This window comes from Ammospiza nelsoni, chromosome 13 (genome assembly GCF_027579445.1).
Source record: "Ammospiza nelsoni isolate bAmmNel1 chromosome 13, bAmmNel1.pri, whole genome shotgun sequence".
NCBI classification, from domain to species: Eukaryota; Metazoa; Chordata; class Aves; order Passeriformes; family Passerellidae; genus Ammospiza; species Ammospiza nelsoni.
In genome coordinates this window covers 308,917-449,583 of record NC_080645.1, presented here as the reverse complement: position 1 = coordinate 449,583, position 140,667 = coordinate 308,917, and positions in this window count along the sequence as shown.

The window sequence follows — 140,667 nt, the reverse complement described above, 5'->3', positions numbered from 1 at the left end:
AAAGCCCTGAGTTCCAAGAACACAGCAGCTGCGAAGGACTAGGCAAGAAGAGCGCAAAAGTACCACAACATGCCTGCCTCCACAGCTTTTTCCTTGGGGACATCCCTAATTCCTGGCTGATTTGGCTTTCTCGTCTTAGGGTTGGCGTTAGGCCTAGGGCTAGGATTTTTAAAATCAGGAAGCCCAGACCTCTAGGCACACTGGAGCTGTGAAAGGCATCCAAAAGGGAGTGCAAAAGTGCCACAACATGGCTGCTTTCATGGCTTTCTCCTTGGCAAGAAGCCTAACACCAGGCTGATTAACCGTCCCAGGGTTAGTGCGAGGCTTAGGCCTAGGGCTAGGATTTTTAAAACTAGGAAGCCCTGTGCTCCAGGCACACTGCAGCTGTTAAAGGCATCCCAAGAGGGCCGCAAAAGTGACACAACTTGGCTGCCTCTGCTGCTATTCTCATGAGTCCATCCCGAACCATAGGCTGATTTTCCTTCCTAGGGTTAGGGTTGGAGATACGCCTAGGGTTAGGGGTTTTTTTAACCAGAAAGCCCTGAGTTCCAAGAACACAGCAGCTGCGAAGGACTACCCAAGAGGAGCGCAAAAGTGCCACAACATGGCTGCCTCCAGCGCTTTTTCCTTGGGACCATCATGCACCCTAGGCTGATTTACTTGCCTCCAGTTGCAGCTATGGGCACGCCAAGGGATAGGGTTTTTAAATCAGTAAACCCTGAGCTCCAGACCCAGTGCAGCTGCCAAAGGCTTCCCAAGGGCAGCCAAAAATTGCCTCAACATGCTCCCTCCAGCGCTTTTTTCCTTGCGAACATCCCTATACCTAGGCTGATTTATCTGCCTAGGGTTAGGGTTAGGGTTCAGCCTAGGGAGAGGATTTTTTAAAACAGGAAGCCCTGAGTTCCAGGGGCACTGCAGCTGCCAAAGGCATCCCAAAGGGAGCGCAGAAGTGCCACAACTTGGCTGTGTCCAGAGCTTTTTCCTTGGGACCATCCCGAAACGAAGGCTGATTTAGAAGCCTCCAGTTAGGGCTAAAGTTGTGGTTTTTTAAACCAGGAAGCCCTGTGCTCCAAGCACACTGCAGCTGTGAAAGGCATGCCAAGGGGAGCGCAAAAGTGCCACAACTTGGCTGCCTCCGCTGCTATTTCCATGAGACCATCCCGAAGCATAGGCTGACTTTCCTTCCTAGGGTTGAGGTTTGAGTTACGCCTAGGATTAGTGTCCTTTTAACCAGAAAGCCCTGAGTTCCAAGAACACAGCAGCTGCGAAGGACTAGGCAAGAAGAGCGCAAAAGTACCACAACATGCCTGCCTCCACAGCTTTTTCCTTGGGGACATCCCTAATTCCTGGCTGATTTGCCTTTCTCGTCTTAGGGTTGGCGTTAGGCCTAGGGCTAGGTCTTTTAAAATCAGGAAGCCCAGACCTCTAGGCACACTGGAGCTGTGAAAGGCATCCAAAAGGGAGTGCAAAAGTGCCACAACATGGCTGCTTTCACAGCTTTTTCCTAAGGAAGTACCCTTATACCCGGCTGATTTACCTTCCTAGGGTTACTGTTAGGCTTAGGCCTAGGACTTTTAAAACCAGGAAGGCCTGTGCTCCAAGCACACTGCAGCTGTGGAAGGCATCCAAAGGGGAGTGCAAAAGTGCCACAACATGGCTGTCTCCACAGCTTTTTCCTTGGGATAATTCCTAAACCCAGGCTGATTTAAATGGCCAGGGTTAGGGTTAGGGCTACGCCTAGGTGTAGAGCTTTTTTAACCAGCAAGCTCTGAGCTCCAGGCACACAGCAGCTGCAAAAGGCATCCAGAGGGGAGCACAAAAGTGCCAGAAAATGGCTGCCTCCACACGTTTTCATTGGCACCATTGCTAAGCCTAGGCTGAATTACCTGCCTCCAGTCCCAGCTAGGGACATGGTTTTTTAAACCAGGAAGCCCTGAGCTCCAGGCACATGGCAGCTGTGAAAGGCATCCCAAGGGGGGTACAAAAGTGCAACAACATGGCAGCTTTCACAGCTTTTTCCTTGGCACCATCCCTATACCTAGTCGGATTTATCTGGCTAGGGTTAGGGTCAGGGTTCAGCCTAGGGCTAGGGTATTTTTAACCAGGAAGCCCTGAGTTCCAGGCTTACTGCAGCTGCCAAAGGCATCCCAAAGGGAGCGCAGAAGTGCCACAACATGGCTGCTTTCATGGCTTTTTCCTTCGGAATAACCCCAATACCCGGCTGATTTACCTTCCTAGGGTTACTGTTAGGCTTAGGCCTAGGACTTTTAAAACCAGGAAGCCCTGTGCTCCAGGCACACTGCAGCTGTTCAAGGCATGCCAAGGGGAGCGCAAAAGTGCCACAACTTGGCTGCCTCCGCTGCTATTTCCATGAGACCATCCCGAAGCATAGGCTGACTTTCCTTCCTAGGGTTGAGGTTTGAGTTACGCCTAGGGTTAGTGTCCTTTTAACCAGAACGCCCTGAGTTCCTAGAACACAGCAGCTGCGAAGGACTAGGCAAGAAGAGCGCAAAAGTACCACAACATGCCTGCCTCCACAGCTTTTTCCTTGGGGACATCCCTAATTCCTGGCTGATTTGCCTTTCTCGTCTTAGGGTTGGCGTTAGGCCTAGGGCTAGGATTTTTAAAATCAGGAAGCCCAGACCTCTAGGCACACTGGAGCTGTGAAAGGCATCCAAAAGGGAGTGCAAAAGTGCCACAACATGGCTGCTTTCATGGCTTTCTCCTTGGCAAGAAGCCGAACACCAGGCTGATTAACCTTCCCAGGGTTAGTGCGAGGCTTAGGCCTAGGGCTAGGATTTTTAAAACTAGGAAGCCCTGTGCTCCAGGCACACTGCAGCTGTTAAAGGCATCCCAAGAGGGCCGCAAAAGTGACACAACTTGGCTGCCTCTGCTGCTATTCTCATGAGTCCATCCCGAACCATAGGCTGATTTTCCTTCCTAGGGTTAGGGTTGGAGATACGCCTAGGGTTAGGGGTTTTTTTAACCAGAAAGCCCTGAGTTCCAAGAACACAGCAGCTGCGAAGGACTACCCAAGAGGAGCGCAAAAGTGCCACAACATGGCTGCCTCCAGCGCTTTTTCCTTGGGACCATCATGCACCCTAGGCTGATTTACTTGCCTCCAGTTGCAGCTATGGGCACGCCAAGGGATAGGGTTTTTAAATCAGTAAACCCTTAGCTCCAGACCCAGTGCAGCTGCCAAAGGCTTCCCAAGGGCAGCCAAAAACTGCCTCAACATGCTCCCTCCAGCGCTTTTTTCCTTGCGAACATCCCTATACCTAGGCTGATTTATCTGCCTAGGGTTAGGGTTAGGGTTCAGCCTAGGGAGAGGATTTTTTAAAACAGGAAGCCCTGAGTTCCAGGGGCACTGCAGCTGCCAAAGGCATCCCAAAGGGAGCGCAGAAGTGCCACAACTTGGCTGTGTCCAGAGCTTTTTCCTTGGGACCATCCCGAAACGAAGGCTGATTTAGAAGCCTCCAGTTAGGGCTAAAGTTGTGGTTTTTTAAACCAGGAAGCCCTGTGCTCCAAGCACACTGCAGCTGTGAAAGGCATGCCAAGGGGAGCGCAAAAGTGCCACAACTTGGCTGCCTCCGCTGCTATTTCCATGAGACCATCCCGAAGCATAGGCTGACTTTCCTTCCTAGGGTTGAGGTTTGAGTTACGCCTAGGGTTAGTGTCCTTTTAACCAGAAAGCCCTGAGTTCCAAGAACACAGCAGCTGCGAAGGACTAGGCAAGAAGAGCGCAAAAGTACCACAACATGCCTGCCTCCACAGCTTTTTCCTTGGGGACATCCCTAATTCCTGGCTGATTTGCCTTTCTCGTCTTAGGGTTGGCGTTAGGCCTAGGGCTAGGTCTTTTAAAATCAGGAAGCCCAGACCTCTAGGCACACTGGAGCTGTGAAAGGCATCCAAAAGGGAGTGCAAAAGTGCCACAACATGGCTGCTTTCACAGCTTTTTCCTAAGGAAGTACCCTTATACCCGGCTGATTTACCTTCCTAGGGTTACTGTTAGGCTTAGGCCTAGGACTTTTAAAACCAGGAAGGCCTGTGCTCCAAGCACACTGCAGCTGTGGAAGGCATCCAAAGGGGAGCGCAAAAGTGCCACAACATGGCTGTCTCCACAGCTTTTTCCTTGGGATAATTCCTAAACCCAGGCTGATTTAAATGGCCAGGGTTAGGGTTAGGGCTACGCCTAGGTGTAGAGCTTTTTTAACCAGCAAGCTCTGAGCTCCAGGCACACAGCAGCTGCAAAAGGCATCCAGAGGGGAGCACAAAAGTGCCAGAAAATGGCTGCCTCCACACGTTTTCATTGGCACCATTGCTAAGCCTAGGCTGAATTACCTGCCTCCAGTCCCAGCTAGGGACATGGTTTTTTAAACCAGGAAGCCCTGAGCTCCAGGCACATGGCAGCTGTGAAAGGCATCCCAAGGGGGGTACAAAAGTGCAACAACATGGCAGCTTTCACAGCTTTTTCCTTGGCACCATCCCTATACCTAGTCGGATTTATCTGGCTAGGGTTAGGGTCAGGGTTCAGCCTAGGGCTAGGGTATTTTTAACCAGGAAGCCCTGAGTTCCAGGCTTACTGCAGCTGCCAAAGGCATCCCAAAGGGAGCGCAGAAGTGCCACAACATGGCTGCTTTCATGGCTTTTTCCTTCGGAATAACCCAAATACCCGGCTGATTTACCTTCCTAGGGTTACTGTTAGGCTTAGGCCTAGGACTTTTAAAACCAGGAAGCCCAGTGCTCCAGGCACACGGCAGCTGTTCAAGGCATCCCAAGGGGAGCGCAAAAGTGCCACAACTTGGCTGCCTCCGCTGCTATTTCCATGAGACCATCCCGAAGCATAGGCTGACTTTCCTTCCTAGGGTTGAGGTTTGAGTTACGCCTAGGGTTAGTGTCCTTTTAACCAGAAAGCCCTGAGTTCCAAGAACACAGCAGCTGCGAAGGACTAGGCAAGAAGAGCACTAAAGTACCACAACATGCCTGCCTCCACAGCTTTTTCCTTGGGGACATCCCTAATTCCTGGCTGATTTGCCTTTCTCGTCTTAGGGTTGGCGTTAGGCCTAGGGCTAGGATTTTTAAAATCAGGAAGCCCAGACCTCTAGGCACACTGGAGCTGTGAAAGGCATCCGAAAGGGAGTGCAAAAGTGCCACAACATGGCTGCTTTCATGGCTTTCTCCTTGGCAAGAAGCCTAACACCAGGCTGATTTACCTTCCCAGGGTTAGTGTGAGGCTTAGGCCTAGGGCTAGGATTTTTAAAACTAGGAAGCCCTGTGCTCCAGGCACACTGCAGCTGTTAAAGGCATCCCAAGAGGGCCGCAAAAGTGACACAACTTGGCTGCCTCTGCTGCTATTCTCATGAGTCCATCCCGAACCATAGGCTGATTTTCCTTCCTAGGGTTAGGGTTGGAGATACGCCTAGGGTTAGGGGTTTTTTTAACCAGAAAGCCCTGAGTTCCAAGAACACAGCAGCTGCGAAGGACTACCCAAGAGGAGCGCAAAAGTGCCACAACATGGCTGCCTCCAGCGCTTTTTCCTTGGGACCATCATGCACCCTAGGCTGATTTACTTGCCTCCAGTTGCAGCTATGGGCACGCCAAGGGATAGGGTTTTTAAATCAGTAAACCCTGAGCTCCAGACCCAGTGCAGCTGCCAAAGGCTTCCCAAGGGCAGCCAAAAACTGCCTCAACATGCTCCCTCCAGCGCTTTTTTCCTTGCGAACATCCCTATACCTAGGCTGATTTATCTGCCTAGGGTTAGGGTTAGGGTTCAGCCTAGGGAGAGGATTTTTTAAAACAGGAAGCCCTGAGTTCCAGGGGCACTGCAGCTGCCAAAGGCATCCCAAAGGGAGCGCAGAAGTGCCACAACTTGGCTGTGTCCAGAGCTTTTTCCTTGGGACCATCCCGAAACGAAGGCTGATTTAGAAGCCTCCAGTTAGGGCTAAAGTTGTGGTTTTTTAAACCAGGAAGCCCTGTGCTCCAAGCACACTGCAGCTGTGAAAGGCATGCCAAGGGGAGCGCAAAAGTGCCACAACTTGGCTGCCTCCGCTGCTATTTCCATGAGACCATCCCGAAGCATAGGCTGACTTTCCTTCCTAGGGTTGAGGTTTGAGTTACGCCTAGGGTTAGTGTCCTTTTAACCAGAAAGCCCTGAGTTCCAAGAACACAGCAGCTGCGAAGGACTAGGCAAGAAGAGCGCAAAAGTACCACAACATGCCTGCCTCCACAGCTTTTTCCTTGGGGACATCCCTAATTCCTGGCTGATTTGCCTTTCTCGTCTTAGGGTTGGCGTTAGGCCTAGGGCTAGGTCTTTTAAAATCAGGAAGCCCAGACCTCTAGGCACACTGGAGCTGTGAAAGGCATCCAAAAGGGAGTGCAAAAGTGCCACAACATGGCTGCTTTCACAGCTTTTTCCTAAGGAAGTACCCTTATACCCGGCTGATTTACCTTCCTAGGGTTACTGTTAGGCTTAGGCCTAGGACTTTTAAAACCAGGAAGGCCTGTGCTCCAAGCACACTGCAGCTGTGGAAGGCATCCAAAGGGGAGCGCAAAAGTGCCACAACATGGCTGTCTCCACAGCTTTTTCCTTGGGATAATTCCTAAACCCAGGCTGATTTAAATGGCCAGGGTTAGGGTTAGGGCTACGCCTAGGTGTAGAGCTTTTTTAACCAGCAAGCTCTGAGCTCCAGGCACACAGCAGCTGCAAAAGGCATCCAGAGGGGAGCACAAAAGTGCCACAAAATGGCTGCCTCCACACGTTTTCATTGGCACCATTGCTAAGCCTAGGCTGAATTACCTGCCTCCAGTCCCAGCTAGGGACATGGTTTTTTAAACCAGGAAGCCCTGAGCTCCAGGCACATGGCAGCTGTGAAAGGCATCCCAAGGGGGGTACAAAAGTGCAACAACATGGCAGCTTTCACAGCTTTTTCCTTGGCACCATCCCTATACCTAGTCGGATTTATCTGGCTAGGGTTAGGGTCAGGGTTCAGCCTAGGGCTAGGGTATTTTTAACCAGGAAGCCCTGAGTTCCAGGCTTACTGCAGCTGCCAAAGGCATCCCAAAGGGAGCGCAGAAGTGCCACAACATGGCTGCTTTCATGGCTTTTTCCTTCGGAATAACCCCAATACCCGGCTGATTTACCTTCCTAGGGTTACTGTTAGGCTTAGGCCTAGGACTTTTAAAACCAGGAAGCCCAGTGCTCCAGGCACACGGCAGCTGTTCAAGGCATCCCAAGGGGAGCGCAAAAGTGCCACAACTTGGCTGCCTCCGCTGCTATTTCCATGAGACCATCCCGAAGCATAGGCTGACTTTCCTTCCTAGGGTTGAGGTTTGAGTTACACCTAGGGTTAGTGTCCTTTTAACCAGAAAGCCCTGAGTTCCAAGAACACAGCAGCTGCGAAGGACTAGGCAAGAGGAGCACTAAAGTACCACAACATGCCTGCCTCCACAGCTTTTTCCTTGGGGACATCCCTAATTCCTGGCTGATTTGCCTTTCTCGTCTTAGGGTTGGCGTTAGGCCTAGGGCTAGGATTTTTAAAATCAGGAAGCCCAGACCTCTAGGCACACTGGAGCTGTGAAAGGCATCCAAAAGGGAGTGCAAAAGTGCCACAACATGGCTGCTTTCATGGCTTTCTCCTTGGCAAGAAGCCTAACACCAGGCTGATTTACCTTCCCAGGGTTAGTGTGAGGCTTAGGCCTAGGGCTAGGATTTTTAAAACTAGGAAGCCCTGTGCTCCAGGCACACTGCAGCTGTTAAAGGCATCCCAAGAGGGCCGCAAAAGTGACACAACTTGGCTGCCTCTGCTGCTATTCTCATGAGTCCATCCCGAACCATAGGCTGATTTTCCTTCCTAGGGTTAGGGTTGGAGATACGCCTAGGGTTAGGGGTTTTTTTAACCAGAAAGCCCTGAGTTCCAAGAACACAGCAGCTGCGAAGGACTACCCAAGAGGAGCGCAAAAGTGCCACAACATGGCTGCCTCCAGCGCTTTTTCCTTGGGACCATCATGCACCCTAGGCTGATTTACTTGCCTCCAGTTGCAGCTATGGGCACGCCAAGGGATAGGGTTTTTAAATCAGTAAACCCTGAGCTCCAGACCCAGTGCAGCTGCCAAAGGCTTCCCAAGGGCAGCCAAAAACTGCCTCAACATGCTCCCTCCAGCGCTTTTTTCCTTGCGAACATCCCTATACCTAGGCTGATTTATCTGCCTAGGGTTAGGGTTAGGGTTCAGCCTAGGGAGAGGATTTTTTAAAACAGGAAGCCCTGAGTTCCAGGGGCACTGCAGCTGCCAAAGGCATCCCAAAGGGAGCGCAGAAGTGCCACAACTTGGCTGTGTCCAGAGCTTTTTCCTTGGGACCATCCCGAAACGAAGGCTGATTTAGAAGCCTCCAGTTAGGGCTAAAGTTGTGGTTTTTTAAACCAGGAAGCCCTGTGCTCCAAGCACACTGCAGCTGTGAAAGGCATGCCAAGGGGAGCGCAAAAGTGACACAACTTGGCTGCCTCCGCTGCTATTTCCATGAGACCATCCCGAAGCATAGGCTGACTTTCCTTCCTAGGGTTGAGGTTTGAGTTACGCCTAGGGTTAGTGTCCTTTTAACCAGAAAGCCCTGAGTTCCAAGAACACAGCAGCTGCGAAGGACTAGGCAAGAAGAGCGCAAAAGTACCACAACATGCCTGTCTCCACAGCTTTTTCCTTGGGGACATCCCTAATTCCTGGCTGATTTGCCTTTCTCGTCTTAGGGTTGGCGTTAGGCCTAGGGCTAGGTCTTTTAAAATCAGGAAGCCCAGACCTCTAGGCACACTGGAGCTGTGAAAGGCATCCAAAAGGGAGTGCAAAAGTGCCACAACATGGCTGCTTTCACAGCTTTTTCCTAAGGAAGTACCCTTATACCCGGCTGATTTACCTTCCTAGGGTTACTGTTAGGCTTAGGCCTAAGAGTTTTAAAACCAGGAAGGCCTGTGCTCCAAGCACACTGCAGCTGTGGAAGGCATCCAAAGGGGAGCGCAAAAGTGCCACAACATGGCTGTCTCCACAGCTTTTTCCTTGGGATAATTCCTAAACCCAGGCTGATTTAAATGGCCAGGGTTAGGGTTAGGGCTACGCCTAGGTGTAGAGCTTTTTTAACCAGCAAGCTCTGAGCTCCAGGCACACAGCAGCTGCAAAAGGCATCCAGAGGGGAGCACAAAAGTGCCAGAAAATGGCTGCCTCCACACGTTTTCATTGGCACCATTGCTAAGCCTAGGCTGAATTACCTGCCTCCAGTCCCAGCTAGGGACATGGTTTTTTAAACCAGGAAGCCCTGAGCTCCAGGCACATGGCAGCTGTGAAAGGCATCCCAAGGGGGGTACAAAAGTGCAACAACATGGCAGCTTTCACAGCTTTTTCCTTGGCACCATCCCTATACCTAGTCGGATTTATCTGGCTAGGGTTAGGGTCAGGGTTCAGCCTAGGGCTAGGGTATTTTTAACCAGGAAGCCCTGAGTTCCAGGCTTACTGCAGCTGCCAAAGGCATCCCAAAGGGAGCGCAGAAGTGCCACAACATGGCTGCTTTCATGGCTTTTTCCTTCGGAATAACCCCAATACCCGGCTGATTTACCTTCCTAGGGTTACTGTTAGGCTTAGGCCTAGGACTTTTAAAACCAGGAAGCCCTGTGCTCCAGGCACACTGCAGCTGTTCAAGGCATGCCAAGGGGAGCGCAAAAGTGCCACAACTTGGCTGCCTCCGCTGCTATTTCCATGAGACCATCCCGAAGCATAGGCTGACTTTCCGTCCTAGGGTTGAGGTTTGAGTTACGCCTAGGGTTAGTGTCCTTTTAACCAGAACGCCCTGAGTTCCTAGAACACAGCAGCTGCGAAGGACTAGGCAAGAAGAGCGCAAAAGTACCACAACATGCCTGCCTCCACAGCTTTTTCCTTGGGGACATCCCTAATTCCTGGCTGATTTGCCTTTCTCGTCTTAGGGTTGGCGTTAGGCCTAGGGCTAGGATTTTTAAAATCAGGAAGCCCAGACCTCTAGGCACACTGGAGCTGTGAAAGGCATCCAAAAGGGAGTGCAAAAGTGCCACAACATGGCTGCTTTCATGGCTTTCTCCTTGGCAAGAAGCCTAACACCAGGCTGATTTACCTTCCCAGGGTTAGTGTGAGGCTTAGGCCTAGGGCTAGGATTTTTAAAACTAGGAAGCCCTGTGCTCTAGGCACACTGCAGCTGTTAAAGGCATCCCAAGAGGGCCGCAAAAGTGACACAACTTGGCTGCCTCTGCTGCTATTCTCATGAGTCCATCCCGAACCATAGGCTGATTTTCCTTCCTCGGGTTAGGGTTGGAGATACGCCTAGGGTTAGGGGTTTTTTTAACCAGAAAGCCCTGAGTTCCAAGAACACAGCAGCTGCGAAGGACTACCCAAGAGGAGCGCAAAAGTGCCACAACATGGCTGCCTCCAGCGCTTTTTCCTTGGGACCATCATGCACCCTAGGCTGATTTACTTGCCTCCAGTTGCAGCTATGGGCACGCCAAGGGATAGGGTTTTTAAATCAGTAAACCCTGAGCTCCAGACCCAGTGCAGCTGCCAAAGGCTTCCCAAGGGCAGCCAAAAACTGCCTCAACATGCTCCCTCCAGCGCTTTTTTCCTTGCGAACATCCCTATACCTAGGCTGATTTATCTGCCTAGGGTTAGGGTTAGGGTTCAGCCTAGGGAGAGGATTTTTTAAAACAGGAAGCCCTGAGTTCCAGGGGCACTGCAGCTGCCAAAGGCATCCCAAAGGGAGCGCAGAAGTGCCACAACTTGGCTGTGTCCAGAGCTTTTTCCTTGGGACCATCCCGAAACGAAGGCTGATTTAGAAGCCTCCAGTTAGGGCTAAAGTTGTGGTTTTTTAAACCAGGAAGCCCTGTGCTCCAAGCACACTGCAGCTGTGAAAGGCATGCCAAGGGGAGCGCAAAAGTGACACAACTTGGCTGCCTCTGCTGCTATTTCCATGAGACCATCCCGAAGCATAGGCTGACTTTCCTTCCTAGGGTTGAGGTTTGAGTTACGCCTAGGGTTAGTGTCCTTTTAACCAGAAAGCCCTGAGTTCCAAGAACACAGCAGCTGCGAAGGACTAGGCAAGAAGAGCGCAAAAGTACCGCAACATGCCTGCCTCCACAGCTTTTTCCTTGGGGACATCCCTAATTCCTGGCTGATTTGCCTTTCTCGTCTTAGGGTTGGCGTTAGGCCTAGGGCTAGGTCTTTTAAAATCAGGAAGCCCAGACCTCTAGGCACACTGGAGCTGTGAAAGGCATCCAAAAGGGAGTGCAAAAGTGCCACAACATGGCTGCTTTCACAGCTTTTTCCTAAGGAAGTACCCTTATACCCGGCTGATTTACCTTCCTAGGGTTACTGTTAGGCTTAGGCCTAGGACTTTTAAAACCAGGAAGGCCTGTGCTCCAAGCACACTGCAGCTGTGGAAGGCATCCAAAGGGGAGCGCAAAAGTGCCACAACATGGCTGTCTCCACAGCTTTTTCCTTGGGATAATTCCTAAACCCAGGCTGATTTAAATGGCCAGGGTTAGGGTTAGGGCTACGCCTAGGTGTAGAGCTTTTTTAACCAGCAAGCTCTGAGCTCCAGGCACACAGCAGCTGCAAAAGGCATCCAGAGGGGAGCACAAAAGTGCCAGAAAATGGCTTTCTCCACACGTTTTCATTGGCACCATTGCTAAGCCTAGGCTGAATTACCTGCCTCCAGTCCCAGCTAGGGACATGGTTTTTTAAACCAGGAAGCCCTGAGCTCCAGGCACATGGCAGCTGTGAAAGGCATCCCAAGGGGGGTACAAAAGTGCAACAACATGGCAGCTTTCACAGCTTTTTCCTTGGCACCATCCCTATACCTAGTCGGATTTATCTGGCTAGGGTTAGGGTCAGGGTTCAGCCTAGGGCTAGGGTATTTTTAACCAGGAAGCCCTGAGTTCCAGGCTTACTGCAGCTGCCAAAGGCATCCCAAAGGGAGCGCAGAAGTGCCACAACATGGCTGCTTTCATGGCTTTTTCCTTCGGAATAACCCAAATACCCGGCTGATTTACCTTCCTAGGGTTACTGTTAGGCTTAGGCCTAGGACTTTTAAAACCAGGAAGCCCTGTGCTCCAGGCACACTGCAGCTGTTCAAGGCATGCCAAGGGGAGCGCAAAAGTGCCACAACTTGGCTGCCTCCGCTGCTATTTCCATGAGACCATCCCGAAGCATAGGCTGACTTTCCGTCCTAGGGTTGAGGTTTGAGTTACGCCTAGGGTTAGTGTCCTTTTAACCAGAACGCCCTGAGTTCCTAGAACACAGCAGCTGCGAAGGACTAGGCAAGAAGAGCGCAAAAGTACCACAACATGCCTGCCTCCACAGCTTTTTCCTTGGGGACATCCCTAATTCCTGGCTGATTTGCCTTTCTCGTCTTAGGGTTGGCGTTAGGCCTAGGGCTAGGATTTTTAAAATCAGGAAGCCCAGACCTCTAGGCACACTGGAGCTGTGAAAGGCATCCGAAAGGGAGTGCAAAAGTGCCACAACATGGCTGCTTTCATGGCTTTCTCCTTGGCAAGAAGCCTAACACCAGGCTGATTTACCTTCCCAGGGTTAGTGTGAGGCTTAGGCCTAGGGCTAGGATTTTTAAAACTAGGAAGCCCTGTGCTCCAGGCACACTGCAGCTGTTAAAGGCATCCCAAGAGGGCCGCAAAAGTGACACAACTTGGCTGCCTCTGCTGCTATTCTCATGAGTCCATCCCGAACCATAGGCTGATTTTCCTTCCTAGGGTTAGGGTTGGAGATACGCCTAGGGTTAGGGGTTTTTTTAACCAGAAAGCCCTGAGTTCCAAGAACACAGCAGCTGCGAAGGACTACCCAAGAGGAGCGCAAAAGTGCCACAACATGGCTGCCTCCAGCGCTTTTTCCTTGGGACCATCATGCACCCTAGGCTGATTTACTTGCCTCCAGTTGCAGCTATGGGCACGCCAAGGGATAGGGTTTTTAAATCAGTAAACCCTGAGCTCCAGACCCAGTGCAGCTGCCAAAGGCTTCCCAAGGGCAGCCAAAAACTGCCTCAACATGCTCCCTCCAGCGCTTTTTTCCTTGCGAACATCCCTATACCTAGGCTGATTTATCTGCCTAGGGTTAGGGTTAGGGTTCAGCCTAGGGAGAGGATTTTTTAAAACAGGAAGCCCTGAGTTCCAGGGGCACTGCAGCTGCCAAAGGCATCCCAAAGGGAGCGCAGAAGTGCCACAACTTGGCTGTGTCCAGAGCTTTTTCCTTGGGACCATCCCGAAACGAAGGCTGATTTAGAAGCCTCCAGTTAGGGCTAAAGTTGTGGTTTTTTAAACCAGGAAGCCCTGTGCTCCAAGCACACTGCAGCTGTGAAAGGCATGCCAAGGGGAGCGCAAAAGTGCCACAACTTGGCTGCCTCCGCTGCTATTTCCATGAGACCATCCCGAAGCATAGGCTGACTTTCCTTCCTAGGGTTGAGGTTTGAGTTACGCCTAGGGTTAGTGTCCTTTTAACCAGAAAGCCCTGAGTTCCAAGAACACAGCAGCTGCGAAGGACTAGGCAAGAAGAGCGCAAAAGTACCACAACATGCCTGCCTCCACAGCTTTTTCCTTGGGGACATCCCTAATTCCTGGCTGATTTGCCTTTCTCGTCTTAGGGTTGGCGTTAGGCCTAGGGCTAGGTCTTTTAAAATCAGGAAGCCCAGACCTCTAGGCACACTGGAGCTGTGAAAGGCATCCAAAAGGGAGTGCAAAAGTGCCACAACATGGCTGCTTTCACAGCTTTTTCCTAAGGAAGTACCCTTATACCCGGCTGATTTACCTTCCTAGGGTTACTGTTAGGCTTAGGCCTAGGACTTTTAAAACCAGGAAGGCCTGTGCTCCAAGCACACTGCAGCTGTGGAAGGCATCCAAAGGGGAGCGCAAAAGTGCCACAACATGGCTGTCTCCACAGCTTTTTCCTTGGGATAATTCCTAAACCCAGGCTGATTTAAATGGCCAGGGTTAGGGTTAGGGCTACGCCTAGGTGTAGAGCTTTTTTAACCAGCAAGCTCTGAGCTCCAGGCACACAGCAGCTGCAAAAGGCATCCAGAGGGGAGCACAAAAGTGCCAGAAAATGGCTGCCTCCACACGTTTTCATTGGCACCATTGCTAAGCCTAGGCTGAATTACCTGCCTCCAGTCCCAGCTAGGGACATGGTTTTTTAAACCAGGAAGCCCTGAGCTCCAGGCACATGGCAGCTGTGAAAGGCATCCCAAGGGGGGTACAAAAGTGCAACAACATGGCAGCTTTCACAGCTTTTTCCTTGGCACCATCCCTATACCTAGTCGGATTTATCTGGCTAGGGTTAGGGTCAGGGTTCAGCCTAGGGCTAGGGTATTTTTAACCAGGAAGCCCTGAGTTCCAGGCTTACTGCAGCTGCCAAAGGCATCCCAAAGGGAGCGCAGAAGTGCCACAACATGGCTGCTTTCATGGCTTTTTCCTTCGGAATAACCCAAATACCCGGCTGATTTACCTTCCTAGGGTTACTGTTAGGCTTAGGCCTAGGACTTTTAAAACCAGGAAGCCCAGTGCTCCAGGCACACGGCAGCTGTTCAAGGCATCCCAAGGGGAGCGCAAAAGTGCCACAACTTGGCTGCCTCCGCTGCTATTTCCATGAGACCATCCCGAAGCATAGGCTGACTTTCCTTCCTAGGGTTGAGGTTTGAGTTACGCCTAGGGTTAGTGTCCTTTTAACCAGAAAGCCCTGAGTTCCAAGAACACAGCAGCTGCGAAGGACTAGGCAAGAAGAGCACTAAAGTACCACAACATGCCTGCCTCCACAGCTTTTTCCTTGGGGACATCCCTAATTCCTGGCTGATTTGCCTTTCTCGTCTTAGGGTTGGCGTTAGGCCTAGGGCTAGGATTTTTAAAATCAGGAAGCCCAGACCTCTAGGCACACTGGAGCTGTGAAAGGCATCCAAAAGGGAGTGCAAAAGTGCCACAACATGGCTGCTTTCATGGCTTTCTCCTTGGCAAGAAGCCTAACACCAGGCTGATTTACCTTCCCAGGGTTAGTGTGAGGCTTAGGCCTAGGGCTAGGATTTTTAAAACTAGGAAGCCCTGTGCTCCAGGCACACTGCAGCTGTTAAAGGCATCCCAAGAGGGCCGCAAAAGTGACACAACTTGGCTGCCTCTGCTGCTATTCTCATGAGTCCATCCCGAACCATAGGCTGATTTTCCTTCCTAGGGTTAGGGTTGGAGATACGCCTAGGGTTAGGGGTTTTTTTAACCAGAAAGCCCTGAGTTCCAAGAACACAGCAGCTGCGAAGGACTACCCAAGAGGAGTGCAAAAGTGCCACAACATGGCTGCCTCCAGCGCTTTTTCCTTGGGACCATCATGCACCCTAGGCTGATTTACTTGCCTCCAGTTGCAGCTATGGGCACGCCAAGGGATAGGGTTTTTAAATCAGTAAACCCTGAGCTCCAGACCCAGTGCAGCTGCCAAAGGCTTCCCAAGGGCAGCCAAAAACTGCCTCAACATGCTCCCTCCAGCGCTTTTTTCCTTGCGAACATCCCTATACCTAGGCTGATTTATCTGCCTAGGGTTAGGGTTAGGGTTCAGCCTAGGGAGAGGATTTTTTAAAACAGGAAGCCCTGAGTTCCAGGGGCACTGCAGCTGCCAAAGGCATCCCAAAGGGAGCGCAGAAGTGCCACAACTTGGCTGTGTCCAGAGCTTTTTCCTTGGGACCATCCCGAAACGAAGGCTGATTTAGAAGCCTCCAGTTAGGGCTAAAGTTGTGGTTTTTTAAACCAGGAAGCCCTGTGCTCCAAGCACACTGCAGCTGTGAAAGGCATGCCAAGGGGAGCGCAAAAGTGCCACAACTTGGCTGCCTCCGCTGCTATTTCCATGAGACCATCCCGAAGCATAGGCTGACTTTCCTTCCTAGGGTTGAGGTTTGAGTTACGCCTAGGGTTAGTGTCCTTTTAACCAGAAAGCCCTGAGTTCCTAGAACACAGCAGCTGCGAAGGACTAGGCAAGAAGAGCGCAAAAGTACCACAACATGCCTGTCTCCACAGCTTTTTCCTTGGGGACATCCCTAATTCCTGGCTGATTTGCCTTTCTCGTCTTAGGGTTGGCGTTAGGCCTAGGGCTAGGTCTTTTAAAATCAGGAAGCCCAGACCTCTAGGCACACTGGAGCTGTGAAAGGCATCCAAAAGGGAGTGCAAAAGTGCCACAACATGGCTGCTTTCACAGCTTTTTCCTAAGGAAGTACCCTTATACCCGGCTGATTTACCTTCCTAGGGTTACTGTTAGGCTTAGGCCTAAGAGTTTTAAAACCAGGAAGGCCTGTGCTCCAAGCACACTGCAGCTGTGGAAGGCATCCAAAGGGGAGTGCAAAAGTGCCACAACATGGCTGTCTCCACAGCTTTTTCCTTGGGATAATTCCTAAACCCAGGCTGATTTAAATGGCCAGGGTTAGGGTTAGGGCTACGCCTAGGTGTAGACCTTTTTTAACCAGCAAGCTCTGAGCTCCAGGCACACAGCAGCTGCAAAAGGCATCCAGAGGGGAGCACAAAAGTGCCAGAAAATGGCTGCCTCCACACGTTTTCATTGGCACCATTGCTAAGCCTAGGCTGAATTACCTGCCTCCAGTCCCAGCTAGGGACATGGTTTTTTAAACCAGGAAGCCCTGAGCTCCAGGCACATGGCAGCTGTGAAAGGCATCCCAAGGGGGGTACAAAAGTGCAACAACATGGCAGCTTTCACAGCTTTTTCCTTGGCACCATCCCTATACCTAGTCGGATTTATCTGGCTAGGGTTAGGGTCAGGGTTCAGCCTAGGGCTAGGGTATTTTTAACCAGGAAGCCCTGAGTTCCAGGCTTACTGCAGCTGCCAAAGGCATCCCAAAGGGAGCGCAGAAGTGCCACAACATGGCTGCTTTCATGGCTTTTTCCTTCGGAATAACCCCAATACCCGGCTGATTTACCTTCCTAGGGTTACTGTTAGGCTTAGGCCTAGGACTTTTAAAACCAGGAAGCCCTGTGCTCCAGGCACACTGCAGCTGTTCAAGGCATGCCAAGGGGAGCGCAAAAGTGCCACAACTTGGCTGCCTCCGCTGCTATTTCCATGAGACCATCCCGAAGCATAGGCTGACTTTCCGTCCTAGGGTTGAGGTTTGAGTTACGCCTAGGGTTAGTGTCCTTTTAACCAGAACGCCCTGAGTTCCTAGAACACAGCAGCTGCGAAGGACTAGGCAAGAAGAGCGCAAAAGTACCACAACATGCCTGCCTCCACAGCTTTTTCCTTGGGGACATCCCTAATTCCTGGCTGATTTGCCTTTCTCGTCTTAGGGTTGGCGTTAGGCCTAGGGCTAGGATTTTTAAAATCAGGAAGCCCAGACCTCTAGGCACACTGGAGCTGTGAAAGGCATCCAAAAGGGAGTGCAAAAGTGCCACAACATGGCTGCTTTCATGGCTTTCTCCTTGGCAAGAAGCCTAACACCAGGCTGATTTACCTTCCCAGGGTTAGTGTGAGGCTTAGGCCTAGGGCTAGGATTTTTAAAACTAGGAAGCCCTGTGCTCTAGGCACACTGCAGCTGTTAAAGGCATCCCAAGAGGGCCGCAAAAGTGACACAACTTGGCTGCCTCTGCTGCTATTCTCATGAGTCCATCCCGAACCATAGGCTGATTTTCCTTCCTAGGGTTAGGGTTGGAGATACGCCTAGGGTTAGGGGTTTTTTTAACCAGAAAGCCCTGAGTTCCAAGAACACAGCAGCTGCGAAGGACTACCCAAGAGGAGCGCAAAAGTGCCACAACATGGCTGCCTCCAGCGCTTTTTCCTTGGGACCATCATGCACCCTAGGCTGATTTACTTGCCTCCAGTTGCAGCTATGGGCACGCCAAGGGATAGGGTTTTTAAATCAGTAAACCCTGAGCTCCAGACCCAGTGCAGCTGCCAAAGGCTTCCCAAGGGCAGCCAAAAACTGCCTCAACATGCTCCCTCCAGCGCTTTTTTCCTTGCGAACATCCCTATACCTAGGCTGATTTATCTGCCTAGGGTTAGGGTTAGGGTTCAGCCTAGGGAGAGGATTTTTTAAAACAGGAAGCCCTGAGTTCCAGGGGCACTGCAGCTGCCAAAGGCATCCCAAAGGGAGCGCAGAAGTGCCACAACTTGGCTGTGTCCAGAGCTTTTTCCTTGGGACCATCCCGAAACGAAGGCTGATTTAGAAGCCTCCAGTTAGGGCTAAAGTTGTGGTTTTTTAAACCAGGAAGCCCTGTGCTCCAAGCACACTGCAGCTGTGAAAGGCATGCCAAGGGGAGCGCAAAAGTGCCACAACTTGGCTGCCTCCGCTGCTATTTCCATGAGACCATCCCGAAGCATAGGCTGACTTTCCTTCCTAGGGTTGAGGTTTGAGTTACGCCTAGGGTTAGTGTCCTTTTAACCAGAAAGCCCTGAGTTCCTAGAACACAGCAGCTGCGAAGGACTAGGCAAGAAGAGCGCAAAAGTACCACAACATGCCTGTCTCCACAGCTTTTTCCTTGGGGACATCCCTAATTCCTGGCTGATTTGCCTTTCTCGTCTTAGGGTTGGCGTTAGGCCTAGGGCTAGGTCTTTTAAAATCAGGAAGCCCAGACCTCTAGGCACACTGGAGCTGTGAAAGGCATCCAAAAGGGAGTGCAAAAGTGCCACAACATGGCTGCTTTCACAGCTTTTTCCTAAGGAAGTACCCTTATACCCGGCTGATTTACCTTCCTAGGGTTACTGTTAGGCTTAGGCCTAAGAGTTTTAAAACCAGGAAGGCCTGTGCTCCAAGCACACTGCAGCTGTGGAAGGCATCCAAAGGGGAGTGCAAAAGTGCCACAACATGGCTGTCTCCACAGCTTTTTCCTTGGGATAATTCCTAAACCCAGGCTGATTTAAATGGCCAGGGTTAGGGTTAGGGCTACGCCTAGGTGTAGACCTTTTTTAACCAGCAAGCTCTGAGCTCCAGGCACACAGCAGCTGCAAAAGGCATCCAGAGGGGAGCACAAAAGTGCCAGAAAATGGCTGCCTCCACACGTTTTCATTGGCACCATTGCTAAGCCTAGGCTGAATTACCTGCCTCCAGTCCCAGCTAGGGACATGGTTTTTTAAACCAGGAAGCCCTGAGCTCCAGGCACATGGCAGCTGTGAAAGGCATCCCAAGGGGGGTACAAAAGTGCAACAACATGGCAGCTTTCACAGCTTTTTCCTTGGCACCATCCCTATACCTAGTCGGATTTATCTGGCTAGGGTTAGGGTCAGGGTTCAGCCTAGGGCTAGGGTATTTTTAACCAGGAAGCCCTGAGTTCCAGGCTTACTGCAGCTGCCAAAGGCATCCCAAAGGGAGCGCAGAAGTGCCACAACATGGCTGCTTTCATGGCTTTTTCCTTCGGAATAACCCCAATACCCGGCTGATTTACCTTCCTAGGGTTACTGTTAGGCTTAGGCCTAGGACTTTTAAAACCAGGAAGCCCTGTGCTCCAGGCACACTGCAGCTGTTCAAGGCATGCCAAGGGGAGCGCAAAAGTGCCACAACTTGGCTGCCTCCGCTGCTATTTCCATGAGACCATCCCGAAGCATAGGCTGACTTTCCGTCCTAGGGTTGAGGTTTGAGTTACGCCTAGGGTTAGTGTCCTTTTAACCAGAACGCCCTGAGTTCCTAGAACACAGCAGCTGCGAAGGACTAGGCAAGAAGAGCGCAAAAGTACCACAACATGCCTGCCTCCACAGCTTTTTCCTTGGGGACATCCCTAATTCCTGGCTGATTTGCCTTTCTCGTCTTAGGGTTGGCGTTAGGCCTAGGGCTAGGATTTTTAAAATCAGGAAGCCCAGACCTCTAGGCACACTGGAGCTGTGAAAGGCATCCAAAAGGGAGTGCAAAAGTGCCACAACATGGCTGCTTTCATGGCTTTCTCCTTGGCAAGAAGCCTAACACCAGGCTGATTTACCTTCCCAGGGTTAGTGTGAGGCTTAGGCCTAGGGCTAGGATTTTTGAAACTAGGAAGCCCTGTGCTCTAGGCACACTGCAGCTGTTAAAGGCATCCCAAGAGGGCCGCAAAAGTGACACAACTTGGCTGCCTCTGCTGCTATTCTCATGAGTCCATCCCGAACCATAGGCTGATTTTCCTTCCTAGGGTTAGGGTTGGAGATACGCCTAGGGTTAGGGGTTTTTTTAACCAGAAAGCCCTGAGTTCCAAGAACACAGCAGCTGCGAAGGACTACCCAAGAGGAGCGCAAAAGTGCCACAACATGGCTGCCTCCAGCGCTTTTTCCTTGGGACCATCATGCACCCTAGGCTGATTTACTTGCCTCCAGTTGCAGCTATGGGCACGCCAAGGGATAGGGTTTTTAAATCAGTAAACCCTGAGCTCCAGACCCAGTGCAGCTGCCAAAGGCTTCCCAAGGGCAGCCAAAAACTGCCTCAACATGCTCCCTCCAGCGCTTTTTTCCTTGCGAACATCCCTATACCTAGGCTGATTTATCTGCCTAGGGTTAGGGTTAGGGTTCAGCCTAGGGAGAGGATTTTTTAAAACAGGAAGCCCTGAGTTCCAGGGGCACTGCAGCTGCCAAAGGCATCCCAAAGGGAGCGCAGAAGTGCCACAACTTGGCTGTGTCCAGAGCTTTTTCCTTGGGACCATCCCGAAACGAAGGCTGATTTAGAAGCCTCCAGTTAGGGCTAAAGTTGTGGTTTTTTAAACCAGGAAGCCCTGTGCTCCAAGCACACTGCAGCTGTGAAAGGCATGCCAAGGGGAGCGCAAAAGTGCCACAACTTGGCTGCCTCCGCTGCTATTTCCATGAGACCATCCCGAAGCATAGGCTGACTTTCCTTCCTAGGGTTGAGGTTTGAGTTACGCCTAGGGTTAGTGTCCTTTTAACCAGAAAGCCCTGAGTTCCTAGAACACAGCAGCTGCGAAGGACTAGGCAAGAAGAGCGCAAAAGTACCACAACATGCCTGTCTCCACAGCTTTTTCCTTGGGGACATCCCTAATTCCTGGCTGATTTGCCTTTCTCGTCTTAGGGTTGGCGTTAGGCCTAGGGCTAGGTCTTTTAAAATCAGGAAGCCCAGACCTCTAGGCACACTGGAGCTGTGAAAGGCATCCAAAAGGGAGTGCAAAAGTGCCACAACATGGCTGCTTTCACAGCTTTTTCCTAAGGAAGTACCCTTATACCCGGCTGATTTACCTTCCTAGGGTTACTGTTAGGCTTAGGCCTAAGAGTTTTAAAACCAGGAAGGCCTGTGCTCCAAGCACACTGCAGCTGTGGAAGGCATCCAAAGGGGAGTGCAAAAGTGCCACAACATGGCTGTCTCCACAGCTTTTTCCTTGGGATAATTCCTAAACCCAGGCTGATTTAAATGGCCAGGGTTAGGGTTAGGGCTACGCCTAGGTGTAGACCTTTTTTAACCAGCAAGCTCTGAGCTCCAGGCACACAGCAGCTGCAAAAGGCATCCAGAGGGGAGCACAAAAGTGCCAGAAAATGGCTGCCTCCACACGTTTTCATTGGCACCATTGCTAAGCCTAGGCTGAATTACCTGCCTCCAGTCCCAGCTAGGGACATGGTTTTTTAAACCAGGAAGCCCTGAGCTCCAGGCACATGGCAGCTGTGAAAGGCATCCCAAGGGGGGTACAAAAGTGCAACAACATGGCAGCTTTCACAGCTTTTTCCTTGGCACCATCCCTATACCTAGTCGGATTTATCTGGCTAGGGTTAGGGTCAGGGTTCAGCCTAGGGCTAGGGTATTTTTAACCAGGAAGCCCTGAGTTCCAGGCTTACTGCAGCTGCCAAAGGCATCCCAAAGGGAGCGCAGAAGTGCCACAACATGGCTGCTTTCATGGCTTTTTCCTTCGGAATAACCCCAATACCCGGCTGATTTACCTTCCTAGGGTTACTGTTAGGCTTAGGCCTAGGACTTTTAAAACCAGGAAGCCCTGTGCTCCAGGCACACTGCAGCTGTTCAAGGCATGCCAAGGGGAGCGCAAAAGTGCCACAACTTGGCTGCCTCCGCTGCTATTTCCATGAGACCATCCCGAAGCATAGGCTGACTTTCCGTCCTAGGGTTGAGGTTTGAGTTACGCCTAGGGTTAGTGTCCTTTTAACCAGAACGCCCTGAGTTCCTAGAACACAGCAGCTGCGAAGGACTAGGCAAGAAGAGCGCAAAAGTACCACAACATGCCTGTCTCCACAGCTTTTTCCTTGGGGACATCCCTAATTCCTGGCTGATTTGCCTTTCTCGTCTTAGGGTTGGCGTTAGGCCTAGGGCTAGGATTTTTAAAATCAGGAAGCCCAGACCTCTAGGCACACTGGAGCTGTGAAAGGCATCCAAAAGGGAGTGCAAAAGTGCCACAACATGGCTGCTTTCATGGCTTTCTCCTTGGCAAGAAGCCTAACACCAGGCTGATTTACCTTCCCAGGGTTAGTGTGAGGCTTAGGCCTAGGGCTAGGATTTTTAAAACTAGGAAGCCCTGTGCTCTAGGCACACTGCAGCTGTTAAAGGCATCCCAAGAGGGCCGCAAAAGTGACACAACTTGGCTGCCTCTGCTGCTATTCTCATGAGTCCATCCCGAACCATAGGCTGATTTTCCTTCCTAGGGTTAGGGTTGGAGATACGCCTAGGGTTAGGGGTTTTTTTAACCAGAAAGCCCTGAGTTCCAAGAACACAGCAGCTGCGAAGGACTACCCAAGAGGAGCGCAAAAGTGCCACAACATGGCTGCCTCCAGCGCTTTTTCCTTGGGACCATCATGCACCCTAGGCTGATTTACTTGCCTCCAGTTGCAGCTATGGGCACGCCAAGGGATAGGGTTTTTAAATCAGTAAACCCTGAGCTCCAGACCCAGTGCAGCTGCCAAAGGCTTCCCAAGGGCAGCCAAAAACTGCCTCAACATGCTCCCTCCAGCGCTTTTTTCCTTGCGAACATCCCTATACCTAGGCTGATTTATCTGCCTAGGGTTAGGGTTAGGGTTCAGCCTAGGGAGAGGATTTTTTAAAACAGGAAGCCCTGAGTTCCAGGGGCACTGCAGCTGCCAAAGGCATCCCAAGGGGAAAGCAAATGTGCCACAACTTGGCTGTGTCCAGAGCTTTTTCCTTGGGACCATCCCGAAACGAAGGCTGATTTAGAAGCCTCCAGTTAGGGCTAAAGTTGTGGTTTTTTAAACCAGGAAGCCCTGTGCTCCAAGCACACTGCAGCTGTGAAAGGCATGCCAAGGGGAGCGCAAAAGTGCCACAACTTGGCTGCCTCCGCTGCTATTTCCATGAGACCATCCCGAAGCATAGGCTGACTTTCCTTCCTAGGGTTGAGGTTTGAGTTACGCCTAGGGTTAGTGTCCTTTTAACCAGAAAGCCCTGAGTTCCAAGAACACAGCAGCTGCGAAGGACTAGGCAAGAAGAGCGCAAAAGTACCACAACATGCCTGCCTCCACAGCTTTTTCCTTGGGGACATCCCTAATTCCTGGCTGATTTGCCTTTCTCGTCTTAGGGTTGGCGTTAGGCCTAGGGCTAGGTCTTTTAAAATCAGGAAGCCCAGACCTCTAGGCACACTGGAGCTGTGAAAGGCATCCAAAAGGGAGTGCAAAAGTGCCACAACATGGCTGCTTTCACAGCTTTTTCCTAAGGAAGTACCCTTATACCCGGCTGATTTACCTTCCTAGGGTTACTGTTAGGCTTAGGCCTAGGACTTTTAAAACCAGGAAGGCCTGTGCTCCAAGCACACTGCAGCTGTGGAAGGCATCCAAAGGGGAGCGCAAAAGTGCCACAACATGGCTGTCTCCACAGCTTTTTCCTTGGGATAATTCCTAATTCCTGGCTGATTTGCCTTTCTCGTCTTAGGGTTGGCGTTAGGCCTAGGGCTAGGATTTTTAAAATCAGGAAGCCCAGACCTCTAGGCACACTGGAGCTGTGAAAGGCATCCAAAAGGGAGTGCAAAAGTGCCACAACATGGCTGCTTTCATGGCTTTCTCCTTGGCAAGAAGCCGAACACCAGGCTGATTAACCTTCCCAGGGTTAGTGCGAGGCTTAGGCCTAGGGCTAGGATTTTTAAAACTAGGAAGCCCTGTGCTCCAGGCACACTGCAGCTGTTAAAGGCATCCCAAGAGGGCCGCAAAAGTGACACAACTTGGCTGCCTCTGCTGCTATTCTCATGAGTCCATCCCGAACCATAGGCTGATTTTCCTTCCTAGGGTTAGGGTTGGAGATACGCCTAGGGTTAGGGGTTTTTTTAACCAGAAAGCCCTGAGTTCCAAGAACACAGCAGCTGCGAAGGACTACCCAAGAGGAGCGCAAAAGTGCCACAACATGGCTGCCTCCAGCGCTTTTTCCTTGGGACCATCATGCACCCTAGGCTGATTTACTTGCCTCCAGTTGCAGCTATGGGCACGCCAAGGGATAGGGTTTTTAAATCAGTAAACCCTTAGCTCCAGACCCAGTGCAGCTGCCAAAGGCTTCCCAAGGGCAGCCAAAAACTGCCTCAACATGCTCCCTCCAGCGCTTTTTTCCTTGCGAACATCCCTATACCTAGGCTGATTTATCTGCCTAGGGTTAGGGTTAGGGTTCAGCCTAGGGAGAGGATTTTTTAAAACAGGAAGCCCTGAGTTCCAGGGGCACTGCAGCTGCCAAAGGCATCCCAAAGGGAGCGCAGAAGTGCCACAACTTGGCTGTGTCCAGAGCTTTTTCCTTGGGACCATCCCGAAACGAAGGCTGATTTAGAAGCCTCCAGTTAGGGCTAAAGTTGTGTTTTTTTAAACCAGGAAGCCCTGTGCTCCAAGCACACTGCAGCTGTGAAAGGCATGCCAAGGGGAGCGCAAAAGTGCCACAACTTGGCTGCCTCCGCTGCTATTTCCATGAGACCATCCCGAAGCATAAGCTGACTTTCCTTCCTAGGGTTGAGGTTTGAGTTACGCCTAGGGTTAGTGTCCTTTTAACCAGAAAGCCCTGAGTTCCAAGAACACAGCAGCTGCGAAGGACTAGGCAAGAAGAGCGCAAAAGTACCACAACATGCCTGCCTCCACAGCTTTTTCCTTGGGGACATCCCTAATTCCTGGCTGATTTGCCTTTCTCGTCTTAGGGTTGGCGTTAGGCCTAGGGCTAGGTCTTTTAAAATCAGGAAGCCCAGACCTCTAGGCACACTGGAGCTGTGAAAGGCATCCAAAAGGGAGTGCAAAAGTGCCACAACATGGCTGCTTTCACAGCTTTTTCCTAAGGAAGTACCCTTATACCCGGCTGATTTACCTTCCTAGGGTTACTGTTAGGCTTAGGCCTAGGACTTTTAAAACCAGGAAGGCCTGTGCTCCAAGCACACTGCAGCTGTGGAAGGCATCCAAAGGGGAGCGCAAAAGTGCCACAACATGGCTGTCTCCACAGCTTTTTCCTTGGGATAATTCCTAAACCCAGGCTGATTTAAATGGCCAGGGTTAGGGTTAGGGCTACGCCTAGGTGTAGACCTTTTTTAACCAGCAAGCTCTGAGCTCCAGGCACACAGCAGCTGCAAAAGGCATCCAGAGGGGAGCACAAAAGTGCCAGAAAATGGCTGCCTCCACACGTTTTCATTGGCACCATTGCTAAGCCTAGGCTGAATTACCTGCCTCCAGTCCCAGCTAGGGACATGGTTTTTTAAACCAGGAAGCCCTGAGCTCCAGGCACATGGCAGCTGTGAAAGGCATCCCAAGGGGGGTACAAAAGTGCAACAACATGGCAGCTTTCACAGCTTTTTCCTTGGCACCATCCCTATACCTAGTCGGATTTATCTGGCTAGGGTTAGGGTCAGGGTTCAGCCTAGGGCTAGGGTATTTTTAACCAGGAAGCCCTGAGTTCCAGGCTTACTGCAGCTGCCAAAGGCATCCCAAAGGGAGCGCAGAAGTGCCACAACATGGCTGCTTTCATGGCTTTTTCCTTCGGAATAACCCAAATACCCGGCTGATTTACCTTCCTAGGGTTACTGTTAGGCTTAGGCCTAGGACTTTTAAAACCAGGAAGCCCAGTGCTCCAGGCACACGGCAGCTGTTCAAGGCATCCCAAGGGGAGCGCAAAAGTGCCACAACTTGGCTGCCTCCGCTGCTATTTCCATGAGACCATCCCGAAGCATAGGCTGACTTTCCTTCCTAGGGTTGAGGTTTGAGTTACGCCTAGGGTTAGTGTCCTTTTAACCAGAAAGCCCTGAGTTCCAAGAACACAGCAGCTGCGAAGGACTAGGCAAGAAGAGCACTAAAGTACCACAACATGCCTGCCTCCACAGCTTTTTCCTTGGGGACATCCCTAATTCCTGGCTGATTTGCCTTTCTCGTCTTAGGGTTGGCGTTAGGCCTAGGGCTAGGATTTTTAAAATCAGGAAGCCCAGACCTCTAGGCACACTGGAGCTGTGAAAGGCATCCGAAAGGGAGTGCAAAAGTGCCACAACATGGCTGCTTTCATGGCTTTCTCCTTGGCAAGAAGCCTAACACCAGGCTGATTTACCTTCCCAGGGTTAGTGTGAGGCTTAGGCCTAGGGCTAGGATTTTTAAAACTAGGAAGCCCTGTGCTCCAGGCACACTGCAGCTGTTAAAGGCATCCCAAGAGGGCCGCAAAAGTGACACAACTTGGCTGCCTCTGCTGCTATTCTCATGAGTCCATCCCGAACCATAGGCTGATTTTCCTTCCTAGGGTTAGGGTTGGAGATACGCCTAGGGTTAGGGGTTTTTTTAACCAGAAAGCCCTGAGTTCCAAGAACACAGCAGCTGCGAAGGACTACCCAAGAGGAGCGCAAAAGTGCCACAACATGGCTGCCTCCAGCGCTTTTTCCTTGGGACCATCATGCACCCTAGGCTGATTTACTTGCCTCCAGTTGCAGCTATGGGCACGCCAAGGGATAGGGTTTTTAAATCAGTAAACCCTGAGCTCCAGACCCAGTGCAGCTGCCAAAGGCTTCCCAAGGGCAGCCAAAAACTGCCTCAACATGCTCCCTCCAGCGCTTTTTTCCTTGCGAACATCCCTATACCTAGGCTGATTTATCTGCCTAGGGTTAGGGTTAGGGTTCAGCCTAGGGAGAGGATTTTTTAAAACAGGAAGCCCTGAGTTCCAGGGGCACTGCAGCTGCCAAAGGCATCCCAAAGGGAGCGCAGAAGTGCCACAACTTGGCTGTGTCCAGAGCTTTTTCCTTGGGACCATCCCGAAACGAAGGCTGATTTAGAAGCCTCCAGTTAGGGCTAAAGTTGTGGTTTTTTAAACCAGGAAGCCCTGTGCTCCAAGCACACTGCAGCTGTGAAAGGCATGCCAAGGGGAGCGCAAAAGTGCCACAACTTGGCTGCCTCCGCTGCTATTTCCATGAGACCATCCCGAAGCATAGGCTGACTTTCCTTCCTAGGGTTGAGGTTTGAGTTACGCCTAGGGTTAGTGTCCTTTTAACCAGAAAGCCCTGAGTTCCTAGAACACAGCAGCTGCGAAGGACTAGGCAAGAAGAGCGCAAAAGTACCACAACATGCCTGTCTCCACAGCTTTTTCCTTGGGGACATCCCTAATTCCTGGCTGATTTGCCTTTCTCGTCTTAGGGTTGGCGTTAGGCCTAGGGCTAGGTCTTTTAAAATCAGGAAGCCCAGACCTCTAGGCACACTGGAGCTGTGAAAGGCATCCAAAAGGGAGTGCAAAAGTGCCACAACATGGCTGCTTTCACAGCTTTTTCCTAAGGAAGTACCCTTATACCCGGCTGATTTACCTTCCTAGGGTTACTGTTAGGCTTAGGCCTAGGACTTTTAAAACCAGGAAGGCCTGTGCTCCAAGCACACTGCAGCTGTGAAAGGCATCCAAAGGGGAGTGCAAAAGTGCCACAACATGGCTGTCTCCACAGCTTTTTCCTTGGGATAATTCCTAAACCCAGGCTGATTTAAATGGCCAGGGTTAGGGTTAGGGCTACGCCTAGGTGTAGAGCTTTTTTAACCAGCAAGCTCTGAGCTCCAGGCACACAGCAGCTGCAAAAGGCATCCAGAGGGGAGCACAAAAGTGCCAGAAAATGGCTGCCTCCACACGTTTTCATTGGCACCATTGCTAAGCCTAGGCTGAATTACCTGCCTCCAGTCCCAGCTAGGGACATGGTTTTTTAAACCAGGAAGCCCTGAGCTCCAGGCACATGGCAGCTGTGAAAGGCATCCCAAGGGGGGTACAAAAGTGCAACAACATGGCAGCTTTCACAGCTTTTTCCTTGGCACCATCCCTATACCTAGTCGGATTTATCTGGCTAGGGTTAGGGTCAGGGTTCAGCCTAGGGCTAGGGTATTTTTAACCAGGAAGCCCTGAGTTCCAGGGGCACTGCAGCTGCCAAAGGCATCCCAAAGGGAGCGCAGAAGTGCCACAACATGGCTGCTTTCATGGCTTTTTCCTTCGGAATAACCCCAATACCCGGCTGATTTACCTTCCTAGGGTTACTGTTAGGCTTAGGCCTAGGACTTTTAAAACCAGGAAGCCCAGTGCTCCAGGCACACGGCAGCTGTTCAAGGCATCCCAAGGGGAGCGCAAAAGTGCCACAACTTGGCTGCCTCCGCTGCTATTTCCATGAGACCATCCCGAAGCATAGGCTGACTTTCCTTCCTAGGGTTGAGGTTTGAGTTACGCCTAGGGTTAGTGTCCTTTTAACCAGAAAGCCCTGAGTTCCAAGAACACAGCAGCTGCGAAGGACTAGGCAAGAGGAGCACTAAAGTACCACAACATGCCTGCCTCCACAGCTTTTTCCTTGGGGACATCCCTAATTCCTGGCTGATTTGCCTTTCTCGTCTTAGGGTTGGCGTTAGGCCTAGGGCTAGGATTTTTAAAATCAGGAAGCCCAGACCTCTAGGCACACTGGAGCTGTGAAAGGCATCCAAAAGGGAGTGCAAAAGTGCCACAACATGGCTGCTTTCATGGCTTTCTCCTTGGCAAGAAGCCTAACACCAGGCTGATTTACCTTCCCAGGGTTAGTGTGAGGCTTAGGCCTAGGGCTAGGATTTTTAAAACTAGGAAGCCCTGTGCTCCAGGCACACTGCAGCTGTTAAAGGCATCCCAAGAGGGCCGCAAAAGTGACACAACTTGGCTGCCTCTGCTGCTATTCTCATGAGTCCATCCCGAACCATAGGCTGATTTTCCTTCCTAGGGTTAGGGTTAGAGTTACGCCTAGGGTTAGGGGTTTTTTTAACCAGAAAGCCCTGAGTTCCAAGAACACAGCAGCTGCGAAGGACTACCCAAGAGGAGCGCAAAAGTGCCACAACATGGCTGCCTCCAGCGCTTTTTCCTTGGGACCATCATGCACCCTAGGCTGATTTACTTGCCTCCAGTTGCAGCTATGGGCACGCCAAGGGATAGGGTTTTTAAATCAGTAAACCCTGAGCTCCAGACCCAGTGCAGCTGCCAAAGGCTTCCCAAGGGCAGCCAAAAACTGCCTCAACATGCTCCCTCCAGCGCTTTTTTCCTTGCGAACATCCCTATACCAAGGCTGATTTATCTGCCTAGGGTTAGGGTTAGGGTTCAGCCTAGGGAGAGGATTTTTTAAAACAGGAAGCCCTGAGTTCCAGGGGCACTGCAGCTGCCAAAGGCATCCCAAAGGGAGCGCAGAAGTGCCACAACTTGGCTGTGTCCAGAGCTTTTTCCTTGGGACCATCCCGAAACGAAGGCTGATTTAGAAGCCTCCAGTTAGGGCTAAAGTTGTGGTTTTTTAAACCAGGAAGCCCTGTGCTCCAAGCACACTGCAGCTGTGAAAGGCATGCCAAGGGGAGCGCAAAAGTGACACAACTTGGCTGCCTCCGCTGCTATTTCCATGAGACCATCCCGAAGCATAGGCTGACTTTCCTTCCTAGGGTTGAGGTTTGAGTTACGCCTAGGGTTAGTGTCCTTTTAACCAGAACGCCCTGAGTTCCTAGAACACAGCAGCTGCGAAGGACTAGGCAAGAAGAGCGCAAAAGTACCACAACATGCCTGTCTCCACAGCTTTTTCCTTGGGGACATCCCTAATTCCTGGCTGATTTGCCTTTCTCGTCTTAGGGTTGGCGTTAGGCCTAGGGCTAGGTCTTTTAAAATCAGGAAGCCCAGACCTCTAGGCACACTGGAGCTGTGAAAGGCATCCAAAAGGGAGTGCAAAAGTGCCACAACATGGCTGCTTTCACAGCTTTTTCCTAAGGAAGTACCCTTATACCCGGCTGATTTACCTTCCTAGGGTTACTGTTAGGCTTAGGCCTAAGAGTTTTAAAACCAGGAAGGCCTGTGCTCCAAGCACACTGCAGCTGTGGAAGGCATCCAAAGGGGAGTGCAAAAGTGCCACAACATGGCTGTCTCCACAGCTTTTTCCTTGGGATAATTCCTAAACCCAGGCTGATTTAAATGGCCAGGGTTAGGGTTAGGGCTACGCCTAGGTGTAGAGCTTTTTTAACCAGCAAGCTCTGAGCTCCAGGCACACAGCAGCTGCAAAAGGCATCCAGAGGGGAGCACAAAAGTGCCAGAAAATGGCTGCCTCCACACGTTTTCATTGGCACCATTGCTAAGCCTAGGCTGAATTACCTGCCTCCAGTCCCAGCTAGGGACATGGTTTTTTAAACCAGGAAGCCCTGAGCTCCAGGCACATGGCAGCTGTGAAAGGCATCCCAAGGGGGGTACAAAAGTGCAACAACATGGCAGCTTTCACAGCTTTTTCCTTGGCACCATCCCTATACCTAGTCGGATTTATCTGGCTAGGGTTAGGGTCAGGGTTCAGCCTAGGGCTAGGGTATTTTTAACCAGGAAGCCCTGAGTTCCAGGCTTACTGCAGCTGCCAAAGGCATCCCAAAGGGAGCGCAGAAGTGCCACAACATGGCTGCTTTCATGGCTTTTTCCTTCGGAATAACCCCAATACCCGGCTGATTTACCTTCCTAGGGTTACTGTTAGGCTTAGGCCTAGGACATTTAAAACCAGGAAGCCCTGTGCTCCAGGCACACTGCAGCTGTTCAAGGCATGCCAAGGGGAGCGCAAAAGTGCCACAACTTGGCTGCCTCCGCTGCTATTTCCATGAGACCATCCCGAAGCATAGGCTGACTTTCCTTCCTAGGGTTGAGGTTTGAGTTACGCCTAGGGTTAGTGTCCTTTTAACCAGAACGCCCTGAGTTCCTAGAACACAGCAGCTGCGAAGGACTAGGCAAGAAGAGCGCAAAAGTACCACAACATGCCTGCCTCCACAGCTTTTTCCTTGGGGACATCCCTAATTCCTGGCTGATTTGCCTTTCTCGTCTTAGGGTTGGCGTTAGGCCTAGGGCTAGGATTTTTAAAATCAGGAAGCCCAGACCTCTAGGCACACTGGAGCTGTGAAAGGCATCCAAAAGGGAGTGCAAAAGTGCCACAACATGGCTGCTTTCATGGCTTTCTCCTTGGCAAGAAGCCGAACACCAGGCTGATTAACCTTCCCAGGGTTAGTGCGAGGCTTAGGCCTAGGGCTAGGATTTTTAAAACTAGGAAGCCCTGTGCTCCAGGCACACTGCAGCTGTTAAAGGCATCCCAAGAGGGCCGCAAAAGTGACACAACTTGGCTGCCTCTGCTGCTATTCTCATGAGTCCATCCCGAACCATAGGCTGATTTTCCTTCCTAGGGTTAGGGTTGGAGATACGCCTAGGGTTAGGGGTTTTTTTAACCAGAAAGCCCTGAGTTCCAAGAACACAGCAGCTGCGAAGGACTACCCAAGAGGAGCGCAAAAGTGCCACAACATGGCTGCCTCCAGCGCTTTTTCCTTGGGACCATCATGCACCCTAGGCTGATTTACTTGCCTCCAGTTGCAGCTATGGGCACGCCAAGGGATAGGGTTTTTAAATCAGTAAACCCTTAGCTCCAGACCCAGTGCAGCTGCCAAAGGCTTCCCAAGGGCAGCCAAAAACTGCCTCAACATGCTCCCTCCAGCGCTTTTTTCCTTGCGAACATCCCTATACCTAGGCTGATTTATCTGCCTAGGGTTAGGGTTAGGGTTCAGCCTAGGGAGAGGATTTTTTAAAACAGGAAGCCCTGAGTTCCAGGGGCACTGCAGCTGCCAAAGGCATCCCAAAGGGAGCGCAGAAGTGCCACAACTTGGCTGTGTCCAGAGCTTTTTCCTTGGGACCATCCCGAAACGAAGGCTGATTTAGAAGCCTCCAGTTAGGGCTAAAGTTGTGTTTTTTTAAACCAGGAAGCCCTGTGCTCCAAGCACACTGCAGCTGTGAAAGGCATGCCAAGGGGAGCGCAAAAGTGCCACAACTTGGCTGCCTCCGCTGCTATTTCCATGAGACCATCCCGAAGCATAAGCTGACTTTCCTTCCTAGGGTTGAGGTTTGAGTTACGCCTAGGGTTAGTGTCCTTTTAACCAGAAAGCCCTGAGTTCCAAGAACACAGCAGCTGCGAAGGACTAGGCAAGAAGAGCGCAAAAGTACCACAACATGCCTGCCTCCACAGCTTTTTCCTTGGGGACATCCCTAATTCCTGGCTGATTTGCCTTTCTCGTCTTAGGGTTGGCGTTAGGCCTAGGGCTAGGTCTTTTAAAATCAGGAAGCCCAGACCTCTAGGCACACTGGAGCTGTGAAAGGCATCCAAAAGGGAGTGCAAAAGTGCCACAACATGGCTGCTTTCACAGCTTTTTCCTAAGGAAGTACCCTTATACCCGGCTGATTTACCTTCCTAGGGTTACTGTTAGGCTTAGGCCTAGGACTTTTAAAACCAGGAAGGCCTGTGCTCCAAGCACACTGCAGCTGTGGAAGGCATCCAAAGGGGAGCGCAAAAGTGCCACAACATGGCTGTCTCCACAGCTTTTTCCTTGGGATAATTCCTAAACCCAGGCTGATTTAAATGGCCAGGGTTAGGGTTAGGGCTACGCCTAGGTGTAGACCTTTTTTAACCAGCAAGCTCTGAGCTCCAGGCACACAGCAGCTGCAAAAGGCATCCAGAGGGGAGCACAAAAGTGCCAGAAAATGGCTGCCTCCACACGTTTTCATTGGCACCATTGCTAAGCCTAGGCTGAATTACCTGCCTCCAGTCCCAGCTAGGGACATGGTTTTTTAAACCAGGAAGCCCTGAGCTCCAGGCACATGGCAGCTGTGAAAGGCATCCCAAGGGGGGTACAAAAGTGCAACAACATGGCAGCTTTCACAGCTTTTTCCTTGGCACCATCCCTATACCTAGTCGGATTTATCTGGCTAGGGTTAGGGTCAGGGTTCAGCCTAGGGCTAGGGTATTTTTAACCAGGAAGCCCTGAGTTCCAGGCTTACTGCAGCTGCCAAAGGCATCCCAAAGGGAGCGCAGAAGTGCCACAACATGGCTGCTTTCATGGCTTTTTCCTTCGGAATAACCCAAATACCCGGCTGATTTACCTTCCTAGGGTTACTGTTAGGCTTAGGCCTAGGACTTTTAAAACCAGGAAGCCCAGTGCTCCAGGCACACGGCAGCTGTTCAAGGCATGCCAAGGGGAGCGCAAAAGTGCCACAACTTGGCTGCCTCCGCTGCTATTTCCATGAGACCATCCCGAAGCATAGGCTGACTTTCCTTCCTAGGGTTGAGGTTTGAGTTACGCCTAGGGTTAGTGTCCTTTTAACCAGAAAGCCCTGAGTTCCAAGAACACAGCAGCTGCGAAGGACTAGGCAAGAAGAGCACTAAAGTACCACAACATGCCTGCCTCCACAGCTTTTTCCTTGGGGACATCCCTAATTCCTGGCTGATTTGCCTTTCTCGTCTTAGGGTTGGCGTTAGGCCTAGGGCTAGGTCTTTTAAAATCAGGAAGCCCAGACCTCTAGGCACACTGGAGCTGTGAAAGGCATCCGAAAGGGAGTGCAAAAGTGCCACAACATGGCTGCTTTCATGGCTTTCTCCTTGGCAAGAAGCCTAACACCAGGCTGATTTACCTTCCCAGGGTTAGTGTGAGGCTTAGGCCTAGGGCTAGGATTTTTAAAACTAGGAAGCCCTGTGCTCCAGGCACACTGCAGCTGTTAAAGGCATCCCAAGAGGGCCGCAAAAGTGACACAACTTGGCTGCCTCTGCTGCTATTCTCATGAGTCCATCCCGAACCATAGGCTTATTTTCCTTCCTAGGGTTAGGGTTGGAGATACGCCTAGGGTTAGGGGTTTTTTTAACCAGAAAGCCCTGAGTTCCAAGAGCACAGCAGCTGCGAAGGACTACCCAAGAGGAGCGCAAAAGTGCCACAACATGGCTGCCTCCAGCGCTTTTTCCTTGGGACCATCATGCACCCTAGGCTGATTTACTTGCCTCCAGTTGCAGCTATGGGCACGCCAAGGGATAGGGTTTTTAAATCAGTAAACCCTGAGCTCCAGACCCAGTGCAGCTGCCAAAGGCTTCCCAAGGGCAGCCAAAAACTGCCTCAACATGCTCCCTCCAGCGCTTTTTTCCTTGCGAACATCCCTATACCTAGGCTGATTTATCTGCCTAGGGTTAGGGTTAGGGTTCAGCCTAGGGAGAGGATTTTTTAAAACAGGAAGCCCTGAGTTCCAGGGGCACTGCAGCTGCCAAAGGCATCCCAAAGGGAGCGCAGAAGTGCCACAACTTGGCTGTGTCCAGAGCTTTTTCCTTGGGACCATCCCGAAACGAAGGCTGATTTAGAAGCCTCCAGTTAGGGCTAAAGTTGTGGTTTTTTAAACCAGGAAGCCCTGCGCTCCAAGCACACTGCAGCTGTGAAAGGCATGCCAAGGGGAGCGCAAAAGTGCCACAACTTGGCTGCCTCCGCTGCTATTTCCATGAGACCATCCCGAAGCATAGGCTGACTTTCCTTCCTAGGGTTGAGGTTTGAGTTACGCCTAGGGTTAGTGTCCTTTTAACCAGAAAGCCCTGAGTTCCAAGAACACAGCAGCTGCGAAGGACTAGGCAAGAAGAGCGCAAAAGTACCACAACATGCCTGCCTCCACAGCTTTTTCCTTGGGGACATCCCTAATTCCTGGCTGATTTGCCTTTCTCGTCTTAGGGTTGGCGTTAGGCCTAGGGCTAGGTCTTTTAAAATCAGGAAGCCCAGACCTCTAGGCACACTGGAGCTGTGAAAGGCATCCAAAAGGGAGTGCAAAAGTGCCACAACATGGCTGCTTTCACAGCTTTTTCCTAAGGAAGTACCCTTATACCCGGCTGATTTACCTTCCTAGGGTTACTGTTAGGCTTAGGCCTAGGACTTTTAAAACCAGGAAGGCCTGTGCTCCAAGCACACTGCAGCTGTGGAAGGCATCCAAAGGGGAGCGCAAAAGTGCCACAACATGGCTGTCTCCACAGCTTTTTCCTTGGGATAATTCCTAAACCCAGGCTGATTTAAATGGCCAGGGTTAGGGTTAGGGCTACGCCTAGGTGTAGACCTTTTTTAACCAGCAAGCTCTGAGCTCCAGGCACACAGCAGCTGCAAAAGGCATCCAGAGGGGAGCACAAAAGTGCCAGAAAATGGCTGCCTCCACACGTTTTCATTGGCACCATTGCTAAGCCTAGGCTGAATTACCTGCCTCCAGTCCCAGCTAGGGACATGGTTTTTTAAACCAGGAAGCCCTGAGCTCCAGGCACATGGCAGCTGTGAAAGGCATCCCAAGGGGGGTACAAAAGTGCAACAACATGGCAGCTTTCACAGCTTTTTCCTTGGCACCATCCCTATACCTAGTCGGATTTATCTGGCTAGGGTTAGGGTCAGGGTTCAGCCTAGGGCTAGGGTATTTTTAACCAGGAAGCCCTGAGTTCCAGGCTTACTGCAGCTGCCAAAGGCATCCCAAAGGGAGCGCAGAAGTGCCACAACATGGCTGCTTTCATGGCTTTTTCCTTCGGAATAACCCAAATACCCGGCCGATTTACCTTCCTAGGGTTACTGTTAGGCTTAGGCCTAGGACTTTTAAAACCAGGAAGCCCAGTGCTCCAGGCACACGGCAGCTGTTCAAGGCATCCCAAGGGGAGCGCAAAAGTGCCACAACTTGGCTGCCTCCGCTGCTATTTCCATGAGACCATCCCGAAGCATAGGCTGACTTTCCTTCCTAGGGTTGAGGTTTGAGTTACGCCTAGGGTTAGTGTCCTTTTAGCCAGAAAGCCCTGAGTTCCAAGAACACAGCAGCTGCGAAGGACTAGGCAAGAAGAGCACTAAAGTACCACAACATGCCTGCCTCCACAGCTTTTTCCTTGGGGACATCCCTAATTCCTGGCTGATTTGCCTTTCTCGTCTTAGGGTTGGCGTTAGGCCTAGGGCTAGGATTTTTAAAATCAGGAAGCCCAGACCTCTAGGCACACTGGAGCTGTGAAAGGCATCCGAAAGGGAGTGCAAAAGTGCCACAACATGGCTGCTTTCATGGCTTTCTCCTTGGCAAGAAGCCTAACACCAGGCTGATTTACCTTCCCAGGGTTAGTGTGAGGCTTAGGCCTAGGGCTAGGATTTTTAAAACTAGGAAGCCCTGTGCTCCAGGCACACTGCAGCTGTTAAAGGCATCCCAAGAGGGCCGCAAAAGTGACACAACTTGGCTGCCTCTGCTGCTATTCTCATGAGTCCATCCCGAACCATAGGCTGATTTTCCTTCCTAGGGTTAGGGTTGGAGATACGCCTAGGGTTAGGGGTTTTTTTAACCAGAAAGCCCTGAGTTCCAAGAACACAGCAGCTGCGAAGGACTACCCAAGAGGAGCGCAAAAGTGCCACAACATGGCTGCCTCCAGCGCTTTTTCCTTGGGACCATCATGCACCCTAGGCTGATTTACTTGCCTCCAGTTGCAGCTATGGGCACGCCAAGGGATAGGGTTTTTAAATCAGTAAACCCTGAGCTCCAGACCCAGTGCAGCTGCCAAAGGCTTCCCAAGGGCAGCCAAAAACTGCCTCAACATGCTCCCTCCAGCGTTTTTTTCCTTGCGAACATCCCTATACCTAGGCTGATTTATCTGCCTAGGGTTAGGGTTAGGGTTCAGCCTAGGGAGAGGATTTTTTAAAACAGGAAGCCCTGAGTTCCAGGGGCACTGCAGCTGCCAAAGGCATCCCAAAGGGAGCGCAGAAGTGCCACAACTTGGCTGTGTCCAGAGCTTTTTCCTTGGGACCATCCCGAAACGAAGGCTGATTTAGAAGCCTCCAGTTAGGGCTAAAGTTGTGGTTTTTTAAACCAGGAAGCCCTGTGCTCCAAGCACACTGCAGCTGTGAAAGGCATGCCAAGGGGAGCGCAAAAGTGACACAACTTGGCTGCCTCCGCTGCTATTTCCATGAGACCATCCCGAAGCATAGGCTGACTTTCCTTCCTAGGGTTGAGGTTTGAGTTACGCCTAGGGTTAGTGTCCTTTTAACCAGAAAGCCCTGAGTTCCAAGAACACAGCAGCTGCGAAGGACTAGGCAAGAAGAGCGCAAAAGTACCACAACATGCCTGTCTCCACAGCTTTTTCCTTGGGGACATCCCTAATTCCTGGCTGATTTGCCTTTCTCGTCTTAGGGTTGGCGTTAGGCCTAGGGCTAGGTCTTTTAAAATCAGGAAGCCCAGACCTCTAGGCACACTGGAGCTGTGAAAGGCATCCAAAAGGGAGTGCAAAAGTGCCACAACATGGCTGCTTTCACAGCTTTTTCCTAAGGAAGTACCCTTATACCCGGCTGATTTACCTTCCTAGGGTTACTGTTAGGCTTAGGCCTAGGACTTTTAAAACCAGGAAGGCCTGTGCTCCAAGCACACTGCAGCTGTGGAAGGCATCCAAAGGGGAGCACTAAAGTACCACAACATGCCTGCCTCCACAGCTTTTTCCTTGGGGACATCCCTAATTCCTGGCTGATTTGCCTTTCTCGTCTTAGGGTTGGCGTTAGGCCTAGGGCTAGGATTTTTAAAATCAGGAAGCCCAGACCTCTAGGCACACTGGAGCTGTGAAAGGCATCCGAAAGGGAGTGCAAAAGTGCCACAACATGGCTGCTTTCATGGCTTTCTCCTTGGCAAGAAGCCTAACACCAGGCTGATTTACCTTCCCAGGGTTAGTGTGAGGCTTAGGCCTAGGGCTAGGATTTTTAAAACTAGGAAGCCCTGTGCTCCAGGCACACTGCAGCTGTTAAAGGCATCCCAAGAGGGCCGCAAAAGTGACACAACTTGGCTGCCTCTGCTGCTATTCTCATGAGTCCATCCCGAACCATAGGCTGATTTTCCTTCCTAGGGTTAGGGTTGGAGATACGCCTAGGGTTAGGGGTTTTTTTAACCAGAAAGCCCTGAGTTCCAAGAACACAGCAGCTGCGAAGGACTACCCAAGAGGAGCGCAAAAGTGCCACAACATGGCTGCCTCCAGCGCTTTTTCCTTGGGACCATCATGCACCCTAGGCTGATTTACTTGCCTCCAGTTGCAGCTATGGGCACGCCAAGGGATAGGGTTTTTAAATCAGTAAACCCTGAGCTCCAGACCCAGTGCAGCTGCCAAAGGCTTCCCAAGGGCAGCCAAAAAGTGCCTCAACATGCTCCCTCCAGCGCTTTTTTCCTTGCGAACATCCCTATACCTAGGCTGATTTATCTGCCTAGGGTTAGGGTTAGGGTTCAGCCTAGGGAGAGGATTTTTTAAAACAGGAAGCCCTGAGTTCCAGGGGCACTGCAGCTGCCAAATGCATCCCAAAGGGAGCGCAGAAGTGCCACAACTTGGCTGTGTCCAGAGCTTTTTCCTTGGGACCATCCCGAAACGAAGGCTGATTTAGAAGCCTCCAGTTAGGGCTAAAGTTGTGGTTTTTTAAACCAGGAAGCCCTGTGCTCCAAGCACACTGCAGCTGTGAAAGGCATGCCAAGGGGAGCGCAAAAGTGCCACAACTTGGCTGCCTCCGCTGCTATTTCCATGAGACCATCCCGAAGCATAGGCTGACTTTCCTTCCTAGGGTTGAGGTTTGAGTTACGCCTAGGGTTAGTGTCCTTTTAACCAGAAAGCCCTGAGTTCCAAGAACACAGCAGCTGCGAAGGACTAGGCAAGAAGAGCGCAAAAGTACCACAACATGCCTGCCTCCACAGCTTTTTCCTTGGGGACATCCCTAATTCCTGGCTGATTTGCCTTTCTCGTCTTAGGGTTGGCGTTAGGCCTAGGGCTAGGATTTTTAAAATCAGGAAGCCCAGACCTCTAGGCACACTGGAGCTGTGAAAGGCATCCAAAAGGGAGTGCAAAAGTGCCACAACATGGCTGCTTTCATGGCTTTCTCCTTGGCAAGAAGCCTAACACCAGGCTGATTTACCTTCCCAGGGTTAGTGTGAGGCTTAGGCCTAGGGCTAGGATTTTTAAAACTAGGAAGCCCTGTGCTCCAGGCACACTGCAGCTGTTAAAGGCATCCCAAGAGGGCCGCAAAAGTGACACAACTTGGCTGCCTCTGCTGCTATTCTCATGAGTCCATCCCGAACCATAGGCTGATTTTCCTTCCTAGGGTTAGGGTTAGAGTTACGCCTAGGGTTAGGGGCTTTTTAACCAGAAAGCCCTGAGTTCCAAGAACACAGCAGCTGCGAAGGACTACCCAAGAGGAGCGCAAAAGTGCCACAACATGGCTGCCTCCAGCGCTTTTTCCTTGGGACCATCATGCACCCTAGGCGGATTTACTTGCCTCCAGTTGCAGCTATGGGCACGCCAAGGGATAGGGTTTTTAAATCAGTAAACCCTGAGCTCCAGACCCAGTGCAGCTGCCAAAGGCTTCCCAAGGGCAGCCAAAAACTGCCTCAACATGCTCCCTCCAGCGCTTTTTTCCTTGCGAACATCCCTATACCTAGGCTGATTTATCTGCCTAGGGTTAGGGTTAGGGTTCAGCCTAGGGAGAGGATTTTTTAAAACAGGAAGCCCTGAGTTCCAGGGGCACTGCAGCTGCCAAAGGCATCCCAAGGGGAAAGCAAATGTGCCACAACTTGGCTGTGTCCAGAGCTTTATCCTTGGGACCATCCCGAAACGAAGGCTGATTTAGAAGCCTCCAGTTAGGGCTAAAGTTGTGGTTTTTTAAACCAGGAAGCCCTGTGCTCCAAGCACACTGCAGCTGTGAAAGGCATGCCAAGGGGAGCGCAAAAGTGCCACAACTTGGCTGCCTCCGCTGCTATTTCCATGAGACCATCCCGAAGCATAGGCTGACTTTCCTTCCTAGGGTTGAGGTTTGAGTTACGCCTAGGGTTAGTGTCCTTTTAACCAGAAAGCCCTGAGTTCCAAGAACACAGCAGCTGCGAAGGACTAGGCAAGAAGAGCGCAAAAGTACCACAACATGCCTGCCTCCACAGCTTTTTCCTTGGGGACATCCCTAATTCCTGGCTGATTTGCCTTTCTCGTCTTAGGGTTGGCGTTAGGCCTAGGGCTAGGATTTTTAAAATCAGGAAGCCCAGACCTCTAGGCACACTGGAGCTGTGAAAGGCATCCAAAAGGGAGTGCAAAAGTGCCACAACATGGCTGCTTTCACAGCTTTTTCCTAAGGAAGTACCCTTATACCCGGCTGATTTACCTTCCTAGGGTTACTGTTAGGCTTAGGCCTAGGACATTTAAAACCAGGAAGGCCTGTGCTCCAAGCACACTGCAGCTGTGGAAGGCATCCAAAGGGGAGCGCAAAAGTGCCACAACATGGCTGTCTCCACAGCTTTTTCCTTGGGATAATTCCTAAACCCAGGCTGATTTAAATGGCCAGGGTTAGGGTTAGGGCTACGCCTAGGTGTAGAGCTTTTTTAACCAGCAAGCTCTGAGCTCCAGGCACACAGCAGCTGCAAAAGGCATCCAGAGGGGAGCACAAAAGTGCCAGAAAATGGCTGCCTCCACACGTTTTCATTGGCACCATTGCTAAGCCTAGGCTGAATTACCTGCCTCCAGTCCCAGCTAGGGACATGGTTTTTTAAACCAGGAAGCCCTGAGCTCCAGGCACATGGCAGCTGTGAAATGCATCCCAAGGGGGTACAAAAGTGCAACAACATGGCAGCTTTCACAGCTTTTTCCTTGGCACCATCCCTATACCTAGTCGGATTTATCTGCCTAGGGTTAGGGTCAGGGTTCAGCCTAGGGCTAGGATTTTTTTAACCAGGAAGCCCTGAGTTCCAGGCTTACTGCAGCTGCCAAAGGCATCCCAAAGGGAGCGCAGAAGTGGCACAACATGGCTGCTTTCATGGCTTTTTCCTTAGGAAGAACCCTAATACCCGGCTGATTTACATTCCTAGGGTTACTGTTAGGCTTAGGCCTAGGACTTTTAAAACCAGGAAGCCCAGTGCTCCAGGCACACGGCAGCTGTTCAAGGCATCCCAAGGGGAGCGCAAAAGTGCCACAACTTGGCTGCCTCCGCTGCTATTTCCATGAGACCATCCCGAAGCATAGGCTGACTTTCCTTCCTAGGGTTGAGGTTTGAGTTACGCCTAGGGTTAGTGTCCTTTTAACCAGAAAGCCCTGAGTTCCAAGAACACAGCAGCTGCGAAGGACTAGGCAAGAAGAGTGCAAAAGTACCACAACATGCCTGCCTCCACAGCTTTTTCCTTGGGGACATCCCTAATTCCTGGCTGATTTGCCTTTCTCGTCTTAGGGTTGGTGTTAGGCCTAGTGTCGGGAGTTTAGTTCAAGCATGGCTTAAAGAAAAAGGCCACGAAGCCATGCAGCTGAGAGAAAAGTAACAGGTAGCTGTGAAGCAGTTTCAAAGCAGTTTCCAGCCTGACTTCTATAAACAATTAGTCTCTCTCAGGCATCCTTGCATAAACAACAAATTTCTCAGGCAGTCTTCCCATAACAAAGGTAACATCCTCTCTGGGAAAAGATGGCACCCTGGGAACAGTTATGGAAGTTTTGGGAACCGTTCGTATCACAGTGAGAACACTGATTTTGTTTGATGTAAACAATCTACGGTATTGTAAAACAAAAGGAGTGGTTAGAGTTTTCTCTGTTAACCTATCATAAAGCTGTATTTTGGAATATGCATGAAGTTCGTTAACACTGTTATTTAAAGTGACTGATCGATCAATAAATTCGGAGTCCGATGCATTATAGGATGGTCGTTCTCCCCCTCGCTTCAACAAATTGGTGACACCCGGACTTGATAGCGGACACCACGACGATCGCGGCCATCACGGGGATTGCGAACACCAAAGGATAAGTGAGGAATGGTTCAGGCTCCGAAGCAGCGGGAGCGGCAATAAGCGCGAAATTAAAGCGGAGGAAAAAAGAAAACCGCCGATACGCGCCGTGCCCTGGCGACCATAATTAGATGGGCCAGCTGATACGTGCGGCATAGAAGTCTTGGAATACGCTGCTAGGTGAAAGTGCGCACTTAAAAAGAGGTATGGAAAGACAAGCCGCATATGAACTTTTTATTATGTTTTTGCAAAAAAGGCAAATTAAGGGAATAGACTTACGGAAGGAATTGCAAGGTCTTTTGGCTTATGGTCTGGAACGGGGAATCTTTGTGAATCCCCACACAGTTTACGAGTTAACGGAATTGCGTGAATTCGGTGATTTGTCAGAGGCTGCTTTAGAGAGTGGTAAAACTGCCAAGAAGCTAAGCAGGCCATGGCGAGTGATGTCTGATGCACTATTTTACTATCTCTCTGAGTGCAAGACAGCAGCGGCCGCAGCTCGTGGCGCTTCCGAGTCTTTGCTACTCCGAACTCGGCACGGGCGCTCCGCCATGGCGAGCAGCCGCGGCGAGCGACCGCCTAAAATGCTGCGCTATAGCGGCGGGAGCGGAGGCAGCGGCGGGAAGAGCGGAGCAGCCGCGCGGGAGCCGAGGCGCGCCGCCCCGGGAGAGAGCGAAGCCGCCGCGGGGGGAGAGCGAAGCCGCCGCGGGGGGAGCCACGGGTGCAGTGGTGCCTGCAGCGGAGTCAGCCTGCCGGCGAGTAAACAAAGAGCCCAGCGCGGGGGGGGGTTTCGCCCGCTCCGACACACGCGCCGCGGGACTGGAGCGCTTTTTGCAGCAGGAGCATTTCTCCCTCCCCCCACAGCCGGCAAAAGCTTCAGTTTAAGACCTAACAGCCTAATGGATGTAACTTTTGTCAACAAAAGGAAAAGATCCCTGTTGAAATTAAGAAACAAGTGATGGTAAACAAGGAAAGTTAAAGGCACTTTTGTTTTTCCTGGCAGAGACTGTGAAACAGGAATCAGCGTACTGTATGCATGGGTCAAATTTCGGCCGGTTTGGCTCGGCATTGGTTGCTGTCTTGAAATCACCTGTATTGGCAGAGACTTTAACATCAGAAGCCCAGATGGCTCAGTCAGTGGAACATCAGACTCTAGAATTATATTTTGAAAAGTTTAAAAATGTTAAGATATGTTAGACTGATTGTATGAGTGAGATGTTGTGAGTGTGTTTTTTGATATAGAAATGCTATAGCAAACACGTGAACAAAGTTATTTTAGCTTAATATTTTAGAATCGGGCCTGTAAGTAAGTTATAGTAAATGCTATATTTTATGTCTATAGTAAGTTTTATCTGTTATTAAGTAGTTTAAGTTAAATTAAATGCTAAATACTATTAAGGTTAAGTTTGTTAAGTTTATTTGCTGTTAAGTTCGAGGTCTGTTAAGGTTAAATCATATTAGGTTTAAGATAAGTTAGATTCTGTTAAGTTTGATCTTACATTATTTACAAATAAGTCTAAAATCAGTTAGATTTTGTTATAGTTTTGTTAGAATTAAGAGATTTTACATGTAAGTTCTGTTGATTTAAAATTCTATTAAGTTTAAGTAAAGATAAGTTTAAGTAATGTTAAGTTCTATTAAGTTTAAATATTTTAAGTTTAAGTATTTTAAGTATAAGTGCTATTAAGTTTAAGTGATGTTAGATAGATTTATGCTTTTACGATAGGTGTTTGTTTTATGACTTGTGTTCAAAGTGTTGTTGTAAACATCAGAGAAACCTTGCTAGCTGAAAATACTATTTAGTTATTAGAACTGCCTATTCTTATGTTGCAAAGAGTGTAGCACAGTTAGCCCATAGAATTTTGAAGCCAGTTAAGTTCTATTAATTTAAAAATAAGTCTGCTAAGTTAAGTATTTTAAGTGCTTCAAGTGCATACTACTTTCTCACCACTCCAAATCAACAAAGGACTGAGAATCGCCCAGCTGATGCCATTTCAGCCAAATGACTAAAGGATTACAGACTATAAAACTGATTTTGAACATTTTTGAGAAATCCAGGGAAGAGGTGGATGTGAAAATCTCAAGGACAGAAAGGATCGTTTTCAGACTTGTCATTCACCTCCTCTCCAGGTTCATATAAATGAAAACAGCTAACAGCTTTCTTTTCTTAGTCCAATTACCACCTACCGTGCAATGCCTGATAAGGCCGGACATTGTGGCTCAGCTGAGGGTGGTTTTAACCCTTTGGGATAAAACGCTGTTGCCGGACAACCAGGGAACTGATTGACATTATTGAATCATTATCATCTTTCCATATAAAAGGACCGGCAAAAGAGAACTGCCTTGAATGTCACAGCCCACATTGTGCTGCTTGGGTTGCACTGTGTTGTGGAGGTTGTGATGAGACCTTTTGGGTGGATCGGTTGTCACTTTTTCGTTTATGGTGTGATACCTGTAATCATAGACATAACTGGGAATATAATTGGGAGTGGGCTCTACGGAATGCAACAGGACTCAACACTGCCTCAGCTTTAGGTCTTTATGAGTCACATGAGCAGAAAATCTTGGCTTATTATCAGTGGGAGGTACAGTGTATTTTGAAAAGGGTTAAAGGTTAAAAACTGATAAGAAAAAAAAAAAAAGGTCAAAGTAAAAACAGAAAAATGAGGTTTACTTTTGTTATATTGCTAGGTGTAGTAGTAGCTGAAGAATTAAGGGTAATACAGTTTAATCAACCTAGAGATAATGTATGAATAACACTTGCTAGACAGATTAATCAGTCGTCGCTTTGTCTCAGCATTGCCAGTATCGTCTCCTCAAGAATTCTGCAGTCTTATTAATAATCGTGCTTTATGTATGCACAATATGGTAAATATTAAATTGCCTGCACAGAAAGGGTATACTGCCAGTCAGAGTGATGGCTACCAACAATGTCTGTTAATTCAATCACTTAATACTCCTTTGCATTCTCCACCTGAGGAGTTAGAGCTTTTTGGAAGTGCAAATGCTAGCATGACCAGCACTTCCAACAGTGGATGGTTTAGCTTTGATTATTCTAATCCTCAAAAGATGAATCCATATAAACAAACATGGGCTACTCTGGATTCAGCTCTAAAGCCAAACATAGTATCTAAACAACTCTACAGCCATTGTAAAGGCTCTAGCATCATGACATCTAAGAAGTTACCTACAGGAATATTTCTAACTTGCGGAGATAGAGCCTGGAATGGTATACCTGCTCAACCTCAGGGTGGACCTTGTTATTTAGGCAAGTTATCACTATTTCACCCTAATATATCTGTGCTGATGCAATTAAGTCATCAGGTAAGCAGGCAAAAGCGTAGCTTACACAATTTGGACTGTAGTCAAATAGGAGATCCGTGGTTCTGGAGTAAATTTAAACAAGTGATGGTTTCAGCTTTCCTACCCTGGGGTGCTGCAAGCAAAGCATTGACTCTAGCAAAACAAATAGGGTGTTGGGCTAAGGGTGAACTAAATAAAACTTCACAGATATTAGATATGTTAACTTCAGATGTACAAAGTGTTAATCACGCTGTTCTACAAAATAGAGCTGCTATAGATTTCTTATTATTAGCTCAAGGCCATGGGTGTGAAGAGTTTGAAGGAATGTGTTGCATGAATTTATCTGATCATTCTGTATCTATTCATGCTAAGATAAAAGAGCTACGGCTAGGACTTAATAAGCTTAAGGAAGAAGAAGGATTAGGTATTGATGGGTGGCTTGAAAGTTTCGGATTGGGACCCTGGCTAAGAAACCTTATAACATATGTTATAGGGATATTAGGAGTACTCTTATTGCTTTTACTTATATTACCTTGTTTCTGTAGCTGTATCCAAAAGATGGTTAGTAGGATGATAGAGAAAATGTGGCAAACTAACCTCCTTTCTTTTAAAGAAAAAGACGGGGGAAATGTCGGGAGTTTAGTTCAAGCATGGCTTAAAGAAAAAGGCCACGAAGCCATGCAGCTGAGAGAAAAGTAACAGGTAGCTGTGAAGCAGTTTCAAAGCAGTTTCCAGCCTGACTACTATAAACAATTAGTCTCTCTCAGGCATCCTTGCATAAACAACAAAGTTCTCAGGCAGTCTTCCCATAACAAAGGTAACATCCTCTCTGGGAAAAGATGGCACCCTGGGAACAGTTATGGAAGTTTTGGGAACCGTTCGTATCACAGTGAGAACACTGATTTTGTTTGATGTAAACAATCTACGGTATTGTAAAACAAAAGGAGTGGTTAGAGTTTTCTCTGTTAACCTATCATAAAGCTGTATTTTGGAATATGCATGAAGTTCGTTCACACTGTTATTTAAAGTGACTGATCGATCAATAAATTCGGAGTTCGATGCATTATAGGATGGTCGTTCTCCCCCTCGCTTCAACAGCCTAGGGCTAGGATTTTTAAAATCAGGAAGCCCAGACCTCTAGGCACACTGGAGCTGTGAAAGGCATCCAAAAGGGAGTGCAAAAGTGCCACAACATGGCTGCTTTCATGGCTTTCTCCTTGGCAAGAAGCCTAACACCAGGCTGATTTACCTTCCCAGGGTTAGTGTGAGGCTTAGGCCTAGGGCTAGGATTTTTAAAACTAGGAAGCCCTGTGCTCCAGGCACACTGCAGCTGTTAAAGGCATCCCAAGAGGGCCGCAAAAGTGACACAACTTGGCTGCCTCTGCTGCTATTCTCATGAGTCCATCCCGAACCATAGGCTGATTTTCCTTCCTAGGGTTAGGGTTAGAGTTACGCCTAGGGTTAGGGGCTTTTTAACCAGAAAGCCCTGAGTTCCAAGAACACAGCAGCTGCGAAGGACTACCCAAGAGGAGCGCAAAAGTGCCACAACATGGCTGCCTCCAGCGCTTTTTCCTTGGGACCATCATGCACCCTAGGCGGATTTACTTGCCTCCAGTTGCAGCTATGGGCACGCCAAGGGATAGGGTTTTTAAATCAGTAAACCCTGAGCTCCAGACCCAGTGCAGCTGCCAAAGGCTTCCCAAGGGCAGCCAAAAACTGCCTCAACATGCTCCCTCCAGCGCTTTTTTCCTTGCGAACATCCCTATACCTAGGCTGATTTATCTGCCTAGGGTTAGGGTTAGGGTTCAGCCTAGGGAGAGGATTTTTTAAAACAGGAAGCCCTGAGTTCCAGGGGCACTGCAGCTGCCAAAGGCATCCCAAGGGGAAAGCAAATGTGCCACAACTTGGCTGTGTCCAGAGCTTTTTCCTTGGGACCATCCCGAAACGAAGGCTGATTTAGAAGCCTCCAGTTAGGGCTAAAGTTGTGGTTTTTTAAACCAGGAAGCCCTGTGCTCCAAGCACACTGCAGCTGTGAAAGGCATGCCAAGGGGAGCGCAAAAGTGACACAACTTGGCTGCCTCCGCTGCTATTTCCATGAGACCATCCCGAAGCATAGGCTGACTTTCCTTCCTAGGGTTGAGGTTTGAGTTACGCCTAGGGTTAGTGTCCTTTTAACCAGAAAGCCCTGAGTTCCAAGAACACAGCAGCTGCGAAGGACTAGGCAAGAAGAGCGCAAAAGTACCACAACATGCCTGCCTCCACAGCTTTTTCCTTGGGGACATCCCTAATTCCTGGCTGATTTGCCTTTCTCGTCTTAGGGTTGGCGTTAGGCCTAGGGCTAGGTCTTTTAAAATCAGGAAGCCCAGACCTCTAGGCACACTGGAGCTGTGAAAGGCATCCAAAAGGGAGTGCAAAAGTGCCACAACATGGCTGCTTTCACAGCTTTTTCCTAAGGAAGTACCCTTATACCCGGCTGATTTACCTTCCTAGGGTTACTGTTAGGCTTAGGCCTAGGACATTTAAAACCAGGAAGGCCTGTGCTCCAAGCACACTGCAGCTGTGGAAGGCATCCAAAGGGGAGCGCAAAAGTGCCACAACATGGCTGTCTCCACAGCTTTTTCCTTGGGATAATTCCTAAACCCAGGCTGATTTAAATGGCCAGGGTTAGGGTTAGGGCTACGCCTAGGTGTAGACCTTTTTTAACCAGCAAGCTCTGAGCTCCAGGCACACAGCAGCTGCAAAAGGCATCCAGAGGGGAGCACAAAAGTGCCAGAAAATGGCTCCCTCCACACGTTTTCATTGGCACCATTGCTAAGCCTAGGCTGAATTACCTGCCTCCAGTCCCAGCTAGGGACATGGTTTTTTAAACCAGGAAGCCCTGAGCTCCAGGCACATGGCAGCTGTGAAATGCATCCCAAGGGGGTACAAAAGTGCAACAACATGGCAGCTTTCACAGCTTTTTCCTTGGCACCATCCCTATACCTAGTCGGATTTATCTGCCTAGGGTTAGGGTCAGGGTTCAGCCTAGGGCTAGGATTTTTTTAACCAGGAAGCCCTGAGTTCCAGGCTTACTGCAGCTGCCAAAGGCATCCCAAAGGGAGCGCAGAAGTGCCACAACATGGCTGCTTTCATGGCTTTTTCCTTAGGAAGAACCCTAATACCCGGCTGATTTACATTCCTAGGGTTACTGTTAGGCTTAGGCCTAGGACTTTTAAAACCAGGAAGCCCAGTGCTCCAGGCACACGGCAGCTGTTCAAGGCATGCCAAGGGGAGCGCAAAAGTGCCACAACTTGGCTGCCTCCGCTGCTATTTCCATGAGACCATCCCGAAGCATAGGCTGACTTTCCTTCCTAGGGTTGAGGTTTGAGTTACGCCTAGGGTTAGTGTCCTTTTAACCAGAAAGCCCTGAGTTCCAAGAACACAGCAGCTGCGAAGGACTAGGCAAGAAGAGCGCAAAAGTACCACAACATGCCTGCCTCCACAGCTTTTTCCTTGGGGACATCCCTAATTCCTGGCTGATTTGCCTTTCTCGTCTTAGGGTTGGCGTTAGGCCTAGGGCTAGGATTTTTAAAATCAGGAAGCCCAGACCTCTAGGCACACTGGAGCTGTGAAAGGCATCCAAAAGGGAGTGCAAAAGTGCCACAACATGGCTGCTTTCATGGCTTTCTCCTTGGCAAGAAGCCTAACACCAGGCTGATTTACCTTCCCAGGGTTAGTGTGAGGCTTAGGCCTAGGGCTAGGATTTTTAAAACTAGGAAGCCCTGTGCTCCAGGCACACTGCAGCTGTTAAAGGCATCCCAAGAGGGCCGCAAAAGTGACACAACTTGGCTGCCTCTGCTGCTATTCTCATGAGTCCATCCCGAACCATAGGCTGATTTTCCTTCCTAGGGTTAGGGTTAGGGGATTTTAACCAGAAAGCCCTGAGTTCCAAGAACACAGCAGCTGCGAAGGACTACCCAAGAGGAGCGCAAAAGTGCCACAACATGGCTGCCTCCAGCGCTTTTTCCTTGGGACCATCATGCACCCTAGGCGGATTTACTTGTCTCCAGTTGCAGCTATGGGCACGCCAAGGGATAGGGTTTTTAAATCAGGAAACCCTGAGCTCCAGACCCAGTGCAGCTGCCAAAGGCTTCCCAAGGGCAGCCAAAAACTGCCTCAACATGCTCCCTCCAGCGCTTTTTTCCTTGCAAACATCCCTATACCTAGGCTGATTTATCTGCCTAGGGTTAGGGTTAGGGTTCAGCCTAGGGAGAGGATTTTTTAAAACAGGAAGCCCTGAGTTCCAGGGGCACTGCAGCTGCCAAAGGCATCCCAAAGGGAGCGCAGAAGTGCCACAACTTGGCTGTGTCCAGAGCTTTTTCCTTGGGACCATCCCGAAACGAAGGCTGATTTAGAAGCCTCCAGTTAGGGCTAAAGTTGTGGTTTTTTAAACCAGGAAGCCCTGTGCTCCAAGCACACTGCAGCTGTGAAATGCATCCCAAGGGGAGCGCAAAACTGACACAACTTGGCTGCCTCCGCTGCTATTTCCATGAGACCATCCCGAAGCATAGGCTGACTTTCCTTCCTAGGGTTGAGGTTTGAGTTACGCCTAGGGTTAGTGTCCTTTTAACCAGAAAGCCCTGAGTTCCAAGAACACAGCAGCTGCGAAGGACTAGGCAAGAAGAGCGCAAAAGTACCACAACATGCCTGCCTCCACAGCTTTTTCCTTGGGGACATCCCTAATTCCTGGCTGATTTGCCTTTCTCGTCTTAGGGTTGGCGTTAGGCCTAGGGCTAGGTCTTTTAAAATCAGGAAGCCCAGACCTCTAGGCACACTGGAGCTGTGAAAGGCATCCAAAAGGGAGTGCAAAAGTGCCACAACATGGCTGCTTTCATGGCTTTCTCCTTGGCAAGAAGCCTAACACCAGGCTGATTTACCTTCCCAGGGTTAGTGTGAGGCTTAGGCCTAGGGCTAGGATTTTTAAAACTAGGAAGCCCTGTGCTCCAGGCACACTGCAGCTGTTAAAGGCATCCCAAGAGGGCCGCAAAAGTGACACAACTTGGCTGCCTCTGCTGCTATTCTCATGAGTCCATCCCGAACCATAGGCTGATTTTCCTTCCTAGGGTTAGGGTTAGGGGATTTTAACCAGAAAGCCCTGAGTTCCAAGAACACAGCAGCTGCGAAGGACTACCCAAGAGGAGCGCAAAAGTGCCACAACATGGCTGCCTCCAGCGCTTTTTCCTTGGGACCATCATGCACCCTAGGCGGATTTACTTGTCTCCAGTTGCAGCTATGGGCACGCCAAGGGATAGGGTTTTTAAATCAGTAAACCCTGAGCTCCAGACCCAGTGCAGCTGCCAAAGGCTTCCCAAGGGCAGCCAAAAACTGCCTCAACATGCTCCCTCCAGCGCTTTTTTCCTTGGCAGCATCCCTATACCTAGGCTGATTTATCTGCCTAGGGTTAGGGTTAGGGTTCAGCCTAGGGAGAGGATTTTTTAAAACAGGAAGCCCTGAGTTCCAGGGGCACTGCAGCTGCCAAAGGCATCCCAAAGGGAGCGCAGAAGTGCCACAACTTGGCTGTGTCCAGAGCTTTTTCCTTGGGACCATCCCGAAACGAAGGCTGATTTAGAAGCCTCCAGTTAGGGCTAAAGTTGTGGTTTTTTAAACCAGGAAGCCCTGTGCTCCAAGCACACTGCAGCTGTGAAATGCATCCCAAGGGGAGCGCAAAACTGACACAACTTGGCTGCCTCCGCTGCTATTTCCATGAGACCATCCCGAAGCATAGGCTGACTTTCCTTCCTAGGGTTGAGGTTTGAGTTACGCCTAGGGTTAGTGTCCTTTTAACCAGAAAGCCCTGAGTTCCAAGAACACAGCAGCTGCGAAGGACTAGGCAAGAAGAGCGCAAAAGTACCACAACATGCCTGCCTCCACAGCTTTTTCCTTGGGGACATCCCTAATTCCTGGCTGATTTGCCTTTCTCGTCTTAGGGTTGGCGTTAGGCCTAGGGCTAGGATTTTTAAAATCAGGAAGCCCAGACCTCTAGGCACACTGGAGCTGTGAAAGGCATCCAAAAGGGAGTGCAAAAGTGCCACAACATGGCTGCTTTCATGGCTTTCTCCTTGGCAAGAAGCCTAACACCAGGCTGATTTACCTTCCCAGGGTTAGTGTGAGGCTTAGGCCTAGGGCTAGGATTTTTAAAACTAGGAAGCCCTGTGCTCCAGGCACACTGCAGCTGTTAAAGGCATCCCAAGAGGGCCGCAAAAGTGACACAACTTGGCTGCCTCTGCTGCTATTCTCATGAGTCCATCCCGAACCATAGGCTGATTTTCCTTCCTAGGGTTAGGGTTAGGGGATTTTAACCAGAAAGCCCTGAGTTCCAAGAACACAGCAGCTGCGAAGGACTACCCAAGAGGAGCGCAAAAGTGCCACAACATGGCTGCCTCCAGCGCTTTTTCCTTGGGACCATCATGCACCCTAGGCGGATTTACTTGTCTCCAGTTGCAGCTATGGGCACGCCAAGGGATAGGGTTTTTAAATCAGGAAACCCTGAGCTCCAGACCCAGTGCAGCTGCCAAAGGCTTCCCAAGGGCAGCCAAAAACTGCCTCAACATGCTCCCTCCAGCGCTTTTTTCCTTGCAAACATCCCTATACCTAGGCTGATTTATCTGCCTAGGGTTAGGGTTAGGGTTCAGCCTAGGGAGAGGATTTTTTAAAACAGGAAGCCCTGAGTTCCAGGGGCACTGCAGCTGCCAAAGGCATCCCAAAGGGAGCGCAGAAGTGCCACAACTTGGCTGTGTCCAGAGCTTTTTCCTTGGGACCATCCCGAAACGAAGGCTGATTTAGAAGCCTCCAGTTAGGGCTAAAGTTGTGGTTTTTTAAACCAGGAAGCCCTGTGCTCCAAGCACACTGCAGCTGTGAAATGCATCCCAAGGGGAGCGCAAAACTGCCACAACTTGGCTGCCTCCGCTGCTATTTCCATGAGACCATCCCGAAGCATAGGCTGACTTTCCTTCCTAGGGTTGAGGTTTGAGTTACGCCTAGGGTTAGTGTCCTTTTAACCAGAAAGCCCTGAGTTCCAAGAACACAGCAGCTGCGAAGGACTAGGCAAGAAGAGCGCAAAAGTACCACAACATGCCTGCCTCCACAGCTTTTTCCTTGGGGACATCCCTAATTCCTGGCTGATTTGCCTTTCTCGTCTTAGGGTTGGCGTTAGGCCTAGGGCTAGGTCTTTTAAAATCAGGAAGCCCAGACCTCTAGGCACACTGGAGCTGTGAAAGGCATCCAAAAGGGAGTGCAAAAGTGCCACAACATGGCTGCTTTCATGGCTTTCTCCTTGGCAAGAAGCCTAACACCAGGCTGATTTACCTTCCCAGGGTTAGTGTGAGGCTTAGGCCTAGGGCTAGGATTTTTAAAACTAGGAAGCCCTGTGCTCCAGGCACACTGCAGCTGTTAAAGGCATCCCAAGAGGGCCGCAAAAGTGACACAACTTGGCTGCCTCTGCTGCTATTCTCATGAGTCCATCCCGAACCATAGGCTGATTTTCCTTCCTAGGGTTAGGGTTGGAGTTACGCCTATGGTTAGGGGTTTTTTTTAACCAGAAAGCCCTGAGTTCCAAAAACACAGCAGCTGCGAAGGACTACCCAAGAGGAGCGCAAAAGTGCCACAACATGGCTGCCTCCAGCGCTTTTTCCTTGGGACCATCATGCACCCTAGGCGGATTTACTTGTCTCCAGTTGCAGCTATGGGCACGCCAAGGGATAGGGTTTTTAAATCAGTAAACCCTGAGTTCCAGACCCAGTGCAGCTGCCAAAGGCTTCCCAAGGGCAGCCAAAAACTGCCTCAACATGCTCCCTCCAGCGCTTTTTTCCTTGCGAACATCCCTATACCTAGGCTGATTTATCTGCCTAGGGTTAGGGTTAGGGTTCAGCCTAGGGAGAGGATTTTTTAAAACAGGAAGCCCTGAGTTCCAGGGGCACTGCAGCTGCCAAAGGCATCCCAAGGGGAAAGCAAATGTGCCACAACTTGGCTGTGTCCAGAGCTTTTTCCTTGGGACCATCCCGAAACGAAGGCTGATTTAGAAGCCTCCAGTTAGGGCTAAAGTTGTGGTTTTTTAAACCAGGAAGCCCTGTGCTCCAAGCACACTGCAGCTGTGAAATGCATCCCAAGGGGAGTGCAAAAGTGCCACAACTTGGCTGCCTCCGCTGCTATTTCCATGAGACCATCCCGAAGCATAGGCTGACTTTCCTTCCTAGGGTTGAGGTTTGAGTTACGCCTAGGGTTAGTGTCCTTTTAACCAGAAAGCCCTGAGTTCCAAGAACACAGCAGCTGCGAAGGACTAGGCAAGAAGAGCGCAAAAGTACCACAACATGCCTGCCTCCACAGCTTTTTCCTTGGGGACATCCCTAATTCCTGGCTGATTTGCCTTTCTCGTCTTAGGGTTGGCGTTAGGCCTAGGGCTAGGATTTTTAAAATCAGGAAGCCCAGACCTCTAGGCACACTGGAGCTGTGAAAGGCATCCAAAAGGGAGTGCAAAAGTGCCACAACATGGCTGCTTTCATGGCTTTCTCCTTGGCAAGAAGCCTAACACCAGGCTGATTTACCTTCCCAGGGTTAGTGTGAGGCTTAGGCCTAGGGCTAGGATTTTTAAAACTAGGAAGCCCTGTGCTCCAGGCACACTGCAGCTGTTAAAGGCATCCCAAGAGGGCCGCAAAAGTGACACAACTTGGCTGCCTCTGCTGCTATTCTCATGAGTCCATCCCGAACCATAGGCTGATTTTCCTTCCTAGGGTTAGGGTTAGGGGATTTTAACCAAAAAGCCCTGAGTTCCAAGAACACAGCAGCTGCGAAGGACTACCCAAGAGGAGCGCAAAAGTGCCACAACATGGCTGCCTCCAGCGCTTTTTCCTTGGGACCATCATGCACCCTAGGCTGATTTACTTGCCTCCAGTTGCAGCTATGGGCACGCCAAGGGATAGGGTTTTTAAATCAGGAAACCCTGAGCTCCAGACCCAGTGCAGCTGCCAAAGGCTTCCCAAGGGCAGCCAAAAACTGCCTCAACATGCTCCCTCCAGCGCTTTTTTCCTTGCAAACATCCCTATACCTAGGCTGATTTATCTGCCTAGGGTTAGGGTTAGGGTTCAGCCTAGGGAGAGGATTTTTTAAAACAGGAAGCCCTGAGTTCCAGGGGCACTGCAGCTGCCAAAGGCATCCCAAAGGGAGCGCAGAAGTGCCACAACTTGGCTGTGTCCAGAGCTTTTTCCTTGGGACCATCCCGAAACGAAGGCTGATTTAGAAGCCTCCAGTTAGGGCTAAAGTTGTGGTTTTTTAAACCAGGAAGCCCTGTGCTCCAAGCACACTGCAGCTGTGAAATGCATCCCAAGGGGAGCGCAAAAGTGACACAACTTGGCTGCCTCCGCTGCTATTTCCATGAGACCATCCCGAAGCATAGGCTGACTTTCCTTCCTAGGGTTGAGGTTTGAGTTACGCCTAGGGTTAGTGTCCTTTTAACCAGAAAGCCCTGAGTTCCAAGAACACAGCAGCTGCGAAGGACTAGGCAAGAAGAGCGCAAAAGTACCACAACATGCCTGCCTCCACAGCTTTTTCCTTGGGGACATCCCTAATTCCTGGCTGATTTGCCTTTCTCGTCTTAGGGTTGGCGTTAGGCCTAGGGCTAGGATTTTTAAAATCAGGAAGCCCAGACCTCTAGGCACACTGGAGCTGTGAAAGGCATCCAAAAGGGAGTGCAAAAGTGCCACAACATGGCTGCTTTCATGGCTTTCTCCTTGGCAAGAAGCCTAACACCAGGCTGATTTACCTTCCCAGGGTTAGTGTGAGGCTTAGGCCTAGGGCTAGGATTTTTAAAACTAGGAAGCCCTGTGCTCCAGGCACACTGCAGCTGTTAAAGGCATCCCAAGAGGGCCGCAAAAGTGACACAACTTGGCTGCCTCTGCTGCTATTCTCATGAGTCCATCCCGAACCATAGGCTGATTTTCCTTCCTAGGGTTAGGGTTAGGGGATTTTAACCAGAAAGCCCTGAGTTCCAAGAACACAGCAGCTGCGAAGGACTACCCAAGAGGAGCGCAAAAGTGCCACAACATGGCTGCCTCCAGCGCTTTTTCCTTGGGACCATCATGCACCCTAGGCTGATTTACTTGCCTCCAGTTGCAGCTATGGGCACGCCAAGGGATAGGGTTTTTAAATCAGGAAACCCTGAGCTCCAGACCCAGTGCAGCTGCCAAAGGCTTCCCAAGGGCAGCCAAAAACTGCCTCAACATGCTCCCTCCAGCGCTTTTTTCCTTGCAAACATCCCTATACCTAGGCTGATTTATCTGCCTAGGGTTAGGGTTAGGGTTCAGCCTAGGGAGAGGATTTTTTAAAACAGGAAGCCCTGAGTTCCAGGGGCACTGCAGCTGCCAAAGGCATCCCAAAGGGAGCGCAGAAGTGCCACAACTTGGCTGTGTCCAGAGCTTTTTCCTTGGGACCATCCCGAAACGAAGGCTGATTTAGAAGCCTCCAGTTAGGGCTAAAGTTGTGGTTTTTTAAACCAGGAAGCCCTGTGCTCCAAGCACACTGCAGCTGTGAAATGCATCCCAAGGGGAGCGCAAAAGTGACACAACTTGGCTGCCTCCGCTGCTATTTCCATGAGACCATCCCGAAGCATAGGCTGACTTTCCTTCCTAGGGTTGAGGTTTGAGTTACGCCTAGGGTTAGTGTCCTTTTAACCAGAAAGCCCTGAGTTCCAAGAACACAGCAGCTGCGAAGGACTAGGCAAGAAGAGCGCAAAAGTACCACAACATGCCTGCCTCCACAGCTTTTTCCTTGGGGACATCCCTAATTCCTGGCTCATTTGCCTTTCTCGTCTTAGGGTTGGCGTTAGGCCTAGGGCTAGGATTTTTAAAATCAGGAAGCCCAGACCTCTAGGCACACTGGAGCTGTGAAAGGCATCCAAAAGGGAGTGCAAAAGTGCCACAACATGGCTGCTTTCATGGCTTTCTCCTTGGCAAGAAGCCTAACACCAGGCTGATTTACCTTCCCAGGGTTAGTGTGAGGCTTAGGCCTAGGGCTAGGATTTTTAAAACTAGGAAGCCCTGTGCTCCAGGCACACTGCAGCTGTTAAAGGCATCCCAAGAGGGCCGCAAAAGTGACACAACTTGGCTGCCTCTGCTGCTATTCTCATGAGTCCATCCCGAACCATAGGCTGATTTTCCTTCCTAGGGTTAGGGTTGGAGTTACGCCTAGGGTGAGGGGTTTTTTTTAACCAGAAAGCCCTGAGTTCCAAGGACACAGCAGCTGCGAAGGACTACCCAAGAGGAGCGCAAAAGTGCCACAACATGGCTGCCTCCAGCGCTTTTTCCTTGGGACCATCATGCACCCTAGGCGGATTTACTTGTCTCCAGTTGCAGCTATGGGCACGCCAAGGGATAGGGTTTTTAAATCAGTAAACCCTGAGCTCCAGACCCAGTGCAGCTGCCAAAGGCATCCCAAGGGCAGCCAAAAACTGCCTCAACATGCTCCCTCCAGCGCTTTTTTCCTTGCGAACATCCCTATACCTAGGCTGATTTATCTGCCTAGGGTTAGGGTTAGGGTTCAGCCTAGGGAGAGGATTTTTTAAAACAGGAAGCCCTGAGTTCCAGGGGCACTGCAGCTGCCAAAGGCATCCCAAGGGGAAAGCAAATGTGCCACAACTTGGCTGTGTCCAGAGCTTTTTCCTTGGGACCATCCCGAAACGAAGGCTGATTTAGAAGCCTCCAGTTAGGGCTAAAGTTGTGGTTTTTTAAACCAGGAAGCCCTGTGCTCCAAGCACACTGCAGCTGTGAAATGCATCCCAAGGGGAGTGCAAAAGTGCCACAACTTGGCTGCCTCCGCTGCTATTTCCATGAGACCATCCCGAAGCATAGGCTGACTTTCCTTCCTAGGGTTGAGGTTTGAGTTACGCCTAGGGTTAGTGTCCTTTTAACCAGAAAGCCCTGAGTTCCAAGAACACAGCAGCTGCGAAGGACTAGGCAAGAAGAGCGCAAAAGTACCACAACATGCCTGCCTCCACAGCTTTTTCCTTGGGGACATCCCTAATTCCTGGCTGATTTGCCTTTCTCGTCTTAGGGTTGGCGTTAGGCCTAGGGCTAGGATTTTTAAAATCAGGAAGCCCAGACCTCTAGGCACACTGGAGCTGTGAAAGGCATCCGAAAGGGAGTGCAAAAGTGCCACAACATGGCTGCTTTCATGGCTTTCTCCTTGGCAAGAAGCCTAACACCAGGCTGATTTACCTTCCCAGGGTTAGTGTGAGGCTTAGGCCTAGGGCTAGGATTTTTAAAACTAGGAAGCCCTGTGCTCCAGGCACACTGCAGCTGTTAAAGGCATCCCAAGAGGGCCGCAAAAGTGACACAACTTGGCTGCCTCTGCTGCTATTCTCATGAGTCCATCCCGAACCATAGGATGATTTTCCTTCCTAGGGTTAGGGTTGGAGTTACGCCTATGGTTAGGGGTTTTTTTTAACCAGAAAGCCCTGAGTTCCAAAAACACAGCAGCTGCGAAGGACTACCCAAGAGGAGCGCAAAAGTGCCACAACATGGCTGCCTCCAGCGCTTTTTCCTTGGGACCATCATGCACCCTAGGCGGATTTACTTGTCTCCAGTTGCAGCTATGGGCACGCCAAGGGATAGGGTTTTTAAATCAGTAAACCCTGAGCTCCAGACCCAGTGCAGCTGCCAAAGGCTTCCCAAGGGCAGCCAAAAACTGCCTCAACATGCTCCCTCCAGCGCTTTTTTCCTTGCGAACATCCCTATACCTAGGCTGATTTATCTGCCTAGGGTTAGGGTTAGGGTTCAGCCTAGGGAGAGGATTTTTTAAAACAGGAAGCCCTGAGTTCCAGGGGCACTGCAGCTGCCAAAGGCATCCCAAGGGGAAAGCAAATGTGCCACAACTTGGCTGTGTCCAGAGCTTTTTCCTTGGGACCATCCCGAAACGAAGGCTGATTTAGAAGCCTCCAGTTAGGGCTAAAGTTGTGGTTTTTTAAACCAGGAAGCCCTGTGCTCCAAGCACACTGCAGCTGTGAAATGCATCCCAAGGGGAGTGCAAAAGTGCCACAACTTGGCTGCCTCCGCTGCTATTTCCATGAGACCATCCCGAAGCATAGGCTGACTTTCCTTCCTAGGGTTGAGGTTTGAGTTACGCCTAGGGTTAGTGTCCTTTTAACCAGAAAGCCCTGAGTTCCAAGAACACAGCAGCTGCGAAGGACTAGGCAAGAAGAGCGCAAAAGTACCACAACATGCCTGCCTCCACAGCTTTTTCCTTGGGGACATCCCTAATTCCTGGCTGATTTGCCTTTCTCGTCTTAGGGTTGGCGTTAGGCCTAGGGCTAGGATTTTTAAAATCAGGAAGCCCAGACCTCTAGGCACACTGGAGCTGTGAAAGGCATCCAAAAGGGAGTGCAAAAGTGCCACAACATGGCTGCTTTCATGGCTTTCTCCTTGGCAAGAAGCCTAACACCAGGCTGATTTACCTTCCCAGGGTTAGTGTGAGGCTTAGGCCTAGGGCTAGGATTTTTAAAACTAGGAAGCCCTGTGCTCCAGGCACACTGCAGCTGTTAAAGGCATCCCAAGAGGGCCGCAAAAGTGACACAACTTGGCTGCCTCTGCTGCTATTCTCATGAGTCCATCCCGAACCATAGGCTGATTTTCCTTCCTAGGGTTAGGGTTGGAGTTACGCCTATGGTTAGGGGTTTTTTTTAACCAAAAAGCCCTGAGTTCCAAGAACACAGCAGCTGCGAAGGACTACCCAAGAGGAGCGCAAAAGTGCCACAACATGGCTGCCTCCAGCGCTTTTTCCTTGGGACCATCATGCACCCTAGGCTGATTTACTTGCCTCCAGTTGCAGCTATGGGCACGCCAAGGGATAGGGTTTTTAAATCAGGAAACCCTGAGCTCCAGACCCAGTGCAGCTGCCAAAGGCTTCCCAAGGGCAGCCAAAAACTGCCTCAACATGCTCCCTCCAGCGCTTTTTTCCTTGCAAACATCCCTATACCTAGGCTGATTTATCTGCCTAGGGTTAGGGTTAGGGTTCAGCCTAGGGAGAGGATTTTTTAAAACAGGAAGCCCTGAGTTCCAGGGGCACTGCAGCTGCCAAAGGCATCCCAAAGGGAGCGCAGAAGTGCCACAACTTGGCTGTGTCCAGAGCTTTTTCCTTGGGACCATCCCGAAACGAAGGCTGATTTAGAAGCCTCCAGTTAGGGCTAAAGTTGTGGTTTTTTAAACCAGGAAGCCCTGTGCTCCAAGCACACTGCAGCTGTGAAATGCATCCCAAGGGGAGCGCAAAAGTGACACAACTTGGCTGCCTCCGCTGCTATTTCCATGAGACCATCCCGAAGCATAGGCTGACTTTCCTTCCTAGGGTTGAGGTTTGAGTTACGCCTAGGGTTAGTGTCCTTTTAACCAGAAAGCCCTGAGTTCCAAGAACACAGCAGCTGCGAAGGACTAGGCAAGAAGAGCGCAAAAGTACCACAACATGCCTGCCTCCACAGCTTTTTCCTTGGGGACATCCCTAATTCCTGGCTGATTTGCCTTTCTCGTCTTAGGGTTGGCGTTAGGCCTAGGGCTAGGATTTTTAAAATCAGGAAGCCCAGACCTCTAGGCACACTGGAGCTGTGAAAGGCATCCAAAAGGGAGTGCAAAAGTGCCACAACATGGCTGCTTTCATGGCTTTTTCCTTGGCAAGAAGCCTAACACCAGGCTGATTTACCTTCCCAGGGTTAGTGTGAGGCTTAGGCCTAGGGCTAGGATTTTTAAAACTAGGAAGCCCTGTGCTCCAGGCACACTGCAGCTGTTAAAGGCATCCCAAGAGGGCCACAAAAGTGACACAACTTGGCTGCCTCTGCTGCTATTCTCATGAGTCCATCCCGAACCATAGGCTGATTTTCCTTCCTAGGGTTAGGGTTAGGGGATTTTAACCAGAAAGCCCTGAGTTCCAAGAACACAGCAGCTGCGAAGGACTACCCAAGAGGAGCGCAAAAGTGCCACAACATGGCTGCCTCCAGCGCTTTTTCCTTGGGACCATCATGCACCCTAGGCTGATTTACTTGCCTCCAGTTGCAGCTATGGGCACGCCAAGGGATAGGGTTTTTAAATCAGGAAACCCTGAGCTCCAGACCCAGTGCAGCTGCCAAAGGCTTCCCAAGGGCAGCCAAAAACTGCCTCAACATGCTCCCTCCAGCGCTTTTTTCCTTGCAAACATCCCTATACCTAGGCTGATTTATCTGCCTAGGGTTAGGGTTAGGGTTCAGCCTAGGGAGAGGATTTTTTAAAACAGGAAGCCCTGAGTTCCAGGGGCACTGCAGCTGCCAAAGGCATCCCAAAGGGAGCGCAGAAGTGCCACAACTTGGCTGTGTCCAGAGCTTTTTCCTTGGGACCATCCCGAAACGAAGGCTGATTTAGAAGCCTCCAGTTAGGGCTAAAGTTGTGGTTTTTTAAACCAGGAAGCCCTGTGCTCCAAGCACACTGCAGCTGTGAAATGCATCCCAAGGGGAGCGCAAAAGTGACACAACTTGGCTGCCTCCGCTGCTATTTCCATGAGACCATCCCGAAGCATAGGCTGACTTTCCTTCCTAGGGTTGAGGTTTGAGTTACGCCTAGGGTTAGTGTCCTTTTAACCAGAAAGCCCTGAGTTCCAAGAACACAGCAGCTGCGAAGGACTAGGCAAGAAGAGCGCAAAAGTACCACAACATGCCTGCCTCCACAGCTTTTTCCTTGGGGACATCCCTAATTCCTGGCTGATTTGCCTTTCTCGTCTTAGGGTTGGCGTTAGGCCTAGGGCTAGGATTTTTAAAATCAGGAAGCCCAGACCTCTAGGCACACTGGAGCTGTGAAAGGCATCCAAAAGGGAGTGCAAAAGTGCCACAACATGGCTGCTTTCATGGCTTTCTCCTTGGCAAGAAGCCTAACACCAGGCTGATTTACCTTCCCAGGGTTAGTGTGAGGCTTAGGCCTAGGGCTAGGATTTTTAAAACTAGGAAGCCCTGTGCTCCAGGCACACTGCAGCTGTTAAAGGCATCCCAAGAGGGCCGCAAAAGTGACACAACTTGGCTGCCTCTGCTGCTATTCTCATGAGTCCATCCCGAACCATAGGCTGATTTTCCTTCCTAGGGTTAGGGTTGGAGTTACGCCTAGGGTGAGGGGTTTTTTTTAACCAGAAAGCCCTGAGTTCCAAGGACACAGCAGCTGCGAAGGACTACCCAAGAGGAGCGCAAAAGTGCCACAACATGGCTGCCTCCAGCGCTTTTTCCTTGGGACCATCATGCACCCTAGGCGGATTTACTTGTCTCCAGTTGCAGCTATGGGCACGCCAAGGGATAGGGTTTTTAAATCAGTAAACCCTGAGCTCCAGACCCAGTGCAGCTGCCAAAGGCATCCCAAGGGCAGCCAAAAACTGCCTCAACATGCTCCCTCCAGCGCTTTTTTCCTTGCGAACATCCCTATACCAAGGCTGATTTATCTGCCTAGGGTTAGGGTTAGGGTTCAGCCTAGGGAGAGGATTTTTTAAAACAGGAAGCCCTGAGTTCCAGGGGCACTGCAGCTGCCAAAGGCATCCCAAGGGGAAAGCAAATGTGCCACAACTTGGCTGTGTCCAGAGCTTTTTCCTTGGGACCATCCCGAAACGAAGGCTGATTTAGAAGCCTCCAGTTAGGGCTAAAGTTGTGGTTTTTTAAACCAGGAAGCCCTGTGCTCCAAGCACACTGCAGCTGTGAAATGCATCCCAAGGGGAGCGCAAAAGTGCCACAACTTGGCTGCCTCCGCTGCTATTTCCATGAGACCATCCCGAAGCATAGGCTGACTTTCCTTCCTAGGGTTGAGGTTTGAGTTACGCCTAGGGTTAGTGTCCTTTTAACCAGAAAGCCCTGAGTTCCAAGAACACAGCAGCTGCGAAGGACTAGGCAAGAAGAGCGCAAAAGTACCACAACATGCCTGCCTCCACAGCTTTTTCCTTGGGGACATCCCTAATTCCTGGCTGATTTGCCTTTCTCGTCTTAGGGTTGGCGTTAGGCCTAGGGCTAGGATTTTTAAAATCAGGAAGCCCAGACCTCTAGGCACACTGGAGCTGTGAAAGGCATCCAAAAGGGAGTGCAAAAGTGCCACAACATGGCTGCTTTCATGGCTTTCTCCTTGGCAAGAAGCCTAACACCAGGCTGATTTACCTTCCCAGGGTTAGTGTGAGGCTTAGGCCTAGGGCTAGGATTTTTAAAACTAGGAAGCCCTGTGCTCCAGGCACACTGCAGCTGTTAAAGGCATCCCAAGAGGGCCGCAAAAGTGACACAACTTGGCTGCCTCTGCTGCTATTCTCATGAGTCCATCCCGAACCATAGGCTGATTTTCCTTCCTAGGGTTAGGGTTGGAGTTACGCCTAGGGTGAGGGGTTTTTTTAACCAGAAAGCCCTGAGTTCCAAAAACACAGTAGCTGCGAAGGACTACCCAAGAGGAGCGCAAAAGTGCCACAACATGGCTGCCTCCAGCGCTTTTTCCTTGGGACCATCATGCACCCTAGGCGGATTTACTTGTCTCCAGTTGCAGCTATGGGCACGCCAAGGGATAGGGTTTTTAAATCAGTAAACCCTGAGCTCCAGACCCAGTGCAGCTGCCAAAGGCTTCCCAAGGGCAGCCAAAAACTGCCTCAACATGCTCCCTCCAGCGCTTTTTTCCTTGCGAACATCCCTATACCTAGGCTGATTTATCTGCCTAGGGTTAGGGTTAGGGTTCAGCCTAGGGAGAGGATTTTTTAAAACAGGAAGCCCTGAGTTCCAGGGGCACTGCAGCTGCCAAAGGCATCCCAAAGGGAGCGCAGAAGTGCCACAACTTGGCTGTGTCCAGAGCTTTTTCCTTGGGACCATCCCGAAACGAAGGCTGATTTAGAAGCCTCCAGTTAGGGCTAAAGTTGTGGTTTTTTAAACCAGGAAGCCCTGTGCTCCAAGCACACTGCAGCTGTGAAATGCATCCCAAGGGGAGCGCAAAACTGACACAACTTGGCTGCCTCCGCTGCTATTTCCATGAGACCATCCCGAAGCATAGGCTGACTTTCCTTCCTAGGGTTGAGGTTTGAGTTACGCCTAGGGTTAGTGTCCTTTTAACCAGAAAGCCCTGAGTTCCAAGAACACAGCAGCTGCGAAGGACTAGGCAAGAAGAGCGCAAAAGTACCACAACATGCCTGCCTCCACAGCTTTTTCCTTGGGGACATCCCTAATTCCTGGCTGATTTGCCTTTCTCGTCTTAGGGTTGGCGTTAGGCCTAGGGCTAGGATTTTTAAAATCAGGAAGCCCAGACCTCTAGGCACACTGGAGCTGTGAAAGGCATCCAAAAGGGAGTGCAAAAGTGCCACAACATGGCTGCTTTCATGGCTTTCTCCTTGGCAAGAAGCCTAACACCCGGCTGATTTACCTTCCTAGGGTTACTGTTAGGCTTAGGCCTAGGACTTTTAAAACCAGGAAGGCCTGTGCTCCAAGCACACTGCAGCTGTGGAAGGCATCCAAAGGGGAGCGCAAAAGTGCCACAACATGGCTGTCTCCACAGCTTTTTCCTTGGGATAATTCCTAAACCCAGGCTGATTTAAATGGCCAGGGTTAGGGTTAGGGCTACGCCTAGGTGTAGAGCTTTTTTAACCAGCAAGCTCTGAGCTCCAGGCACACAGCAGCTGCAAAAGGCATCCAGAGGGGAGCACAAAAGTGCCAGAAAATGGCTGCCTCCACACGTTTTCATTGGCACCATTGCTAAGCCTAGGCTGAATTACCTGCCTCCAGTCCCAGCTAGGGACATGGTTTTTTAAACCAGGAAGCCCTGAGCTCCAGGCACATGGCAGCTGTGAAATGCATCCCAAGGGGGTACAAAAGTGCAACAACATGGCAGCTTTCACAGCTTTTTCCTTGGCACCATCCCTATACCTAGTCGGATTTATCTGCCTAGGGTTAGGGTCAGGGTTCAGCCTAGGGCTAGGATTTTTTTAACCAGGAAGCCCTGAGTTCCAGGCTTACTGCAGCTGCCAAAGGCATCCCAAAGGGAGCGCAGAAGTGGCACAACATGGCTGCTTTCATGGCTTTTTCCTTAGGAAGAACCCTAATACCCGGCTGATTTACCTTCCTAGGGTTACTGTTAGGCTTAGGCCTAGGACTTTTAAAACCAGGAAGCCCAGTGCTCCAGGCACACGGCAGCTGTTCAAGGCATGCCAAGGGGAGCGCAAAAGTGCCACAACTTGGCTGCCTCCGCTGCTATTTCCATGAGACCATCCCGAAGCATAGGCTGACTTTCCTTCCTAGGGTTGAGGTTTGAGTTACGCCTAGGGTTAGTGCCCTTTTAACCAGAAAGCCCTGAGTTCCAAGAACACAGCAGCTGCGAAGGACTAGGCAAGAAGAGCGCAAAAGTACCACAACATGCCTGCCTCCACAGCTTTTTCCTTGGGGACATCCCTAATTCCTGGCTGATTTGCCTTTCTCGTCTTAGGGTTGGCGTTAGGCCTAGGGCTAGGATTTTTAAAATCAGGAAGCCCAGACCTCTAGGCACACTGGAGCTGTGAAAGGCATCCAAAAGGGAGTGCAAAAGTGCCACAACATGGCTGCTTTCATGGCTTTCTCCTTGGCAAGAAGCCTAACACCAGGCTGATTTACCTTCCCAGGGTTAGTGTGAGGCTTAGGCCTAGGGCTAGGATTTTTAAAACTAGGAAGCCCTGTGCTCCAGGCACACTGCAGCTGTTAAAGGCATCCCAAGAGGGCCGCAAAAGTGACACAACTTGGCTGCCTCTGCTGCTATTCTCATGAGTCCATCCCGAACCATAGGCTGATTTTCCTTCCTAGGGTTAGGGTTAGAGTTACGCCTAGGGTTAGGGGCTTTTTTAACCAGAAAGCCCTGAGTTCCAAGAACACAGCAGCTGCGAAGGACTACCCAAGAGGAGCGCAAAAGTGCCACAACATGGCTGCCTCCAGCGCTTTTTCCTTGGGACCATCATGCACCCTAGGCTGATTTACTTGCCTCCAGTTGCAGCTATGGGCACGCCAAGGGATAGGGTTTTTTAATCAGTAAACCCTGAGCTCCAGACCCAGTGCAGCTGCCAAAGGCTTCCCAAGGGCAGCCAAAAACTGCCTCAACATGCTCCCTCCAGCGCTTTTTTCCTTGCGAACATCCCTATACCTAGGCTGATTTATCTGCCTAGGGTTAGGGTTAGGGTTCAGCCTAGGGAGAGGATTTTTTAAAACAGGAAGCCCTGAGTTCCAGGGGCACTGCAGCTGCCAAAGGCATCCCAAAGGGAGTGCAGAAGTGCCACAACTTGGCTGTGTCCAGAGCTTTTTCCTTGGGACCATCCCGAAACGAAGGCTGATTTAGAAGCCTCCAGTTAGGGCTAAAGTTGTGGTTTTTTAAACCAGGAAGCCCTGTGCTCCAAGCACACTGCAGCTGTGAAAGGCATGCCAAGGGGAGCGCAAAAGTGCCACAACTTGGCTGCCTCCGCTGCTATTTCCATGAGACCATCCCGAAGCATAGGCTGACTTTCCTTCCTAGGGTTGAGGTTTGAGTTACGCCTAGGGTTAGTGTCCTTTTAACCAGAAAGCCCTGAGTTCCAAGAACACAGCAGCTGCGAAGGACTAGGCAAGAAGAGCGCAAAAGTACCACAACATGCCTGCCTCCACAGCTTTTTCCTTGGGGACATCCCTAATTCCTGGCTGATTTGCCTTTCTCGTCTTAGGGTTGGCGTTAGGCCTAGGGCTAGGATTTTTAAAATCAGGAAGCCCAGACCTCTAGGCACACTGGAGCTGTGAAAGGCATCCAAAAGGGAGTGCAAAAGTGCCACAACATGGCTGCTTTCATGGCTTTTTCCTTGGCAAGAAGCCTAACACCAGGCTGATTTACCTTCCCAGGGTTAGTGTGAGGCTTAGGCCTAGGGCTAGGATTTTTAAAACTAGGAAGCCCTGTGCTCCAGGCACACTGCAGCTGTTAAAGGCATCCCAAGAGGGCCGCAAAAGTGACACAACTTGGCTGCCTCTGCTGCTATTCTCATGAGTCCATCCCGAACCATAGGCTGATTTTCCTTCCTAGGGTTAGGGTTAGAGTTACGCCTAGGGTTAGGGGCTTTTTTAACCAGAAAGCCCTGAGTTCCAAGGACACAGCAGCTGCGAAGCACTAGGCAAGAAGAGCGCAAAAGTGCCACAACATGGCTGCCTCCAGCGCTTTTTCCTTGGGACCATCATGCACCCTAGGCTGATTTACTTGTCTCCAGTTGCAGCTATGGGCACGCCAATGGATAGGGTTTTTTAATCAGTAAACCCTGAGCTCCAGACCCAGTGCAGCTGCCAAAGGCTTCCCAAGGGCAGCCTAAAATTGCCTCAACATGCTCCCTCCAGCGCGTTTTTCCTTGGGAACATCCCTATACCTAGGCTGATTTATCTGCCTAGGGTTAGGGTTAGGGTTCAGCCTAGGGAGAGGATTTTTTAAAACAGGAAGCCCTGAGTTCCAGGGGCACTGCAGCTGCCAAAGGCATCCCAAAGGGAGTGCAGAAGTGCCACAACTTGGCTGTGTCCAGAGCTTTTTCCTTGGGACCATCCCGAAACGAAGGCTGATTTAGAAGCCTCCAGTTAGGGCTAAAGTTGTGGTTTTTTAAACCAGGAAGCCCTGTGCTCCAAGCACACTGCAGCTGTGAAAGGCATGCCAAGGGGAGCGCAAAAGTGCCACAACTTGGCTGCCTCCGCTGCTATTTCCATGAGACCATCCCGAAGCATAGGCTGACTTTCCTTCCTAGGGTTGAGGTTTGAGTTACGCCTAGGGTTAGTGTCCTTTTAACCAGAAAGCCCTGAGTTCCAAGAACACAGCAGCTGCGAAGGACTAGGCAAGAAGAGCGCAAAAGTACCACAACATGCCTGCCTCCACAGCTTTTTCCTTGGGGACATCCCTAATTCCTGGCTGATTTGCCTTTCTCGTCTTAGGGTTGGCGTTAGGCCTAGGGCTAGGATTTTTAAAATCAGGAAGCCCAGACCTCTAGGCACACTGGAGCTGTGAAAGGCATCCAAAAGGGAGTGCAAAAGTGCCACAACATGGCTGCTTTCATGGCTTTTTCCTTGGCAAGAAGCCTAACACCAGGCTGATTTACCTTCCCAGGGTTAGTGTGAGGCTTAGGCCTAGGGCTAGGATTTTTAAAACTAGGAAGCCCTGTGCTCCAGGCACACTGCAGCTGTTAAAGGCATCCCAAGAGGGCCGCAAAAGTGACACAACTTGGCTGCCTCTGCTGCTATTCTCATGAGTCCATCCCGAACCATAGGCTGATTTTCCTTCCTAGGGTTAGGGTTAGAGTTACGCCTAGGGTTAGGGGTTTTTTTAACCAGAAAGCCCTGAGTTCCAAGGACACAGCAGCTGCGAAGGACTACCCAAGAGGAGCGCAAAAGTGCCACAACATGGCTGCCTCCAGCGCTTTTTCCTTGGGACCATCATGCACCCTAGGCGGATTTACTTGTCTCCAGTTGCAGCTATAGGCACGCCAATGGATAGGGTTTTTTAATCAGTAAACCCTGAGCTCCAGACCCAGTGCAGCTGCCAAAGGCTTCCCAAGGGCAGCCAAAAACTGCCTCAACATGCTCCCTCCAGCGCTTTTTTCCTTGCAAACATCCCTATACCTAGGCTGATTTATCTGCCTAGGGTTAGGGTTAGGGTTCAGCCTAGGGAGAGGATTTTTTAAAACAGGAAGCCCTGAGTTCCAGGGGCACTGCAGCTGCCAAAGGCATCCCAAAGGGAGTGCAGAAGTGCCACAACTTGACTGTGTCCAGAGCTTTTTCCTTGGGACCATCCCGAAACGAAGGCTTATTTAGAAGCCTCCAGTTAGGGCTAAAGTTGTGGTTTTTTAAACCAGGAAGCCCTGTGCTCCAAGCACACTGCAGCTGTGAAATGCATCCCAAGGGGAGCGCAAAAGTGACACAACTTGGCTGCCTCCGCTGCTATTTCCATGAGACCATCCCGAAGCATAGGCTGACTTTCCTTCCTAGGGTTGAGGTTTGAGTTACGCCTAGGGTTAGTGTCCTTTTAACCAGAAAGCCCTGAGTTCCAAGAACACAGCAGCTGCGAAGGACTAGGCAAGAAGAGCGCAAAAGTACCACAACATGCCTGCCTCCACAGCTTTTTCCTTGGGGACATCCCTAATTCCTGGCTGATTTGCCTTTCTCGTCTTAGGGTTGGCGTTAGGCCTAGGGCTAGGATTTTTAAAATCAGGAAGCCCAGACCTCTAGGCACACTGGAGCTGTGAAAGGCATCCAAAAGGGAGTGCAAAAGTGCCACAACATGGCTGCTTTCATGGCTTTTTCCTTGGCAAGAAGCCTAACACCAGGCTGATTTACCTTCCCAGGGTTAGTGTGAGGCTTAGGCCTAGGGCTAGGATTTTTAAAACTAGGAAGCCCTGTGCTCCAGGCACACTGCAGCTGTTAAAGGCATCCCAAGAGGGCCGCAAAAGTGACACAACTTGGCTGCCTCTGCTGCTATTCTCATGAGTCCATCCCGAACCATAGGCTGATTTTCCTACCTAGGGTTAGGGTTAGAGTTACGCCTAGGGTTAGGGGTTTTTTTAACCAGAAAGCCCTGAGTTCCAAGGACACAGCAGCTGCGAAGGACTACCCAAGAGGAGCGCAAAAGTGCCACAACATGGCTGCCTCCAGCGCTTTTTCCTTGGGACCATCATGCACCCTAGGCGGATTTACTTGTCTCCAGTTGCAGCTATGGGCACGCCAAGGGATAGGGTTTTTAAATCAGTAAACCCTGAGCTCCAGACCCAGTGCAGCTGCCAAAGGCTTCCCAAGGGCAGCCAAAAACTGCCTCAACATGCTCCCTCCAGCGCTTTTTTCCTTGCAAACATCCCTATACCTAGGCTGATTTATCTGCCTAGGGTTAGGGTTAGGGTTCAGCCTAGGGAGAGGATTTTTTAAAACAGGAAGCCCTGAGTTCCAGGGGCACTGCAGCTGCCAAAGGCATCCCAAGGGGAAAGCAAATGTGCCACAACTTGGCTGTGTCCAGAGCTTTTTCCTTGGGACCATCCCGAAACGAAGGCTGATTTAGAAGCCTCCAGTTAGGGCTAAAGTTGTGCTTTTTTAAACCAGGAAGCCCTGTGCTCCAAGCACACTGCAGCTGTGAAAGGCATGCCAAGGGGAGCGCAAAAGTGCCACAACTTGGCTGCCTCCGCTGCTATTTCCATGAGACCATCCCGAAGCATAGGCTGACTTTCCTTCCTAGGGTTGAGGTTTGAGTTACGCCTAGGGTTAGTGTCCTTTTAACCAGAAAGCCCTGAGTTCCAAGAACACAGCAGCTGCGAAGGACTAGGCAAGAAGAGCGCAAAAGTACCACAACATGCCTGCCTCCACAGCTTTTTCCTTGGGGACATCCCTAATTCCTGGCTGATTTGCCTTTCTCGTCTTAGGGTTGGCGTTAGGCCTAGGGCTAGGATTTTTAAAATCAGGAAGCCCAGACCTCTAGGCACACTGGAGCTGTGAAAGGCATCCAAAAGGGAGTGCAAAAGTGCCACAACATGGCTGCTTTCATGGCTTTTTCCTTGGCAAGAAGCCTAACACCAGGCTGATTTACCTTCCCAGGGTTAGTGTGAGGCTTAGGCCTAGGGCTAGGATTTTTAAAACTAGGAAGCCCTGTGCTCCAGGCACACTGCAGCTGTTAAAGGCATCCCAAGAGGGCCGCAAAAGTGACACAACTTGGCTGCCTCTGCTGCTATTCTCATGAGTCCATCCCGAACCATAGGCTGATTTTCCTTCCTAGGGTTAGGGTTGGAGATACGCCTAGGGTTAGGGGTTTTTTTAACCAGAAAGCCCTGAGTTCCAAGGACACAGCAGCTGCGAAGGACTACCCAAGAGGAGCGCAAAAGTGCCACAACATGGCTGCCTCCAGCGCTTTTTCCTTGGGACCATCATGCACCCTAGGCGGATTTACTTGCCTCCAGTTGCAGCTATGGGCACGCCAAGGGATAGGGTTTTTAAATCAGTAAACCCTGAGCTCCAGACCCAGTGCAGCTGCCAAAGGCTTCCCAAGGGCAGCCAAAAATTGCCTCAACATGCTCCCTCCAGCGCTTTTTTCCTTGCAAACATCCCTATACCTAGGCTGATTTATCTGCCTAGGGTTAGGGTTAGGGTTCAGCCTAGGGAGAGGATTTTTTAAAACAGGAAGCCCTGAGTTCCAGGGGCACTGCAGCTGCCAAAGGCATCCCAAAGGGAGCGCAGAAGTGCCACAACTTGGCTGTGTCCAGAGCTTTTTCCTTGGGACCATCCCGAAACGAAGGCTGATTTAGAAGCCTCCAGTTAGGGCTAAAGTTGTGGTTTTTTAAACCAGGAAGCCCTGTGCTCCAAGCACACTGCAGCTGTGAAAGGCATGCCAAGGGGAGCGCAAAAGTGCCACAACTTGGCTGCCTCCGCTGCTATTTCCATGAGACCATCCCGAAGCATAGGCTGACTTTCCTTCCTAGGGTTGAGGTTTGAGTTACGCCTAGGGTTAGTGTCCTTTTAACCAGAAAGCCCTGAGTTCCAAGAACACAGCAGCTGCGAAGGACTAGGCAAGAAGAGCGCAAAAGTACCACAACATGCCTGCCTCCACAGCGTTTTCCTTGGGGACATCCCTAATTCCTGGCTGATTTGCCTTTCTCGTCTTAGGGTTGGCGTTAGGCCTAGGGCTAGGATTTTTAAAATCAGGAAGCCCAGACCTCTAGGCACACTGGAGCTGTGAAAGGCATCCAAAAGGGAGTGCAAAAGTGCCACAACATGGCTGCTTTCATGGCTTTTTCCTTGGCAAGAAGCCTAACACCAGGCTGATTTACCTTCCCAGGGTTAGTGTGAGGCTTAGGCCTAGGGCTAGGATTTTTAAAACTAGGAAGCCCTGTGCTCCAGGCACACTGCAGCTGTTAAAGGCATCCCAAGAGGGCCGCAAAAGTGACACAACTTGGCTGCCTCTGCTGCTATTCTCATGAGTCCATCCCGAACCATAGGCTGATTTTCCTTCCTAGGGTTAGGGTTAGAGTTACGCCTAGGGTTAGGGGTTTTTTTAACCAGAAAGCCCTGAGTTCCAAGGACACAGCAGCTGCGAAGGACTACCCAAGAGGAGCGCAAAAGTGCCACAACATGGCTGCCTCCAGCGCTTTTTCCTTGGGACCATCATGCACCCTAGGCGGATTTACTTGTCTCCAGTTGCAGCTATGGGCACGCCAAGGGATAGGGTTTTTTAATCAGTAAACCCTGAGCTCCAGACCCAGTGCAGCTGCCAAAGGCTTCCCAAGGGCAGCCAAAAACTGCCTCAACATGCTCCCTCCAGCGCTTTTTTCCTTGCAAACATCCCTATACCTAGGCTGATTTATCTGCCTAGGGTTAGGGTTAGGGTTAGGGTTCAGCCTAGGGAGAGGATTTTTTAAAACAGGAAGCCCTGAGTTCCAGGGGCACTGCAGCTGCCAAAGGCATCCCAAAGGGAGCGCAGAAGTGCCACAACTTGGCTGTGTCCAGAGCTTTTTCCTTGGGACCATCCCGAAACGAAGGCTGATTTAGAAGCCTCCAGTTAGGGCTAAAGTTGTGGTTTTTTAAACCAGGAAGCCCTGTGCTCCAAGCACACTGCAGCTGTGAAATGCATCCCAAGGGGAGCGCAAAACTGACACAACTTGGCTGCCTCCGCTGCTATTTCCATGAGACCATCCCGAAGCATAGGCTGACTTTCCTTCCTAGGGTTGAGGTTTGAGTTACGCCTAGGGTTAGTGTCCTTTTAACCAGAAAGCCCTGAGTTCCAAGAACACAGCAGCTGCGAAGGACTAGGCAAGAAGAGCGCAAAAGTACCACAACATGCCTGCCTCCACAGCTTTTTCCTTGGGGACATCCCTAATTCCAGGCTCATTTGCCTTTCTCGTCTTAGGGTTGGCGTTAGGCCTAGGGCTAGGTCTTTTAAAATCAGGAAGCCCAGACCTCTAGGCACACTGGAGCTGTGAAAGGCATCCAAAAGGGAGTGCAAAAGTGCCACAACATGGCTGCTTTCATGGCTTTTTCCTTGGCAAGAAGCCTAACACCAGGCTGATTTACCTTCCCAGGGTTAGTGTGAGGCTTAGGCCTAGGGCTAGGATTTTTAAAACTAGGAAGCCCTGTGCTCCAGGCACACTGCAGCTGTTAAAGGCATCCCAAGAGGGCCACAAAAGTGACACAACTTGGCTGCCTCTGCTGCTATTCTCATGAGTCCATCCCGAACCATAGGCTGATTTTCCTTCCTAGGGTTAGGGTTAGGGGCTTTTTAACCAGAAAGCCCTGAGTTCCAAGAACACAGCAGCTGCGAAGGACTACCCAAGAGGAGCACAAAAGTGCCACAACATGGCTGCCTCCAGCGCTTTTTCCTTGGGACCATCATGCACCCTAGGCGGATTTACTTGTCTCCAGTTGCAGCTATGGGCACGCCAATGGATAGGGTTTTTTAATCAGTAAACCCTGAGCTCCAGACCCAGTGCAGCTGCCAAAGGCTTCCCAAGGGCAGCCAAAAATTGCCTCAACATGCTCCCTCCAGCGCGTTTTTCCTTGCGAACATCCCTATACCTAGGCTGATTTATCTGCCTAGGGTTAGGGTTAGGGTTCAGCCTAGGGAGAGGATTTTTTAAAACAGGAAGCCCTGAGTTCCAGGGGCACTGCAGCTGCCAAAGGCATCCCAAAGGGAGCGCAGAAGTGCCACAACTTGGCTGTGTCCAGAGCTTTTTCCTTGGGACCATCCCGAAACGAAGGCTGATTTAGAAGCCTCCAGTTAGGGCTAAAGTTGTGGTTTTTTAAACCAGGAAGCCCTGTGCTCCAAGCACACTGCAGCTGTGAAAGGCATCCCAAGGGGAGTGCAAAAGTGCCACAACTTGGCTGCCTCCGCTGCTATTTCCATGAGACCATCCCGAAGCATAGGCTGACTTTCCGTCCTAGGGTTGAGGTTTGAGTTACGCCTAGGGTTAGTGTCCTTTTAACCAGAAAGCCCTGAGTTCCAAGAACACAGCAGCTGCGAAGGACTAGGCAAGAAGAGCGCAAAAGTACCACAACATGCCTGCCTCCACAGCTTTTTCCTTGGGGACATCCCTAATTCCTGGCTGATTTGCCTTTCTCGTCTTAGGGTTGGCGTTAGGCCTAGGGCTAGGATTTTTAAAATCAGGAAGCCCAGACCTCTAGGCACACTGGAGCTGTGAAAGGCATCCAAAAGGGAGTGCAAAAGTGCCACAACATGGCTGCTTTCATGGCTTTTTCCTTGGCAAGAAGCCTAACACCAGGCTGATTTACCTTCCCAGGGTTAGTGTGAGGCTTAGGCCTAGGGCTAGGATTTTTAAAACTAGGAAGCCCTGTGCTCCAGGCACACTGCAGCTGTTAAAGGCATCCCAAGAGGGCCGCAAAAGTGACACAACTTGGCTGCCTCTGCTGCTATTCTCATGAGTCCATCCCGAACCATAGGCTGATTTTCCTTCCTAGGGTTAGGGTTAGAGTTACGCCTAGGGTTAGGGGTTTTTTTAACCAGAAAGCCCTGAGTTCCAAGGACACAGCAGCTGCGAAGGACTACCCAAGAGGAGCGCAAAAGTGCCACAACATGGCTGCCTCCAGCGCTTTTTCCTTGGGACCATCATGCACCCTAGGCGGATTTACTTGTCTCCAGTTGCAGCTATGGGCACGCCAAGGGATAGGGTTTTTTAATCAGTAAACCCTGAGCTCCAGACCCAGTGCAGCTGCCAAAGGCTTCCCAAGGGCAGCCAAAAACTGCCTCAACATGCTCCCTCCAGCGCTTTTTTCCTTGCAAACATCCCTATACCTAGGCTGATTTATCTGCCTAGGGTTAGGGTTAGGGTTAGGGTTCAGCCTAGGGAGAGGATTTTTTAAAACAGGAAGCCCTGAGTTCCAGGGGCACTGCAGCTGCCAAAGGCATCCCAAAGGGAGCGCAGAAGTGCCACAACTTGGCTGTGTCCAGAGCTTTTTCCTTGGGACCATCCCGAAACGAAGGCTGATTTAGAAGCCTCCAGTTAGGGCTAAAGTTGTGGTTTTTTAAACCAGGAAGCCCTGTGCTCCAAGCACACTGCAGCTGTGAAATGCATCCCAAGGGGAGCGCAAAAGTGCCACAACTTGGCTGCCTCCGCTGCTATTTCCATGAGACCATCCCGAAGCATAGGCTGACTTTCCTTCCTAGGGTTGAGGTTTGAGTTACGCCTAGGGTTAGTGTCCTTTTAACCAGAAAGCCCTGAGTTCCAAGAACACAGCAGCTGCGAAGGACTAGGCAAGAAGAGCGCAAAAGTACCACAACATGCCTGCCTCCACAGCTTTTTCCTTGGGGACATCCCTAATTCCTGGCTGATTTGCCTTTCTCGTCTTAGGGTTGGCGTTAGGCCTAGGGCTAGGTCTTTTAAAATCAGGAAGCCCAGACCTCTAGGCACACTGGAGCTGTGAAAGGCATCCAAAAGGGAGTGCAAAAGTGCCACAACATGGCTGCTTTCATGGCTTTCTCCTTGGCAAGAAGCCTAACACCAGGCTGATTTACCTTCCCAGGGTTAGTGTGAGGCTTAGGCCTAGGGCTAGGATTTTTAAAACTAGGAAGCCCTGTGCTCCAGGCACACTGCAGCTGTTAAAGGCATCCCAAGAGGGCCGCAAAAGTGACACAACTTGGCTGCCTCTGCTGCTATTCTCATGAGTCCATCCCGAACCATAGGCTGATTTTCCTTCCTAGGGTTAGGGTTAGAGTTACGCCTAGGGTTAGGGGTTTTTTTAACCAGAAAGCCCTGAGTTCCAAGGACACAGCAGCTGCGAAGGACTACCCAAGAGGAGCGCAAAAGTGCCACAACATGGCTGCCTCCAGCGCTTTTTCCTTGGGACCATCATGCACCCTAGGCGGATTTACTTGTCTCCAGTTGCAGCTATGGGCACGCCAAGGGATAGGGTTTTTTAATCAGTAAACCCTGAGCTCCAGACCCAGTGCAGCTGCCAAAGGCTTCCCAAGGGCAGCCAAAAATTGCCTCAACATGCTCCTCCAGCGCGTTTTTCCTTGCGAACATCACTATACCTAGGCTGATTTATCTGCCTAGGGTTAGGGTTAGGGTTCAGCCTAGGGAGAGGATTTTTTAAAACAGGAAGCCCTGAGTTCCAGGGGCACTGCAGCTGCCAAAGGCATCCCAAGGGGAAAGCAAATGTGCCACAACTTGGCTGTGTCCAGAGCTTTTTCCTTGGGACCATCCCGAAACGAAGGCTGATTTAGAAGCCTCCAGTTAGGGCTAAAGTTGTGGTTTTTTAAACCAGGAAGCCCTGTGCTCCAAGCACACTGCAGCTGTGAAAGGCATGCCAAGGGGAGCGCAAAAGTGCCACAACTTGGCTGCCTCCGCTGCTATTTCCATGAGACCATCCCGAAGCATAGGCTGACTTTCCTTCCTAGGGTTGAGGTTTGAGTTACGCCTAGGGTTAGTGTCCTTTTAACCAGAAAGCCCTGAGTTCCAAGAACACAGCAGCTGCGAAGGACTAGGCAAGAAGAGCGCAAAAGTACCACAACATGCCTGCCTCCACAGCTTTTTCCTTGGGGACATCCCTAATTCCTGGCTGATTTGCCTTTCTCGTCTTAGGGTTGGCGTTAGGCCTAGGGCTAGGATTTTTAAAATCAGGAAGCCCAGACCTCTAGGCACACTGGAGCTGTGAAAGGCATCCAAAAGGGAGTGCAAAAGTGCCACAACATGGCTGCTTTCATGGCTTTTTCCTTGGCAAGAAGCCTAACACCAGGCTGATTTACCTTCCCAGGGTTAGTGTGAGGCTTAGGCCTAGGGCTAGGATTTTTAAAACTAGGAAGCCCTGTGCTCCAGGCACACTGCAGCTGTTAAAGGCATCCCAAGAGGGCCACAAAAGTGACACAACTTGGCTGCCTCTGCTGCTATTCTCATGAGTCCATCCCGAACCATAGGCTGATTTTCCTTCCTAGGGTTAGGGTTAGAGTTACGCCTAGGGTTAGGGGTTTTTTTAACCAGAAAGCCCTGAGTTCCAAGGACACAGCAGCTGCGAAGGACTACCCAAGAGGAGCGCAAAAGTGCCACAACATGGCTGCCTCCAGCGCTTTTTCCTTGGGACCATCATGCACCCTAGGCGGATTTACTTGCCTCCAGTTGCAGCTATGGGCACGCCAAGGGATAGGGTTTTTAAATCAGTAAACCCTGAGCTCCAGACCCAGTGCAGCTGCCAAAGGCTTCCCAAGGGCAGCCAAAAACTGCCTCAACATGCTCCCTCCAGCGCTTTTTTCCTTGGGAACATCCCTATACCTAGGCTGATTTATCTGCCTAGGGTTAGGGTTAGGGTTCAGCCTAGGGAGAGGATTTTTTAAAACAGGAAGCCCTGAGTTCCAGGGGCACTGCAGCTGCCAAATGCATCCCAAAGCGAGCGCAGAAGTGCCACAACTTGGCTGTGTCCAGAGCTTTTTCCTTGGGACCATCCCGAAACGAAGGCTGATTTAGAAGCCTCCAGTTAGGGCTAAAGTTGTGGTTTTTTAAACCAGGAAGCCCTGTGCTCCAAGCACACTGCAGCTGTGAAAGGCATGCCAAGGGGAGCGCAAAAGTGCCACAACTTGGCTGCCTCCGCTGCTATTTCCATGAGACCATCCCGAAGCATAGGCTGACTTTCCTTCCTAGGGTTGAGGTTTGAGTTACGCCTAGGGTTAGTGTCCTTTTAACCAGAAAGCCCTGAGTTCCAAGAACACAGCAGCTGCGAAGGACTAGGCAAGAAGAGCGCAAAAGTACCACAACATGCCTGCCTCCACAGCTTTTTCCTTGGGGACATCCCTAATTCCTGGCTGATTTGCCTTTCTCGTCTTAGGGTTGGCGTTAGGCCTAGGGCTAGGATTTTTAAAATCAGGAAGCCCAGACCTCTAGGCACACTGGAGCTGTGAAAGGCATCCAAAAGGGAGTGCAAAAGTGCCACAACATGGCTGCTTTCATGGCTTTCTCCTTGGCAAGAAGCCTAACACCAGGCTGATTTACCTTCCCAGGGTTAGTGTGAGGCTTAGGCCTAGGGCTAGGATTTTTAAAACTAGGAAGCCCTGTGCTCCAGGCACACTGCAGCTGTTAAAGGCATCCCAAGAGGGCCGCAAAAGTGACACAACTTGGCTGCCTCTGCTGCTATTCTCATGAGTCCATCCCGAACCATAGGCTGATTTTCCTTCCTAGGGTTAGGGTTAGGGGCTTTTTAACCAGAAAGCCCTGAGTTCCAAGGACACAGCAGCTGCGAAGGACTACCCAAGAGGAGCGCAAAAGTGCCACAACATGGCTGCCTCCAGCGCTTTTTCCTTGGGACCATCATGCACCCTAGGCGGATTTACTTGCCTCCAGTTGCAGCTATGGGCACGCCAAGGGATAGGGTTTTTAAATCAGTAAACCCTGAGCTCCAGACCCAGTGCAGCTGCCAAAGGCTTCCCAAGGGCAGCCAAAAATTGCCTCAACATGCTCCCTCCAGCGCTTTTTTCCTTGCAAACATCCCTATACCTAGGCTGATTTATCTGCCTAGGGTTAGGGTTAGGGTTCAGCCTAGGGAGAGGATTTTTTAAAACAGGAAGCCCTGAGTTCCAGGGGCACTGCAGCTGCCAAAGGCATCCCAAAGGGAGCGCAGAAGTGCCACAACTTGGCTGTGTCCAGAGCTTTTTCCTTGGGACCATCCCGAAACGAAGGCTGATTTAGAAGCCTCCAGTTAGGGCTAAAGTTGTGGTTTTTTAAACCAGGAAGCCCTGTGCTCCAAGCACACTGCAGCTGTGAAAGGCATGCCAAGGGGAGCGCAAAAGTGCCACAACTTGGCTGCCTCCGCTGCTATTTCCATGAGACCATCCCGAAGCATAGGCTGACTTTCCTTCCTAGGGTTGAGGTTTGAGTTACGCCTAGGGTTAGTGTCCTTTTAACCAGAAAGCCCTGAGTTCCAAGAACACAGCAGCTGCGAAGGACTAGGCAAGAAGAGCGCAAAAGTACCACAACATGCCTGCCTCCACAGCTTTTTCCTTGGGGACATCCCTAATTCCTGGCTGATTTGCCTTTCTCGTCTTAGGGTTGGCGTTAGGCCTAGGGCTAGGATTTTTAAAATCAGGAAGCCCAGACCTCTAGGCACACTGGAGCTGTGAAAGGCATCCAAAAGGGAGTGCAAAAGTGCCACAACATGGCTGCTTTCATGGCTTTCTCCTTGGCAAGAAGCCTAACACCAGGCTGATTTACCTTCCCAGGGTTAGTGTGAGGCTTAGGCCTAGGGCTAGGATTTTTAAAACTAGGAAGCCCTGTGCTCCAGGCACACTGCAGCTGTTAAAGGCATCCCAAGAGGGCCGCAAAAGTGACACAACTTGGCTGCCTCTGCTGCTATTCTCATGAGTCCATCCCGAACCATAGGCTGATTTTCCTTCCTAGGGTTAGGGTTAGAGTTACGCCTAGGGTTAGGGGTTTTTTTAACCAGAAAGCCCTGAGTTCCAAAAACACAGTAGCTGCGAAGGACTACCCAAGAGGAGCGCAAAAGTGCCACAACATGGCTGCCTCCAGCGCTTTTTCCTTGGGACCATCATGCACCCTAGGCGGATTTACTTGCCTCCAGTTGCAGCTATGGGCACGCCAAGGGATAGGGTTTTTAAATCAGTAAACCCTGAGCTCCAGACCCAGTGCAGCTGCCAAAGGCTTCCCAAGGGCAGCCAAAAACTGCCTCAACATGCTCCCTCCAGCGCTTTTTTCCTTGCGAACATCCCTATACCTAGGCTGATTTATCTGCCTAGGGTTAGGGTTAGGGTTCAGCCTAGGGAGAGGATTTTTTAAAACAGGAAGCCCTGAGTTCCAGGGGCACTGCAGCTGCCAAAGGCATCCCAAAGGGAGCGCAGAAGTGCCACAACTTGGCTGTGTCCAGAGCTTTTTCCTTGGGACCATCCCGAAACGAAGGCTGATTTAGAAGCCTCCAGTTAGGGCTAAAGTTGTGGTTTTTTAAACCAGGAAGCCCTGTGCTCCAAGCACACTGCAGCTGTGAAAGGCATGCCAAGGGGAGCGCAAAAGTGCCACAACTTGGCTGCCTCCGCTGCTATTTCCATGAGACCATCCCGAAGCATAGGCTGACTTTCCTTCCTAGGGTTGAGGTTTGAGTTACGCCTAGGGTTAGTGTCCTTTTAACCAGAAAGCCCTGAGTTCCAAGAACACAGCAGCTGCGAAGGACTAGGCAAGAAGAGCGCAAAAGTACCACAACATGCCTGCCTCCACAGCTTTTTCCTTGGGGACATCCCTAATTCCTGGCTGATTTGCCTTTCTCGTCTTAGGGTTGGCGTTAGGCCTAGGGCTAGGATTTTTAAAATCAGGAAGCCCAGACCTCTAGGCACACTGGAGCTGTGAAAGGCATCCAAAAGGGAGTGCAAAAGTGCCACAACATGGCTGCTTTCATGGCTTTCTCCTTGGCAAGAAGCCTAACACCAGGCTGATTTACCTTCCCAGGGTTAGTGTGAGGCTTAGGCCTAGGGCTAGGATTTTTAAAACTAGGAAGCCCTGTGCTCCAGGCACACTGCAGCTGTTAAAGGCATCCCAAGAGGGCCGCAAAAGTGACACAACTTGGCTGCCTCTGCTGCTATTCTCATGAGTCCATCCCGAACCATAGGCTGATTTTCCTTCCTAGGGTTAGGGTTAGAGTTACGCCTAGGGTTAGGGGTTTTTTTAACCAGAAAGCCCTGAGTTCCAAGGACACAGCAGCTGCGAAGGACTACCCAAGAGGAGCGCAAAAGTGCCACAACATGGCTGCCTCCAGCGCTTTTTCCTTGGGACCATCATGCACCCTAGGCTGATTTACTTGTCTCCAGTTGCAGCTATGGGCACGCCAAGGGATAGGGTTTTTTAATCAGTAAACCCTGAGCTCCAGACCCAGTGCAGCTGCCAAAGGCTTCCCAAGGGCAGCCAAAAATTGCCTCAACATGCTCCCTCCAGCGCGTTTTTCCTTGCGAACATCCCTATACCTAGGCTGATTTATCTGCCTAGGGTTAGGGTTAGGGTTCAGCCTAGGGAGAGGATTTTTTAAAACAGGAAGCCCTGAGTTCCAGGGGCACTGCAGCTGCCAAAGGCATCCCAAAGGGAGCGCAGAAGTGCCACAACTTGGCTGTGTCCAGAGCTTTTTCCTTGGGACCATCCCGAAACGAAGGCTGATTTAGAAGCCTCCAGTTAGGGCTAAAGTTGTGGTTTTTTAAACCAGGAAGCCCTGTGCTCCAAGCACACTGCAGCTGTGAAAGGCATGCCAAGGGGAGCGCAAAAGTGCCACAACTTGGCTGCCTCCGCTGCTATTTCCATGAGACCATCCCGAAGCATAGGCTGACTTTCCTTCCTAGGGTTGAGGTTTGAGTTACGCCTAGGGTTAGTGTCCTTTTAACCAGAAAGCCCTGAGTTCCAAGAACACAGCAGCTGCGAAGGACTAGGCAAGAAGAGCGCAAAAGTACCACAACATGCCTGCCTCCACAGCTTTTTCCTTGGGGACATCCCTAATTCCTGGCTCATTTGCCTTTCTCGTCTTAGGGTTGGCGTTAGGCCTAGGGCTAGGTCTTTTAAAATCAGGAAGCCCAGACCTCTAGGCACACTGGAGCTGTGAAAGGCATCCAAAAGGGAGTGCAAAAGTGCCACAACATGGCTGCTTTCATGGCTTTCTCCTTGGCAAGAAGCCTAACACCAGGCTGATTTACCTTCCCAGGGTTAGTGTGAGGCTTAGGCCTAGGGCTAGGATTTTTAAAACTAGGAAGCCCTGTGCTCCAGGCACACTGCAGCTGTTAAAGGCATCCCAAGAGGGCCGCAAAAGTGACACAACTTGGCTGCCTCTGCTGCTATTCTCATGAGTCCATCCCGAACCATAGGCTGATTTTCCTTCCTAGGGTTAGGGTTAGAGTTACGCCTAGGGTTAGGGGTTTTTTAACCAGAAAGCCCTGAGTTCCAAGGACACAGCAGCTGCGAAGGACTACCCAAGAGGAGCGCAAAAGTGCCACAACATGGCTGCCTCCAGCGCTTTTTCCTTGGGACCATCATGCACCCTAGGCTGATTTACTTGTCTCCAGTTGCAGCTATGGGCACGCCAAGGGATAGGGTTTTTTAATCAGTAAACCCTGAGCTCCAGACCCAGTGCAGCTGCCAAAGGCTTCCCAAGGGCAGCCAAAAATTGCCTCAACATGCTCCCTCCGGCGCGTTTTTCCTTGCGAACATCCCTATACCTAGGCTGATTTATCTGCCTAGGGTTAGGGTTAGGGTTCAGCCTAGGGAGAGGATTTTTTAAAACAGGAAGCCCTGAGTTCCAGGGGCACTGCAGCTGCCAAAGGCATCCCAAAGGGAGCGCAGAAGTGCCACAACTTGGCTGTGTCCAGAGCTTTTTCCTTGGGACCATCCCGAAACGAAGGCTGATTTAGAAGCCTCCAGTTAGGGCTAAAGTTGTGGTTTTTTAAACCAGGAAGCCCTGTGCTCCAAGCACACTGCAGCTGTGAAAGGCATGCCAAGGGGAGCGCAAAAGTGCCACAACTTGGCTGCCTCCGCTGCTATTTCCATGAGACCATCCCGAAGCATAGGCTGACTTTCCTTCCTAGGGTTGAGGTTTGAGTTACGCCTAGGGTTAGTGTCCTTTTAACCAGAAAGCCCTGAGTTCCAAGAACACAGCAGCTGCGAAGGACTAGGCAAGAAGAGCGCAAAAGTACCACAACATGCCTGCCTCCACAGCTTTTTCCTTGGGGACATCCCTAATTCCTGGCTGATTTGCCTTTCTCGTCTTAGGGTTGGCGTTAGGCCTAGGGCTAGGATTTTTAAAATCAGGAAGCCCAGACCTCTAGGCACACTGGAGCTGTGAAAGGCATCCAAAAGGGAGTGCAAAAGTGCCACAACATGGCTGCTTTCATGGCTTTTTCCTTGGCAAGAAGCCTAACACCAGGCTGATTTACCTTCCCAGGGTTAGTGTGAGGCTTAGGCCTAGGGCTAGGATTTTTAAAACTAGGAAGCCCTGTGCTCCAGGCACACTGCAGCTGTTAAAGGCATCCCAAGAGGGCCGCAAAAGTGACACAACTTGGCTGCCTCTGCTGCTATTCTCATGAGTCCATCCCGAACCATAGGCTGATTTTCTTTCCTAGGGTTAGGGTTAGAGTTACGCCTAGGGTTAGGGGTTTTTTTAACCAGAAAGCCCTGAGTTCCAAGGACACAGCAGCTGCGAAGGACTACCCAAGAGGAGCGCAAAAGTGCCACAACATGGCTGCCTCCAGCGCTTTTTCCTTGGGACCATCATGCACCCTAGGCGGATTTACTTGCCTCCAGTTGCAGCTATGGGCACGCCAAGGGATAGGGTTTTTAAATCAGTAAACCCTGAGCTCCAGACCCAGTGCAGCTGCCAAAGGCTTCCCAAGGGCTGCCAAAAACTGCCTCAACATGCTCCCTCCAGCGCTTTTTTCCTTGCGAACATCCCTATACCTAGGCTGATTTATCTGCCTAGGGTTAGGGTTAGGGTTCAGCCTAGGGAGAGGATTTTTTAAAACAGGAAGCCCTGAGTTCCAGGGGCACTGCAGCTGCCAAAGGCATCCCAAAGGGAGCGCAGAAGTGCCACAACTTGGCTGTGTCCAGAGCTTTTTCCTTGGGACCATCCCGAAACGAAGGCTGATTTAGAAGCCTCCAGTTAGGGCTAAAGTTGTGGTTTTTTAAACCAGGAAGCCCTGTGCTCCAAGCACACTGCAGCTGTGAAAGGCATGCCAAGGGGAGCGCAAAAGTGCCACAACTTGGCTGCCTCCGCTGCTATTTCCATGAGACCATCCCGAAGCATAGGCTGACTTTCCTTCCTAGGGTTGAGGTTTGAGTTACGCCTAGGGTTAGTGTCCTTTTAACCAGAAAGCCCTGAGTTCCAAGAACACAGCAGCTGCGAAGGACTAGGCAAGAAGAGCGCAAAAGTACCACAACATGCCTGCCTCCACAGCTTTTTCCTTGGGGACATCCCTAATTCCTGGCTGATTTGCCTTTCTCGTCTTAGGGTTGGCGTTAGGCCTAGGGCTAGGATTTTTAAAATCAGGAAGCCCAGACCTCTAGGCACACTGGAGCTGTGAAAGGCATCCAAAAGGGAGTGCAAAAGTGCCACAACATGGCTGCTTTCATGGCTTTCTCCTTGGCAAGAAGCCTAACACCAGGCTGATTTACCTTCCCAGGGTTAGTGTGAGGCTTAGGCCTAGGGCTAGGATTTTTAAAACTAGGAAGCCCTGTGCTCCAGGCACACTGCAGCTGTTAAAGGCATCCCAAGAGGGCCGCAAAAGTGACACAACTTGGCTGCCTCTGCTGCTATTCTCATGAGTCCATCCCGAACCATAGGCTGATTTTCCTTCCTAGGGTTAGGGTTAGGGGCTTTTTAACCAGAAAGCCCTGAGTTCCAAGGACACAGCAGCTGCGAAGGACTACCCAAGAGGAGCGCAAAAGTGCCACAACATGGCTGCCTCCAGCGCTTTTTCCTTGGGACCATCATGCACCCTAGGCGGATTTACTTGTCTCCAGTTGCAGCTATGGGCACGCCAAGGGATAGGGTTTTTAAATCAGTAAACCCTGAGCTCCAGACCCAGTGCAGCTGCCAAAGGCTTCCCAAGGGCAGCCAAAAATTGCCTCAACATGCTCCCTCATCGCTTTTTTCCTTGCAAACATCCCTATACCTAGGCTGATTTATCTGCCTAGGGTTAGGGTTAGGGTTCAGCCTAGGGAGAGGATTTTTTAAAACAGGAAGCCCTGAGTTCCAGGGGCACTGCAGCTGCCAAAGGCATCCCAAATGGAGCGCAGAAGTGCCACAACTTGGCTGTGTCCAGAGCTTTTTCCTTGGGACCATCCCGAAACGAAGGCTGATTTAGAAGCCTCCAGTTAGGGCTAAAGTTGTGGTTTTTTAAACCAGGAAGCCCTGTGCTCCAAGCACACTGCAGCTGTGAAAGGCATGCCAAGGGGAGCGCAAAAGTGCCACAACTTGGCTGCCTCCGCTGCTATTTCCATGAGACCATCCCGAAGCATAGGCTGACTTTCCTTCCTAGGGTTGAGGTTTGAGTTACGCCTAGGGTTAGTGTCCTTTTAACCAGAAAGCCCTGAGTTCCAAGAACACAGCAGCTGCGAAGGACTAGGCAAGAAGAGCGCAAAAGTACCACAACATGCCTGCCTCCACAGCTTTTTCCTTGGGGACATCCCTAATTCCTGGCTGATTTGCCTTTCTCGTCTTAGGGTTGGCGTTAGGCCTAGGGCTAGGATTTTTAAAATCAGGAAGCCCAGACCTCTAGGCACACTGGAGCTGTGAAAGGCATCCAAAAGGGAGTGCAAAAGTGCCACAACATGGCTGCTTTCATGGCTTTTTTCTTTGGCAAGAAGCCTTACACCAGGCTGGTTTACCTTCCCAGGGTTAGTGTGAGGCTTAGGCCTAGGGCTAGGATTTTTAAAACTAGGAAGCCCTGTGCTCCAGGCACACTGCAGCTGTTAAAGGCATCCCAAGAGGGCCGCAAAAGTGACACCACTTGGCTGCCTCTGCTGCTATTCTCATGAGTCCATCCCGAACCATAGGCTGATTTTCCTTCCTAGGGTTAGGGTTAGAGTTACGCCTAGGGTTAGGGGTTTTTTTAACCAGAAAGCCCTGAGTTCCAAGGACACAGCAGCTGCGAAGGACTACCCAAGAGGAGCGCAAAAGTGCCACAACATGGCTGCCTCCAGCGCTTTTTCCTTGGGACCATCATGCACCCTAGGCGGATTTACTTGTCTCCAGTTGCAGCTATGGGCACGCCAAGGGATAGGGTTTTTTAATCAGTAAACCCTGAGCTCCAGACCCAGTGCAGCTGCCAAAGGCTTCCCAAGGGCAGCCAAAAATTGCCTCAACATGCTCCCTCCAGCGCTTTTTTCCTTGCAAACATCCCTATACCTAGGCTGATTTATCTGCCTAGGGTTAGGGTTAGGGTTCAGCCTAGGGAGAGGATTTTTTAAAACAGGAAGCCCTGAGTTCCAGGGGCACTGCAGCTGCCAAAGGCATCCCAAAGGGAGCGCAGAAGTGCCACAACATGGCTGCTTTCATGGCTTTTTCCTTGGGACCATCCTGAAACGAAGGCTGATTTAGAAGCCTCCAGTTAGGGCTAAAGTTGTGGTTTTTTAAACCAGGAAGCCCTGTGCTCCAAGCACACTGCAGCTGTGAAAGGCATGCCAAGGGGAGCGCAAAAGTGCCACAACTTGGCTGCCTCCGCTGCTATTTCCATGAGACCATCCCGAAGCATAGGCTGACTTTCCTTCCTAGGGTTGAGGTTTGAGTTACGCCTAGGGTTAGTGTCCTTTTAACCAGAAAGCCCTGAGTTCCAAGAACACAGCAGCTGCGAAGGACTAGGCAAGAAGAGCGCAAAAGTACCACAACATGCCTGCCTCCACAGCTTTTTCCTTGGGGACATCCCTAATTCCTGGCTGATTTGCCTTTCTCGTCTTAGGGTTGGCGTTAGGCCTAGGGCTAGGATTTTTAAAATCAGGAAGCCCAGACCTCTAGGCACACTGGAGCTGTGAAAGGCATCCAAAAGGGAGTGCAAAAGTGCCACAACATGGCTGCTTTCATGGCTTTTTTCTTTGGCAAGAAGCCTTACACCAGGCTGGTTTACCTTCCCAGGGTTAGTGTGAGGCTTAGGCCTAGGGCTAGGATTTTTAAAACTAGGAAGCCCTGTGCTCCAGGCACACTGCAGCTGTTAAAGGCATCCCAAGAGGGCCGCAAAAGTGACACCACTTGGCTGCCTCTGCTGCTATTCTCATGAGTCCATCCCGAACCATAGGCTGATTTTCCTTCCTAGGGTTAGGGTTAGAGTTACGCCTAGGGTTAGGGGTTTTTTTAACCAGAAAGCCCTGAGTTCCAAGGACACAGCAGCTGCGAAGGACTACCCAAGAGGAGCGCAAAAGTGCCACAACATGGCTGCCTCCAGCGCTTTTTCCTTGGGACCATCATGCACCCTAGGCGGATTTACTTGTCTCCAGTTGCAGCTATGGTCACGCCAAGGGATAGGGTTTTTTAATCAGTAAACCCTGAGCTCCAGACCCAGTGCAGCTGCCAAAGGCTTCCCAAGGGCAACCAAAAATTGCCTCAACATGCTCCCTCCAGCGCTTTTTTCCTTGCAAACATCCCTATACCTAGGCTGATTTATCTGCCTAGGGTTAGGGTTAGGGTTCAGCCTAGGGAGAGGATTTTTTAAAACAGGAAGCCCTGAGTTCCAGGGGCACTGCAGCTGCCAAAGGCATCCCAAAGGGAGCGCAGAAGTGCCACAACTTGGCTGTGTCCAGAGCTTTTTCCTTGGGACCATCCCGAAACGAAGGCTGATTTAGAAGCCTCCAGTTAGGGCTAAAGTTGTGGTTTTTTAAACCAGGAAGCCCTGTGCTCCAAGCACACTGCAGCTGTGAAAGGCATGCCAAGGGGAGCGCAAAAGTGCCACAACTTGGCTGCCTCCGCTGCTATTTCCATGAGACCATCCCGAAGCATAGGCTGACTTTCCTTCCTAGGGTTGAGGTTTGAGTTACGCCTAGGGTTAGTGTCCTTTTAACCAGAAAGCCCTGAGTTCCAAGAACACAGCAGCTGCGAAGGACTAGGCAAGAAGAGCGCAAAAGTACCACAACATGCCTGCCTCCACAGCTTTTTCCTTGGGGACATCCCTAATTCCTGGCTGATTTGCCTTTCTCGTCTTAGGGTTGGCGTTAGGCCTAGGGCTAGGATTTTTAAAATCAGGAAGCCCAGACCTCTAGGCACACTGGAGCTGTGAAAGGCATCCAAAAGGGAGTGCAAAAGTGCCACAACATGGCTGCTTTCATGGCTTTTTCCTTGGCAAGAAGCCTAACACCAGGCTGATTTACCTTCCCAGGGTTAGTGCGAGGCTTAGGCCTACGGCTAGGATTTTTAAAACTAGGAAGCCCTGTGCTCCAGGCACACTGCAGCTGTTAAAGGCATCCCAAGAGGGCCGCAAAAGTGACACAACTTGGCTGCCTCTGCTGCTATTCTCATGAGTCCATCCTGAACCATAGGCTGATTTTCCTTCCTAGGGTTAGGGTTAGAGTTACGCCTAGGGTTAGGGGTTTTTTTAACCAGAAAGCCCTGAGTTCCAAGGACACAGCAGCTGCGAAGGACTACCCAAGAGGAGCGCAAAAGTGCCACAACATGGCTGCCTCCAGCGCTTTTTCCTTGGGACCATCATGCACCCTAGGCGGATTTACTTGTCTCCAGTTGCAGCTATGGGCACGCCAAGGGATAGGGTTTTTTAATCAGTAAACCCTGAGCTCCAGACCCAGTGCAGCTGCCAAAGGCTTCCCAAGGGCAGCCAAAAATTGCCTCAACATGCTCCCTCCAGCGCTTTTTTCCTTGGGAACATCCCTATACCTAGGCTGATTTATCTGCCTAGGGTTAGGGTTAGGGTTCAGCCTAGGGAGAGGATTTTTTAAAACAGGAAGCCCTGAGTTCCAGGGGCACTGCAGCTGCCAAAGGCATCCCAAGGGGAAAGCAAATGTGCCACAACTTGGCTGTGTCCAGAGCTTTTTCCTTGGGACCATCCCGAAACGAAGGCTGATTTAGAAGCCTCCAGTTAGGGCTAAAGTTGTGGTTTTTTAAACCAGGAAGCCCTGTGCTCCAAGCACACTGCAGCTGTGAAAGGCATGCCAAGGGGAGCGCAAAAGTGCCACAACTTGGCTGCCTCCGCTGCTATTTCCATGAGACCATCCCGAAGCATAGGCTGACTTTCCTTCCTAGGGTTGAGGTTTGAGTTACGCCTAGGGTTAGTGTCCTTTTAACCAGAAAGCCCTGAGTTCCAAGAACACAGCAGCTGCGAAGGACTAGGCAAGAAGAGCGCAAAAGTACCACAACATGCCTGCCTCCACAGCTTTTTCCTTGGGGACATCCCTAATTCCTGGCTGATTTGCCTTTCTCGTCTTAGGGTTGGCGTTAGGCCTAGGGCTAGGATTTTTAAAATCAGGAAGCCCAGACCTCTAGGCACACTGGAGCTGTGAAAGGCATCCAAAAGGGAGTGCAAAAGTGCCACAACATGGCTGCTTTCATGGCTTTCTCCTTGGCAAGAAGCCTAACACCAGGCTGATTTACCTTCCCAGGGTTAGTGCGAGGCTTAGGCCTAGGGCTAGGATTTTTAAAACTAGGAAGCCCTGTGCTCCAGGCACACTGCAGCTGTTAAAGGCATCCCAAGAGGGCCGCAAAAGTGACACAACTTGGCTACCTCTGCTGCTATTCTCATGAGTCCATCCCGAACCATAGGCTGATTTTCCTTCCTAGGGTTAGGGTTAGAGTTACGCCTAGGGTTAGGGGTTTTTTTAACCAGAAAGCCCTGAGTTCCAAGGACACAGCAGCTGCGAAGGACTACCCAAGAGGAGCGCAAAAGTGCCACAACATGGCTGCCTCCAGCGCTTTTTCCTTGGGACCATCATGCACCCTAGGCGGATTTACTTGTCTCCAGTTGCAGCTATGGGCACGCCAAGGGATAGGGTTTTTTAATCAGTAAACCCTGAGCTCCAGACCCAGTGCAGCTGCCAAAGGCTTCCCAAGGGCAGCCAAAAATTGCCTCAACATGCTCCCTCCAGCGCTTTTTTCCTTGCGAACATCCCTATACCTAGGCTGATTTATCTGCCTAGGGTTAGGGTTAGGGTTCAGCCTAGGGAGAGGATTTTTTAAAACAGGAAGCCCTGAGTTCCAGGGGCACTGCAGCTGCCAAAGGCATCCCAAAGGGAGCGCAGAAGTGTCACAACTTGGCTGTGTCCAGAGCTTTTTCCTTGGGACCATCCCGAAACGAAGGCTGATTTAGAAGCCTCCAGTTAGGGCTAAAGTTGTGTTTTTTTAAACCAGGAAGCCCTGTGCTCCAAGCACACTGCAGCTGTGAAAGGCATGCCAAGGGGAGCGCAAAAGTGCCACAACTTGGCTGCCTCCGCTGCTGTTTCCATGAGACCATCCCGAAGCATAGGCTGACTTTCCTTCCTAGGGTTGAGGTTTGAGTTACGCCTAGGGTTAGTGTCCTTTTAACCAGAAAGCCCTGAGTTCCAAGAACACAGCAGCTGCGAAGGACTAGGCAAGAAGAGCACAAAAGTACCACAACATGCCTGCCTCCACAGCTTTTTCCTTGGGGACATCCCTAATTCCTGGCTGATTTGCCTTTCTCGTCTTAGGGTTGGCGTTAGGCCTAGGGCTAGGATTTTTAAAATCAGGAAGCCCAGACCTCTAGGCACACTGGAGCTGTGAAAGGCATCCAAAAGGGAGTGCAAAAGTGCCACAACATGGCTGCTTTCATGGCTTTCTCCTTGGCAAGAAGCCTAACACCAGGCTGATTTACCTTCCCAGGGTTAGTGTGAGGCTTAGGCCTAGGGCTAGGATTTTTAAAACTAGGAAGCCCTGTGCTCCAGGCACACTGCAGCTGTTAAAGGCATCCCAAGAGGGCCGCAAAAGTGACACAACTTGGCTGCCTCTGCTGCTATTCTCATGAGTCCATCCCGAACCATAGGCTGATTTTCCTTCCTAGGGTTAGGGTTAGAGTTACGCCTAGGGTTAGGGGTTTTTTTAACCAGAAAGCCCTGAGTTCCAAGGACACAGCAGCTGCGAAGGACTACCCAAGAGGAGCGCAAAAGTGCCACAACATGGCTGCCTCCAGCGCTTTTTCCTTGGGACCATCATGCACCCTAGGCGGATTTACTTGTCTCCAGTTGCAGCTATGGGCACGCCAAGGGATAGGGTTTTTTAATCAGTAAACCCTGAGCTCCAGACCCAGTGCAGCTGCCAAAGGCTTCCCAAGGGCAGCCAAAAATTGCCTCAACATGCTCCCTCCAGCGCTTTTTTCCTTGGGAACATCCCTATACCTAGGCTGATTTATCTGCCTAGGGTTAGGGTTAGGGTTCAGCCTAGGGAGAGGATTTTTTAAAACAGGAAGCCCTGAGTTCCAGGGGCACTGCAGCTGCCAAAGGCATCCCAAAGGGAGCGCAGAAGTGCCACAACTTGGCTGTGTCCAGAGCTTTTTCCTTGGGACCATCCCGAAACGAAGGCTGATTTAGAAGCCTCCAGTTAGGGCTAAAGTTGTGGTTTTTTAAACCAGGAAGCCCTGTGCTCCAAGCACACTGCAGCTGTGAAAGGCATGCCAAGGGGAGCGCAAAAGTGCCACAACTTGGCTGCCTCCGCTGCTATTTCCATGAGACCATCCCGAAGCATAGGCTGACTTTCCTTCCTAGGGTTGAGGTTTGAGTTACGCCTAGGGTTAGTGTCCTTTTAACCAGAAAGCCCTGAGTTCCAAGAACACAGCAGCTGCGAAGGACTAGGCAAGAAGAGCGCAAAAGTACCACAACATGCCTGCCTCCACAGCTTTTTCCTTGGGGACATCCCTAATTCCTGGCTGATTTGCCTTTCTCGTCTTAGGGTTGGCGTTAGGCCTAGGGCTAGGATTTTTAAAATCAGGAAGCCCAGACCTCTAGGCACACTGGAGCTGTGAAAGGCATCCAAAAGGGAGTGCAAAAGTGCCACAACATGGCTGCTTTCATGGCTTTTTCCTTGGCAAGAAGCCTAACACCAGGCTGATTTACCTTCCCAGGGTTAGTGTGAGGCTTAGGCCTAGGGCTAGGATTTTTAAAACTAGGAAGCCCTGTGCTCCAGGCACACTGCAGCTGTTAAAGGCATCCCAAGAGGGCCGCAAAAGTGACACAACTTGGCTGCCTCTGCTGCTATTCTCATGAGTCCATCCCGAACCATAGGCTGATTTTCTTTCCTAGGGTTAGGGTTAGAGTTACGCCTAGGGTTAGGGGTTTTTTTAACCAGAAAGCCCTGAGTTCCAAGGACACAGCAGCTGCGAAGGACTACCCAAGAGGAGCGCAAAAGTGCCACAACATGGCTGCCTCCAGCGCTTTTTCCTTGGGACCATCATGCACCCTAGGCGGATTTACTTGCCTCCAGTTGCAGCTATGGGCACGCCAAGGGATAGGGTTTTTAAATCAGTAAACCCTGAGCTCCAGACCCAGTGCAGCTGCCAAAGGCTTCCCAAGGGCAGCCAAAAACTGCCTCAACATGCTCCCTCCAGCGCTTTTTTCCTTGCGAACATCCCTATACCTAGGCTGATTTATCTGCCTAGGGTTAGGGTTAGGGTTCAGCCTAGGGAGAGGATTTTTTAAAACAGGAAGCCCTGAGTTCCAGGGGCACTGCAGCTGCCAAAGGCATCCCAAGGGGAAAGCAAATGTGCCACAACTTGGCTGTGTCCAGAGCTTTTTCCTTGGGACCATCCCGAAACGAAGGCTGATTTAGAAGCCTCCAGTTAGGGCTAAAGTTGTGGTTTTTTAAACCAGGAAGCCCTGTGCTCCAAGCACACTGCAGCTGTGAAAGGCATGCCAAGGGGAGCGCAAAAGTGCCACAACTTGGCTGCCTCCGCTGCTATTTCCATGAGACCATCCCGAAGCATAGGCTGACTTTCCTTCCTAGGGTTGAGGTTTGAGTTACGCCTAGGGTTAGTGTCCTTTTAACCAGAAAGCCCTGAGTTCCAAGAACACAGCAGCTGCGAAGGACTAGGCAAGAAGAGCGCAAAAGTACCACAACATGCCTGCCTCCACAGCTTTTTCCTTGGGGACATCCCTAATTCCTGGCTGATTTGCCTTTCTCGTCTTAGGGTTGGCGTTAGGCCTAGGGCTAGGATTTTTAAAATCAGGAAGCCCAGACCTCTAGGCACACTGGAGCTGTGAAAGGCATCCAAAAGGGAGTGCAAAAGTGCCACAACATGGCTGCTTTCATGGCTTTCTCCTTGGCAAGAAGCCTAACACCAGGCTGATTTACCTTCCCAGGGTTAGTGTGAGGCTTAGGCCTAGGGCTAGGATTTTTAAAACTAGGAAGCCCTGTGCTCCAGGCACACTGCAGCTGTTAAAGGCATCCCAAGAGGGCCGCAAAAGTGACACAACTTGGCTGCCTCTGCTGCTATTCTCATGAGTCCATCCCGAACCATAGGCTGATTTTCCTTCCTAGGGTTAGGGTTAGGGGCTTTTTAACCAGAAAGCCCTGAGTTCCAAGGACACAGCAGCTGCGAAGGACTACCCAAGAGGAGCGCAAAAGTGCCACAACATGGCTGCCTCCAGCGCTTTTTCCTTGGGACCATCATGCACCCTAGGCGGATTTACGTGCCTCCAGTTGCAGCTATGGGCACGCCAAGGGATAGGGTTTTTAAATCAGTAAACCCTGAGCTCCAGACCCAGTGCAGCTGCCAAAGGCTTCCCAAGGGCAGCCAAAAATTGCCTCAACATGCTCCCTCCAGCGCGTTTTTCCTTGCAAACATCCCTATACCTAGGCTGATTTATCTGCCTAGGGTTAGGGTTAGGGTTCAGCCTAGGGAGAGGATTTTTTAAAACAGGAAGCCCTGAGTTCCAGGGGCACTGCAGCTGCCAAAGGCATCCCAAATGGAGCGCAGAAGTGCCACAACTTGGCTGTGTCCAGAGCTTTTTCCTTGGGACCATCCCGAAACGAAGGCTGATTTAGAAGCCTCCAGTTAGGGCTAAAGTTGTGGTTTTTTAAACCAGGAAGCCCTGTGCTCCAAGCACACTGCAGCTGTGAAAGGCATGCCAAGGGGAGCGCAAAAGTGCCACAACTTGGCTGCCTCCGCTGCTATTTCCATGAGACCATCCCGAAGCATAGGCTGACTTTCCTTCCTAGGGTTGAGGTTTGAGTTACGCCTAGGGTTAGTGTCCTTTTAACCAGAAAGCCCTGAGTTCCAAGAACACAGCAGCTGCGAAGGACTAGGCAAGAAGAGCGCAAAAGTACCACAACATGCCTGCCTCCACAGCTTTTTCCTTGGGGACATCCCTAATTCCTGGCTGATTTGCCTTTCTCGTCTTAGGGTTGGCGTTAGGCCTAGGGCTAGGATTTTTAAAATCAGGAAGCCCAGACCTCTAGGCACACTGGAGCTGTGAAAGGCATCCAAAAGGGAGTGCAAAAGTGCCACAACATGGCTGCTTTCATGGCTTTCTCCTTGGCAAGAAGCCTAACACCAGGCTGATTTACCTTCCCAGGGTTAGTGTGAGGCTTAGGCCTAGGGCTAGGATTTTTAAAACTAGGAAGCCCTGTGCTCCAGGCACACTGCAGCTGTTAAAGGCATCCCAAGAGGGCCGCAAAAGTGACACAACTTGGCTGCCTCTGCTGCTATTCTCATGAGTCCATCCCGAACCATAGGCTGATTTTCCTTCCTAGGGTTAGGGTTAGAGTTACGCCTAGGGTTAGGGGTTTTTTAACCAGAAAGCCCTGAGTTCCAAGGACACAGCAGCTGCGAAGGACTACCCAAGAGGAGCGCAAAAGTGCCACAACATGGCTGCCTCCAGCGCTTTTTCCTTGGGACCATCATTCACCCTAGGTGGATTTACTTGTCTCCAGTTGCAGCTATGGGCACGCCAAGGGATAGGGTTTTTAAATCAGTAAACCCTGAGCTCCAGACCCAGTGCAGCTGCCAAAGGCTTCCCAAGGGCAGCCAAAAATTGCCTCAACATGCTCCCTCCAGCGCGTTTTTCCTTGCGAACATCCCTATACCTAGGCTGATTTATCTGCCTAGGGTTAGGGTTAGGGTTCAGCCTAGGGAGAGGATTTTTTAAAACAGGAAGCCCTGAGTTCCAGGGGCACTGCAGCTGCCAAAGGCATCCCAAAGGGAGCGCAGAAGTGCCACAACTTGGCTGTGTCCAGAGCTTTTTCCTTGGGACCATCCCGAAACGAAGGCTGATTTAGAAGCCTCCAGTTAGGGCTAAAGTTGTGGTTTTTTAAACCAGGAAGCCCTGTGCTCCAAGCACACTGCAGCTGTGAAAGGCATGCCAAGGGGAGCGCAAAAGTGCCACAACTTGGCTGCCTCCGCTGCTATTTCCATGAGACCATCCCGAAGCATAGGCTGACTTTCCTTCCTAGGGTTGAGGTTTGAGTTACGCCTAGGGTTAGTGTCCTTTTAACCAGAAAGCCCTGAGTTCCAAGAACACAGCAGCTGCAAAGGACTAGGCAAGAAGAGCGCAAAAGTACCGCAACATGCCTGCCTCCACAGCTTTTTCCTTGGGGACATCCCTAATTCCTGGCTGATTTGCCTTTCTCGTCTTAGGGTTGGCGTTAGGCCTAGGGCTAGGATTTTTAAAATCAGGAAGCCCAGACCTCTAGGCACACTGGAGCTGTGAAAGGCATCCAAAAGGGAGTGCAAAAGTGCCACAACATGGCTGCTTTCATGGCTTTTTTCTTTGGCAAGAAGCCTTACACCAGGCTGGTTTACCTTCCCAGGGTTAGTGTGAGGCTTAGGCCTAGGGCTAGGATTTTTAAAACTAGGAAGCCCTGTGCTCCAGGCACACTGCAGCTGTTAAAGGCATCCCAAGAGGGCCGCAAAAGTGACACCACTTGGCTGCCTCTGCTGCTATTCTCATGAGTCCATCCCGAACCATAGGCTGATTTTCCTTCCTAGGGTTAGGGTTAGAGTTACGCCTAGGGTTAGGGGTTTTTTTAACCAGAAAGCCCTGAGTTCCAAGGACACAGCAGCTGCGAAGGACTACCCAAGAGGAGCGCAAAAGTGCCACAACATGGCTGCCTCCAGCGCTTTTTCCTTGGGACCATCATGCACCCTAGGCGGATTTACTTGTCTCCAGTTGCAGCTATGGGCACGCCAAGGGATAGGGTTTTTTAATCAGTAAACCCTGAGCTCCAGACCCAGTGCAGCTGCCAAAGGCTTCCCAAGGGCAGCCAAAAATTGCCTCAACATGCTCCCTCCAGCGCTTTTTTCCTTGCAAACATCCCTATACCTAGGCTGATTTATCTGCCTAGGGTTAGGGTTAGGGTTCAGCCTAGGGAGAGGATTTTTTAAAACAGGAAGCCCTGAGTTCCAGGGGCACTGCAGCTGCCAAAGGCATCCCAAAGGGAGCGCAGAAGTGCCACAACTTGGCTGTGTCCAGAGCTTTTTCCTTGGGACCATCCCGAAACGAAGGCTGATTTAGAAGCCTCCAGTTAGGGCTAAAGTTGTGGTTTTTTAAACCAGGAAGCCCTGTGCTCCAAGCACACTGCAGCTGTGAAAGGCATGCCAAGGGGAGCGCAAAAGTGCCACAACTTGGCTGCCTCCGCTGCTATTTCCATGAGACCATCCCGAAGCATAGGCTGACTTTCCTTCCTAGGGTTGAGGTTTGAGTTACGCCTAGGGTTAGTGTCCTTTTAACCAGAAAGCCCTGAGTTCCAAGAACACAGCAGCTGCGAAGGACTAGGCAAGAAGAGCGCAAAAGTACCACAACATGCCTGCCTCCACAGCTTTTTCCTTGGGGACATCCCTAATTCCTGGCTGATTTGCCTTTCTCGTCTTAGGGTTGGCGTTAGGCCTAGGGCTAGGATTTTTAAAATCAGGAAGCCCAGACCTCTAGGCACACTGGAGCTGTGAAAGGCATCCAAAAGGGAGTGCAAAAGTGCCACAACATGGCTGCTTTCATGGCTTTTTCCTTGGCAAGAAGCCTAACACCAGGCTGATTTACCTTCCCAGGGTTAGTGCGAGGCTTAGGCCTACGGCTAGGATTTTTAAAACTAGGAAGCCCTGTGCTCCAGGCACACTGCAGCTGTTAAAGGCATCCCAAGAGGGCCGCAAAAGTGACACAACTTGGCTGCCTCTGCTGCTATTCTCATGAGTCCATCCCGAACCATAGGCTGATTTTCCTTCCTAGGGTTAGGGTTAGAGTTACGCCTAGGGTTAGGGGTTTTTTTAACCAGAAAGCCCTGAGTTCCAAGGACACAGCAGCTGCGAAGGACTACCCAAGAGGAGCGCAAAAGTGCCACAACATGGCTGCCTCCAGCGCTTTTTCCTTGGGACCATCATGCACCCTAGGCGGATTTACTTGTCTCCAGTTGCAGCTATGGTCACGCCAAGGGATAGGGTTTTTTAATCAGTAAACCCTGAGCTCCAGACCCAGTGCAGCTGCCAAAGGCTTCCCAAGGGCAGCCAAAAATTGCCTCAACATGCTCCCTCCAGCGCTTTTTTCCTTGCAAACATCCCTATACCTAGGCTGATTTATCTGCCTAGGGTTAGGGTTAGGGTTCAGCCTAGGGAGAGGATTTTTTAAAACAGGAAGCCCTGAGTTCCAGGGGCACTGCAGCTGCCAAAGGCATCCCAAAGGGAGCGCAGAAGTGCCACAACTTGGCTGTGTCCAGAGCTTTATCCTTGGGACCATCCCGAAACGAAGGCTGATTTAGAAGCCTCCAGTTAGGGCTAAAGTTGTGGTTTTTTAAACCAGGAAGCCCTGTGCTCCAAGCACACTGCAGCTGTGAAAGGCATGCCAAGGGGAGCGCAAAAGTGCCACAACTTGGCTGCCTCCGCTGCTATTTCCATGAGACCATCCCGAAGCATAGGCTGACTTTCCTTCCTAGGGTTGAGGTTTGAGTTACGCCTAGGGTTAGTGTCCTTTTAACCAGAAAGCCCTGAGTTCCAAGAACACAGCAGCTGCGAAGGACTAGGCAAGAAGAGCGCAAAAGTACCACAACATGCCTGCCTCCACAGCTTTTTCCTTGGGGACATCCCTAATTCCTGGCTGATTTGCCTTTCTCGTCTTAGGGTTGGCGTTAGGCCTAGGGCTAGGATTTTTAAAATCAGGAAGCCCAGACCTCTAGGCACACTGGAGCTGTGAAAGGCATCCAAAAGGGAGTGCAAAAGTGCCACAACATGGCTGCTTTCATGGCTTTTTCCTTGGCAAGAAGCCTAACACCAGGCTGATTTACCTTCCCAGGGTTAGTGCGAGGCTTAGGCCTACGGCTAGGATTTTTAAAACTAGGAAGCCCTGTGCTCCAGGCACACTGCAGCTGTTAAAGGCATCCCAAGAGGGCCGCAAAAGTGACACAACTTGGCTGCCTCTGCTGCTATACTCATGAGTCCATCCTGAACCATAGGCTGATTTTCCTTCCTAGGGTTAGGGTTAGAGTTACGCCTAGGGTTAGGGGTTTTTTTAACCAGAAAGCCCTGAGTTCCAAGGACACAGCAGCTGCGAAGGACTACCCAAGAGGAGCGCAAAAGTGCCACAACATGGCTGCCTCCAGCGCTTTTTCCTTGGGACCATCATGCACCCTAGGCGGATTTACTTGTCTCCAGTTGCAGCTATGGGCACGCCAAGGGATAGGGTTTTTTAATCAGTAAACCCTGAGCTCCAGACCCAGTGCAGCTGCCAAAGGCTTCCCAAGGGCAGCCAAAAATTGCCTCAACATGCTCCCTCCAGCGCTTTTTTCCTTGGGAACATCCCTATACCTAGGCTGATTTATCTGCCTAGGGTTAGGGTTAGGGTTCAGCCTAGGGAGAGGATTTTTTAAAACAGGAAGCCCTGAGTTCCAGGGGCACTGCAGCTGCCAAAGGCATCCCAAGGGGAAAGCAAATGTGCCACAACTTGGCTGTGTCCAGAGCTTTTTCCTTGGGACCATCCCGAAACGAAGGCTGATTTAGAAGCCTCCAGTTAGGGCTAAAGTTGTGGTTTTTTAAACCAGGAAGCCCTGTGCTCCAAGCACACTGCAGCTGTGAAAGGCATGCCAAGGGGAGCGCAAAAGTGCCACAACTTGGCTGCCTCCGCTGCTATTTCCATGAGACCATCCCGAAGCATAGGCTGACTTTCCTTCCTAGGGTTGAGGTTTGAGTTACGCCTAGGGTTAGTGTCCTTTTAACCAGAAAGCCCTGAGTTCCAAGAACACAGCAGCTGCGAAGGACTAGGCAAGAAGAGCGCAAAAGTACCACAACATGCCTGCCTCCACAGCTTTTTCCTTGGGGACATCCCTAATTCCTGGCTGATTTGCCTTTCTCGTCTTAGGGTTGGCGTTAGGCCTAGGGCTAGGATTTTTAAAATCAGGAAGCCCAGACCTCTAGGCACACTGGAGCTGTGAAAGGCATCCAAAAGGGAGTGCAAAAGTGCCACAACATGGCTGCTTTCATGGCTTTCTCCTTGGCAAGAAGCCTAACACCAGGCTGATTTACCTTCCCAGGGTTAGTGCGAGGCTTAGGCCTAGGGCTAGGATTTTTAAAACTAGGAAGCCCTGTGCTCCAGGCACACTGCAGCTGTTAAAGGCATCCCAAGAGGGCCGCAAAAGTGACACAACTTGGCTGCCTCTGCTGCTATTCTCATGAGTCCATCCCGAACCATAGGCTGATTTTCCTTCCTAGGGTTAGGGTTAGAGTTACGCCTAGGGTTAGGGGTTTTTTTAACCAGAAAGCCCTGAGTTCCAAGGACACAGCAGCTGCGAAGGACTACCCAAGAGGAGCGCAAAAGTGCCACAACATGGCTGCCTCCAGCGCTTTTTCCTTGGGACCATCATGCACCCTAGGCGGATTTACGTGCCTCCAGTTGCAGCTATGGGCACGCCAAGGGATAGGGTTTTTAAATCAGTAAACCCTGAGCTCCAGACCCAGTGCAGCTGCCAAAGGCTTCCCAAGGGCAGCCAAAAATTGCCTCAACATGCTCCCTCCAGCGCGTTTTTCCTTGCAAACATCCCTATACCTAGGCTGATTTATCTGCCTAGGGTTAGGGTTAGGGTTCAGCCTAGGGAGAGGATTTTTTAAAACAGGAAGCCCTGAGTTCCAGGGGCACTGCAGCTGCCAAAGGCATCCCAAGGGGAAAGCAAATGTGCCACAACTTGGCTGTGTCCAGAGCTTTTTCCTTGGGACCATCCCGAAACGAAGGCTGATTTAGAAGCCTCCAGTTAGGGCTAAAGTTGTGGTTTTTTAAACCAGGAAGCCCTGTGCTCCAAGCACACTGCAGCTGTGAAAGGCATGCCAAGGGGAGCGCAAAAGTGCCACAACTTGGCTGTCTCCGCTGCTATTTCCATGAGACCATCCCGAAGCATAGGCTGACTTTCCTTCCTAGGGTTGAGGTTTGAGTTACGCCTAGGGTTAGTGTCCTTTTAACCAGAAAGCCCTGAGTTCCAAGAACACAGCAGCTGCGAAGGACTAGGCAAGAAGAGCGCAAAAGTACCACAACATGCCTGCCTCCACAGCTTTTTCCTTGGGGACATCCCTAATTCCTGGCTGATTTGCCTTTCTCGTCTTAGGGTTGGCGTTAGGCCTAGGGCTAGGATTTTTAAAATCAGGAAGCCCAGACCTCTAGGCACACTGGAGCTGTGAAAGGCATCCAAAAGGGAGTGCAAAAGTGCCACAACATGGCTGCTTTCATGGCTTTCTCCTTGGCAAGAAGCCTAACACCAGGCTGATTTACCTTCCCAGGGTTAGTGTGAGGCTTAGGCCTAGGGCTAGGATTTTTAAAACTAGGAAGCCCTGTGCTCCAGGCACACTGCAGCTGTTAAAGGCATCCCAAGAGGGCCGCAAAAGTGACACAACTTGGCTGCCTCTGCTGCTATTCTCATGAGTCCATCCCGAACCATAGGCTGATTTTCCTTCCTAGGGTTAGGGTTAGAGTTACGCCTAGGGTTAGGGGTTTTTTTAACCAGAAAGCCCTGAGTTCCAAGGACACAGCAGCTGCGAAGGACTACCCAAGAGGAGCGCAAAAGTGCCACAACATGGCTGCCTCCAGCGCTTTTTCCTTGGGACCATCATGCACCCTAGGCGGATTTACTTGTCTCCAGTTGCAGCTATGGTCACGCCAAGGGATAGGGTTTTTAAATCAGTAAACCCTGAGCTCCAGACCCAGTGCAGCTGCCAAAGGCTTCCCAAGGGCAGCCAAAAATTGCCTCAACATGCTCCCTCCAGCGCTTTTTTCCTTGGGAACATCCCTATACCTAGGCTGATTTATCTGCCTAAGGTTAGGGTTAGGGTTCAGCCTAGGGAGAGGATTTTTTAAAACAGGAAGCCCTGAGTTCCAGGGGCACTGCAGCTGCCAAAGGCATCCCAAAGGGAGCGCAGAAGTGCCACAACTTGGCTGTGTCCAGAGCTTTTTCCTTGGGACCATCCCGAAACGAAGGCTGATTTAGAAGCCTCCAGTTAGGGTAAAGTTGTGGTTTTTTAAACCAGGAAGCCCTGTGCTCCAAGCACACTGCAGCTGTGAAAGGCATGCCAAGGGGAGCGCAAAAGTGCCACAACTTGGCTGCCTCCGCTGCTGTTTCCATGAGACCATCCCGAAGCATAGGCTGACTTTCCTTCCTAGGGTTGAGGTTTGAGTTACGCCTAGGGTTAGTGTCCTTTTAACCAGAAAGCCCTGAGTTCCAAGAACACAGCAGCTTCGAAGGACTAGGCAAGAAGAGCGCAAAAGTACCACAACATGCCTGCCTCCACAGCTTTTTCCTTGGGGACATCCCTAATTCCTGGCTGATTTGCCTTTCTCGTCTTAGGGTTGGCGTTAGGCCTAGGGCTAGGATTTTTAAAATCAGGAAGCCCAGACCTCTAGGCACACTGGAGCTGTGAAAGGCATCCAAAAGGGAGTGCAAAAGTGCCACAACATGGCTGCTTTCATGGCTTTCTCCTTGGCAAGAAGCCTAACACCAGGCTGATTTACCTTCCCAGGGTTAGTGTGAGGCTTAGGCCTAGGGCTAGGATTTTTAAAACTAGGAAGCCCTGTGCTCCAGGCACACTGCAGCTGTTAAAGGCATCCCAAGAGGGCCGCAAAAGTGACACAACTTGGCTGCCTCTGCTGCTATTCTCATGAGTCCATCCCGAACCATAGGCTGATTTTCCTTCCTAGGGTTAGGGTTAGAGTTACGCCTAGGGTTAGGGGTTTTTTTAACCAGAAAGCCCTGAGTTCCAAGGACACAGCAGCTGCGAAGGACTACCCAAGAGGAGCGCAAAAGTGCCACAACATGGCTGCCTCCAGCGCTTTTTCCTTGGGACCATCATGCACCCTAGGCGGATTTACTTGTCTCCAGTTGCAGCTATGGGCACGCCAAGGGATAGGGTTTTTTAATCAGTAAACCCTGAGCTCCAGACCCAGTGCAGCTGCCAAAGGCTTCCCAAGGGCAGCCAAAAATTGCCTCAACATGCTCCCTCCAGCGCTTTTTTCCTTGGGAACATCCCTATACCTAGGCTGATTTATCTGCCTAGGGTTAGGGTTAGGGTTCAGCCTAGGGAGAGGATTTTTTAAAACAGGAAGCCCTGAGTTCCAGGGGCACTGCAGCTGCCAAAGGCATCCCAAGGGGAAAGCAAATGTGCCACAACTTGGCTGTGTCCAGAGCTTTTTCCTTGGGACCATCCCGAAACGAAGGCTGATTTAGAAGCCTCCAGTTAGGGCTAAAGTTGTGGTTTTTTAAACCAGGAAGCCCTGTGCTCCAAGCACACTGCAGCTGTGAAAGGCATGCCAAGGGGAGCGCAAAAGTGCCACAACTTGGCTGCCTCCGCTGCTGTTTCCATGAGACCATCCCGAAGCATAGGCTGACTTTCCTTCCTAGGGTTGAGGTTTGAGTTACGCCTAGGGTTAGTGTCCTTTTAACCAGAAAGCCCTGAGTTCCAAGAACACAGCAGCTGCGAAGGACTAGGCAAGAAGAGCGCAAAAGTACCACAACATGCCTGCCTCCACAGCTTTTTCCTTGGGGACATCCCTAATTCCTGGCTGATTTGCCTTTCTCGTCTTAGGGTTGGCGTTAGGCCTAGGGCTAGGATTTTTAAAATCAGGAAGCCCAGACCTCTAGGCACACTGGAGCTGTGAAAGGCATCCAAAAGGGAGTGCAAAAGTGCCACAACATGGCTGCTTTCATGGCTTTTTCCTTGGCAAGAAGCCTAAAACCAGGCTGATTTACCTTCCCAGGGTTAGTGTGAGGCTTAGGCCTAGGGCTAGGATTTTTAAAACTAGGAAGCCCTGTGCTCCAGGCACACTGCAGCTGTTAAAGGCATCCCAAGAGGGCCGCAAAAGTGACACAACTTGGCTGCCTCTGCTGCTATTCTCATGAGTCCATCCCGAACCATAGGCTGATTTTCCTTCCTAGGGTTAGGGTTAGAGTTACGCCTAGGGTTAGGGGTTTTTTTAACCAGAAAGCCCTGAGTTCCAAGGACACAGCAGCTGCGAAGGACTACCCAAGAGGAGCGCAAAAGTGCCACAACATGGCTGCCTCCAGCGCTTTTTCCTTGGGACCATCATGCACCCTAGGCGGATTTACTTGTCTCCAGTTGCAGCTATGGGCACGCCAAGGGATAGGGTTTTTAAATCAGTAAACCCTGAGCTCCAGACCCAGTGCAGCTGCCAAAGGCTTCCCAAGGGCAGCCAAAAATTGCCTCAACATGCTCCCTCCAGCGCTTTTTTCCTTGGGAACATCCCTATACCTAGGCTGATTTATCTGCCTAGGGTTAGGGTTAGGGTTCAGCCTAGGGAGAGGATTTTTTAAAACAGGAAGCCCTGAGTTCCAGGGGCACTGCAGCTGCCAAAGGCATCCCAAGGGGAAAGCAAATGTGCCACAACTTGGCTGTGTCCAGAGCTTTTTCCTTGGGACCATCCCGAAACGAAGGCTGATTTAGAAGCCTCCAGTTAGGGCTAAAGTTGTGGTTTTTTAAACCAGGAAGCCCTGTGCTCCAAGCACACTGCAGCTGTGAAAGGCATGCCAAGGGGAGCGCAAAAGTGCCACAACTTGGCTGCCTCCGCTGCTGTTTCCATGAGACCATCCCGAAGCATAGGCTGACTTTCCTTCCTAGGGTTGAGGTTTGAGTTACGCCTAGGGTTAGTGTCCTTTTAACCAGAAAGCCCTGAGTTCCAAGAACACAGCAGCTGCGAAGGACTAGGCAAGAAGAGCGCAAAAGTACCACAACATGCCTGCCTCCACAGCTTTTTCCTTGGGGACATCCCTAATTCCTGGCTGATTTGCCTTTCTCGTCTTAGGGTTGGCATTAGGCCTAGGGCTAGGATTTTTAAAATCAGGAAGCCCAGACCTCTAGGCACACTGGAGCTGTGAAAGGCATCCAAAAGGGAGTGCAAAAGTGCCACAACATGGCTGCTTTCATGGCTTTCTCCTTGGCAAGAAGCCTAACACCAGGCTGATTTACCTTCCCAGGGTTAGTGCGAGGCTTAGGCCTAGGGCTAGGATTTTTAAAACTAGGAAGCCCTGTGCTCCAGGCACACTGCAGCTGTTAAAGGCATCCCAAGAGGGCCGCAAAAGTGACACAACTTGGCTGCCTCTGCTGCTATTCTCATGAGTCCATCCCGAACCATAGGCTGATTTTCCTTCCTAGGGTTAGGGTTAGAGTTACGCCTAGGGTTAGGGGCTTTTTAACCAGAAAGCCCTGAGTTCCAAGGACACAGCAGCTGCGGAGGACTACCCAAGAGGAGCGCAAAAGTGCCACAACATGGCTGCCTCCAGCGCTTTTTCCTTGGGACCATCATGCACCCTAGGCGGATTTACTTGTCTCCAGTTGCAGCTATGGTCACGCCAAGGGATAGGGTTTTTAAATCAGTAAACCCTGAGCTCCAGACCCAGTGCAGCTGCCAAAGGCTTCCCAAGGGCAGCCAAAAATTGCCTCAACATGCTCCCTCCAGCGCGTTTTTCCTTGCGAACATCCCTATACCTAGGCTGATTTATCTGCCTAGGGTTAGGGTTAGGGTTCAGCCTAGGGAGAGGATTTTTTTAACCAGGAAGCCCTGAGTTCCAGGGGCACTGCAGCTGCCAAAGGTATCCCAAAGGGAGCGCAGAAGTGCCACAACTTGGCTGTGTCCAGAGCTTTTTCCTTGGGACCATCCCGAAACGAAGGCTGATTTAGAAGCCTCCAGTTAGGGCTAAAGTTGTGGTTTTTTAAACCAGGAAGCCCTGTGCTCCAAGCACACTGCAGCTGTGAAAGGCATGCCAAGGGGAGCGCAAAAGTGCCACAACTTGGCTGCCTCCGCTGCTGTTTCCATGAGACCATCCCGAAGCATAGGCTGACTTTCCTTCCTAGGGTTGAGGTTTGAGTTACGCCTAGGGTTAGTGTCCTTTTAACCAGAAAGCCCTGAGTTCCAAGAACACAGCAGCTGCGAAGGACTAGGCAAGAAGAGCGCAAAAGTACCACAACATGCCTGCCTCCACAGCTTTTTCCTTGGGGACATCCCTAATTCCTGGCTGATTTGCCTTTCTCGTCTTAGGGTTGGCGTTAGGCCTAGGGCTAGGATTTTTAAAATCAGGAAGCCCAGACCTCTAGGCACACTGGAGCTGTGAAAGGCATCCAAAAGGGAGTGCAAAAGTGCCACAACATGGCTGCTTTCATGGCTTTCTCCTTGGCAAGAAGCCTTACACCAGGCTGGTTTACCTTCCCAGGGTTAGTGTGAGGCTTAGGCCTAGGGCTAGGATTTTTAAAACTAGGAAGCCCTGTGCTCCAGGCACACTGCAGCTGTTAAAGGCATCCCAAGAGGGCCGCAAAAGTGACACAACTTGGCTGCCTCTGCTGCTATTCTCATGAGTCCATCCCGAACCATAGGCTGATTTTCCTTCCTAGGGTTAGGGTTAGAGTTACGCCTAGGGTTAGGGGTTTTTTTAACCAGAAAGCCCTGAGTTCCAAGGACACAGCAGCTGCGAAGGACTACCCAAGAGGAGCGCAAAAGTGCCACAACATGGCTGCCTCCAGCGCTTTTTCCTTGGGACCATCATGCACCCTAGGCGGATTTACTTGCCTCCAGTTGCAGCTATGGGCACGCCAAGGGATAGGGTTTTTAAATCAGTAAACCCTGAGCTCCAGACCCAGTGCAGCTGCCAAAGGCTTCCCAAGGGCAGCCAAAAATTGCCTCAACATGCTCCCTCCAGCGCGTTTTTCCTTGGGAACATCCCTATACCTAGGCTGATTTATCTGCCTAGGGTTAGGGTTAGGGTTCAGCCTAGGGAGAGGATTTTTTAAAACAGGAAGCCCTGAGTTCCAGGGGCACTGCAGCTGCCAAAGGCATCCCAAGGGGAAAGCAAATGTGCCACAACTTGGCTGTGTCCAGAGCTTTTTCCTTGGGACCATCCCGAAACGAAGGCTGATTTAGAAGCCTCCAGTTAGGGCTAAAGTTGTGGTTTTTTAAACCAGGAAGCCCTGTGCTCCAAGCACACTGCAGCTGTGAAAGGCATGCCAAGGGGAGCGCAAAAGTGCCACAACTTGGCTGTCTCCGCTGCTATTTCCATGAGACCATCCCGAAGCATAGGCTGACTTTCCGTCCTAGGGTTGAGGTTTGAGTTACGCCTAGGGTTAGTGTCCTTTTAACCAGAAAGCCCTGAGTTCCAAGAACACAGCAGCTGCGAAGGACTAGGCAAGAAGAGCGCAAAAGTACCACAACATGCCTGCCTCCACAGCTTTTTCCTTGGGGACATCCCTAATTCCTGGCTCATTTGCCTTTCTCGTCTTAGGGTTGGCGTTAGGCCTAGGGCTAGGATTTTTAAAATCAGGAAGCCCAGACCTCTAGGCACACTGGAGCTGTGAAAGGCATCCAAAAGGGAGTGCAAAAGTGCCACAACATGGCTGCTTTCATGGCTTTCTCCTTGGCAAGAAGCCTAACACCAGGCTGATTTACCTTCCCAGGGTTAGTGTGAGGCTTAGGCCTAGGGCTAGGATTTTTAAAACTAGGAAGCCCTGTGCTCCAGGCACACTGCAGCTGTTAAAGGCATCCCAAGAGGGCCGCAAAAGTGACACAACTTGGCTGCCTCTGCTGCTATTCTCATGAGTCCATCCCAAACCATAGGCTGATTTTCCTTCCTAGGGTTAGGGTTAGAGTTACGCCTAGGGTTAGGGGTTTTTTTAACCAGAAAGCCCTGAGTTCCAAGGACACAGCAGCTGCGAAGGACTACCCAAGAGGAGCGCAAAAGTGCCACAACATGGCTGCCTCCAGCGCTTTTTCCTTGGGACCATCATGCACCCTAGGCGGATTTACTTGTCTCCAGTTGCAGCTATGGTCACGCCAAGGGATAGGGTTTTTAAATCAGTAAACCCTGAGCTCCAGACCCAGTGCAGCTGCCAAAGGCTTCCCAAGGGCAGCCAAAAATTGCCTCAACATGCTCCCTCCAGCGCTTTTTTCCTTGGGAACATCCCTATACCTAGGCTGATTTATCTGCCTAAGGTTAGGGTTAGGGTTCAGCCTAGGGAGAGGATTTTTTAAAACAGGAAGCCCTGAGTTCCAGGGGCACTGCAGCTGCCAAAGGCATCCCAAAGGGAGCGCAGAAGTGCCACAACTTGGCTGTGTCCAGAGCTTTTTCCTTGGGACCATCCCGAAACGAAGGCTGATTTAGAAGCCTCCAGTTAGGGCTAAAGTTGTGGTTTTTTAAACCAGGAAGCCCTGTGCTCCAAGCACACTGCAGCTGTGAAAGGCATGCCAAGGGGAGCGCAAAAGTGCCACAACTTGGCTGCCTCCGCTGCTGTTTCCATGAGACCATCCCGAAGCATAGGCTGACTTTCCTTCCTAGGGTTGAGGTTTGAGTTACGCCTAGGGTTAGTGTCCTTTTAACCAGAAAGCCCTGAGTTCCAAGAACACAGCAGCTGCGAAGGACTAGGCAAGAAGAGCGCAAAAGTACCACAACATGCCTGCCTCCACAGCTTTTTCCTTGGGGACATCCCTAATTCCTGGCTGATTTGCCTTTCTCGTCTTAGGGTTGGCGTTAGGCCTAGGGCTAGGATTTTTAAAATCAGGAAGCCCAGACCTCTAGGCACACTGGAGCTGTGAAAGGCATCCAAAAGGGAGTGCAAAAGTGCCACAACATGGCTGCTTTCATGGCTTTCTCCTTGGCAAGAAGCCTTACACCAGGCTGGTTTACCTTCCCAGGGTTAGTGTGAGGCTTAGGCCTAGGGCTAGGATTTTTAAAACTAGGAAGCCCTGTGCTCCAGGCACACTGCAGCTGTTAAAGGCATCCCAAGAGGGCCGCAAAAGTGACACAACTTGGCTGCCTCTGCTGCTATTCTCATGAGTCCATCCCGAACCATAGGCTGATTTTCCTTCCTAGGGTTAGGGTTAGAGTTACGCCTAGGGTTAGGGGTTTTTTTAACCAGAAAGCCCTGAGTTCCAAGGACACAGCAGCTGCGAAGGACTACCCAAGAGGAGCGCAAAAGTGCCACAACATGGCTGCCTCCAGCGCTTTTTCCTTGGGACCATCATGCACCCTAGGCGGATTTACGTGCCTCCAGTTGCAGCTATGGGCACGCCAAGGGATAGGGTTTTTAAATCAGTAAACCCTGAGCTCCAGACCCAGTGCAGCTGCCAAAGGCTTCCCAAGGGCAGCCAAAAATTGCCTCAACATGCTCCCTCCAGCGCGTTTTTCCTTGCGAACATCCCTATACCTAGGCTGATTTATCTGCCTAGGGTTAGGGTTAGGGTTCAGCCTAGGGAGAGGATTTTTTAAAACAGGAAGCCCTGAGTTCCAGGGGCACTGCAGCTGCCAAAGGCATCCCAAGGGGAAAGCAAATGTGCCACAACTTGGCTGTGTCCAGAGCTTTTTCCTTGGGACCATCCCGAAACGAAGGCTGATTTAGAAGCCTCCAGTTAGGGCTAAAGTTGTGGTTTTTTAAACCAGGAAGCCCTGTGCTCCAAGCACACTGCAGCTGTGAAAGGCATGCCAAGGGGAGCGCAAAAGTGCCACAACTTGGCTGTCTCCGCTGCTATTTCCATGAGACCATCCCGAAGCATAGGCTGACTTTCCGTCCTAGGGTTGAGGTTTGAGTTACGCCTAGGGTTAGTGTCCTTTTAACCAGAAAGCCCTGAGTTCCAAGAACACAGCAGCTGCGAAGGACTAGGCAAGAAGAGCGCAAAAGTACCACAACATGCCTGCCTCCACAGCTTTTTCCTTGGGGACATCCCTAATTCCTGGCTCATTTGCCTTTCTCGTCTTAGGGTTGGCGTTAGGCCTAGGGCTAGGATTTTTAAAATCAGGAAGCCCAGACCTCTAGGCACACTGGAGCTGTGAAAGGCATCCAAAAGGGAGTGCAAAAGTGCCACAACATGGCTGCTTTCATGGCTTTCTCCTTGGCAAGAAGCCTAACACCAGGCTGATTTACCTTCCCAGGGTTAGTGTGAGGCTTAGGCCTAGGGCTAGGATTTTTAAAACTAGGAAGCCCTGTGCTCCAGGCACACTGCAGCTGTTAAAGGCATCCCAAGAGGGCCGCAAAAGTGACACAACTTGGCTGCCTCTGCTGCTATTCTCATGAGTCCATCCCGAACCATAGGCTGATTTTCCTTCCTAGGGTTAGGGTTAGAGTTACGCCTAGGGTTAGGGGTTTTTTTAACCAGAAAGCCCTGAGTTCCAAGGACACAGCAGCTGCGAAGGACTACCCAAGAGGAGCGCAAAAGTGCCACAACATGGCTGCCTCCAGCGCTTTTTCCTTGGGACCATCATGCACCCTAGGCGGATTTACTTGTCTCCAGTTGCAGCTATGGTCACGCCAAGGGATAGGGTTTTTAAATCAGTAAACCCTGAGCTCCAGACCCAGTGCAGCTGCCAAAGGCTTCCCAAGGGCAGCCAAAAATTGCCTCAACATGCTCCCTCCAGCGCTTTTTTCCTTGCAAACATCCCTATACCTAGGCTGATTTATCTGCCTAAGGTTAGGGTTAGGGTTCAGCCTAGGGAGAGGATTTTTTAAAACAGGAAGCCCTGAGTTCCAGGGGCACTGCAGCTGCCAAAGGCATCCCAAGGGGAAAGCAAATGTGCCACAACTTGGCTGTGTCCAGAGCTTTTTCCTTGGGACCATCCCGAAACGAAGGCTGATTTAGAAGCCTCCAGTTAGGGCTAAAGTTGTGGTTTTTTAAACCAGGAAGCCCTGTGCTCCAAGCACACTGCAGCTGTGAAAGGCATGCCAAGGGGAGCGCAAAAGTGCCACAACTTGGCTGCCTCCGCTGCTATTTCCATGAGACCATCCCGAAGCATAGGCTGACTTTCCTTCCTAGGGTTGAGGTTTGAGTTACGCCTAGGGTTAGTGTCCTTTTAACCAGAAAGCCCTGAGTTCCAAGAACACAGCAGCTGCGAAGGACTAGGCAAGAAGAGCGCAAAAGTACCACAACATGCCTGCCTCCACAGCTTTTTCCTTGGGGACATCCCTAATTCCTGGCTGATTTGCCTTTCTCGTCTTAGGGTTGGCGTTAGGCCTAGGGCTAGGATTTTTAAAATCAGGAAGCCCAGACCTCTAGGCACACTGGAGCTGTGAAAGGCATCCAAAAGGGAGTGCAAAAGTGCCACAACATGGCTGCTTTCATGGCTTTCTCCTTGGCAAGAAGCCTTACACCAGGCTGGTTTACCTTCCCAGGGTTAGTGTGAGGCTTAGGCCTAGGGCTAGGATTTTTAAAACTAGGAAGCCCTGTGCTCCAGGCACACTGCAGCTGTTAAAGGCATCCCAAGAGGGCCGCAAAAGTGACACAACTTGGCTGCCTCTGCTGCTATTCTCATGAGTCCATCCCGAACCATAGGCTGATTTTCCTTCCTAGGGTTAGGGTTAGAGTTACGCCTAGGGTTAGGGGCTTTTTAACCAGAAAGCCCTGAGTTCCAAGGACACAGCAGCTGCGGAGGACTACCCAAGAGGAGCGCAAAAGTGCCACAACATGGCTGCCTCCAGCGCTTTTTCCTTGGGACCATCATGCACCCTAGGCGGATTTACTTGTCTCCAGTTGCAGCTATGGTCACGCCAAGGGATAGGGTTTTTAAATCAGTAAACCCTGAGCTCCAGACCCAGTGCAGCTGCCAAAGGCTTCCCAAGGGCAGCCAAAAATTGCCTCAACATGCTCCCTCCAGCGCGTTTTTCCTTGCGAACATCCCTATACCTAGGCTGATTTATCTGCCTAGGGTTAGGGTTAGGGTTCAGCCTAGGGAGAGGATTTTTTTAACCAGGAAGCCCTGAGTTCCAGGGGCACTGCAGCTGCCAAAGGTATCCCAAAGGGAGCGCAGAAGTGCCACAACTTGGCTGTGTCCAGAGCTTTTTCCTTGGGACCATCCCGAAACGAAGGCTGATTTAGAAGCCTCCAGTTAGGGCTAAAGTTGTGGTTTTTTAAACCAGGAAGCCCTGTGCTCCAAGCACACTGCAGCTGTGAAAGGCATGCCAAGGGGAGCGCAAAAGTGCCACAACTTGGCTGCCTCCGCTGCTGTTTCCATGAGACCATCCCGAAGCATAGGCTGACTTTCCTTCCTAGGGTTGAGGTTTGAGTTACGCCTAGGGTTAGTGTCCTTTTAACCAGAAAGCCCTGAGTTCCAAGAACACAGCAGCTGCGAAGGACTAGGCAAGAAGAGCGCAAAAGTACCACAACATGCCTGCCTCCACAGCTTTTTCCTTGGGGACATCCCTAATTCCTGGCTGATTTGCCTTTCTCGTCTTAGGGTTGGCGTTAGGCCTAGGGCTAGGATTTTTAAAATCAGGAAGCCCAGACCTCTAGGCACACTGGAGCTGTGAAAGGCATCCAAAAGGGAGTGCAAAAGTGCCACAACATGGCTGCTTTCATGGCTTTCTCCTTGGCAAGAAGCCTTACACCAGGCTGGTTTACCTTCCCAGGGTTAGTGTGAGGCTTAGGCCTAGGGCTAGGATTTTTAAAACTAGGAAGCCCTGTGCTCCAGGCACACTGCAGCTGTTAAAGGCATCCCAAGAGGGCCGCAAAAGTGACACAACTTGGCTGCCTCTGCTGCTATTCTCATGAGTCCATCCCGAACCATAGGCTGATTTTCCTTCCTAGGGTTAGGGTTAGAGTTACGCCTAGGGTTAGGGGTTTTTTTAACCAGAAAGCCCTGAGTTCCAAGGACACAGCAGCTGCGAAGGACTACCCAAGAGGAGCGCAAAAGTGCCACAACATGGCTGCCTCCAGCGCTTTTTCCTTGGGACCATCATGCACCCTAGGCGGATTTACGTGCCTCCAGTTGCAGCTATGGGCACGCCAAGGGATAGGGTTTTTAAATCAGTAAACCCTGAGCTCCAGACCCAGTGCAGCTGCCAAAGGCTTCCCAAGGGCAGCCAAAAATTGCCTCAACATGCTCCCTCCAGCGCGTTTTTCCTTGCGAACATCCCTATACCTAGGCTGATTTATCTGCCTAGGGTTAGGGTTAGGGTTCAGCCTAGGGAGAGGATTTTTTAAAACAGGAAGCCCTGAGTTCCAGGGGCACTGCAGCTGCCAAAGGCATCCCAAGGGGAAAGCAAATGTGCCACAACTTGGCTGTGTCCAGAGCTTTTTCCTTGGGACCATCCCGAAACGAAGGCTGATTTAGAAGCCTCCAGTTAGGGCTAAAGTTGTGGTTTTTTAAACCAGGAAGCCCTGTGCTCCAAGCACACTGCAGCTGTGAAAGGCATGCCAAGGGGAGCGCAAAAGTGCCACAACTTGGCTGTCTCCGCTGCTATTTCCATGAGACCATCCCGAAGCATAGGCTGACTTTCCGTCCTAGGGTTGAGGTTTGAGTTACGCCTAGGGTTAGTGTCCTTTTAACCAGAAAGCCCTGAGTTCCAAGAACACAGCAGCTGCGAAGGACTAGGCAAGAAGAGCGCAAAAGTACCACAACATGCCTGCCTCCACAGCTTTTTCCTTGGGGACATCCCTAATTCCTGGCTGATTTGCCTTTCTCGTCTTAGGGTTGGCGTTAGGCCTAGGGCTAGGATTTTTAAAATCAGGAAGCCCAGACCTCTAGGCACACTGGAGCTGTGAAAGGCATCCAAAAGGGAGTGCAAAAGTGCCACAACATGGCTGCTTTCATGGCTTTCTCCTTGGCAAGAAGCCTAACACCAGGCTGATTTACCTTCCCAGGGTTAGTGTGAGGCTTAGGCCTAGGGCTAGGATTTTTAAAACTAGGAAGCCCTGTGCTCCAGGCACACTGCAGCTGTTAAAGGCATCCCAAGAGGGCCGCAAAAGTGACACAACTTGGCTGCCTCTGCTGCTATTCTCATGAGTCCATCCCGAACCATAGGCTGATTTTCCTTCCTAGGGTTAGGGTTAGAGTTACGCCTAGGGTTAGGGGTTTTTTTAACCAGAAAGCCCTGAGTTCCAAGGACACAGCAGCTGCGAAGGACTACCCAAGAGGAGCGCAAAAGTGCCACAACATGGCTGCCTCCAGCGCTTTTTCCTTGGGACCATCATGCACCCTAGGCGGATTTACTTGTCTCCAGTTGCAGCTATGGTCACGCCAAGGGATAGGGTTTTTAAATCAGTAAACCCTGAGCTCCAGACCCAGTGCAGCTGCCAAAGGCTTCCCAAGGGCAGCCAAAAATTGCCTCAACATGCTCCCTCCAGCGCTTTTTTCCTTGCAAACATCCCTATACCTAGGCTGATTTATCTGCCTAAGGTTAGGGTTAGGGTTCAGCCTAGGGAGAGGATTTTTTAAAACAGGAAGCCCTGAGTTCCAGGGGCACTGCAGCTGCCAAAGGCATCCCAAGGGGAAAGCAAATGTGCCACAACTTGGCTGTGTCCAGAGCTTTTTCCTTGGGACCATCCCGAAACGAAGGCTGATTTAGAAGCCTCCAGTTAGGGCTAAAGTTGTGGTTTTTTAAACCAGGAAGCCCTGTGCTCCAAGCACACTGCAGCTGTGAAAGGCATGCCAAGGGGAGCGCAAAAGTGCCACAACTTGGCTGCCTCCGCTGCTATTTCCATGAGACCATCCCGAAGCATAGGCTGACTTTCCTTCCTAGGGTTGAGGTTTGAGTTACGCCTAGGGTTAGTGTCCTTTTAACCAGAAAGCCCTGAGTTCCAAGAACACAGCAGCTGCGAAGGACTAGGCAAGAAGAGCGCAAAAGTACCACAACATGCCTGCCTCCACAGCTTTTTCCTTGGGGACATCCCTAATTCCTGGCTGATTTGCCTTTCTCGTCTTAGGGTTGGCGTTAGGCCTAGGGCTAGGATTTTTAAAATCAGGAAGCCCAGACCTCTAGGCACACTGGAGCTGTGAAAGGCATCCAAAAGGGAGTGCAAAAGTGCCACAACATGGCTGCTTTCATGGCTTTCTCCTTGGCAAGAAGCCTTACACCAGGCTGGTTTACCTTCCCAGGGTTAGTGTGAGGCTTAGGCCTAGGGCTAGGATTTTTAAAACTAGGAAGCCCTGTGCTCCAGGCACACTGCAGCTGTTAAAGGCATCCCAAGAGGGCCGCAAAAGTGACACAACTTGGCTGCCTCTGCTGCTATTCTCATGAGTCCATCCCGAACCATAGGCTGATTTTCCTTCCTAGGGTTAGGGTTAGAGTTACGCCTAGGGTTAGGGGTTTTTTTAACCAGAAAGCCCTGAGTTCCAAGGACACAGCAGCTGCGAAGGACTACCCAAGAGGAGCGCAAAAGTGCCACAACATGGCTGCCTCCAGCGCTTTTTCCTTGGGACCATCATGCACCCTAGGCGGATTTACTTGCCTCCAGTTGCAGCTATGGGCACGCCAAGGGATAGGGTTTTTAAATCAGTAAACCCTGAGCTCCAGACCCAGTGCAGCTGCCAAAGGCTTCCCAAGGGCAGCCAAAAATTGCCTCAACATGCTCCCTCCCGCGCGTTTTTCCTTGGGAACATCCCTATACCTAGGCTGATTTATCTGCCTAGGGTTAGGGTTAGGGTTCAGCCTAGGGAGAGGATTTTTTAAAACAGGAAGCCCTGAGTTCCAGGGGCACTGCAGCTGCCAAAGGCATCCCAAGGGGAAAGCAAATGTGCCACAACTTGGCTGTGTCCAGAGCTTTTTCCTTGGGACCATCCCGAAACGAAGGCTGATTTAGAAGCCTCCAGTTAGGGCTAAAGTTGTGGTTTTTTAAACCAGGAAGCCCTGTGCTCCAAGCACACTGCAGCTGTGAAAGGCATGCCAAGGGGAGTGCAAAAGTGCCACAACTTGGCTGTCTCCGCTGCTATTTCCATGAGACCATCCCGAAGCATAGGCTGACTTTCCGTCCTAGGGTTGAGGTTTGAGTTACGCCTAGGGTTAGTGTCCTTTTAACCAGAAAGCCCTGAGTTCCAAGAACACAGCAGCTGCGAAGGACTAGGCAAGAAGAGCGCAAAAGTACCACAACATGCCTGCCTCCACAGCTTTTTCCTTGGGGACATCCCTAATTCCTGGCTCATTTGCCTTTCTCGTCTTAGGGTTGGCGTTAGGCCTAGGGCTAGGATTTTTAAAATCAGGAAGCCCAGACCTCTAGGCACACTGGAGCTGTGAAAGGCATCCAAAAGGGAGTGCAAAAGTGCCACAACATGGCTGCTTTCATGGCTTTCTCCTTGGCAAGAAGCCTAACACCAGGCTGATTTACCTTCCCAGGGTTAGTGTGAGGCTTAGGCCTAGGGCTAGGATTTTTAAAACTAGGAAGCCCTGTGCTCCAGGCACACTGCAGCTGTTAAAGGCATCCCAAGAGGGCCGCAAAAGTGACACAACTTGGCTGCCTCTGCTGCTATTCTCATGAGTCCATCCCGAACCATAGGCTGATTTTCCTTCCTAGGGTTAGGGTTAGAGTTACGCCTAGGGTTAGGGGTTTTTTTAACCAGAAAGCCCTGAGTTCCAAGGACACAGCAGCTGCGAAGGACTACCCAAGAGGAGCGCAAAAGTGCCACAACATGGCTGCCTCCAGCGCTTTTTCCTTGGGACCATCATGCACCCTAGGCGGATTTACTTGTCTCCAGTTGCAGCTATGGTCACGCCAAGGGATAGGGTTTTTAAATCAGTAAACCCTGAGCTCCAGACCCAGTGCAGCTGCCAAAGGCTTCCCAAGGGCAGCCAAAAATTGCCTCAACATGCTCCCTCCAGCGCGTTTTTCCTTGGGAACATCCCTATACCTAGGCTGATTTATCTGCCTAAGGTTAGGGTTAGGGTTCAGCCTAGGGAGAGGATTTTTTAAAACAGGAAGCCCTGAGTTCCAGGGGCACTGCAGCTGCCAAATGCATCCCAAAGCGAGCGCAGAAGTGCCACAACTTGGCTGTGTCCAGAGCTTTTTCCTTGGGACCATCCCGAAACGAAGGCTGATTTAGAAGCCTCCAGTTAGGGCTAAAGTTGTGGTTTTTTAAACCAGGAAGCCCTGTGCTCCAAGCACACTGCAGCTGTGAAAGGCATGCCAAGGGGAGCGCAAAAGTGCCACAACTTGGCTGCCTCCGCTGCTATTTCCATGAGACCATCCCGAAGCATAGGCTGACTTTCCTTCCTAGGGTTGAGGTTTGAGTTACGCCTAGGGTTAGTGTCCTTTTAACCAGAAAGCCCTGAGTTCCAAGAACACAGCAGCTGCGAAGGACTAGGCAAGAAGAGCGCAAAAGTACCACAACATGCCTGCCTCCACAGCTTTTTCCTTGGGGACATCCCTAATTCCTGGCTGATTTGCCTTTCTCGTCTTAGGGTTGGCGTTAGGCCTAGGGCTAGGATTTTTAAAATCAGGAAGCCCAGACCTCTAGGCACACTGGAGCTGTGAAAGGCATCCAAAAGGGAGTGCAAAAGTGCCACAACATGGCTCCTTTCATGGCTTTTTCCTTGGCAAGAAGCCTTACACCAGGCTGATTTACCTTCCCAGGGTTAGTGTGAGGCTTAGGCCTAGGGCTAGGATTTTTAAAACTAGGAAGCCCTGTGCTCCAGGCACACTGCAGCTGTTAAAGGCATCCCAAGGGGAGCGCAAAAGTGCCACAACTTGGCTGCCTCCGCTGCTATTTCCATGAGACCATCCCGAAGCATAGGCTGACTTTCCTTCCTAGGGTTGAGGTTTGAGTTACGCCTAGGGTTAGTGTCCTTTTAACCAGAATGCCCTGAGTTCCAAGAACACAGCAGCTGCGAAGGACTAGGCAAGAAGAGCGCAAAAGTACCACAACATGCCTGCCTCCACAGCTTTTTCCTTGGCGACATCCCTAATTCCTGGCTCATTTGCCTTTCTCGTCTTAGGGTTGGCGTTAGGCCTAGGGCTAGGATTTTTAAAATCAGGAAGCCCAGACCTCTAGGCACACTGGAGCTGTGAAAGGCATCCAAAAGGGAGTGCAAAAGTGCCACAACATGGCTGCTTTCATGGCTTTCTCCTTGGCAAGAAGCCTAACACCAGGCTGATTTACCTTCCCAGGGTTAGTGCGAGGCTTAGGCCTAGGGCTAGGATTTTTAAAACTAGGAAGCCCTGTGCTCCAGGCACACTGCAGCTGTTAAAGGCATCCCAAGAGGGCCGCAAAAGTGACACAACTTGGCTGCCTCTGCTGCTATTCTCATGAGTCCATCCCGAACCATAGGCTGATTTTCCTTCCTAGGGTTAGGGTTAGAGTTACGCCTAGGGTTAGGGGTTTTTTTAACCAGAAAGCCCTGAGTTCCAAGGACACAGCAGCTGCGAAGGACTACCCAAGAGGAGCGCAAAAGTGCCACAACATGGCTGCCTCCAGCGCTTTTTCCTTGGGACCATCATGCACCCTAGGCGGATTTACTTGCCTCCAGTTGCAGCTATGGGCACGCCAAGGGATAGGGTTTTTAAATCAGTAAACCCTGAGCTCCAGACCCAGTGCAGCTGCCAAAGGCTTCCCAAGGGCAGCCAAAAATTGCCTCAACATGCTCCCTCCAGCGCGTTTTTCCTTGGGAACATCCCTATACCTAGGCTGATTTATCTGCCTAGGGTTAGGGTTAGGGTTCAGCCTAGGGAGAGGATTTTTTAAAACAGGAAGCCCTGAGTTCCAGGGGCACTGCAGCTGCCAAAGGCATCCCAAAGGGAGCGCAGAAGTGCCACAACTTGGCTGTGTCCAGAGCTTTTTCCTTGGGACCATCCCGAAACGAAGGCTGATTTAGAAGCCTCCAGTTAGGGCTAAAGTTGTGGTTTTTTAAACCAGGAAGCCCTGTGCTCCAAGCACACTGCAGCTGTGAAAGGCATGCCAAGGGGAGCGCAAAAGTGCCACAACTTGGCTGCCTCCGCTGCTATTTCCATGAGACCATCCCGAAGCATAGGCTGACTTTCCTTCCTAGGGTTGAGGTTTGAGTTACGCCTAGGGTTAGTGTCCTTTTAACCAGAAAGCCCTGAGTTCCAAGAACACAGCAGCTGCGAAGGACTAGGCAAGAAGAGCGCAAAAGTACCACAACATGCCTGCCTCCACAGCTTTTTCCTTGGGGACATCCCTAATTCCTGGCTGATTTGCCTTTCTCGTCTTAGGGTTGGCGTTAGGCCTAGGGCTAGGATTTTTAAAATCAGGAAGCCCAGACCTCTAGGCACACTGGAGCTGTGAAAGGCATCCAAAAGGGAGTGCAAAAGTGCCACAACATGGCTGCTTTCATGGCTTTCTCCTTGGCAAGAAGCCTAACACCAGGCTGATTTACCTTCCCAGGGTTAGTGTGAGGCTTAGGCCTAGGGCTAGGATTTTTAAAACTAGGAAGCCCTGTGCTCCAGGCACACTGCAGCTGTTAAAGGCATCCCAAGAGGGCCGCAAAAGTGACACAACTTGGCTGCCTCTGCTGCTATTCTCATGAGTCCATCCCGAACCATAGGCTGATTTTCCTTCCTAGGGTTAGGGTTAGAGTTATGCCTAGGGTTAGGGGTTTTTTTAACCAGAAAGCCCTGAGTTCCAAGGACACAGCAGCTGCGAAGGACTACCCAAGAGGAGCGCAAAAGTGCCACAACATGGCTGCCTCCAGCGCTTTTTCCTTGGGACCATCATGCACCCTAGGCGGATTTACTTGTCTCCAGTTGCAGCTATGGTCACGCCAAGGGATAGGGTTTTTAAATCAGTAAACCCTGAGCTCCAGACCCAGTGCAGCTGCCAAAGGCTTCCCAAGGGCAGCCAAAAATTGCCTCAACATGCTCCCTCCAGCGCTTTTTTCCTTGCGAACATCCCTATACCAAGGCTGATTTATCTGCCTAGGGTTAGGGTTAGGGTTCAGCCTAGGGAGAGGATTTTTTAAAACAGGAAGCCCTGAGTTCCAGGGGCACTGCAGCTGCCAAAGGCATCCCAAGGGGAAAGCAAATGTGCCACAACTTGGCTGTGTCCAGAGCTTTTTCCTTGGGACCATCCCGAAACGAAGGCTGATTTAGAAGCCTCCAGTTAGGGCTAAAGTTGTGGTTTTTTAAACCAGGAAGCCCTGTGCTCCAAGCACACTGCAGCTGTGAAAGGCATGCCAAGGGGAGCGCAAAAGTGCCACAACTTGGCTGCCTCCGCTGCTATTTCCATGAGACCATCCCGAAGCATAGGCTGACTTTCCTTCCTAGGGTTGAGGTTTGAGTTACGCCTAGGGTTAGTGTCCTTTTAACCAGAAAGCCCTGAGTTCCAAGAACACAGCAGCTGCGAAGGACTAGCCAAGAAGAGCGCAAAAGTACCACAACATGCCTGCCTCCACAGCTTTTTCCTTGGGGACATCCCTAATTCCTGGCTGATTTGCCTTTCTCGTCTTAGGGTTGGCGTTAGGCCTAGGGCTAGGATTTTTAAAATCAGGAAGCCCAGACCTCTAGGCACACTGGAGCTGTGAAAGGCATCCAAAAGGGAGTTCAAAAGTGCCACAACATGGCTGCTTTCATGGCTTTTTCCTTGGCAAGAAGCCTTACACCAGGCTGATTTACCTTCCCAGGGTTAGTGTGAGGCTTAGGCCTAGGGCTAGGATTTTTAAAACTAGGAAGCCCTGTGCTCCAGGCACACTGCAGCTGTTAAAGGCATCCCAAGGGGAGCGCAAAAGTGCCACAACTTGGCTGCCTCCGCTGCTATTTCCATGAGGCCATCCCGAAGCATAGGCTGACTTTCCTTCCTAGGGTTGAGGTTTGAGTTACGCCTAGGGTTAGTGTCCTTTTAACCAGAAAGCCCTGAGTTCCAAGAACACAGCAGCTGCGAAGGACTAGGCAAGAAGAGCGCAAAAGTACCACAACATGCCTGCCTCCACAGCTTTTTCCTTGGGGACATCCCTAATTCCTGGCTCATTTGCCTTTCTCGTCTTAGGGTTGGCGTTAGGCCTAGGGCTAGGATTTTTAAAATCAGGAAGCCCAGACCTCTAGGCACACTGGAGCTGTGAAAGGCATCCAAAAGGGAGTGCAAAAGTGCCACAACATGGCTGCTTTCATGGCTTTCTCCTTGGCAAGAAGCCTAACACCAGGCTGATTTACCTTCCCAGGGTTAGTGTGAGGCTTAGGCCTAGGGCTAGGATTTTTAAAACTAGGAAGCCCTGTGCTCCAGGCACACTGCAGCTGTTAAAGGCATCCCAAGAGGGCCGCAAAAGTGACACAACTTGGCTGCCTCTGCTGCTATTCTCATGAGTCCATCCCGAACCATAGGCTGATTTTCCTTCCTAGGGTTAGGGTTAGAGTTACGCCTAGGGTTAGGGGTTTTTTTAACCAGAAAGCCCTGAGTTCCAAGGACACAGCAGCTGCGAAGGACTACCCAAGAGGAGCGCAAAAGTGCCACAACATGGCTGCCTCCAGCGCTTTTTCCTTGGGACCATCATGCACCCTAGGCGGATTTACTTGCCTCCAGTTGCAGCTATGGGCACGCCAAGGGATAGGGTTTTTAAATCAGTAAACCCTGAGCTCCAGACCCAGTGCAGCTGCCAAAGGCTTCCCAAGGGCAGCCAAAAACTGCCTCAACATGCTCCCTCCAGCGCTTTTTTCCTTGCGAACATCCCTATACCTAGGCTGATTTATCTGCCTAGGGTTAGGGTTAGGGTTCAGCCTAGGGAGAGGATTTTTTAAAACAGGAAGCCCTGAGTTCCAGGGGCACTGCAGCTGCCAAAGGCATCCCAAAGGGAGCGCAGAAGTGCCACAACTTGGCTGTGTCCAGAGCTTTTTCCTTGGGACCATCCCGAAACGAAGGCTGATTTAGAAGCCTCCAGTTAGGGCTAAAGTTGTGGTTTTTTAAACCAGGAAGCCCTGTGCTCCAAGCACACTGCAGCTGTGAAAGGCATGCCAAGGGTAGCGCAAAAGTGCCACAACTTGGCTGCCTCCGCTGCTATTTCCATGAGACCATCCCGAAGCATAGGCTGACTTTCCTTCCTAGGGTTGAGGTTTGAGTTACGCCTAGGGTTAGTGTCCTTTTAACCAGAAAGCCCTGAGTTCCAAGAACACAGCAGCTGCGAAGGAATAGGCAAGAAGAGCGCAAAAGTACCACAACATGCCTGCCTCCACAGCTTTTTCCTTGGGGACATCCCTAATTCCTGGCTGATTTGCCTTTCTCGTCTTAGGGTTGGTGTTAGGCCTAGGGCTAGGATTTTTAAAATCAGGAAGCCCAGACCTCTAGGCACACTGGAGCTGTGAAAGGCATCCAAAAGGGAGTGCAAAAGTGCCACAACATGGCTGCTTTCATGGCTTTCTCCTTGGCAAGAAGCCTAACACCAGGCTGATTTACCTTCCCAGGGTTAGTGTGAGGCTTAGGCCTAGGGCTAGGATTTTTAAAACTAGGAAGCCCTGTGCTCCAGGCACACTGCAGCTGTTAAAGGCATCCCAAGAGGGCCGCAAAAGTGACACAACTTGGCTGCCTCTGCTGCTATTCTCATGAGTCCATCCCGAACCATAGGCTGATTTTCCTTCCTAGGGTTAGGGTTAGAGTTACGCCTAGGGTTAGGGGTTTTTTTAACCAGAAAGCCCTGAGTTCCAAGGACACAGCAGCTGCGAAGGACTACCCAAGAGGAGCGCAAAAGTGCCACAACATGGCTGCCTCCAGCGCTTTTTCCTTGGGACCATCATGCACCCTAGGCGGATTTACTTGTCTCCGGTTGCAGCTATGGGCACGCCAAGGGATAGGGTTTTTAAATCAGTAAACCCTGAGCTCCAGACCCAGTGCAGCTGCCAAAGGCTTCCCAAGGGCAGCCAAAAATTGCCTCAACATGCTCCCTCCAGCGCGTTTTTCCTTGCGAACATCCCTATACCTAGGCTGATTTATCTGCCTAGGGTTAGGGTTAGGGTTCAGCCTAGGGAGAGGATTTTTTAAAACAGGAAGCCCTGAGTTCCAGGGGCACTGCAGCTGCCAAAGGCATCCCAAAGGGAGCACAGAAGTGCCACAACTTGGCTGTGTCCAGAGCTTTTTCCTTGGGACCATCCCGAAACGAAGGCTGATTTAGAAGCCTCCAGTTAGGGCTAAAGTTGTGGTTTTTTAAACCAGGAAGCCCTGTGCTCCAAGCACACTGCAGCTGTGAAAGGCATGCCAAGGGGAGCGCAAAAGTGACACAACTTGGCTGCCTCCGCTGCTATTTCCATGAGACCATCCCGAAGCATAGGCTGACTTTCCTTCCTAGGGTTGAGGTTTGAGTTACGCCTAGGGTTAGTGTCCTTTTAACCAGAAAGCCCTGAGTTCCAAGAACACAGCAGCTGCGAAGGACTAGGCAAGAAGAGCACAAAAGTACCACAACATGCCTGCCTCCACAGCTTTTTCCTTGGGGACATCCCTAATTCCTGGCTGATTTGCCTTTCTCGTCTTAGGGTTGGCGTTAGGCCTAGGGCTAGGATTTTTAAAATCAGGAAGCCCAGACCTCTAGGCACACTGGAGCTGTGAAAGGCATCCAAAAGGGAGTGCAAAAGTGCCACAACATGGCTGCTTTCATGGCTTTCTCCTTGGCAAGAAGCCTAACACCAGGCTGATTTACCTTCCCAGGGTTAGTGTGAGGCTTAGGCCTAGGGCTAGGATTTTTAAAACTAGGAAGCCCTGTGCTCCAGGCACACTGCAGCTGTTAAAGGCATCCCAAGAGGGCCGCAAAAGTGACACAACTTGGCTGCCTCTGCTGCTATTCTCATGAGTCCATCCCGAACCATAGGCTGATTTTCCTTCCTAGGGTTAGGGTTAGAGTTACGCCTAGGGTTAGGGGTTTTTTTAACCAGAAAGCCCTGAGTTCCAAGGACACAGCAGCTGCGAAGGACTACCCAAGAGGAGCGCAAAAGTGCCACAACATGGCTGCCTCCAGCACTTTTTCCTTGGGACCATCATGCACCCTAGGCGGATTTACTGGTCTCCAGTTGCAGCTATGGGCACGCCAAGGGATAGGGTTTTTTAATCAGTAAACCCTGAGCTCCAGACCCAGTGCAGCTGCCAAAGGCTTCCCAAGGGCAGCCAAAAATTGCCTCAACATGCTCCCTCCAGCGCGTTTTTCCTTGCGAACATCCCTATACCTAGGCTGATTTATCTGCCTAGGGTTAGGGTTAGGGTTCAGCCTAGGGAGAGGATTTTTTAAAACAGGAAGCCCTGAGTTCCAGGGGCACTGCAGCTGCCAAAGGCATCCCAAAGGGAGCGCAGAAGTGCCACAACTTGGCTGTGTCCAGAGCTTTATCCTTGGGACCATCCCGAAACGAAGGCTGATTTAGAAGCCTCCAGTTAGGGCTAAAGTTGTGGTTTTTTAAACCAGGAAGCCCTGTGCTCCAAGCACACTGCAGCTGTGAAAGGCATGCCAAGGGGAGCGCAAAAGTGCCACAACTTGGCTGCCTCCGCTGCTATTTCCATGAGACCATCCCGAAGCATAGGCTGACTTTCCTTCCTAGGGTTGAGGTTTGAGTTACGCCTAGGGTTAGTGTCCTTTTAACCAGAAAGCCCTGAGTTCCAAGAACACAGCAGCTGCGAAGGACTAGGCAAGAAGAGCGCAAAAGTACCACAACATGCCTGCCTCCACAGCTTTTTCCTTGGGGACATCCCTAATTCCTGGCTGATTTGCCTTTCTCGTCTTAGGGTTGGCGTTAGGCCTAGGGCTAGGATTTTTAAAATCAGGAAGCCCAGACCTCTAGGCACACTGGAGCTGTGAAAGGCATCCAAAAGGGAGTGCAAAAGTGTCGCAGTCGCGGCGGTCACGACATAAAGCAGAGACCACCAGCAGTCTCAGTTGGTAACACTTGGCAACAGTTTATTAATGAAAATGGCTGATCTTTTATACACTTTCCAGTTGTTTACCCTTCTTCTACCTTAGCTATTGGCCACAATAATTCAATACCATGCCATTGGTGAAAAGTTACTCTGACTCCACCTAACTTTCTAAAAATGCTTCATCCAGCTGCAGAATGCTCTTATCTTCCTTCTCTCGATCTCCTTGGTTACGGCCTTGGAGAAAGCTCCTTATCAGCTTCTTCTTCTTCTTACTTCTCGCTCCTTTAGCTAACAGGCCCGCTGCTAGCCCCTTCCACAATTCCCCCTTTTTTGTTTTTGACCTGTAAATACAGCTGCTATGGATTTTTGCAGGGCCCTTTGCAAAAACCCAAGCAGAGAGGGGACACACAAAATCACAATCACAGCCATCAACAAAATTCCCATTCTTCCTTCATCCATCTTTAAGTACTGATATATGGTCTTAGCCAGTGTCATCCGCACGTTCTGCTTCAGCTGCGGAGCCATCGATCCTGTCCTTTCCCGCACGCTCTAGGTAAGGTTTGACACAGCGAGCAGGAACCCATTGAGGACCATTATCTGTCAAAACACAAGCATAACCCCTTCCCCAGGTTACCAGTTCCACTGGACCAGACCATATACCAGTAATCAAATCCTTGACCCATACCTTGACATTTCTATGGAAATTTGGTTGCTTAGAATTCAAAGAAGAAAAATGGCAAAAGATTGGAGATAACTGTGAGTCAGGTAGGGGACGCAAGAAATTTAACACATAAACAGCTTTATCTAATCTCACTTGAGGTGACTCCTTTTGCATTCCCCCTTTTTGTTTTTGAACCTGACGTTTAAGAAGTCCGTGAGCTCTTTCAATAATTGCTTGGCCCGTGGGGACATGTGGAATACCTGTTGAATGCTCAATGCCCCAAGCACGAAAGAATGCTTGCATTTTCCGCGAAGCATATGCTGGGCCGTTATCTGTTTTTACATGACATGGAACACCTAAAATAGAAAAGGCATGATAAAAATGACGAATAGCATCTCGAGTTTTCTCTCCTGTGAATGCTGAAGCAACCATTGCGTGAGAAAAAGTATCAACTGTAACATGAACATAATTAAAACGACCAAATTCTGGCATTTTTGTAACATCAGTCTGCCATTCTTCTAACGCAGAAAGACCTCTAGGGTTGGTACCATAATACTGAGTGACATGAGTCATATGACAGTCGGGACAAGAGGAAAGGATAGATTTTGCTTCGGCAGTAGACAATTTGAATTGCTGCTGTAAAGCTTGAGCATTCTGATGAAAAAATTGATGGGATAAAATTGCCTGCTGCAACACATTGGGTACAGTTTTGATTGCAGCAGCAGCTACTAAAGAGTCTACATAGGCATTGCCTTCAGCAAAAAATCCCGGTAATGATGTATGGCTGCGAATGTGCATGATAAAGTAAGAATGTTTTCGAGCGCCAATAACTGTCCACAACTTCACTAATATAGTAAACAATGGCTTCTCCTGAATATTATACAACACTGCTTGATCTAAATGCTTAACCAAATTTGCAACATAAACTGAATCAGTAACTATGTTTACAGAACCAGGAAACAAAATAAAAGCCAAAAGAACAGCAGAAAGTTCAACCAGTTGAGGAGATCCCTGCTGAATCACTGTCTGATATTCCCAGTGATCATCCTTTCTCCAAGCCACAGCTGCTTTTCCGGTTTTCCCGGACCCATCTGTAAAAACCGTTATACCTTCCACTGGAACAGGAGAACAAATTTGCTTGCCTTCAAAAGGAATCTCTTTAGTTAGTGTTAGAACAGGATGAGAAGGCAAGTGATACGAGATTTGGCCTGTAAAACAAGATAAGGCAGATTGCAATTCATGATTATTTTGAAAGCACCATTCAAAATACCACTGTTGCACAGGTATCACAATGGTCACAGGGTCCTGTCCCAAAATCTCATGACAACGCCTGCGACCCTTGATGATAATATCTGCAAAGAGCTCATAAAGTCCTGGAGCTGTTTTCCGAGATCTGAAAGATAAAAATATCCATTCCAGAATATGCAATTGATCTTCCCAATTATCATTCCATTGACACAATATTCCACATGGTATTTCATGGTCTTTCAAAATAAACAATTGAACACCAACAGAGGGATCTATCCTGTTAACAAATTTGTGTGCTAGGGCTAATTCAACTTCTTCTAGGGTCTTTTTTGCCGCTGAGGTCAATTGCCTCTCATCAGTGGAGGAAGTGATGCCTGACAGCAGATCAAACAATGGTTGCATCTGATGATTAGTTATGCCTAAATATGATCGAATCCAACCTATTAAACCAACCAATTTCTGTACATCAGTAGCAGTTTTAACATCAATGTCTAACTTTACAGGTTGAGGCATAACTTGAGTGTTGGTCACCAACATACCTAGGTATTTCCAAGGCATGTGTTCCTGCACTTTCTCTGGAGCAATAATCAAGCCAAAGTCTTTCAAATTTGTCACAGCACATTGTTTAAGAGCTGACAACTGTTGTTTGTTGTCAGATGCCAACAAGATATCATCCATGTAATGATAGCAGTAGCAGTTTTTAAATTGCTCCCTCACTTTTGACAAGGCCTGTGCCACAAACCATTGACAAATAGTTGGCGAATTTTTCATTCCTTGTGGGAGTACCTTCCATTGATATCTTTTATCAGGTTCAGCATGATTTATAGAAGGCACCGTAAATGCGAATTTTTCTTTGTGCTGCTCAGCCAATGGAATAGTGAAGAAACAATCTTTTAGATCAATGACAACTATTTGCCATTCTTGTGGAATCATCGTGGGTGTAGGAAGGCCTGGTTGCAAAGCTCCCATTGTTGCCATTACAGCATTTATCTGCCGTAAATCATGTAAAAGTCTCCATTTTCCCGATTTCTTTTTTATTACAAAAACGGGGGTGTTCCAGGGACTGAATGATTCCTCAATGTGTCCTGCTTGTAACTGTTCTGTAACTAATTCTTGCAGGGCAGTAAGCTTTTCAGTAGTCAGGGGCCACTGGCGAACCTGGACAGGCTTATCTGTCAACCATGTCAGGGGTACAACTGGACGTTCATTGCCCTGCAACACAGTGGCCCCCATTAAAAATCCGTAGTAATTTTGACACCCCATTGAGATAAACAATCTCGTCCCCACAAACTTTGAGGAGTATCGGCAACATAGGGTCTGATGTTAGCTTGTTGGCCATCAGGATGTTTCACATTAATTACAATGGCTGACAGGCCACCTGTTGTAGCACCACCCAACCCGAGGAGTCCAAAACTTGCATGAGTGAGAGGCCACGATTGAGGCCAGCAAAGTCGTGAGAGTATTGTGACATCTGCTCCAGTGTCAATCAAACCTGTTACTGATATAGTTCCTGGATGACATCCACTGGCAGTGAGAGTGCATGTCTTCTCTGGACGGCTCTTTGTTACTTTCTCAGTCCAAAACACTTGAGGTACTCCTGTCGATCCAAAGCTTCCTGTGCCGCGACTTCGGTCCACTGCATTTGGAACAGAACTCACAAAAGGTACAAGTTGAGCAATGCAAGTTCCTTTCTGAATAGTGACAGGAGGGTCATCAATGGATACCATAGCATGAATCTGCCCTAAATAATCAGCATCAATAAGCCCTAGATGCACATGAATACCTCTAAGTGTACTACTTGATCTCCCTATCAAAAATGCACTCAATCCCCGTCCTATCGGACCATAGGCATCAAGAGGCACTTTACATATTTCTTTTGTTAAAATGGTTACTGTACAGCGGTGGGTATATCAATCCCTGCGGACCCGCTTGTTGCCCCTGAGAATTGTTCGCAAATGGGTAGCTTTGCAGGGCTGGGAAGGCCCGCATTTGCTGTTGTGGTTGTTGGGGTATTTGTTTCCCCACGCGCCCCTTCGCGCTCCTCTTTGGGTTTCCCGGCAATAGCTGACCATTTGCATGATATCTACTTCTGCATTGCTTAGCATAGTGCCCAGTTTTAGCACAACGGTTGCATACAACATTGCTACTTGCACTTGGCCTAAATGTTGTTCTCTGGACAGTACACTGTGACTTTACGTGCCCTTGTTGTCCACAATTATAACACTTTGCTGAAGGTCTTAACACTGCAGCAAGAGCTGCCATTTTATGCTCGACTGAACCAACTTTCGAGCAAGCAGTAACCATTTCAGACAAGGTGGGTTCCCCAGGCAAAGTATCAATAATCTTTCTGCAATCTGGGTTTGCATTTTCTTTAGCCAATTGTACACACAATTTGTCTCGCAAAGTTTCATCATCTACTTGTTTCTCAATAGCGGCAGCAAGTTTTTCAGCAAACTGCAAAAATGGTTCTCTCATTCCTTGTTGTATAGTAACATATTTCTGTTTTGGAGCTGCCATTTCCATTGTTTTAGTTAAGGCACTCATGCCAATTTGCTGAGCTTGTGCCAAAATCGAAGGATCCCACCTTGCCTGTAAATCTGGATTAGCAAAAGGCCCAGAGCCCATTAGGGCATCAACACCCACAGCATGACGAGGGTCGTGTTGAGGCAACTGCATATTTGTTAAAGCTGTGCGCTCAGCCACTCGCCTCCAAGTTTCTTGAAATACACCATATTGTACTGGCTGAAATAGAATTGTAGCAAGATGAGTGATGTCATAAGGTGCAAGCAAATCTGCATTAATCACACGTATTAATTGCATTACCTCTGAGGAATTAATACCATATTGAGCTACTTTTGATTGGAGGTCTTGCACAACCTTCCAGGCGAAGACATGATGACTGTCGTTCTGTCCTGTTCCAGGAGCTGCTTTGAAAACTGGAAAAGCCATAGGGTTATCACAAGCAACATTTGCAATGGCACTGTTCTCCTGAGGTATTCTTGGAGCACCTAACCTTTCTATGATGTCCCAGTTCTTTTCTTCAACTGCTTTCCTCTTAACAAATTCCCAAAACTCCTGAGGGTGTCGAGGAAGCACAGTGACTTGGCATGGAGGCAAAGTCCATGGGGCAGTAAGGCTAGAGCTCTTAGGAGATGAAGAGACCAGAGCTCCTTGCCCCAAGTCAGGTGTTACTGCGGGCGACTCATCACTTGACTCACTGTTGCTGTCACTGTCAGGTAAAGGAGGATACGGCCTTGCAGGTTGTTCAAGCATCTCAGAGGGGAGCGGGGGGGCAGACGGCTGGACCAGAGAGGAGGGAAGCGGGGGGGCAGACGGCTGGACCTTTCTCTCTGCTAAAGACATTTCAGCTAACTGGCGTAGCGGTGTAGTATATACAGGCACCATCTCGAGCTGCTGCGCAGGTGTGAGATAAGGAGGCTTAGGAGTCTGATAAGAAGAGGCTAGGGCAGGTTGCCCAGAAGTTTTGGCAGCTTTCCCAGAAGCCTTGGAAGCTTTCCCAGAAGCTTTGGCAGCTTTCCCAGAAGCCTTGGCACCCAGCCCAGAAGCTCTGGCAGCCTTCCCGGAAGCTTTGGCAGCTTTCCCAGAAGCTCTGGCAGCACGCCAGGTAACTCCCCTGGCATCCGAACTTTCTTCACCAAGTTCCCCATCAGAGCCCCCTCCTACCTCAGCCCCCCCGTCAGGTTCTGTTATCAGCCCCGACTCTTCGTCTGCATCTTGCTCCGTTTCTCCCTCTATTCTCCATTCCTTTAAAGCCTCAAAGAGCGAGTTCCAGGTTACTGCTAAATCAACAGCTGTTTTATCTCCCGCTCGAATAACTTGCCAAAGTCTGTCCCCGACTTTCTTCCATGCCTTAACACTAAATGCTGTGTTGGGATCAGTGCCAAAATTCTGTGATTTAGCCCACAGCAATATATTACGAAGCTCATAGTCTGACGTATTAATTCCCTTATTTCTTAACAAAACTTTCCATGTAGACAGAACACCTTCTTCCTCTTTAGATAAATTTTGTCCCATTATTACTAGTTGGTGGCTCACCTACTTCCAGGTGTCTTGATTGGAGGGAATCAGGTCCGGACCTCCCTGTGGCTTCCACCTGCCACTCTCAGCTGCACCAACGCCGCCTCCCCCACTACGTCCCAGTGGGTCACGGTTGCCAATTGCTAGGACCCTGTATGGGCCCCCACCGACTATGTTCTTATCACGTCGGCGTCTCCAAAATGTCGCAGTCGAGGCGGTCACGACATAAAGCAGAGACCACAAGCAGTCTCAGTTGGTAACACTTGGCAACAGTTTATTAATGAAAATGGCTGATCTTTTATACACTTTCCAGTTGTTTACCCTTCTTCTACCTTAGCTATTGGCCACAATAATTCAATACCATGCCATTGGTGAAAAGTTACTCTGACTCCACCTAACTTTCTAAAAATGCTTCATCCAGCTGCAGAATGCACTTATCTTCCTTCTCTCGATCTCCTTGGTTACGGCCTCGGAGAAAGCTCCTTATCAGCTTCTTCTTCTTCTTACTTCTCGCTCCTTTAGCTAACAGGCCCGCTGCTAGCCCCTTCCACACAAAAGTGCCACAACATGGCTGCTTTCATGGCATTCTCCTTGGCAAGAAGCCTAACACCAGGCTGATTTACCTTCCCAGGGTTAGTGTGAGGCTTAGGCCTAGGGCTAGGATTTTTAAAACTAGGAAGCCCTGTGCTCCAGGCACACTGCAGCTGTTAAAGGCATCCCAAGAGGGCCGCAAAAGTGACACAACTTGGCTGCCTCTGCTGCTATTCTCATGAGTCCATCCCGAACCATAGGCTGATTTTCCTTCCTAGGGTTAGGGTTAGAGTTACGCCTAGGGTTAGGGGTTTTTTTAACCAGAAAGCCCTGAGTTCCAAAAACACAGCAGCTGCGAAGGACTACCCAAGAGGAGCGCAAAAGTGCCACAACATGGCTGCCTCCAGCGCTTTTTCCTTGGGACCATCATGCACCCTAGGCGGATTTACTTGTCTCCAGTTGCAGCTATGGGCACGCCAAGGGATAGGGTTTTTAAATCAGTAAACCCTGAGCTCCAGACCCAGTGCAGCTGCCAAAGGCTTCCCAAGGGCAGCCAAAAACTGCCTCAACATGCTCCCTCCAGCGCTTTTTTCCTTGCGAACATCCCTATACCTAGGCTGATTTATCTGCCTAGGGTTAGGGTTAGGGTTCAGCCTAGGGAGAGGATTTTTTAAAACAGGAAGCCCTGAGTTCCAGGGGCACTGCAGCTGCCAAAGGCATCCCAAAGGGAGCGCAGAAGTGCCACAACTTGGCTGTGTCCAGAGCTTTATCCTTGGGACCATCCCGAAACGAAGGCTGATTTAGAAGCCTCCAGTTAGGGCTAAAGTTGTGGTTTTTTAAACCAGGAAGCCCTGTGCTCCAAGCACACTGCAGCTGTGAAAGGCATGCCAAGGGGAGCGCAAAAGTGCCACAACTTGGCTGCCTCCGCTGCTATTTCCATGAGACCATCCCGAAGCATAGGCTGACTTTCCTTCCTAGGGTTGAGGTTTGAGTTACGCCTAGGGTTAGTGTCCTTTTAACCAGAAAGCCCTGAGTTCCAAGAACACAGCAGCTGCGAAGGACTAGGCAAGAAGAGCGCAAAAGTACCACAACATGCCTGCCTCCACAGCTTTTTCCTTGGGGACATCCCTAATTCCTGGCTGATTTGCCTTTCTCGTCTTAGGGTTGGCGTTAGGCCTAGGGCTAGGATTTTTAAAATCAGGAAGCCCAGACCTCTAGGCACACTGGAGCTGTGAAAGGCATCCAAAAGGGAGTGCAAAAGTGCCACAACATGGCTGCTTTCATGGCTTTCTCCTTGGCAAGAAGCCTAACACCAGGCTGATTTACCTTCCCAGGGTTAGTGTGAGGCTTAGGCCTAGGGCTAGGATTTTTAAAACTAGGAAGCCCTGTGCTCCAGGCACACTGCAGCTGTTAAAGGCATCCCAAGAGGGCCGCAAAAGTGACACAACTTGGCTGCCTCTGCTGCTATTCTCATGAGTCCATCCCGAACCATAGGCTGATTTTCCTTCCTAGGGTTAGGGTTAGAGTTACGCCTAGGGTTAGGGGTTTTTTTAACCAGAAAGCCCTGAGTTCCAAGGACACAGCAGCTGCGAAGGACTACCCAAGAGGAGCGCAAAAGTGCCACAACATGGCTGCCTCCAGCGCTTTTTCCTTGGGACCATCATGCACCCTAGGCGGATTTACTTGTCTCCGGTTGCAGCTATGGGCACGCCAAGGGATAGGGTTTTTAAATCAGTAAACCCTGAGCTCCAGACCCAGTGCAGCTGCCAAAGGCTTCCCAAGGGCAGCCAAAAATTGCCTCAACATGCTCCCTCCAGCGCGTTTTTCCTTGCGAACATCCCTATACCTAGGCTGATTTATCTGCCTAGGGTTAGGGTTAGGGTTCAGCCTAGGGAGAGGATTTTTTAAAACAGGAAGCCCTGAGTTCCAGGGGCACTGCAGCTGCCAAAGGCATCCCAAAGGGAGCGCAGAAGTGCCACAACTTGGCTGTGTCCAGAGCTTTTTCCTTGGGACCATCCCGAAACGAAGGCTGATTTAGAAGCCTCCAGTTAGGGCTAAAGTTGTGGTTTTTTAAACCAGGAAGCCCTGTGCTCCAAGCACACTGCAGCTGTGAAAGGCATGCCAAGGGGAGCGCAAAAGTGCCACAACTTGGCTGCCTCCGCTGCTATTTCCATGAGACCATCCCGAAGCATAGGCTGACTTTCCTTCCTAGGGTTGAGGTTTGAGTTACGCCTAGGGTTAGTGTCCTTTTAACCAGAAAGCCCTGAGTTCCAAGAACACAGCAGCTGCGAAGGACTAGGCAAGAAGAGCGCAAAAGTACCACAACATGCCTGCCTCCACAGCTTTTTCCTTGGGGACATCCCTAATTCCTGGCTCATTTGCCTTTCTCGTCTTAGGGTTGGCGTTAGGCCTAGGGCTAGGATTTTTAAAATCAGGAAGCCCAGACCTCTAGGCACACTGGAGCTGTGAAAGGCATCCAAAAGGGAGTGCAAAAGTGCCACAACATGGCTGCTTTCATGGCTTTTTCCTTGGCAAGAAGCCTAACACCAGGCTGATTTACCTTCCCAGGGTTAGTGTGAGGCTTAGGCCTAGGGCTAGGATTTTTAAAACTAGGAAGCCCTGTGCTCCAGGCACACTGCAGCTGTTAAAGGCATCCCAAGAGGGCCGCAAAAGTGACACAACTTGGCTGCCTCTGCTGCTATTCTCATGAGTCCATCCCGAACCATAGGCTGATTTTCCTTCCTAGGGTTAGGGTTAGAGTTACGCCTAGGGTTAGGGGTTTTTTTAACCAGAAAGCCCTGAGTTCCAAGGACACAGCAGCTGCGAAGGACTACCCAAGAGGAGCGCAAAAGTGCCACAACATGGCTGCCTCCAGCGCTTTTTCCTTGGGACCATCATGCACCCTAGGCGGATTTACTTGTCTCCAGTTGCAGCTATGGGCACGCCAAGGGATAGGGTTTTTAAATCAGTAAACCCTGAGCTCCAGACCCAGTGCAGCTGCCAAAGGCTTCCCAAGGGCAGCCAAAAACTGCCTCAACATGCTCCCTCCAGCGCGTTTTTCCTTGCGAACATCCCTATACCTAGGCTGATTTATCTGCCTAGGGTTAGGGTTAGGGTTCAGCCTAGGGAGAGGATTTTTTAAAACAGGAAGCCCTGAGTTCCAGGGGCACTGCAGCTGCCAAAGGCATCCCAAAGGGAGCGCAGAAGTGCCACAACTTGGCTGTGTCCAGAGCTTTATCCTTGGGACCATCCCGAAACGAAGGCTGATTTAGAAGCCTCCAGTTAGGGCTAAAGTTGTGGTTTTTTAAACCAGGAAGCCCTGTGCTCCAAGCACACTGCAGCTGTGAAAGGCATGCCAAGGGGAGCGCAAAAGTGCCACAACTTGGCTGCCTCCGCTGCTATTTCCATGAGGCCATCCCGAAGCATAGGCTGACTTTCCTTCCTAGGGTTGAGGTTTGAGTTACGCCTAGGGTTAGTGTCCTTTTAACCAGAAAGCCCTGAGTTCCAAGAACACAGCAGCTGCGAAGGACTAGGCAAGAAGAGCACAAAAGTACCACAACATGCCTGCCTCCACAGCTTTTTCCTTGGGGACATCCCTAATTCCTGGCTGATTTGCCTTTCTCGTCTTAGGGTTGGCGTTAGGCCTAGGGCTAGGATTTTTAAAATCAGGAAGCCCAGACCTCTAGGCACACTGGAGCTGTGAAAGGCATCCAAAAGGGAGTGCAAAAGTGCCACAACATGGCTGCTTTCATGGCTTTCTCCTTGGCAAGAAGCCTAACACCAGGCTGATTTACCTTCCCAGGGTTAGTGTGAGGCTTAGGCCTAGGGCTAGGATTTTTAAAACTAGGAAGCCCTGTGCTCCAGGCACACTGCAGCTGTTAAAGGCATCCCAAGAGGGCCGCAAAAGTGACACAACTTGGCTGCCTCTGCTGCTATTCTCATGAGTCCATCCCGAACCATAGGCTGATTTTCCTTCCTAGGGTTAGGGTTAGAGTTACGCCTAGGGTTAGGGGTTTTTTTAACCAGAAAGCCCTGAGTTCCAAGGACACAGCAGCTGCGAAGGACTACCCAAGAGGAGCGCAAAAGTGCCACAACATGGCTGCCTCCAGCGCTTTTTCCTTGGGACCATCATGCACCCTAGGCGGATTTACTTGCCTCCAGTTGCAGCTATGGGCACGCCAAGGGATAGGGTTTTTAAATCAGTAAACCCTGAGCTCCAGACCCAGTGCAGCTGCCAAAGGCTTCCCAAGGGCAGCCAAAAATTGCCTCAACATGCTCCCTCCAGCGCGTTTTTCCTTGCGAACATCCCTATACCTAGGCTGATTTATCTGCCTAGGGTTAGGGTTAGGGTTCAGCCTAGGGAGAGGATTTTTTAAAACAGGAAGCCCTGAGTTCCAGGGGCACTGCAGCTGCCAAAGGCATCCCAAAGGGAGCGCAGAAGTGCCACAACTTGGCTGTGTCCAGAGCTTTATCCTTGGGACCATCCCGAAACGAAGGCTGATTTAGAAGCCTCCAGTTAGGGCTAAAGTTGTGGTTTTTTAAACCAGGAAGCCCTGTGCTCCAAGCACACTGCAGCTGTGAAAGGCATGCCAAGGGGAGTGCAAAAGTGCCACAACTTGGCTGCCTCCGCTGCTATTTCCATGAGACCATCCCGAAGCATAGGCTGACTTTCCTTCCTAGGGTTGAGGTTTGAGTTACGCCTAGGGTTAGTGTCCTTTTAACCAGAAAGCCCTGAGTTCCAAGAACACAGCAGCTGCGAAGGACTAGGCAAGAAGAGCACAAAAGTACCACAACATGCCTGCCTCCACAGCTTTTTCCTTGGGGACATCCCTAATTCCTGGCTGATTTGCCTTTCTCGTCTTAGGGTTGGCGTTAGGCCTAGGGCTAGGATTTTTAAAATCAGGAAGCCCAGACCTCTAGGCACACTGGAGCTGTGAAAGGCATCCAAAAGGGAGTGCAAAAGTGCCACAACATGGCTGCTTTCATGGCTTTCTCCTTGGCAAGAAGCCTAACACCAGGCTGATTTACCTTCCCAGGGTTAGTGTGAGGCTTAGGCCTAGGGCTAGGATTTTTAAAACTAGGAAGCCCTGTGCTCCAGGCACACTGCAGCTGTTAAAGGCATCCCAAGAGGGCCGCAAAAGTGACACAACTTGGCTGCCTCTGCTGCTATTCTCATGAGTCCATCCCGAACCATAGGCTGATTTTCCTTCCTAGGGTTAGGGTTAGAGTTACGCCTAGGGTTAGGGGTTTTTTTAACCAGAAAGCCCTGAGTTCCAAGGACACAGCAGCTGCGAAGGACTACCCAAGAGGAGCGCAAAAGTGCCACAACATGGCTGCCTCCAGCGCTTTTTCCTTGGGACCATCATGCACCCTAGGCTGATTTACTTGTCTCCAGTTGCAGCTATGGGCACGCCAAGGGATAGGGTTTTTAAATCAGTAAACCCTGAGCTCCAGACCCAGTGCAGCTGCCAAAGGCTTCCCAAGGGCAGCCAAAAATTGCCTCAACATGCTCCCTCCAGCGCGTTTTTCCTTGCGAACATCCCTATACCTAGGCTGATTTATCTGCCTAGGGTTAGGGTTAGGGTTCAGCCTAGGGAGAGGATTTTTTAAAACAGGAAGCCCTGAGTTCCAGGGGCACTGCAGCTGCCAAAGGCATCCCAAAGGGAGCGCAGAAGTGCCACAACTTGGCTGTGTCCAGAGCTTTTTCCTTGGGACCATCCCGAAACGAAGGCTGATTTAGAAGCCTCCAGTTAGGGCTAAAGTTGTGGTTTTTTAAACCAGGAAGCCCTGTGCTCCAAGCACACTGCAGCTGTGAAAGGCATGCCAAGGGGAGCGCAAAAGTGCCACAACTTGGCTGCCTCCGCTGCTATTTCCATGAGACCATCCCGAAGCATAGGCTGACTTTCCTTCCTAGGGTTGAGGTTTGAGTTACGCCTAGGGTTAGTGTCCTTTTAACCAGAAAGCCCTGAGTTCCAAGAACACAGCAGCTGCGAAGGACTAGGCAAGAAGAGCGCAAAAGTACCACAACATGCCTGCCTCCACAGCTTTTTCCTTGGGGACATCCCTAATTCCTGGCTGATTTGCCTTTCTCGTCTTAGGGTTGGCGTTAGGCCTAGGGCTAGGATTTTTAAAATCAGGAAGCCCAGACCTCTAGGCACACTGGAGCTGTGAAAGGCATCCAAAAGGGAGTGCAAAAGTGCCACAACATGGCTGCTTTCATGGCTTTTTCCTTGGCAAGAAGCCTAACACCAGGCTGATTTACCTTCCCAGGGTTAGTGTGAGGCTTAGGCCTAGGGCTAGGATTTTTAAAACTAGGAAGCCCTGTGCTCCAGGCACACTGCAGCTGTTAAAGGCATCCCAAGAGGGCCGCAAAAGTGACACAACTTGGCTGCCTCTGCTGCTATTCTCATGAGTCCATCCCGAACCATAGGCTGATTTTCCTTCCTAGGGTTAGGGTTAGAGTTACGCCTAGGGTTAGGGGTTTTTTTAACCAGAAAGCCCTGAGTTCCAAGGACACAGCAGCTGCGAAGGACTACCCAAGAGGAGCGCAAAAGTGCCACAACATGGCTGCCTCCAGCGCTTTTTCCTTGGGACCATCATGCACCCTAGGCGGATTTACTTGTCTCCAGTTGCAGCTATGGGCACGCCAAGGGATAGGGTTTTTAAATCAGTAAACCCTGAGCTCCAGACCCAGTGCAGCTGCCAAAGGCTTCCCAAGGGCAGCCAAAAACTGCCTCAACATGCTCCCTCCAGCGCGTTTTTCCTTGCGAACATCCCTATACCTAGGCTGATTTATCTGCCTAGGGTTAGGGTTAGGGTTCAGCCTAGGGAGAGGATTTTTTAAAACAGGAAGCCCTGAGTTCCAGGGGCACTGCAGCTGCCAAAGGCATCCCAAAGGGAGCGCAGAAGTGCCACAACTTGGCTGTGTCCAGAGCTTTATCCTTGGGACCATCCCGAAACGAAGGCTGATTTAGAAGCCTCCAGTTAGGGCTAAAGTTGTGGTTTTTTAAACCAGGAAGCCCTGTGCTCCAAGCACACTGCAGCTGTGAAAGGCATGCCAAGGGGAGTGCAAAAGTGCCACAACTTGGCTGCCTCCGCTGCTATTTCCATGAGACCATCCCGAAGCATAGGCTGACTTTCCTTCCTAGGGTTGAGGTTTGAGTTACGCCTAGGGTTAGTGTCCTTTTAACCAGAAAGCCCTGAGTTCCAAGAACACAGCAGCTGCGAAGGACTAGGCAAGAAGAGCACAAAAGTACCACAACATGCCTGCCTCCACAGCTTTTTCCTTGGGGACATCCCTAATTCCTGGCTGATTTGCCTTTCTCGTCTTAGGGTTGGCGTTAGGCCTAGGGCTAGGATTTTTAAAATCAGGAAGCCCAGACCTCTAGGCACACTGGAGCTGTGAAAGGCATCCAAAAGGGAGTGCAAAAGTGCCACAACATGGCTGCTTTCATGGCTTTCTCCTTGGCAAGAAGCCTAACACCAGGCTGATTTACCTTCCCAGGGTTAGTGTGAGGCTTAGGCCTAGGGCTAGGATTTTTAAAACTAGGAAGCCCTGTGCTCCAGGCACACTGCAGCTGTTAAAGGCATCCCAAGAGGGCCGCAAAAGTGACACAACTTGGCTGCCTCTGCTGCTATTCTCATGAGTCCATCCCGAACCATAGGCTGATTTTCCTTCCTAGGGTTAGGGTTAGAGTTACGCCTAGGGTTAGGGGTTTTTTTAACCAGAAAGCCCTGAGTTCCAAGGACACAGCAGCTGCGAAGGACTACCCAAGAGGAGCGCAAAAGTGCCACAACATGGCTGCCTCCAGCGCTTTTTCCTTGGGACCATCATGCACCCTAGGCTGATTTACTTGTCTCCAGTTGCAGCTATGGGCACGCCAAGGGATAGGGTTTTTAAATCAGTAAACCCTGAGCTCCAGACCCAGTGCAGCTGCCAAAGGCTTCCCAAGGGCAGCCAAAAATTGCCTCAACATGCTCCCTCCAGCGCGTTTTTCCTTGCGAACATCCCTATACCTAGGCTGATTTATCTGCCTAGGGTTAGGGTTAGGGTTCAGCCTAGGGAGAGGATTTTTTAAAACAGGAAGCCCTGAGTTCCAGGGGCACTGCAGCTGCCAAAGGCATCCCAAAGGGAGCGCAGAAGTGCCACAACTTGGCTGTGTCCAGAGCTTTTTCCTTGGGACCATCCCGAAACGAAGGCTGATTTAGAAGCCTCCAGTTAGGGCTAAAGTTGTGGTTTTTTAAACCAGGAAGCCCTGTGCTCCAAGCACACTGCAGCTGTGAAAGGCATGCCAAGGGGAGCGCAAAAGTGCCACAACTTGGCTGCCTCCGCTGCTATTTCCATGAGACCATCCCGAAGCATAGGCTGACTTTCCTTCCTAGGGTTGAGGTTTGAGTTACGCCTAGGGTTAGTGTCCTTTTAACCAGAAAGCCCTGAGTTCCAAGAACACAGCAGCTGCGAAGGACTAGGCAAGAAGAGCGCAAAAGTACCACAACATGCCTGCCTCCACAGCTTTTTCCTTGGGGACATCCCTAATTCCTGGCTCATTTGCCTTTCTCGTCTTAGGGTTGGCGTTAGGCCTAGGGCTAGGATTTTTAAAATCAGGAAGCCCAGACCTCTAGGCACACTGGAGCTGTGAAAGGCATCCAAAAGGGAGTGCAAAAGTGCCACAACATGGCTGCTTTCATGGCTTTTTCCTTGGCAAGAAGCCTAACACCAGGCTGATTTACCTTCCCAGGGTTAGTGTGAGGCTTAGGCCTAGGGCTAGGATTTTTAAAACTAGGAAGCCCTGTGCTCCAGGCACACTGCAGCTGTTAAAGGCATCCCAAGAGGGCCGCAAAAGTGACACAACTTGGCTGCCTCTGCTGCTATTCTCATGAGTCCATCCCGAACCATAGGCTGATTTTCCTTCCTAGGGTTAGGGTTAGAGTTACGCCTAGGGTTAGGGGTTTTTTTAACCAGAAAGCCCTGAGTTCCAAGGACACAGCAGCTGCGAAGGACTACCCAAGAGGAGCGCAAAAGTGCCACAACATGGCTGCCTCCAGCGCTTTTTCCTTGGGACCATCATGCACCCTAGGCGGATTTACTTGTCTCCAGTTGCAGCTATGGGCACGCCAAGGGATAGGGTTTTTAAATCAGTAAACCCTGAGCTCCAGACCCAGTGCAGCTGCCAAAGGCTTCCCAAGGGCAGCCAAAAACTGCCTCAACATGCTCCCTCCAGCGCGTTTTTCCTTGCGAACATCCCTATACCTAGGCTGATTTATCTGCCTAGGGTTAGGGTTAGGGTTCAGCCTAGGGAGAGGATTTTTTAAAACAGGAAGCCCTGAGTTCCAGGGGCACTGCAGCTGCCAAAGGCATCCCAAAGGGAGCGCAGAAGTGCCACAACTTGGCTGTGTCCAGAGCTTTATCCTTGGGACCATCCCGAAACGAAGGCTGATTTAGAAGCCTCCAGTTAGGGCTAAAGTTGTGGTTTTTTAAACCAGGAAGCCCTGTGCTCCAAGCACACTGCAGCTGTGAAAGGCATGCCAAGGGGAGCGCAAAAGTGCCACAACTTGGCTGCCTCCGCTGCTATTTCCATGAGGCCATCCCGAAGCATAGGCTGACTTTCCTTCCTAGGGTTGAGGTTTGAGTTACGCCTAGGGTTAGTGTCCTTTTAACCAGAAAGCCCTGAGTTCCAAGAACACAGCAGCTGCGAAGGACTAGGCAAGAAGAGCACAAAAGTACCACAACATGCCTGCCTCCACAGCTTTTTCCTTGGGGACATCCCTAATTCCTGGCTGATTTGCCTTTCTCGTCTTAGGGTTGGCGTTAGGCCTAGGGCTAGGATTTTTAAAATCAGGAAGCCCAGACCTCTAGGCACACTGGAGCTGTGAAAGGCATCCAAAAGGGAGTGCAAAAGTGCCACAACATGGCTGCTTTCATGGCTTTCTCCTTGGCAAGAAGCCTAACACCAGGCTGATTTACCTTCCCAGGGTTAGTGTGAGGCTTAGGCCTAGGGCTAGGATTTTTAAAACTAGGAAGCCCTGTGCTCCAGGCACACTGCAGCTGTTAAAGGCATCCCAAGAGGGCCGCAAAAGTGACACAACTTGGCTGCCTCTGCTGCTATTCTCATGAGTCCATCCCGAACCATAGGCTGATTTTCCTTCCTAGGGTTAGGGTTAGAGTTACGCCTAGGGTTAGGGGTTTTTTTAACCAGAAAGCCCTGAGTTCCAAGGACACAGCAGCTGCGAAGGACTACCCAAGAGGAGCGCAAAAGTGCCACAACATGGCTGCCTCCAGCGCTTTTTCCTTGGGACCATCATGCACCCTAGGCTGATTTACTTGTCTCCAGTTGCAGCTATGGGCACGCCAAGGGATAGGGTTTTTAAATCAGTAAACCCTGAGCTCCAGACCCAGTGCAGCTGCCAAAGGCTTCCCAAGGGCAGCCAAAAATTGCCTCAACATGCTCCCTCCAGCGCGTTTTTCCTTGCGAACATCCCTATACCTAGGCTGATTTATCTGCCTAGGGTTAGGGTTAGGGTTCAGCCTAGGGAGAGGATTTTTTAAAACAGGAAGCCCTGAGTTCCAGGGGCACTGCAGCTGCCAAAGGCATCCCAAAGGGAGCGCAGAAGTGCCACAACTTGGCTGTGTCCAGAGCTTTTTCCTTGGGACCATCCCGAAACGAAGGCTGATTTAGAAGCCTCCAGTTAGGGCTAAAGTTGTGGTTTTTTAAACCAGGAAGCCCTGTGCTCCAAGCACACTGCAGCTGTGAAAGGCATGCCAAGGGGAGCGCAAAAGTGCCACAACTTGGCTGCCTCCGCTGCTATTTCCATGAGACCATCCCGAAGCATAGGCTGACTTTCCTTCCTAGGGTTGAGGTTTGAGTTACGCCTAGGGTTAGTGTCCTTTTAACCAGAAAGCCCTGAGTTCCAAGAACACAGCAGCTGCGAAGGACTAGGCAAGAAGAGCGCAAAAGTACCACAACATGCCTGCCTCCACAGCTTTTTCCTTGGGGACATCCCTAATTCCTGGCTCATTTGCCTTTCTCGTCTTAGGGTTGGCGTTAGGCCTAGGGCTAGGATTTTTAAAATCAGGAAGCCCAGACCTCTAGGCACACTGGAGCTGTGAAAGGCATCCAAAAGGGAGTGCAAAAGTGCCACAACATGGCTGCTTTCATGGCTTTTTCCTTGGCAAGAAGCCTAACACCAGGCTGATTTACCTTCCCAGGGTTAGTGTGAGGCTTAGGCCTAGGGCTAGGATTTTTAAAACTAGGAAGCCCTGTGCTCCAGGCACACTGCAGCTGTTAAAGGCATCCCAAGAGGGCCGCAAAAGTGACACAACTTGGCTGCCTCTGCTGCTATTCTCATGAGTCCATCCCGAACCATAGGCTGATTTTCCTTCCTAGGGTTAGGGTTAGAGTTACGCCTAGGGTTAGGGGTTTTTTTAACCAGAAAGCCCTGAGTTCCAAGGACACAGCAGCTGCGAAGGACTACCCAAGAGGAGCGCAAAAGTGCCACAACATGGCTGCCTCCAGCGCTTTTTCCTTGGGACCATCATGCACCCTAGGCGGATTTACTTGTCTCCAGTTGCAGCTATGGGCACGCCAAGGGATAGGGTTTTTAAATCAGTAAACCCTGAGCTCCAGACCCAGT